Source organism: Mustela nivalis (assembly GCF_964662115.1).
Source record: "Mustela nivalis genome assembly, chromosome: 18".
NCBI lineage: Eukaryota > Metazoa > Chordata > Mammalia > Carnivora > Mustelidae > Mustela > Mustela nivalis.
The window spans coordinates 11,663,472-11,807,290 of NC_139037.1; the positions used below are offsets into that span (position 1 = coordinate 11,663,472).

General features: G+C 46.0%; 2 protein-coding genes across 8 annotated transcripts in view; one reads left to right on the forward strand and one right to left on the reverse strand.

Moving 5' to 3' along the window:
- Positions 1-1,376: 1,376 nt before the first annotated feature.
- ZNRF1 (zinc and ring finger 1) lies at positions 1,377-101,472 on the reverse strand. 3 transcript variants are annotated; one of them, XM_082712303.1, is made up of 5 exons: positions 100,405-101,472; positions 15,331-15,426; positions 5,405-5,510; positions 3,694-3,785; positions 1,377-2,466 (listed from the first exon to the last, which is right to left on the reverse strand). In XM_082712303.1, exons 1-4 carry the CDS (start codon positions 100,826-100,828, stop codon positions 3,728-3,730), a joined length of 684 nt encoding a protein of 227 aa, XP_082568429.1. In that variant the 5' UTR covers positions 100,829-101,472; the 3' UTR covers positions 1,377-2,466; positions 3,694-3,727. The 3 variants fall into 3 exon arrangements, with proteins under 3 accessions (XP_082568429.1, XP_082568430.1, XP_082568431.1); XM_082712304.1 differs by having other exon boundaries at positions 1,377-2,760; XM_082712305.1 differs by lacking the exon at positions 1,377-2,466 and adding an exon at positions 2,955-3,425.
- Positions 101,473-109,656: 8,184 nt separating this feature from the next.
- WDR59 (WD repeat domain 59) overlaps positions 109,657-143,819 on the forward strand; it is a 228,334-nt gene continuing 194,171 nt past the window's right edge. For 3 of the 5 annotated variants that reach the window (XM_082712207.1, XM_082712208.1, XM_082712210.1), the window contains exons 1-7: positions 109,675-109,862; positions 126,883-126,932; positions 131,349-131,484; positions 135,899-135,984; positions 137,024-137,104; positions 140,359-140,396; positions 143,667-143,755. In XM_082712207.1, the coding sequence (XP_082568333.1) occupies positions 109,809-109,862; positions 126,883-126,932; positions 131,349-131,484; positions 135,899-135,984; positions 137,024-137,104; positions 140,359-140,396; positions 143,667-143,755 (534 nt within the window). In that variant the 5' untranslated portion in view covers positions 109,675-109,808. Of the gene's footprint in view, positions 109,863-126,882; positions 126,933-131,348; positions 131,485-135,898; positions 135,985-137,023; positions 137,105-140,358; positions 140,397-143,666; positions 143,756-143,819 lie in introns of all 5 variants that reach the window. The other 2 variants (XM_082712206.1, XM_082712209.1) reach the window with 2 other exon arrangements.

The window sequence follows — 143,819 nt, forward strand, 5'->3', positions numbered from 1 at the left end:
CCCAGGGACCTGCCAAGGCCCCCGGGCCAAAGCCGCCAAGGTGGTCACAGAGGCCTCTGCCTGCAGGCCCAGGGGTCAGGCAAGGAGATCTCCAGGGCCAGCTTTGCTAGAGGAATTAAATTTAGAACAGGGAGACACAGTTGCCAGGCAGAAGCAGGAGGTGCTGTGAATAGAACAGTGCTCTTTGCGGGGACGGATCTACGAGGGAACCTGCTCTGCATGTGCCAGAGGCTTCCGGGAGGATTGTTTGCCCCTCATGGTGACCTGAGTTGTGCGGCTCTGTCCCCACTCAAATGCGATCCAACCTGGGGTTCAGGTTCAGAAGGGCCACGTTGTCCCCCCAAGATCATTCTGCCCAACAGAGGAGCCCACCTACAGACAGTTTAGAGCTCATGCTCTTGCTACCCTGGAAAGGGTTGGACCCGGGGGGCAGGGAGGATTGGGGGTTCCCCACCCCAGGTGGGTCTGACGCTAAGGCCCAGGCTCAGACCTGCAAATTCTTTAGCATTTCTCTGAACACTCTGAGTGTGCCTGTGCCTCGGTTCACATCCGCCCCGGCCTGCGGTGCCCTTGCACAGAGTAGGTGCTTCGGGAAGCACTTGACGTTGGAGGACTGCAGAGCCAGGGCCTGAGGAAGGCAGAGCACTCTCCAGGCAACAGCACTGGAGAGGCCCCAGGAGGGGTGTGAGCACAGAAGCTTGGAGGCATCTCCCTCCAGAGCCTTCCTTCACAGGCTCTGCAGGAGGCCCTGGAATGCCGCTCCAGCAGCCTGTCTGGCACAGGGACAGAGGCCAGGCATGAGCCGCTACCCCCTGCTCCGAGCTTCCCGCCCAGCTTGAGGTGTGCCAACTCCTGTGAGCCCGGAGTGGCTGGTTCCAGTTCAAGGGCTCTGAGCTGGCTCAGCCCCAAAGCAGGGCCTCCTTCTCGGCCTCAATGAAGCATGCCCATGAGTCAGCACCGAGATGCAGACTGAGCAACAGGCGAGGCAGGACGGACGTGGGATGGGGAACTGAGGATGAAGGCGGGGACTGGGCCGATACCTGAGTCTGCATCCTTGCAGCCTCCACCGGCTGCAGGATCTTTTTGCCCCCGCAGATCTTTCCTGAAGAGTTCTGTCATAACCACTCCGCAGGTGATGGCAGACGGACTCCATGATGCTTGGGAGGGTCAAAACCCCCGAAGGACTCAGGTATGACCTGCCAGGTTCCCTCTGCCCAGGCATGACTGCTCTGAGGACCACTCCACACTCCTGTAGTGCCAAGTAGCAGCCTGGAGGAAGGCTAGGGAGGTAGGTGAGGGAGTGGGGGACAGGCCTTCAACCTCCAATTCTTGAATGTGTAACAATACCTCATTAAAATAAAGTCACACAGTGCACCTTTTATTAGACATTTTAATACCATATCAAAACACCTTGACTAATGAAGAAAGCTTTTCCCCCAAGCTTTGAACATTTTTTTAAACATTTTATAAGTTTTTTTTTTTTTTTTGTATTTTAATATATAAATACAGAAACCTATCTTGCATGGGCTGATGCCACGTGTGAACATCAATGGCTAAAATGTTCTCAAACAGAGTGCCTGAAAACAGGGATAACTGTACATATTCCTTTAGTAAGTCTTTTGTGTGTTTAAGTTTTCTGGAAACAAAAAATCTACAAGGGTCTAAGAAAAATGTTCTGGCATTTTTGCAGGACACTTGTGATTATTAAATCCTCTGAACTGACCAGAACCAGGAGGGAAGGAGGGAGAGATAAAGGGTAGGGAGAGGAAGAGGTCCTTGATAGGTTGGTTGGTTGGTTGTTATTGTTGTTGTTGTTTTTTTGGCAATGAAGTTAAATATCAGGGTCCCAAGGTGAGATATGTGCAAAACCAAGCCAGAAAATGGAGGGGGAAAAATAAAATTAAAAAAAAAAAAAAAAAAAAAAACCACCCAAAAAAAAAAAAAAAAAGAAGAAGAAAAAGAAAAAGAAAGAAAGAAAGAAAGACAAAACACCCAAGGCAGAGTGGTGGTGATAGACAGGGCCAGGGTGGGCGTGGAGATGGGACGGTGCTGGGCACAGGAGGAGACCGTGTGCGCGGCCCCGTTCGTCTCTGTCACTGAGTGGGCTCTAGCTGGGCAGCAGACAGCAATCTGTAAACATCACGAGGGAAAACACCAGTCGACACTAGACTTTTTTTTTTATAATTTTTTTTTTTTTTTTTTTTGTAAACACTTTAGACAGACCCACAATGCCTTTCAAAGGTGTAAAAGAAAATGCCCTTTCCCTCCTGGGAGGAGGGCTGAGGGGAAAGACAGCAGTTGATTCTTCTCTCAAACTCGCTCTCCTCCAATTTGGTGTCCTCAGGGAGAAAGGGAGAACCATTTTCTGGAAGTCAGTGCAGAAGGGGTGCCCTGTTCCCACTGGTGTCCCCAGCTCAGCTCTGCCCGTGTCCGATGCCTCCTCTCAGGAACGGGGGCTGGCTGTCCCTGTGTGGACCGGAACACGTAAGTCGCGCTCTGGCAGCCGAGGCCGGCCGCATGCATCCCGCTGAGGCTGGCCGGGCGTCTGTGGTTCCACTCTGGGGCCCGAAGCCAAACGTCCCGCCGGGGTTTGGACTCCCGCTCCGGCGCCGGCCCAGTCCCTCTGCCTCACTCTCACCCTTGCTTTTTCTTCTCCCCGTGTCCTCAGTTTTTGAGGGGAAGGTAAAAAGAGCAAATGTCCCTGATTTGTCTGACATCATCAGCTGTTCTGGGAGCTTACTTGGAATAAATAAAATAAACCTAATGAAAGAACAAAGGAAAACAAAACAAACAAACAAAAACAAGAGAGACAGACAGCGAGAGAGAGAGAGAGAGAGAGAGAGAGAGAGAGAGAAAAGAAAGGAAGCCCCAAAACCTTTTGATGTGAGATGAGGTGGAGTCAGGGTTTTGGTTTTCTCTAGGGGTTTTGTTTGCCAGAAAAAAGAAAGTGCCGCCTCAGAACTCACAAGGGACAGGGAGGATGGGGACAGGAGAGGGTGGTCAGCAGAGAAGCAAGGTGCCCTGGGGAGGAGACGGGGAGTCAGAGCACAGTTAGATAGGGACCACGTGTGCACATCTGGTGGGGAAGGCTGTGCCGGCCTGCTGCAGAGATTGATCTGGAAGCGGTGTGTGCGTAAGTATGGGTGAGAGTGTGAGTGTGTATGGGAGGCAGGTGGCCTAAAGGCAGGAAGAACCAGCAGTGACATGATCACGGATGAGCACCGCAGAGGACAGTGTACCGTCCCACAGGGACTCCCACAGGGAGTGAGGTTATCCCCCTGGCCTGAAGAAGCAGACCCCGAGAAGCAGGACTTGCCCTCACCACTCCTCCAGCACGAGGAGGAGCAGGACACAAACCCAGCGTCTGGTCCTAGAGCTCGCCGCTGCTTCTCCCACCCGGCACGTTCCACGGGATCTTTCTGAGCCTTCAGGGAGACTCGCTTTAGATGTCCGGAATACATGGGTCTTTTCCCAGCGAATGTAATTCTACTGAGCAGCTTCTCCATCAGGTTAGGAGTTTGTATCTGCTAGTCTTCCTGGAGAATCATACCCGCCCCCTCACAGAACTATTAACTGGGAAGATGCTCCCTTCTTGGTGGGGTGTGTAAGGGCACCTGAGCTCCCTACCCTCCAGGCCCCAGAGTGACTGGACCCCAGGCCCAGAATCCAGAGCACCCCCAGCCACGGGCTCACCTTTGAGAGGAGTCAGCAAGCGAGCCCAGCAGGGTCAGTCCGCGGGATGTTCTGGACAAGATCTGTTCACTTCAAACCATGAATCTATGCAACTGAGGCAGGGAGGTGGCAAGGGGAGACACGTTACCACTGACCAGGCTGTTCCTTGGGGTGTATTCTCCAGGGGTTAGGCTTCTGAGCAGGGGTTTGCTAAATCACTCATGAGGACCTCGGGAAAACAAGTATGTCCCCAGACACCCACTTTTTGAAGCAAGAAGGGAGAACACCAAGACTGATGTCAGCTCAGCCTGAGGCATCGGCCCAGCAGGGTGGGTATAGGATTGGCTGGATCTGGGAGCTGCAGGAAGCAGGGAGTGTGGCCCTGAGAGGGACCAAGGCCTCACCCGAGGAGAGCCTGGATGGGGTTGGGGCGGTGGGGGGTAACAGCTACCAGGGAGAGGGTGAGAGCGGGACAGCCGTGCTGGCCAGTGAGCCCACCATCTCTCGGGCTTAAAGCACAAGAAGATGGGAACCAAGACCCAGCAGGCTGGCTGTTGCTCCAGCTTTGGGGTCCGGAGAGCCCCCTCCTTGGTCAAAGGGGCAGCCTTGAGGCTTTGTCCCCGGTGGGACTTCTCAGGAGACATCCTCCCTCCCCACCCCTGCCAAGCTCTACATAGCTTGGTCAGTTGTGGTCAGCGGATGGCCAGAACCCTTCCTGGAGGAGATGGGAAGGGGAGGACCAGCCCTTTGGCTCAGTCACGTTGCTGGGGACGGTCAGACAGGGCCAGACAAGAGGCTGACAGTGAAACCCTGGTCTCCAGTGTTCAGAGAAAGGACCATCTGAACCAGACAGGAAACAGAGATTGCCCCAAGAGAGCTTTCTGATTTGTAAGCCAACATCTGGGTATTTTCGAACACAGGAACCAGGTAGATAATTTGCATAATTCTCCCCTAGAGCCCAGCATTTCCATCTTCTGGTTCTGAGCGGTGCGTCCCTGGGGGGCTGGAGCAATCTGTGCCAGACCCAGTTCAAGACCCCCTCCCCTGGGGCCAACCTGGAGCCTCTCATGCACCAGCCACATCTGTGTGCCAGGCGCCACCATTGCCTCGTGGCCAGTAACCCTGTGAGGCGGGCTGTGAAAAAGCCCGTGTGTCAGAAGAAGTTCTGGGACTCAGGGAGCCAAGAGCAGATGGCACAGAGTGTCCTCCCGTCTTGGGAAAAGAGGTGTCTTCTTTCTAGCTGGAAGCAAGACCACGGCTCGTACTAGAGCCTGAGAATGACTCTGAGCCCTGCTAATTCCAGCAGCTTTTCGTGCCGTGGCTGCCCAAGTCGTGGCTATTCTTGCCTCTGGCCCTCGGGGGAGAAGGGACAGGGGCTGCACGCACTAGCCCTCTGTGCAGCCTCTCTGGCACGGATGGCAGTTCTCGTGCTGTGGAGCAGCCCGTGGAGGAAGAAAAGGCTCAGGGAGACATGCAAAAGCAACCTCTTTCCGGGTGGGATCTTAAGTGCCTCTCGCCTATGGGCTCCGCAGGTCTCTGTCAGCCCTTACCATCCAGGCCATCACACCAGAGACCTGCTCTGCCCCCACTTAGAGCCCTTGGCAAAGAGGTTGTCCCACCACCCGAGGGGACTGAACGGCTAGTGGTGAGGGTACCCCCCCACCCCAGCAGCAGGGAAGGGGCCCTCTGGGATCGCAGATGGAGCTGACCGGCCCTGGGGGCCCTTCCATACCTTTTGTGATAAATGCACAGGCAGGGCAGCCTGGCTATCGTGTCCCCCTGAAGCAGCTCCTCCAGGCAGATCACACACTCACCCGCGTCTTTCGTCAGCACGTCATCTGCAAAGGGGGGGACAGAGGAGAGCGGAAGATGGTCAGTCACTAGCAGACAGGGGGCACAAAGCGGGCACAGGTCTGGGAACTGGGTGGGACCCTTGGGCCACCTAAGTGGGCAAGGCTGTGTGGGTGACACAGGAGCCCAAGGGTTCGCTGACCCGAAAGCCCTCCCTGCAGAGACAAGAAATGCATACTGCACGTCCGTGATCTCGAGACCACATGGGACCAATCACCAAGAAAGTGGCCAGGGGACGAAGGGCAAAAGGGGCTCGGGCGGGGACAGGTATGTCGCAGAGGCCAGCTGCCTCCCTGAGGAAACCTTCCCCCAAACATACACGTGGACCAGGTGCCTGGAGTTCTGGTTTGGCAAAGCACGGCGGTGGGGTGTGAGGGAGAGAGGATGGAAGAGCGGGAGCTCTAGCGACGGCTCGGGCTGGGGCTGGGGCGAGCCCGTCCGCAGCAGCATGGGTCGCAACAGCCGACGGGTGGAAACAGCCCTGGCGCCCCCGGCTGAGAACTGGATCAACAAATCCATACGGCGGAGTGTCGCTCGACCATGGGAAAGGGGCGGACACGGATGCGGGCTGCAGTGTGGATGGACTTGGAGAACATCACGTGAAGGGAAGGAAGCCAGACACAAAAAGTCCCCTATTCAACGACTCCTTTCTATGAAATGTGCAGCGCAGGCTAATCCGAACAAGACATAGGCCCAGGGCTGGGGCAGGAGGGTTGCGGGGTGACTGCTCTATGGGGCAGGGGTGTTCTTCTCCTCTTCTGGTGGTGTTCTTAAGAACACTTACGATGAAATCTACCCTCTTGACAGATTTTCAAGAGTGCACGATAGTACTGGTAACTGCAGCCGGATCTCCAGAACTTACTCATCTGACATGACTGAAACTCTACACCTGTTGAATAGCACCTCCCTACTTCCCCGTCCCCTTGGCCCCGGTGACCCACTCTTCTACCCTCTGGCTCTGTGAGATGGACTCTTATTTCAGGTAAAAGTACAATCACGCAAGGGGTTTTCTTTGGAAAATCCTAACTAGAAAGAGATGGTGGTGGTGGTAGCATTGGGAAGGTTCTAAATGGTACTATGACTCAATTTAAAAAAGAAGAAAAGGTCCCCCACACAAAAAGGAACAGGAGGAAGCTACTGGACACCCCAAGCCCTTCGCACAGCCATGGTTGGAAAAGCCTGAGCACACAGAAGGAGCACTGTGGCTGGGGCAGCAGCCCCTTATTAAATTTCTATGACATTCTGGGCACTGGCAACTCCGCGAAGAAGCCACGGCTTCAGGACTGAAGTCACAGTCTCACAGAGGAGGCGGACAAGAAAATGGAAATGAACAGCACACGAACTTCTAGGAAGCCTTATGATGCATAAAAGCCCAGGTAAGAAGGGATGGCTGATGCCCCATCAGGGTGCGGACATTTCAGGCAAAGGGAACAGTATCTGTGCACTGGGAAGAGCGGGAAGTTTGCTAAGGCATCTGCAGAGAAACACGGGGGCCACAATGGGGTGAGACAGACACCCCCAGGACAAACTCGTGTTCTGCTGTGGTGTCTAGGCTTCATGTGGTTCATCAGGAGCCTCTGGAGACGCATTCTGATCACCGCTGGTCTCTGCTAATACTGGAGGATGGGCTCGCAGAGCTCAGAGATGGGGAGCTCGCGGCAGCAGTGCAGGAGGGAAGGACTCAGGACCTGCACTAGCCACGGGGGCAAGGAGGGAGAGATGGCATGTGCTGACCAGGGCAGCTGGACAAGTGGCAGGTGCCTGGGAGAGGGGACCCAGGAAGAGAAGGTCAGGCATGAGAAGTGAGTTGAGTTGGGTGCGAGGTGCTGACCAGGTGTCTCCACTGGGACATGCTAATGGAAACCTCCAGGAGTCCACTGCAGTCTAGGGCTGGGGTTTGGAAGAGAGATGTGGGTGACGAGTGTAGGCGTGGGATAGAGATTCAGCTGAAATCCAAGAAAGCAGAAGACAGAACACAAGGTTAACTCTAACATCTGAAAGGCAGGTGCAAGGGTGAGGGAAGCCAAGGTTACTCAGAAGTTCCCCAAACCACAGGAGAAATGCCAAGGAGGGGGTGATGGATGTGGAGAAAGGCGAGCTGGAAACAGCATCAGTTCCTCACTACTTGTTCTCGAGCACTGCCACTGACACACACCGAGATGGTGTGTGTTCAACTGAGCCGCAGTTTCACGAGCGAGGCAGGACGTATGTGTCTTCCCTGTCTTGCCAAAGAGGACACGGAAGCCAGAGAAGTCAAACATCTTGCCTCTGCAGGGCCTGAAACCCTTCACTTGGTGCCCCTCACCCTTGCTGTTTCTGGGTCCTCCCTCTGATTGCTCTGGTGGGAAAGGAAACATCTGGGGCCCAGAAAATGAGGATTCTTCAAGGCCTAGAGAGCTAAAGTGCCTTAAAGCTCCCTACCAGGAACTCTGACAAAAAAGCCCGTTAGGAACAGTTCAGTACTGATGTCCCTGGGCATATGAGCTGTGGGAAAAGTCACTCTCAGCTGCCTGGCCACAACGACCTGGGATTGTCCCCTGCCAACATCAGGCCCCCCTGAACAGAAAAAGCAGGTGGCGCATCATTGGTCTGCCAGTGGTCACCTCAGACTCCCAGTGTGGCAAGCAGTGGATCAGCAGAAGAGCTTGATCCCATGTCCTAGGGCACCAGATGCCCTCCTTACTATGTGTGTGCATCTGTGCGTTCATGTAAGCCCAGGAAACATCTGGAGGAGCTACACTTCCATGTTGAAGGCAAGGAAGACTAAAAGCAGAATGTTTTTATGTGTTTTTGAATGTACTCGCACGTGCATTACCTGTAGAATTAAAAACCCCAAGAAGGAAGCGTACTGGTGTTTTCATGTGGCTCTGAAACGTGTCGACGGGGAAGATGGGTTTGGTGGACGGAGCCAAGTAACTGAGCGCCTGCAGGGAAACGCAGACTCTGGATGGTGAGGATCTGGGCGTTCACGGTAAAACCCTCAAACTGTACTCTATGTTTGACACTTTCAAAATAAAACATTGCAGGAAAAATCCCCAATAAGGATGGGGGGAAAACCGGTCTGGGCTTTGAGAAGGCAGAGCTGTCTTGCAGACATTCCTGGGTGCTGACTTCTGCCCTCCCTGCCTCGGGAGTCTCATTGGTACAGGGAGTGTGGGCCCTGGGTCCCGGTCACGCCCCTCTCTCCACACTAATGGCTGAATTCCTTTCCTTGCGGACAGTAAGGTTACAGATCCAAGTTATCATCCCTTCCATTTCCCCCCACAGACTGGCACCCCAGCTGTGAGGCCAAGGGGTTAGGTTGGAATTCCCTGGGTTCCAAACAGCTCCTTGCCCGGCCAGCTGTGCTCTCCACCTGCACAGGCTTCTGGCCAGGGTAGAGGTGACGGAGCTAGGGGGCGGGAGCCGGGAATGGAGATAAGACTTGAGATTTGCTTCTTCAACAGGACCGGACTTGACCCTCCTCTCTGTTCATACTGGATGTCACTGAGGGAAGGGCCAGGCATGCGTAGGAGACAGGAGGCGCAAGGGCGGTTCCTTTTCCTTACCAAGGATTCAGGCTTGAGCACATGAAGGTCAGACGCATTTTCATCCTAACAGTCCACTACCAGCATATGACACTTCGCAGACAGCACCGTGCTGTGCCTCACCAGCCAGCCTGGGGCTGCAGCGCGGGTGGGAATGAACTCGGACTGGCCCACGCAGCTGGCAAGGGTGGGGAGCCCATCTCACCGTGGCCTGGAGTGCCGAGGATAGGGAGGAGTTGGGGGCTGGGAACCTGACAGTGTGGGGAGGCCAGCGGTGTCCACACCCAGTGTTGTGCCCAGGGAGTGGCATTCTTCCCGGAGCGGAAAACAGGAGGTACACAGATCCGGCCACAGGCCTGAGTGGGCTGAGTAAAACTTCCTGTCCCAGTCCCTGGAGCTCTGGAATCGGCAGCCCCCAGATGTCCCTGGGAACTCAGCAGGAGGGTGGAAGTGGCTGAAACCGATGCCTGGCTATCAACAGGTTCCTATGTGATTTCCACACCCTTTCTGCAGGAGGCTACTGCCCGCCGTTGGGAACCTCCAGGCCCAAAGCCAAGGACCCTGGGCCTGGCACAGATTGAGGCCACCTGGAAGACAGACGCAAATGTCCCTTGGTATTCCTAGGTACCCACAGGATGGGGCCTTAACCGATGCTGGTTGTTGAGAACCCAGAAATGAAGCTCTGCCTTCTGCTTTTGTCTTACTGGCTCTTAACCACTGCCCCCACCCACCCCTGCCCCGCCCAAGCTTCCTGATGCCCTGTGCAAAGCCAATGTCACTGCCCAAGGGGGGTCTTCGAAGTGTTTGGTCCGGCTGGGGGTGGTGCTCGATGATGCCAATGCCTGTCCCTCCGACTACACCAGGGAACCAAACCAGAGGCAAAGCTCTCCGGTGCCACAGCAGGGGGAGAGGTGATGCCTGGGCAGCGGCTGGGGTAGGGCAGGGTGGGAAGTGACTGCTTAGTTCTGCTCGCTCTCTGAGATACAGGGGGAGCACTCTTGAGAGCAGCTGTTTGTCAAAGAAGATCTAGGACAAGGAGAGAAAGGAGGCTTCACTTCTTTGGGGTCAGCTGTATGGCAGGACTTCACAGAAACCTCTCAGTGAATGCTAAAGACCCTTTGGGCAGGCGGGGACGGGGTGTCTCTGAATCAGCCCATGTAGCTGGTAAGTGGCCATGGCTTCCAAGACAAGTTCCCTCTACTTGGTGACCTTACCTCCTCTCCTGGTCTCCAAGAGACCAGGCAACAGGGTCTCTTCCCTTGAGGCTAGAAAGCACCAGCCATCTCAGTTCCAGCTCTTTCTCTCCTTGTGGATTTGTGCATGCGGGGCCCAAGAAGGGGGAGAAGCCTAGGTGCAGGGAGCGGCACTGCCCCCAACAGCCCCGAGTGCCACTGTGAGGCTGCGCTGCCCTGTGGAGAGCCCCGGCCCCCACACTCCCCAGGGGACGTCCAGAGCTGCTGGCGTCATGGGTGGGGGGCGGGGAGGCTGAAGCTGGTACAGCTCAGAGTCAGCCGCTGAGGGCAGGACCAGACATCATGCGTTTCCCCTGGTGCTGGGAAGGTAGGTAGGAGCCAGAAGGAGAACCCCTGTTGCCTCCCCAGCAAATGCAGAGCTGCCGGCCCCCGTCTCCTGCGGGTTAGGGAGGGATGGTGCCATCAGTGCCAGGTGTTGCCAGCTCCCTTCTTGGGAAATCTCCAGGAAAAGGGAAATCTAGAGCAGAGAGATCCCCTACCAGCGGTGGCATCCCCACCCAGACACCCCAGACTGCTCCAATAATGGAAGCCCAGCGAGAGTCAGCCAATAAAGCTCAGGCCTGGAGGACTTCCTCTTCAATAGGGCTCCCCACGGTGACCCCACTCAGTCCCTTCTCTTGCAGCCACCTGATTCTTGTGTCCCCACTGTGGCAAGCCCCTGTGTGTCTCCGGCCCGCTGACTCCTCACTCACCCAACAGCCAACTGGTCAGCAATGCTGGAGCTCCCTCCGGCCCTCCCTCCTGGAGGAGGGGACACCTCTGAGTCTGGCACTGCCGCAGGTCTAACAATAGCCCCTGGCAGGGCCCCATTGGGCTGGGCACACTCCTCGGCCGGCCAGGACCTGGTTCCTCCAGGCCTAAGAAAAGGCACTTCCATCCCAACCACAGGGTCTCAGCAGGGACGCAGGCCAAGTAAGCACCATTTACACACGTCTGCTGGCTTGGGGAAAACTAGCAGGAAGTATTCCTGCTTTTAGGGGAGTCAGATTCTCGCTCCTTCAAAGAAACTTTGCACAACACGCAGCATTTTCAGAGCCCTGAAGTTGGGGGCAACGACTTTTGGCAGAGAGGAGGAGAGAGGGTAGGGAGGACCTAAAACGCAGGACATGGTCTGCACTCCAGAAGAGAGCTGAGCATCTCCTGAAGCTGCTTTACCAGGCACTAAGCTTCCCTTAGTGCTGCTGGCAAAGAAACCTGAAACACCCCAGAATCTACTGGAGCCACAGACCCCTGGCTGTCTTGGAATCAGGGTCTCCTAAACTTTCCACAAACAGCTGGCCATCCATTGTGCCTGCCCTGTCACGGTATCGGGACTCTCTTATGTTCACAACAAAATCAGGTCCCCCAGCCCATCTCAAGGCTCATTCTGCCAGCTGAGGTCGAAACTGGGGTGCATATTCTTGAGGGTGAGTCTCAGCTCTCAGGACTACAAACAGATGTTGAATAGGAGAGAAATCAGAGGCCTACTAAAGCTCACCACATTTACCCACAGAAGTGGGACGGACCAACTCCCCCCTCATCTCCTAGGGGTCCTGAGTTCAGAGAGACCCTTGGGTGAGGAGGAGGAGGGATGGCGCGCTCTCTGCACCCTCTCCATGGCGTAGGCAACTCACAAGCCTTCTGAGCCAGGTGCTTGCCCTGGGAGCACCAGTTCCTGCTCTTCACACTTCTCTTGAGCACTGGGTGGACCAGTTAAACTAGTCTTGCCTTTCCTAAGTTGTTGTTGTTGTTGTTGTTTTTTTTTTTTTTTTTTTTTTAAATCTGGCAGGCCGCTACTGGAGGTTTTCCAGCCCACAGCTCAGGCCAACCCTCATAATAAGAAAAATACTACTTTCTATCTGCCTCATTTAGGAGGTTTCTACTTTTTTTCCTTTGGTGGTTAACTAAATTTCATCTTATATAACCACTGTAAATTTTCTAGAAATTTCCCCCAATTAGTGCCAGCAATTACAGAAAGTGTGTGTATGTGTATGTCAATGAGAAATCTCCAGGGGAGTGACCAGGAGTTCTGGTGAATCTTCATAAGAAAATGGCACTTTGTGGGGCGCCTGGGTGGCTTAGTGGGTTAAAGCATCTGCCTTCAGCTCAGGTCATGATCCCAGGGTCCTGGGATCAAGCCCCGAATCAGGCTCTCTGCTCAGCGGGGAGCCTGCTTCCCCCCACTCTCTGCCTACTTGTGATCTGTCAAATAAATAAATAAAATCTTAAAAAAAAAAAAAAAGAAGAAGAAGAAGAAGAAAGAAAATGGTACTTTGTTTTCTATCCACTAAGAAAAGCTCATCTTGCCCATTTTCCAGAAGATTCCAGGAGCTGCACACTTTATAGATTCTTTAAGTCTTCTCACATTTCTTTTTAACAGAAAAGATCTAGTAGAAGGTGGGGAGGATGGGGTGATGAGAAATCATGGGCAAACTATGTTATTGGCAAAACCAAAATAAACACTTAGAGGCCCTGACTTGGTTGGCCTATGGCCCCTGAAAGGCCTGTCCTACATGTGAAGTAGAACAGGCCCTAGACGAGCTCTGGAGACTTCCACTCCATACACACACTCCAGGTGGCAAACACCTTCTCTTATCTGGAAGGTTCAAATGTCTTCAGCAAACATAGAGACTGGCTCCCGGGAGCCAGGCCATTAATGCGTAGGTCTCCAGGGAGAGGCTGGCCATCATTTCTGAAGCATCTTCATGGCCTTAAGTCAAATTCCACTGATAGGACCAGATGCAACACACTGCTCTTGCCTCTGCTGGGAAGGATTGGCTTTTGCAGAAGAGAACCTTGAATTTAAAGCCTCTAGTTCTCACACATACACATACACACACACTCTCTCTTTCTCTCTCTCTCTCTCTCTCTCACACACACACACACATCCTGAAGATGTAGCTTTCAATTAGAGGAGGAGGGGAAATGGGACCAGGATGGGAACAGCTGCACTTCTGTCTTGGGCTGGTTGGCCAACTTCCTCTTCCTCTAAGGGGACTGTGAGTGTGACTTCTGCGGGTGGCATGTGCTCAGACTGGGCTGCCAAGCAGTGAAGGGGACAGGTAGAGGGGGCCCTGCCCTGTGGCTGTGGGCATAGAGGAGAACTCTGGGGAGCACCAGGCACTTATAAGGCCCTCACCTTCCCAGCTCAATGAATGGGGTGTGTGGGTACCTGTCACACAGGTGGCCCCAAGAGCGCTCTGTCCTCCACAGCTGCCCTTGCAAAGTTCTCCCTGATGACGTCAAGAACCCAGTCCTCTCGGACGGAGCCCACTCTGAGGCTGCTTTGTGTTCTTATGACAGCAAGGCAGTGTCTACAGAGAACTCTCCCCAGCCACCCACAGGACAAAAAGCGGTCTTCATGAGGGCTATGCACATGTGGAGAATGAGTGAACACAGTTTCTGAGGCCATGGCTGGGGAGGGCTGTGGGCAACAGGAGAAGACTCGACACCCTCCATGGTCCCAGGCAGAGACGAGGGGCAGAACCAAGTGGAGCTGGAGCATCCTTTAAGGAACGTGCACTGACGAGTCTGACAGGAAGCCCAGAGCTCACATAACAATGTTTCAGAGAATGGCAGCAGTCAGTGTCCGGGGACAGGGAGAGGGTTTCCTCAGGGTAGAACAGGGGCTTCCTGGGTACCAGCTGGGAAATAGAGGGGATGGGAGCACCGGGGGTGGGGGCAGGGCCCACAACTTGTCTTGCAGCCTCTGACCCCACCAAGTATGACTGACTGAGGGTAGCTGGGACAAGAAGGTAACTAGCCTACCCACATGCATGCAGAAATTTCGGCTAAGCAAGTAAGTAAGAGATAAAAGAATAGTAGGGTGTGCTTTTAGGAGCAGGAGTAGATCAGATTTGTCAGATGCACTTTGTAGGAGCAATCTGGAATCATCGGGCCTCCCTAGACTAACGTTGTGCGGAGGCAGGAGTGCATCTGGGTCTGAGGAGGCAGGAGGCCAAGGACAGCTCTGGAAGGAGAGTCTACCCGGGACACTTTCATTGTCAGGACGGGGCTCAAGTGATCCCAGGCTCACCTCCCATCCAGTCCACAGACTGAGAACTCGCTGAACCCTTCCCGAGTGCTGCTCTGACTTCAACCCCAGGGAGCAGCCCAGTGACAGGGCTGGGACACAACCTCCTCCGATCCAGCGCCTGCTCTGGTAGAAGACGAATTTCTCTGGTGAACGTGGTCTGGAGACCAGATTAAGCACGTAACAGTGGAAGACCAGAGAGCTGCTGGCAGCCCACAGGACCCAGCACTAAAGAGAGGTCATTCCACTCTGGAAAATGACAAGAGGAAACTCAAGAGGGGTTCACATCTTTGAGGGTGACTGTCTCAATCAATGGCTGCTGTAAGTTCCTGACCACTGACCCTTGACAGTCCCATTTCATGGACAGAAAACCAAGGCTCTGCTATGCTGAGCAGCTTGTGTAAGACTGTATAGTCTCGAAGTGATGAAGGCAGACTTTGAATTCAGATTGGCTGGGTCCCAAATCTTGACCCACAGCATACCAGGCCCATGCTGACACCTCCTTCGTCCACAGAGGTTGCGTGTTTCATGGGATGGCCTGGCCTGGTGATTCTACCCCCTGTTGCACTCCCTGTTGCACCCCACTGCTCAGCTCTGAGGCAGCCTCCAAGGTGGGAAGCAGTGTGGCCTTGGTGGACTAACTAGGTGGCAGGTCAGCATTTTTATTTTCTGAAGGGTGTCCGCTGCTGAAGCTATTGTGCTGTGCACACCAGCGGCACCGAAGCCTCCTCCCCTAAGGAGGGGGCATCCTCCCCAGGCCCCCAGTGGCAGGTGCATAAATGGGCAAAGGCCTAACTGAGCACACTGAGAGCCTGTCCAGGGCCGCAGGCCTGACCCCTGGGCCTGCCTTCCTGTTCTGCTCTGCTTCCTTCCCAGCTGCTTCACCAAGATCCCTTGAACAGTCAGTTCCTCAACACCACGCAGGCACTCCTGCCGGAGAACAGGGTGGCAACGCTGCCCAGAGCCGCACGAACTGAAGACTCTCCTTTGGAGGGTCCCCCCACCAAATCCTTACCGTTGTAGGAGAGGCGAGGTTTGCTCAGACACATTATAAAGTGCATTTCCATCTCATCAGAAGCCACAGACTTGGAACAAATGGGGCACTTGAAACCTGCAAGAGAGGAGAACAGTATGAACCACTTCCTCCAAGCCAAGCACACCCACAACCAACACAGAGGCCCCAAGACAGCTATGGCCAGGGGGTTCAGGGCCAACGTGGAGGACTACAATCTAGACAGACCCTAGACCCGATCCCTCCTTCGTTCATTCTGTTATTTTATCACAACCTCCCAACTCCCACTGTCCCGCCAGTGCTATCCCTGCCAGGCCCCTTGGCGAATCTTATCCCAAGGCCCCGGGCTGGTTTGAGTTTTATTTTCCTTTAGACCCTTTCCCAAGGGGCTCTAGTGGACAGCAGGGATAGGCAGGGATGCAATCAAGGCAAACAAATCAGCAGTCTTGGGGTAACAAAGCGTTGAATAGCCCTCCCCCTCACAGCCCTCACACCACTGGGCTGGGCACCTGTGGGAGGAAGCCCGACAGCAGTCAGGTCAGCATGTGCATCCTTCACCTGCCCGCCCCTGCCCCCCGAACCAGGTAGCACCTCCGTCCCACCGGGCCTCCCCGTTGCTCAGGCAGCTGTCCTCTGAGAGTGTGGAGCAGCAGGGTGGCCCTCTGGAGCACTCCCAGATGCCACGCGCGCCTTGGCCGTGTGCCACTAAGAGTAACAGCTGTTGCACAAGATCCGGCGAACACAGGGTGGTGTGACCCCGCCGTCCCACCGCCATGGGAGTCTGGATTGCTCATACATCCGGGCAGTTCAGTCAGAACTGTACCAGTATTGGGAGATTTCCGCCGAGAATCTTCTGAGCTAAACTCGATTAAACGAACACAGTCCCTTGACTTATTTTTTTAATAAACACCTTAAAGATAAACAATTTCCAATTTTCCCCCATTTTATTTTTGAAATTATTTTCAAAATGATCAATTCTGCTCCATTCTACCAAAATGATCTAATACCACTGGAAAGTTATTACTCATTTGTCCACATCAAATTTCACACATTGCAGCTTCTCCCTTTTGTGACCATAATTCCTACTTGTCCCCAAGCTTGGATTTCCTAGGTTCAATACAGCACATCTAAATCTTGTTGTGAAAATCTGACTCTCCTGTTAACTTTCCAAAGCATTCTATGCCCAGTTTCACTGGATGCTGGTAATATCTATCGGCAACACTTCCTACGAAACAGGTAAGAGATGAAGGGCTCATATTGACTGTTAGCTGCTCCTGGACAGCGGAGGAGGTCACACTTTTCTTCCCAGGGCCTTGCTCACTCTATATGGGAGCCCTGGACTTTGAGAGCTGCAGGTGTAGAGACAGGAAGCAAGCCAGCTCCTGTGTCCCCATGTAGGGCATAAGCACTTTGCTCAAAGTCTTCTCCAAACCTCCTCTTTTCAGTGACAATGAACTATAGGACAAGACAGAAAATCCAGTGTCCAGTTAACTATGGACAAAGTGGACCTCAGACTTCGGGGCACAGTCCCTATTCCCCTGACCCCTTTCCTCAAAGATCGTGGGCATCCTATGTCTCAGCTAAAAAGTCTTGCAAGTGCTATCAATCCAAGGATCCTGGCCAAGCTTTGAGCAAGGGCTATACTTTCTGATCTCTAGGTGGGTTATAAATCCATTAATAACAAAGCCAGAAGACTGATAAGAAACATGGTGGGCGGAGGGTCCATCCCCTGTTTTCTGGCAAAACCAGACCTCAGATGTGCCAGGCTGATTCTCTTCTAACCCAGGTCAGAAATCTACAGACCCAGTGTGACACATGTGGTGGACAGGAAAGTAAGGAACTTGAATCTTGTACAATGAGGATGTCTTCACATCTACCCTAAGTCCCTCTGCAGCCTTGAATCTGCCCTCATGCCCATAAACTAATATTAAGAAACATTCCACAGAATTACCAACCATTGGGAGATTGTCTCTTTTTCTTCAGAGTTCTTCCACCTTTTTTTCAGGCTCAAAAGACCAAGGTTTTATGACACCTTAAATGACTATAGGACATTTCTAGTTCCAACTTGTTACACGTAAGCACCCTGTCTGCAGGCTGAGGGCTCACAGCTGAGAGCACGTCAGGCTGGATGTGCCCTGGACCAGCTCCTCCAAAACCAGGGCCTGATACAGTCGCTGGGAATACTGACGTGAACTATTACTACTGAGAGGAGGCCTTATGCCCCGCATTACTTGCTTTTCTGATAACCTAGAACAGGTTCATGGTTATCACTATAATAGCATCAATCACCCCCGCGTCCTAACATGACTCCTTGAATGCAGGACAGGGAGTCGAGTTATAGCTAAGGTACAGGGAAGTAGGCCACCCAACGAGAAGGTCTACAAGGAAACGTCATTGGACATTTATGTCCCAGAAAAACAAACCAAGGTGAGACTCCCAGGGTTAGGCCAGTGCCCTCATTGTAAAGAGAAAGAGGCCTAGAAGAAGACTCAGGCTCAAACACTTGAAGGGGCGGGGCTGAGGCAGGTCAGATTTCTTAGGCCATTGAAAATCCTTTCTATCCAGGAAGAACAAGCCACTACACGTGATATTGTGATTTACAGTAAGAACTATGTATTTGGTCTTCGTCCCCTTCCTGGCACAGAGTTCCTAACACCCTGGGAATTTCCTAACGTTATAAGACCAGTAGTATTTGGTCTTTTGTCACTGGTTCCCGAATAGCTCCAGAGCTGTAATGTGAAAGGAACGTCTTGTTACTCATAACAAGTCCCTTTCAAACGCACCAAAATTTATGTTAATGAGGTGACTCTGGGAAACTTCCTTGCTAAAGTAAAGATGGAGGCTAGTTGCAAGGGGAACCAACCAGCTGATTAGAGGATCGGAACTTTTCGTCGCACCCTTCAACCCCTGGGGAGGGGAGGGGGCTAGAGATGGAGTTGGTCACCAATGGCCACTGATTCCATCAATTATGCTTGTGTAATGAAGCCTCCATAGACCCCCCAGAGGATGGGGGTCAGACAGCTTCCAGGGCAGTGAATACATGAAGATTCAGGGGGGCTGGCACCCCAGGACAGGATATGGGGGCTCCATGCCTTGTCCTCTGCATCTCTTCCATCTGGCTGTTCCTGAGTTATATCCTTCTATAATAAAATGGTCATCAAGTAAGTAAAATGTTTCTCTGAGTCCTGTGAGTTGCTCTAGCAAATTAAACAAACTTGAGAGGGGATCATGGGAACATCTCACTAAGTGCGGTCAGGCAGAAGCAGAGGTGACAACCTGAACTTGTGACTGGTGTCTGAAATGGGGGGCAGTCTCAGGGGACGGAGCCCTTAACCTGTGCGGTCTGATGTTATCTCTGGGGAGACAGGGTTGAAACTGGGTTAACTGCACAGTGGTACCGGGAAAACACCTCAGAACAGGGTTTTAAGAAGAGGCGGGTCAGGAAACATTACATCGAGAGAGGAAGCAGTGCCGTGGTAGGAAGAGACCTATATTTTAGCAAAAGCAGGGTTAGTGCCACTTGTGAGACCTTCCTCTGGAATGGGGGGCAGGATTAAGGATGAAAAAAGAACTCACAGACTATTACGTGAGTAGGAAATGACAAGATGACTTGGGTTTTCCAGCTTCGAGATGTGGTTAAGTAATCTCCACTCCCTGGACCTCTGTGTTCTCATCGGAAAGAAAGAGGACTTGGCCTCTCTCTTGCAAGGATCGGATGAGGTAAGAAGACTGCAAGTGCCCGAGGAAGCAGCTAATCAAATGTATCATCAAGCCCGGCAGCACGGAATGAGGAAGGAGGAAGAGGAGGACTGGGGAAGGGTTTGGGGGGCCAGGAGATGGGGGTTGGGGATGGCGGAGCAGCAGGGCACAGAGGCCATAGGTCATGCAGAGTGGGCCTGCAGAGCAGGTAGGGAGGGAATGGCCACCTCTCCTTGTCCCACTGGCTCCCTGTGCACTTCTGGAGCATCACGCACGGCACTTTGCTAAACCCCATGTGGAACGAGGCTCCCCGTTCAGCCTGTGGCTCCCACTCTTGCAGTGGGTGACCGACAGCAGCTCAAGGGCACTGAGTGGTCCCTGTGAGCAGCCGCTGGGCTGTGTGTGTCTCCTCACTGACGGGGTGACGGAGGGGGTACTGCTGTGAGCTCGACCTCGCAGAGCTGGCACACAGCGCCCAGGAAGCCTCACCGCCTGGCGTGTGCCCTGCTTGCCGAGCTGGGCGACAGGAGGGCTGGTATAGGAGGATGGCATGCTACGGCAAAGGGAACATAAATGCCACACAGATGCTGGGTATTACGAAATAATAACTTCAAATCCTCCACACTGTCCCAGCACTTTCTTCTGAAGCACGTGGGCCTGGATAATCCCATACACGGAAGCAATCGGCCATTTTTTTTCCTCCTGGGCATTGCTCACATGGAAGGACAGAGCTGTGCTCTCTACTTGGCACCGAGCCTGTAACACTGGGGGTTAAAAGGCCGAGTTTGCAAATCACCTTTGAAACGGAAAATAAAAGACAAGAGGGAAGGGGGAATAACTGATGTCCCCACCTTCTTTCCTGGAAGGTCATCCCATGATTCAGACGGGTGCTACCACTCTACTGCCCCAACCTTTTCTTGTAAATGTCCAGTCACAATTTAGCATCAACAGCGCTATGGAATGATACATACTGTGATCCTTATGAGCTACCGGGAAGTTAAAGTATCTAGGAAATTTTGATACCATTTTGGAAAAAAGTTCGAGCCAAATTGAAATCAGCCTGTGGACAAAGACAAAGGCTCACGAAGTCGCCCAACTGATGAGATTGACTCCAATTTCAGGAGAGCCCTTCATCAGCCCTCAAGAAGTGTGTGCACGAGATGCTTTCTTTTCCTTCATGAGAAAGCTACAGTAGAGTGTTTGGGATAGGTGCTCCCTGCCTGCCCCTGAGACCTGACTGCCCACTGCACCCCGGGAGCTGGGAGGCAGGCAGCACGCGCACCCGGCCACTCTCCCTCTCCCGATCTTATTTTCTGTCAGAAGCAGCGCCCTGCACACGTTGGGTCTTTAATTTGAACAGAGTGAAGGGCCGGCTTCACTCACCGCCCCCAGCTTGCTGGCCAAGTCTGAGCGCGGTTCCTCTCAGTCGTCATGTGCTCCCACCAAGCTGTGGCAGAGGCACGGAAGTTACACGGTTCCTAGCCCTTCTCTGCCAACCTCTCAAAATGAGGAAGGGACGAATGACAGGGCACCAAGGGGAATTTGCCTGTAACCTGCCAATTCTGCCCAGGATGGGCTCTGCCAAGCAGACGCTGCCACAGGATTCCTCTACCCCAGTTGAGAGGAGCCCTTCTGATGGGGACCTCACTTCTGCTCTTTCTCGTCATCAGAGCCGCTCAGAATTATACAGCCAGAACAGCCCACGAGTGTGTGATCAGCCAGAGCCCAGCTGCTTCCTGTCTTTCAACAGCAGATTGCGTAAACGGGGGAATCCTCAGCTGGGCTACAAACCATTGCGCCTGGCAGAAGACAAACCTCCACTCGGCACCCAGTGCAGGGCCTGGACCCCTGTAGCCACAAGGGCAGCGTAAGCCCCCTGCTAGATGAACCCGCAGAGACCCCGGGGCGCACACACAGTCATGTATGGTCAGCCTCTGCCTGCACCCGGGTCCTTCCAGGACTGACAAGGCAACGGAGGAGGGACAGGAGCAACTGGCTCAGGTCACCACCCTCTCAGTCCTCCACAACATCCACCTTGTGATGTAAATCAGTTTTTCTCAGTTCCCAAAACTGCAACCTTCTCCTTTAAGACCTGATTTCTCGGGCGGGACGTGTGCTCCGCGTGTTGCCCCAGTTCCCTCCCTGACCCTCCCTCCTAGGCTGATGCGCTATTTTAACGCTGCCCCAGTTCTGCCTGTCTCTGGGATCACCTAAAGGGAGAAGAATCTGAAGAAGCAACCAGGGAAAAGGAAGCCAGGCCGTCCAGGCAGGGCCTTCTGTCCCCACGGTTCAGTTCCTAGTTTCCAGCCGGGATCTTTCTTTCCTCTCACATCCTGTGGGGCTTGTCTGTGAAGTGGGACTTGACCAAATGATTTGCTAAAATGGGATTTAAAAAAAAGATTTTATTTATTTATTTGAGAGAGAGAGAGAGACAGCGACAGACGACAGACAAAGAACATGCACAAGTAGGGGGAACACCAGAGGGCGGGGGAGAAGCAGACTCCCCCTGCAGGGCAGGGAGCCCAATAACTCAGGCTCTACCCCAGAACCCTGGGATCATGAACTGAGCTGAAGGCAGATGTTAACTGACTAAGGCACCCAGGGGCCCCTGTAAAATGGGATTACAGGAAAAAGATCAAGGGGTAACATGGATGACTTTCTTTGACATTTCTAACTGCCGAAGAGACATGTCCCCAAGAGCAGAGGCTGCGGATATCACATTCTTCACACATACTTTTCCACACAACCTCTGAGACATAACTGGACACCAAGGCACAATTTATGAGTTGGTGAGGCATGCCTGCCTAAAGAACATTCTGGACTAGGAAAAGGCCCAGCAGTTCTGACTTGCTTCTTTTAACAACACCTCTCTTCCGGACTTGCCTTCCGCAGTTCCATTCCAGGGACTGAGGCTTACCTGTTGCCTCAGGAGCCAAGAGAATTCTCGTCAGTGGCTATTAGAGGACACAGCCACACTGACACCTAGAACCAGTTTAATGTGTGTGTGTGCGCGCGCGCACGCACGCGTGTGTATGTATTTTAACATGTCTGTTGTGATGGTTAACTCTATGTGTCAACTTGGCTGCATCATGGGGTGCCCAAATATCTGCTTAAACATAATTTCTAGGTGTGTTTGTGAGGGTGTTCCTGGATGAAATTAACATTCGAATTGGTAGACTCAATAAAGCTGACTGCCTACCCCTAGGCTGGCGGGCATCATCCAATCCATTGGAAATGCTGAACAGAATAAAAGATGGAGAAAAAGAGGCTCTGAGCTGTCTGCCTGGCTGATCTGGGACACTTGTCTTCTGTCGTCAGACTGGGATGTACAGTATTGGTTCTCCTGGTTCTCTGGCCTTCAGACTCAAACTGCAACTAACTCCAGAAAGCATTCCTGGATCTTGAGCTTGCAGATGACAGATCATGGAATTTCTTAGTTTCCATAACTGCATGAGCCAATTCTTTACAATAAATCACGTTCTCTCTCTTTCCCTTTCTCCTTCCCCTGACCATTGGCTCTGCTTCTCTGGAGAACCCCAATGCATCTATTTACTCAATTGCCAAACAGTAAAATTTAAAATACTGGCAACAGTGTAGAGCAACTAGAACTCTCACGGATTGTTGGCAGGAGCCACTTTGGGAAGCAGTCTGGGAGTTCTTTATACAACAAAACATATACGCGGCCTGACCTAAACAACTCCTCATTTACATAATTACCCAAAAGAAATGAAGACTTATGTCTACAAATAGATGTTTGTAAGAATTTGCATCACAGGTTTATTCATGACAAGCAAAAACTGGAAATAACTCAACTGTCTATCAACGGAACAGGTACACAAACTGTGGCTTGATGGAATACAATGGAACACCACTTGGCTATACAAAGCAAGCACTACTGATACATGCAACCACATGGACAGATACGAAAAATATGCTGAGGAAGGACACAAAAGAGCACATATTATGATTCCAGATGTATGAAGTTTATAACAGGGAAAATTCTGTAGTGGAAAAAATCAGAACACTGCCCGTCTCTGGGAGGTAGCAGTTTGGGCAGAAATGAACTGAAAAGGACATGAGAGCCCTTTTGGGGGTGATGAAATGTTCTATATCATGAAGAGGGTTTGGGTTACACATATGCATGTGTAAAAATTCAAAATTGAATTCAATGAATTCAAATTTCAATGAATGGACAGTTAAGATTTGAAATTTCATTGTTTTTATATTTTACCTCAACCATAAAAAAAATTAAGCAAATATTGAACTGTAGTTAATGATACACGTGCTGAAGCATTTTAAAGCAACATGTACTGATGTGCACTGAAATGAAATGTATCATAAAATGATGCCTAAGTGAAATTTCTTTCCATTTTCCTGTACGTTTGAAATTTTCATCATAAATCACCAAAAAAGTAGCAAGCAGTGAGGGTGTGTGTGGTGTGTGTGTGTGTGTATGTGCGCGTGCATGCATGCACTAATTTAGCTACAGTGGTCAAGGAAGGCCCCTCTGATGGGGAGACAGGTGCCCGAGAACTTGGGTGTGTTAGGACAGTGATAGTCAATTTCACAAGCACAGTAAGTACCAGGAGTGGCAGGTGACAGTGGGGACATGCTCTCTTACAAATTTCAATCATAAATTGTAGGATTTTATGGTTTCAGGTCTTATACTAATGTCTTTAATCCATTCTGAGTTGATTTTTGTGTATGATGTAAGGGATCCAGTTTCATTCTTTTGCATGTGGATAACCAATTTTCCTAACACCACTGAACAGACTATCCTTTCCCCATTGTGTATTCTCCGTGCTTTGTAAAAAATTAATTGACCGTACATGCATGGGTTTATTTTTGGCCTCTATTCTGTTCCACTGGTCTATGTATCTGTTTTTATGCCAATACCATACTGTTTTGATTACAATAGCTTAGCAACATAGTTTGAAATCAGGAAGTGTGATACCTCTGGCTTTATTCTTCTTTCTCAAGAATGCTTTGGCTATTCAGGATTTTTTATGGCTTCATACACATTTTAGGATTGTTTTTCCTATTTTTTTGTGAAAAATCCTACTGGAATTTTGATATGGATTGCACTGAATGTGAAAATCCCATTTTAACAACATACATTCTTTCAATCGATGAACACGGAGTATCTTTTTATTTGTTTTCTTCAGTTTGTTTCGTCAGTGTCTTAGAGCTTTTGGTGTACAAATCTTTTACCTCCTTGGTTAAATTTATTCCTAAGTACTTGTTCTTGATGCTATTGTAAATAGAATAATTTTCTTAATTTCATTTTTGGATATGTCACTGACTAATGAATTTGTTTATTAGGTAAAACAATTTTTTGGTGGAGGCTTTAGGGTTTTCTATACAATTTTACATCATCTGATACTTTACTTTTTCTTTTCCAATTTGGATGACTTTTATTTCTTTTTCTTGCCTACTTGCTCTGGCTAAGACTTCTAATACTATGCTAATAAAAATCTACCTTAGTATAGGATCGTTGTTTTCCTTTTTTTCCCTCAATGGTCTATGGATAAAAATTCTACCATATTCTGGCTTTTTGGTGTAGCAAACAGAAAATTTGAACCACCAGTGTGGTTCTTTTCCCCTTGTAAATAATATGTTCCTTTGGACGGAAAGCTTGAGAGATTTTTCCTTTCATCCTTAGGGTTCAGATATTTTATAGGATATGCTTAGATGTGCCTTAGTCATTCCCCTCGTGGTAAGGCATCAGGGCTGTCCACCAAGTATTTCTAGTGTTCCTCCTTCTAGCTATATATTACAGTAGGATTGTACTTGCCTACCCCCTTCGAAGTTAAAGGTGAGGTTGTGATTTGCTATGGCTAGGGAAATGTGAGTGGGAGTAATCTATGCACTGCCAAGCAGACTTTAAGCACTAGCTCATGATTTACCACAGTCCTGTGCTGCAGCCCACCACCTTAGGTTCCTAAATAACAATGAGCAGACCACTACTCCATGCACCTCTTCCCTCCAACCCCCAACATAGCCATGACCTGTACTGGATACTGTAGTGTGGGGAAAAAATGAATTTGTTGAGTTTAAACTACTGAGTTTATTTGTTATTACATTATCGACCTAGTTCTAGCCTATCCTGACCAATACAATCTTCCTCTACATTCTTTTCCTTCCATTATTCCTATTACTTGTATGTCAAATGTCTTGTACATCTTCCAGGTATCTTATCATCTCCAATCTCCACCTTCATGCTGTGTCTAAGCATTTTCTCAGGAGCTAAGCCTTTCTAACTCCTGGGCCATGACTGCCTGCCCCACTGCTTGGCTCGAAGAGGGAAAGAGCTGGCACTGTAAGTCAAAAAGAGGAGACATGCATTCCAGCCACTATCTTCCCAGAATCCTCTCTATCTGGATATTTATATTTTGCTTTTTAAATATACATCCTTCCTTGCATCAGCAACAATCCACATACTTATCATTTTCAATGTCTATGTATTCTATAGTGATAATATATTGTGCTTAGCTTTTTTCTTCTGTGGGTGTCTGAATTTCCAACTTTCACCTACTATAGAGATTCTCTCAGTAGTCATCTCCATTCTCTATTCCAAGCACAGTATATTCTACCCCCAACGTGTTTTTGCTGTTTCTGGACTCTGGGCTGACTGGTTTGGAGGAAAGAAAATCCTATCAGGAGTCAGAGGGAGGAGGCTCTCCCTTGCACTAGCCAGGTGGCCTTGTGCAAGCTACTTAGCAATATTTTGTATAGTGCCCAGTTTGTTTTAAAGTCCAACCAAAGATGGATGTATGAGTGTTCTGTGTGGAGAAAAAGACATGTGGAACGTGGGGTGGCCATTTTACTAGGCTGCGCTCAGTTCAGCTCAAATATACTGAGGCGAACTGTTAAATCTCCCTGTTTCATTTCTTTGCCTGTTCTTCGGCAAAGCAATGGAAAATGAGCTGACCACACATATTCTGTGGATCCGAAGATGCCATCAATTTAAAGAGACATCATTATAAACCTTTAAGAGAGGAAAAAAAACCCAAAACCCTGCTGCTAACTATAAGATGTGATTATAGGATACATCTTGATTTTTGAGTTGTTAAATCATAATCAAATTAGAATCAGTGGATATATGAGAAATACATATATGGATATTTAAAAATATGTATAGACCAATCCCAACGATATACCCGATACATTTATTTATTCCTGTTCGTTTACTACAAATGAGAACAGGCTCAGTGACGGTATCTACAGAGGGCACAGAGCAAAGACCTGCAGGGTGTGCACATGAATCCGTGCCTGATGACATCAGACCCACGCAGGTGCTACAGCGACTCTCAGCAGGGGGAGCCCAGCAGCAGCCAAGTGAAGAAGAGGAAAGGCATTCGCCAGAACAGGAGCTATGGCGACTAATCGACTAATCGGTTCTCTTTCCTTTGACACTACAACTCATTTCTTCCAGAGAGAGGCCCCAGGACTGTTGAAGAGGGAGTGATGGGGACATGATTGTCTGATGACCCAAGACTGAGCAAGTGTGAATATGGAAAAAGCAAAAGCCCAAGAGTGAGTGTGATCAAGGCCAGGGGAGATGAATGTCAAATATAACCCCTTGTCACCTGGCTAGCATCCTTAGGCAAGCTTAAGGACATCTAATCATGATTCAGCAAATGTGTATGTGGACTCCAGATGAACATCTGGCTTTCATTTTAGAGATGTCTTATTTGAAGGATGGACCATCTGTTACAAGAGTAATAGTATCTAAGGAGTCAAGCCAGAATTTCTTTAAATTCTTAGATTATTAGTGATCACCAAAAGTTAGGCAATGGGATAGACAGGTCTGGCCCGGAAATACCTAGTTCCTTAGCTGAATGCCATGCTTTCCTATCAACGGCTGCCCCACCTTTGTTCCAATCCCTAACACACCACATGCCTCCAATGGCCCTTGGATCCAACACCCATAGCTACTGCTCAGGTGGGCTTTCCAGTGTTTAGGCAGTGCCAGAGAACACTCTTAGGAGTGGGCAAAAATCCTCTGCCTTTTCTTCACAGATTCAGTGGCCAAGAGTGGGGCCACGGGACCTCAAAAAAGACAAAGGAAACAATAAAATCTGGTTTCTAGGCAAAGAAGGGCAGTTAACACCTGAAGAGATTTGTGGACTGATTAGCAACAGAAGGGAGCCTCACTTCTCCCAGTCGAGGACACTGTCTGAGTAGGACACCAGCCAGGACTGGGCTTGGAACCACCCTGTTGCTGGCCTGTTTCGCTACTGAATATATTCTTTTTCAAATCCTGGGGCCTTGATTGATTTGTTTAAAAAAATCAACTTTTAATGAACTTTGCTTTTTTTTTTTTTTAAGTTTTTGGAGGTAGAATTGGAGGGAAAAGGGAGAGTTATGGAAGGGAAAGAACAAAGAAGGAAAGTTTCACACAAAATCTAGAGAAAATCAATAGTTTATTTTTGAGCTCCTGAAGGCATCGTCTACCCCAGTGTCCATATGGCTGATAGGAATTTCACTGACAAGAAGGAAAATACTTGAACATACTACTACTATACCACATTCAACCAGAATCCGACTCACCAGGCAAATGGACATGACACTCACATCTAAGTGACTGCTTATACTGAAAAACACCATTTGCCTGGCACTACTGATGCTGACAACACTGGCCTTCATGTCCCTGGAGGTCTGCTGGAAAGTTCCTCACAGCTCTCCATGTAATCTCGGGATGCAGCACACGTGCCACTGTATTCCTGTCCTAACAATGAGCAGCTCCGGCTTGAGCACTACTGCAGGCTGAGTGTGGCTATTTGGCAGAATGAATACTGGCTGGCTTCTTGCCTGGGTCTAGACCTGGCCTCCGCCCAGCAGGGCACCCTCTGCTCAGCTGTACCTCCAACACCGAAGTAGATGGAAGCAGGAACTCAGAGGACACAGTCCTGTAGGCCACAACTGTGCTTTGAAATGGCATCTAAAGAGGAAGAGGCCAGAAGAATAGAATGGGGTTGTTTTTGAAAGCCTAACAGCAGTAGAACAATCAATCTTATCAAAGGGAACTCAAAGGGTAAGAGAAGGCCTTCATGCCTCAGCCCTTGCTTTTTTGTCATCCACGGCTGTGAGTACCACAGAGGAGATGGAAAGACCCTAGAGAGCTAGGAGGTACTGACCAACCGATGAGTTAAAAAAGGATTCCCCAGAGACCCTCCAGACACAAAGCACAAGCTAGAAGGATCGTCAATTCTAAGCTCCCTAAAATAGTGTATGACCCCTATCAAGACGCATAAAGTGTGCTACTGTACTGGTTTTCTTCATCTCTGGTTTAGATTGCTTTGAGGCTGGTAGACTAAAATGGTAGATGGAGAGAGGACAGCAAGGGGAAAGACGCCAACGTGGTGGCAGGAACACGGCCATACCTTACAAATCCTTACTCCCAGTACTAGGATCCAAGGTGAAGAAAGTCAGGGGTCTCGTCATGGTTAAGTAATCGGGCTGGCAAGCAAAAGCCTGTGATATGATGCAACATGTAAAATCAACTGCGTGTCAGCAGATAAAATATTTAGCCAGTGAGCTGACCCTGCACTGCCCCTTAACATGTTTGTGAAATGGGAAGACCACTCAAAATGGTAACTCCTCCTTCACGCTGACGTCTTTGCCTTGATGACTTTTCTGCAGATTCTGACATCCCCTCATTTCACGTCAGTACATCAACTTCCCAAAGTACTGGCGTCAGATACCTAAATATTGATAAATATCACTTAATGAAATCTGTGGAAGGTAAGAGTATCAAAAACACAAGCAACGGAACAGAATGGAACAACTTGGATCTGGACTCAGAATTCTGGCATTTGAGTCACCAGTTCCATGGCCAAGGCCAAGTCACCTAGCCTCCTTGAACTCCCCCTTTTTTTTTTTCTTTTGTTCTGTGAAACAGGAATAATTCTGTCTAGCCATTCAATGAAAACGTGTGTAAAAAGCTATACAAATGCGTGACGGGCAGAATAATGGTTCCCAAAAGATGTCCACATCCTAATCCCAGATACCACGTACATGATAAGAAGGGCTTTGCAGATGGGATAAATTAAGGATTTTAGAATCGGAGATCATTCCAGACTATCCAGGGAGGCCCAATGTAATCACAAAGGCAGCCTCTAGAAGCTAGAAAAGGCAAGGGAACGGGTTCTATGGGTTCTGCTCTAGAACCTCCAGAAGAGATGCAATTCTGCCAATGCCTTGATTTTAACCCAGTCAGACCATTTCAGACTTGAACCTCCAAAAATATGAGAGTAAATTTATGTGGTCAAACTTGTGATAAGTTGTTGTAGTAGTAATAGGAAATGAATGTAGATTGTTACAGGAGGCTTCGTTATTTTCCTAAAGGATCAGATCTTAAAGGGGGGACATAGGTGGGGGGCATAGGTGGGGTTCCATGACTCTACCAAAAATTACTGGAGCATGCCTCTCTTGGGGCACCACTGACAACTGCACAACTACTTGCCACACTCAAGTAGGATGAGAGGCCAAGTCAATCAGTGGGTCTGTCCATTCATTTTTATTCTAGTTATTAAGTGGTAAGGAAACATGGCAAAGGACTGAATATAATTTCTACCCTCAAGGAACTGATGATCTATTAGGGAAGAAAAGAAGCAACAAGGCCACAGAGCTCTTATTCTTTTCATGATTCTTCTAGGCTTAAGTGTGCGTCTACTCAGCATACCTGATAATGCAGCCTCTTGACCTGAACACTTCTAGAATGGACATCACAGGATCCCAAAACCTCCTAAAATAATATGGCAGGTTCTGTGGCAGGGATGTTTTTTTCTGGGCACTGGATCCATCCACACACTTAGATTGTCAAAAGGGTTTGGATTTATAACCCAAAAGTTAATAACTATTTGTATAATTAGGATTACAGACAGAAGATTACCTGGTATTTTGTGGTATTTTGAAAACAGTCCCAACACTTGTGAGTTACCTTTAGTATGGAGAAGAGGGACTGCTGACAGAAAAAAGAAAACTGAACCAGGCCCTGAGGGCTCCGTACCTCAATATCAGGGTCATTTCACACTGACTAAAGCGTACCAGAGGGTCACTTACAACAAGTTCCAGTAAACAGAATTTCCCTCTCTACTGAGTCCATGCACACATGCTCATCCGCAGCCTACAGGGCACTCTCAGCGCCAGCTACACCTTCAGCAACAGCCCCATTTACAATGAGGAGCACGTGCGAAGAACTTATCTACCATGGCTTTCTTCACACTGCCTCTCCTTTTGTTCCCTCTTGAACTACTCCAATCCCCAAAATTGCCACTACCAAGGACCTCCACATGATAGAATCCTAAAGTCAATTATCCAACAATCAGCAGCATTTGAGAAAGGTGGCCCTCCTCCACCTGCCCCCAGCACATTGTTATACTTGCTTTTTGGTCCCCTATCATGCCCTTTCCTCAACATCTGGCTAGTTCTCTCTCACCTCCTCGGACAACCGCTCTAACGGCCACCAATCTCGATCCACCCTCCAGAGCCCAACGGGCTTTATATTCTTCTTAGCATTCCCCACCGCTGCACCTGCTATCTGTCACCCCATTTCAATATAAGCTCCTGGAAGGCGGAATCTTTTTCTTTTACTGCTATGTTCCCAGATCACGGCATCTGATAGGCTCTTGAAACTATCAGTTGGAAGTATGGATATCACACTTCATGGAACTGTGTGAAGAAGGCCCAGCTGTACAACTGGAAAGAGATAACAAATTAAGGGTACATCAGACTATATCTGAGTCCATTCCCAGCAGGGGCTAGCTTCTACCACTCAAGGCTCCACCAACCACCGGATCACACTGAGAACTAAGTAGGATGGTGCAGAGTGTATGAGGCAGGTTCGTTAAAAACCCGCTGCGGTCATGCTGCTTCCTGCCCAGCCCGTGGTTCTGACACAGGGTGCAGATTGTAATCACACGCCCCCACCCCCACCCCCCAGCACTACGGTGTGGAGCGGATGCGAAGGGCTCGGCTCAGCTTGCCACCTGGGTAGGACTTGAAAGTCCTGCAGGAGGGAAAGACATCAGCCCTGCCCCCATGCTAAACCAAGTCCAGTTGACCTAGAATCCTCTCTGGTGTCTCATTCTGCTGGACCTCTCTATCTACTTCTCCCCACGTGGAAGTGCCTAGAGGAGGTGGAAGGGTACCAGTGACTCTTCTACTCCAGGCAGGAGCTGCTTAGGGACCCCAATGGCCATTTCCTGGATGGTGGGGACTTCTGAATGCTTCAGCAGTCTAAAAGATATATTTCTTTAAAATTAAAGACAAATCGAGGCGCCTGTGTGGCTCAGCAGGTTAGGCTTCTGCCTTTGGCTCAGGTCGTGATCTCAGGGTCCTGGGATCGAGGTCCGCATCGGGCTCTCTGCTCAGCGGGGAGCCTGCTTCCCCCCTCTCTCTGCCTACTTGTGATCTCTCTCTCTCTGTCAAATAAATAAATAAAATCTTAAAAATAAATGTTTAAAAAATTAAAGAAAACCCCTTTTATTATGGAGTTTTTCAGACAAACAAAAATAGAATAGAATGAGCTCCCAGGTACTCAACCTCCAGCTTCAACGATGATCAACTCAGAGTCAGTTCTGTCTCATTTTCTCTTGGGATGGCCATGTCTTGGTTTGCCTGGACAATCCTGGTTTAAGCTTGTCCTGGTGTAATTTTTTTTGAAGATTTACTTATTTATTTGAGAGAGAGAGAGAGAGTGCACATGAGTGGTGGGGAAGAGCAGAGGGAGAACGACCCATGAGATCATGATCTGAGCAGAAACCAAGAGTTGGATGCTTAACTGACTGAAGCACCCAGGCTCCACTCCTTGTGTAATTAAGAGCCCCCTTTTTCAGTCTCAAACATGCCTAGGACTGGATAATAAATTATATGGTTACCTGACCTCTACCCCAACCCACCCCCCCACCACGTGCCAGGTTATTTTGAAACAAATTCTAGACATAAGTTCATAAATAATTCACCATGTGGTAACAAATATTTTAACACAGATCAACACCCATTAGACACTGTTCTCTTTCAACACTCTTGTTGGGGGCTTTCATGTCCCATAGCAGGAGAGCCAAGAAGAGAGTCAGAATTGCCCCCTGGATAAGTTCTGTGCTATGTGGTTCCATGTGGGACCCCACACACACCCTGTGGGCCGATGGTATGACCCCAGCTCACAGATGGGGCTACCAACACATGGAGAAGCAAGCTATGTCTTCTGCCTGCCTGACTCCACTGTATGGCCTCACACTACACCAAGCTGCCTCCACACAGGAGGTCTAGAACAGTCATGGACAATAGGCTAACAGAACAGACCTTGGCAATGGTGGCTTGTTTTACACGTGGACACAAAAGGAGCAATGTGATTCTGAACAACTCAAAGTGAAGAATCTCAAACTTCAAACTGACCCATGAGAGAATAAAACCCCCAACCTTTGTCTCTGGATGGCATCACAGCAAGATTCCAGAGCCAGGCTAAAAGCTGGGGCAGTCTAAGTAGCCCACCTTCTTTGTACCTAGGAGAGACTAGGGAGACAAATCAGACACAGCCGTCGCTTTTATGTCCTCAGAAGAAATGATCCTAGAAAGCTTTCTGGTCTGGATATGTTTCCCAGAGGCCAACCGGAAGACAGTGCAGGACATCCACCCCAGCACAGAGGCAAGTAGCAGTGAGCTCCAGGCAGCCCAGATGAGGTAGGCGGGAGTTCATGTCGAGCATGGACCCTACGAAGCATTATACAGCAGGCAGCAGCGATGGACTGTACAACACACACACACGAGAGAGATGAACACAGCGCCAAGTAAAAAAAAAAAAAGGAAGAAACAAAGGATATGTAGTACCAAGCCATTTACTTAAGTGAAAAACATATGCCCACAATTAACTATAATCCAAATGCAAAAACATAAATACACACTACATATGCACACAAAGCAACAATTCACAATACACACCAGTAAGGGAATACACCCCAAGCACATGGGCATGTTGGCTGTGGAGTGGAATGGCGAACAGGAATATAAGGGAGTAAATCAATGTACAAATGAGTAAAACCAAGAGAACGGCCTTGCCCAGACCAATGATAAAATGCCACAAACCAAGAAACAGTATTAACTCTGCACCAGAGGGAGACTGGGGGGGGGGGGGGGGAGGGGGAAGCGCACTATTAACAGAAGCCAGCAAACAATCAATACTTGTGAAAAGCTGCCTGGCCTCAATTTTTCTACTGCTTCGTTTCACCCACCTAGCTAACTGGTTGACAAACGGCCCCCGATGGGGGACAGGAGAACAGGGGGACCACAGGGGGACCGACAGAGGAGGCCTCGCTCCTTGTCGCTGCTTGCATGTGGGAAGGGTATGACGAATGGCAGTGCCTGGCCTTCATCCCGCTCGCCCATTTCAGAGGTGAAGGGAGCCGGGGGCTTAAACCCAGTCCCGTTCACTGCAATGCCTCCCCTCACAGAGTGGACCTGGAATTAACTGAGGGTCCCGGAGGCCCCTGTTTCAGGCACGGTGACTCATGTCACAGCTCTGCTTACATTTCTTACCAGCAAAAGGAGGGGTCTGATGGGACGATCTAAACCCACAACGGCTGCTTGCTCTCACACTCAGTGCTTGTGCTCACAAGTGTGTGTCTTACAACACAATTAATCCAACGTATTAAAGTGTTAACGCTCAATTTTGTGCAGACATAGTGGGTGGACCCTGAGGGTTTTCCTGAGGGTTGCGAAGTGCCAGGCCCTGTTTGGCAGACAAGGCAGAAAGAGCGCCTTCCTGGAGCTTCGACTCTGATGCTACATACGGGTACGCAGGCCGGGGCATGACCTCACAATCGCCCTGATGGTAGCACAGGACAAGGTGCCACGTGGAAGGGGAGTGCAGCCCTCACGGAGAGCTCGAGGCCGGGGCTGAGGGCAGTGATGTGAGAAAGGCTTCCAGGAAGTGGGACGGGCTACGCTGAGACTGAAGGACGGCGGAAGGCAGCCAGGCAGCGAGGGGCGAGGAGCAGAAGCGAGCAAGGAAGGAAAGGGAGAAGAGTTCTCCTTCTAAGTGAACGGAACAGCACGTGCAAAGGCCTGAGGACAGAGAGGCTATTTTTTCAAAGAACTAAAAAATTCTCAGTGTGGCTGCTGGATCAGAAAGGCAAAAACCCATCATCAATCACCAGTCGAATGGAGTAGCAGACTGTGTTTTCCAGAAATGGCCTTAGGACTCTTCCCAGTTCCACACACACTTCCAGAACCCTGTTGTCTTCACCAGGCTCTGGAACCTGTTTTCCCTCTCCTTCAACCCGGGTGGGCTTGTGACTGGTCTGACCGAGTGAGCAGATGAGACGCTTGTGAGGCTGTCACACGGAAGACAGAGCTGCCCCCTCGCGCGCTCTCAGGACCCGCACCCAGAACCCAGCCGCCACGCTGGGAGGAAGCGCAGGCCGAAAGGAGAGGCCACACATGTTGGCGTTCTAGCTGAGAGCCAGTCAGGTGAGTCATGGGCCATCAAGAGACACTGTGCCCTGTCACCCAGTTGTCCAGCGGAAGCCCCTGATATCATGAAGCAGAGACCAGCTGCTCCTGCTGTCCCCTATGCAAATACCAGGGCCACAAAATCCGAGAGCATGAGAGTGATTTTACACCTCGTAGTTTGGGGCAGTTTTGCTCTGTAGCCTGAGTGCAAGAACAAATGGACACATAAAATACAGCACGTTCAGATAATGGAGAACCGTTACAGCGGAGCAAATGGAAGGTCTACAACTTGACCTAACAATATGGGCACGTCTCCCAGACATGCTGCTGAAGAAGGGAACAGACACAGGAGTGCAAAGCTTATGACTCTACCTACTTAAAGTACAATCGTAAGACAAATCCACGCTGTTACCAGTAGGGAGAACCAGTCCCTGCTATGGAGCAGGGACTGGAAAGGGCCAAGGGAGGGTCTCCTGGGACGCTGCTTACAGAGTTGTGCAGTTTGTGAAGATCCATCAAGATGCACACTTAGGATGTAACAAGCACTTTTCTGAATGTACATGAACTATGATTTTTAAAAAGTTTCCTTTTTTTAAAGTGTCAACAGGTAGAGGGGCCAAAAAAAAAAGTGGAAGCCAAAGAGGGTAGTAAGGATCAGATTTGAGAAGGCCTTGTAAGGCACACTGAGGACTTCCGTGCATCATTCCAGAAATATTACAAGCAATCCAGCAAGTCTGACATGGATGAGGTTTTAAAACACCACTGTGGTCACAGTGCAGTAAACAGACTGGGTTGGTCTGAAAGCCTGCAGAGCAATTAGGGAGTTGCTGCAGTCATTCAGGCCAAAAGTGGGGTGAATAGAGAAAAACAGGCATGGGCCAGGCTACCCTGCTGCCCTGCCAACCCCTGGTAAACACTAAGGTCCCCGACGCCCCTAAGGCCTCTGGATTGGCTGCCCAGTGAGCCATCTGGCAGACTCAGAATCCAGGACGGACATCTGGTTGATGCAACCCAGAACAATTATTTATCTTGATCACCAAAATTTTTCTGGCATCCTCCTATGCATTGTGCTCAACCCCGGCAGAGAATATAGGGGTTAAAAAGATCCTGAAGGGGTTCATATTCTAGGGTTTTTTATTATAGAAATCAGAGGAGTGGGTGCAGAAGTAGTTAACGATAATGCTCAGGTTTCTGGCTTCAGAAAGCGGGTAAGCAGTGGTTTCTATGGACATAGCAATTGTAAGAAGAGGATGGGTTATTGGACGGAAGTGGGGATGAACACGATGGGCTACTCCGAACACACTGCATTTGAGGAATCGGAGAGACGCGAGGGAGGAAATAGCTGGTGTTTGTCGAGTGAGGAGCCGAGGCCCAGAGGATCTGGATGGGGGATGTGCCTGAGGGTAGAAACAGTTTAAAATAGGGAAGGAAGGGGTGCCTGGGGGGCTCAGTGGGTTAAAGCCTCTGCCTTCAGCTCATGTCATGGTCCCAGGGTCCTGGGATCAAGCCCCGAATTGGGCTCTCTGCTCAGCAGGGAGCCTGCTTCCCGCTCTCTTTCTCTGCCTACTTGTGATCTCTGTCTGTCAAATAAATAAAATCTTTTTAAAAATAAATAAATAAAATAGGGAAGGAAAAAAAAATGTCCACGGGAACAGATAAACCCACTCTAGGAGAATGTATAAGGATCCCAGGTTGGGCCCTGAGGGTAAAATAACATTTAAGGGAACACATTTAAACATGAGTGCAAATATCGTGGATAGTGGGTGAAGAAGGGCACAGCCATGAATAATATTTACAGTGCATACCCTGAAATCCAAAGCCAACAAAACAAAAAACCAGATGAAGTGCCCAAACTATAGCTATCTATCTGCAAAGCAACTCTTCTGACGGACTTTCCTTCTGTTCCTGTGTTTGTTAGCTGGAAAGTGGTGTCACTACCTCTTGACTTGGGCTAACTCAGATCTTTAAAATGATTAAACAACACTGGTCCCCTCGCTGAGTAACAAGCAGCAGAAAGTACCGTTTCTCTCACTTTTTTCAGTCCCACTGGTTCTCCTCAGGTGTCAGCTTGATTTCCTCCGTTTGCTGAATGGAACGGGGGCGGTGGGAGTGGAGGGACCCTCTCATTTTTTGAGTGCATCCAAAATGAGCTGGTGAGGTGGTTTCAGGCCCATTTTGCAGAAGAGGAGAAAGGCTCACCCGAGGAAGGAAATGGGGTGATGAGAGAAGTATGTTCTCCAGTCCTGGCCACCAGAGCCAGATTTTAAACCTGGAGGAGGGGGATGATACTCTGTGCCTCAGAGGGAAGCAGGAAGGCTAGCTAGAGACGTGGAGGCTTGCCGTACAGACTCCAGACCCCAGAACTGGACTTGGCCTCGCTCGTGACGCCAGCTGGAGTTAGAGGCCCTCGCATACGCCGGGGGCACTCGGTCTCCAGAGGCCACGCTCCAAAACCAGATCATTGGGTCTTTACCTTTTTGGATTGCCTGATGTTTGAGCTTGGCTCTAAAAGGCAAACCAACCAACTAGACCATCTGTGAAAAAGGAACAGCGGGTGTGGATGAGAGCTCAGTTCTGCCTCCTGAGAAAGGGGTCTGCAGCACCCGTGCGGCTGCCCCACGGCCTGCTCCCCACACAGACGGAGACTCCTGGCCTGGTAAGGTGCCTTCCCTGGGGATGGCACAACGCTTGGGGATCCCTCCCCCCCCAATCACTTAAGCATATTGTGAAGTGCTAGCTAATTGTAACTGCCATCTTCTTTCGGTTCAAGGCTTTACCAGGGGACTGTACTCTTAGGAACGCTGGCACTCAGCTGTGAACTCCAAAGCCTGTTTGGCATGACCACCCTCCTTCCCCAGTGTAGATCAATAGACTTTTATTTGTAAAACATATTTCTGGACTAAAATATTTAGACGTTGATTTTTTTTTAATATACCATGCCATCTACAGTATTTTGATAAAAAAAATTTTTTTTTTCATTTCGAAATACATTTTTTGGATGCCTGGGTGGCTCGGTTGGGCATCTGCCTTTGCCTTGGGTCATGATCCCGGGGTCCTAGAATTGAGTCCCGTGCTGGGCTCCTTGCTTAGTGAAGAGCCTGCCTCTCCCTCTGCTTGCCTCTCCCACTGTTTGTGCTTGCTCTAACAAATAAATAAATCTTAAAAAAAAAAAAAAGAAAAAAAAAAAGAATAAAATACATTTTCTTTATATGGAAATAATATCACCTCAATCATCTCCTTTGCACCCTACTGTACAGAGATATAATTCCTTCAGCTAGTTTTCTACAGACAGACATTAGATTGTCTCCAGCTCTCTGGTATCTGAACAACACCGTCTTGACCGCACCTGAGTATCTTGGGCACTTATCAGTTTCATCCTTTGGGTAAGTTTCACAAAGTAAAACTGCTTAGTTAAGATGCAGATGCTTTACAACAACTTCTACCCACTACGAAAGGATACAAGGTTAAAAGTAGGAGTAGGAAGTCCCCAGTGCAACTCCCTAAGGGGAGTTAACGGCATCTTTTTCATTCTGTAAGGACACAGCCCTCTCACTATCTCCTCCTTTGGTAGGGCCCCTTCCTGGAATTCCAGGTTTCCCTCTTTCTTGGTTTGCTCCCTCATTAGGACTGCACAATATACATCAGCATTTTCCCGGGAAAGGGCAAGTTTTTGAGACTTCACAAATGACTTAGCTCTAACCTCCTGTCCGTGGGTGGGGGGCTAGCTGTGGTTTCATTGCCAGATGTCAGAGATGTCACGCTCATCCCCGATCTATGTTTTTACCCTCTGGCTGCAAGGGCTGATGTAACACATGCCACAGTTCATGGCACTCCGGAGTCCGTTCATCCCCAAGAATCACCCCATTCTCCTCCCTGCACGACCTTCTGTTCTGAAAGCAAGCATGTTAAGTGTGCGTCCTGTGCATCTGGTTTACAGGTGTGCCTGTAAAAATGTGGATAGTCATTTGGGGAATGGGGCTGTTTTTCTTTTTTGCTCTTTACACAATCATTCCCATCCACAAATAAATATGCTGGTATTTCTCCAATTTTAGAAAAGTGCCTTCGCTTGACTCAGCTTCCCTCAACAGCTATCCCCCCATTTCTCTGCATCACTTTGCAGCAAACCTCCTCGGAAACGTTGTCCCTACCAATCAATGCCTCGCTTGAAGCCCACCCCCATGAGACTTTTGCCTTCATCACTCCATCAGAATGGCTCATCAAAGGCACCGCTGGCCCCCTGCTGCCAAACCCAAGTCCACTCATGGTTCTTGTCTACTTGGGCTCTCCCAGGAGCACAGATCAGGTTGTCTTTCTTCATTTGGCTTCCACATGGCACTCCTCGGTTTTCCTCACCCCACCAGCTGCTCCTTCTGTCTCCTATTTTGTTTTCCTTCTCCTCTCCCTCCCAACCACTTACTGTCGATGTCCCAAGCCTCAGTCCTGACCCTCTACTCTTCTCTTTCTATATCCTCTCCCTTCTGAGTACTGAAGCTTTAAATACCATCTGCATTTTTGCCTTATTTGTGCTTGAAAAAGTTCTTCCCTGCTCCTGTGACACAAAGACATTCTGCATTTTTTCCTACCCTTTTTATTTTTCTTAAATAAGCCCCTATCTGCAAACCTCGGGGCTTGGTAATTTTGGAATTTAGCGTGTTCCAGACTTAAGAAAAGTGACAACAGCTCTGTTAAAGTCTAGGACAACACCATGGAATTACACACATGAACAATTTTGAAGTGACCTACCCTAGAAGTAATTGATCCAGGCAAGGATCACCAATAGATATTAAAACCATTAAATTTTATCATTAAGATGATAATAAAGTCATTTGGTTGCCAGAGACCAGGGTATCTGCAGGGTATCTTCTAACAGGGAAACTGCCCTGTTAGTAACGTGCTCACTGCCAAGGGAAAGAGCAAACAAACATTTACAAGGGGAGGGGCTGGCAGTTACCATCTTACCAAATGATCAAACTTAACAGAACTGTAATGGTGGGAAAACCCGACATTCATTACGTATCCTCTTACATGATATAATGTGAAGTATGTAGCTGTAAAACCCACACTCTTCCCCAGAATGTTTAAGCTGAAACTAATCAAGCCTTTAAACCCAGCTACAGGTTTATAAATAAATACCAGGGATAGTATAAAGAAACAGGTTAAATGACACCCTGAGTTAACAAATCAGACAAATCCAGAATGAGGAACATTCTGTCAGTTGGTTGAGGTTTTTACAAGATGTCAGTACCACACACGCACACATACACTCAAGAGTTCTGGATCAAGAGAAATTCAAGAAACAGATCAACCCCCAAATGCAAGCTATGAACCTTGACTAAATCTTAGTTCAATAAAGACATCTAAAAAAAGTATTTTTGGGGGGCGCCTGGGTGGCTCAGTGGTTAAGCCGCTGCCTTCAGCTCAGGTCATGATCTCAGGGTCCTGGGATCGAGTCCCGCATCCGGCTCTCTGCTCAGCAGGGAGCCTGCTTCCTCCTCTCTCTCTCTCTGCCTGCCTCTCTACCTACTTGTGATTTCTCTCTGTCAAATAAATAAATAAATAAATCTTTAAAAAAAAAAAAAAAGTATTTTTTGGACGGAGACCAAATATCCCTCAAATTAGAATCCACGAATGGAGCCGAGAGAGAGGTGGGTTAGGACCAGGGGTCTGGCAGCTCCCCCCACAACCTACAGCAGGAGGAGGCCCCACGTCCTACAGAGCTGGATTCTGCCTTCTATCTTGCATCATGTTTCTTGCGCATGCCTGCATCTCTCACGCTAGACTGTTCACGAGGATAGGGAGCAAGTCTTATTGACTGACTGAGTGATTGATTATAAGGGGGTGGGGAGAGGGAGAGAGAGATTCTTAAGCAGGTTCCATGCCCAGTGTGGAGCCCGACACAGAGCTCAATCTCATGACCCTGAGATCATGACCTGAGCTGAAATCAAAAGCTGGACGCTTAACCAACTGAGCCAGTCAGGCGTACCTAATTGATTTTTTAAAATTTATTTTTCCATTTTCCATTGTGACTACTAAGGTATTCATTAATGTTCACTACACATTGTTCAATAAACAAAAAACAGGGGCACCGGGGTGGCTCAGTGGGTTAAAGCCTCTGCCTTTGGCTCAGGTTGTCATCCCGGGGTCCTGGAATTGAGCCCGGATTCAGGCTCTCTGCTCAGCAGGAAGCCTGCTTCCTCCTCTCTCTCTCTTTACCTGCCTCTCTGCCTACTTGTGATCTCTGTCAAATAAATAAATAAAAAGTCTGAAAAAACAAAACAAAACAAAAAACAAATAATGCTCAACGTTCAATAAACACTTATTGAATGGGGAAAACACTTTGGGGATAAATGGGGAAAGGCTGAATATGGGTTGGGTACCAATATTATAGAATTGCTGTTAATTTTTAAAAAATATCTCATTTATTTATTTGACAAGGAGAGAACATGTGCACACACAAGCAGACAGACGGAGAGGGAGAAGCAAGCTCACTCGGGACTCGATCCCAGGGCCCTGGGATAATGACCTGAACCAAAGGCAGATGCTTAACAAACTGAGCCACTTAGGCACACCCAATTGCTGTTAATTTTTAAAAGTGTGACAATTATACTGTGATTCTGCAGGAAAATGTCCTTTCTCTTGGGAAACACCCATATGTAGCAGTATATACAGATAAAAAGTGTCACAAAGTTTGCAACTTAGTTCAAATGGCTTAGAAAAAATACATATATTTGTAATATAGATAAAGGAAATACAGCAAAAATGGTATGTGTTGAGTTCAGGTTGTGCATATGTGGGTGCCCACTGGGGTATCATTTTAACTTTTCTGAATGTTTCAAAGTTTTTATAATAACAGGTTCTTTAAAAAGCTGCAGTGAGGATTGCCTGGGTGGCTCTGTCAGTTAAGCATCTCATTCCGGCTCAGGTTATGATCTCCGGGTCCTGGCACTGAGCCCCGTGCTGGAACTCCCCACTCAGTGCGGAGTCTTCCTGTCCCTTTGCCTGTCACCCATCTCGTGCTCCCCATGCGGAGCTGCTTACCTTGACAGCCCTGCAACGGTGGGGGGGGGCTGCCCCAGAGACCCCAGTTGCTGGAGCAGCCAGCACCTCTTAGCTGGATGGCCATGCTGGAAAGAGCAGTGAAGAGTCTCTCCTTAGCTTTCTTCTCATTTCTGCTTCCCGCTTCTCCCTTCCCAGCTCTGACTGCCTGCATTTACCTCAGGTAATACTATAATTATCAAAGCAATGCGGTTGGTACAGTTTCCGTGAAAGCATATTCCCCTTTTCCTTATTTGAAGGCCCAAGAACTACTGAGGAAGGAATGCAGGAACATGGCCCATCTCTTATAGAAGTCAAGGGGAGAACTACCTGCTAAGCCCCTGGGAAAAGCAGCTTCGTCAGTCTGATTGATGCTGCATTCCCACACCACCAGGTCCGAGTGGAGAGGTCCGGCTACTGGTGTTCACTGTGTCCTTTGCTGGGCCCTCCGGGAGACACGGGACAGCACATGTGATGCTGGGGAGGGCACATGGTGAGCCAAGGGCAGGGCTGGGCAGTAAGTCCTTCTGAAAAGCCCCCGTGGCTCTCACCAACACAAGCCACGCCAGTGGCACATAAAGCGAGGATAGCCAAGAGTAGCCAGAAAACCATTCCCCATTCTCTTGTCACAGCAACCGAATCCACTGCTCATTTAGCTTCTCCATCCACCCAGGACAGTGGGAAGAGGAGGAAGAGGAAGCACAAATGAGAAGGGCAGCCTGCATTTTCCAGAGCCGCTTGTAGGTGCCTGACCCAGGTTCTGGGAGGCTTGATGGCTTCCCTGCGTGTTATCTCTCTCCAGTCTCTGCACTCCTGTGAGGCAGCGGCACAGGGAACTGAAGGTCAGACGGCTGTGAGTGATCGGAGGGGTGAGGACAGCCCAGGAAGACAGACCTCAGGATAATATGGAAAACCAGATGGGGAAGCGAGGTACAGAGGGAGGGACCGAAGCAACCAACCCCAACTGACTTGTCCTGCCTTTCCAATCAAGGACAGAGCAACAGAGTTTTGGTTTAAAATCAGGTCCTTGGGGCACCTGAGTGGCTCAGTGGGTTAAGCCGCTGCCTTCAGCTCAGGTCATGATCTCAGGGTCCTGGGATCGAGTCCCGCATCCGGCTCTCTGCTCGGCAGGGAGCCTGTTTCCTCCTCTCTCTCTCTGCCTACTTGTGATCTCTGTCTGTCGAATAAATAAATAAATAAAATATTAAAAATAAAATAAAATAAAAAAAAATAAAATCAGGTCCTTACCTCAAAGATTAGCTAATGCAAAACTCCAGGTCAGGGAGATGTTTTCATCTTACACTGCTCTGGGTGATGTAGAATTACACAGGAAGGGCAATAAGAATAACGGGAATGGACACCTCGGTGGTAACAAAAATCCTACGCAGGGAGGAAACTCCCACTCCTTGTCTAGCCCTACCTGGGGCCAGGGAGGCAGAGCACACAGGGAGGTCACAGCCAACTCAAAAGGCCACTTATCCCCCACATTTACTTCTGAGAACAAAAGTGGTGACGGAGTTTTCTCCCTTCTCATTCAGATTCTGGTAAGAATGGTCTTTTCCTTATCACACGAGCGAGACCATGTGCTCACGGAGGCTCACCTCCCTGACTGCGGCAGGACCGCAGAGCTCACAAAGTGACTTCACAGACTTCATTGTCCGTTCTCAAAACCAACAATGTATCTGCATTCGTTTATTAATTCAAATACTCTCAGAAAGAAATAAAAATCTCTGGGCTAAAATTTGAAACATACAAACAAATGCCACCACGTTTTTTTTCAAAGCTACGGAACAGGAGAACCTATCCAAGGCAAATGCTGAAGCCAGTCGGGGGAGGCGGGAGGGTCAGAGATGAAGGGGCGATAAGGAAAAAGCCACCCCAGGTGGAGCCTGGCTATCCACACCCACCCCAATCTAGGCTGGAATCGAGCCCTGGCCTCCAGCAATGCACAGGCTGAAGGCCTCCTTCCCTACCGCCCCAAAGGCCTCTAAGTGTCCAACTGGCCACGGGTGTGGTAGGGGGCGGGGCGGTAGAAAAAGGACTAACCGGAGAGCTAAAGGCACGAGTGCTTTTTTTTTTTTTTTTTTTTTTATTTATTTGTCAGAGACAGAGGGAGAGAGAGCGAGCGAGCACGGGCATACAGAGAGGCAGGCAGAGGCAGAGGGAGAAGCAGGCTCTCTGCCGAGCAAGGAGCCCGATGTGGGACTCGATCCCAGGACCCTGGGATCATGACCTGAGCCGAAGGCAGCTGCTTAACCAACTGAGCCACCCAGGCGTCCCAGCACGAGTGTTTTTATCAAGGATCTGTCTCTAACCTGGACAGATCTTAGCCTTTCTGACTCTCCACTTTTTCACCTATAAAAAGGAGACTGACTTAGGTCTCTGAGATTCGTGCTAATTGTAAGGCGTGCGGATTTAAAGTTAGGAGTCACTGTGGTTTTTTCCTCCCCTCGGGAAGGTCCCCTTCAGTTCAGGGAGGACCCTGGGTTCTTCTGCCCCTGAAGAATGGCAGTATTACTGTTCCCAGGTGTACAAAAGGACTTGGGAAGCCTCACACATGATAAATATTCTCAAATATTTTCGTTTTTAAGATTGTTATTTATTTGAGAGAGAGAAAGCATGGGAGAACACGAGTTGAGAAAGAGCAGAGAGAAGGAGGAGCAGACTCCCTGCTGAGCAGGGAGCCAGAAGTAGGGCTTGATCCCAGGACCCTGAGATCATGATCTGAGCTGAGCTACCCAGGTGCCCCCTAAAATATTTTCAGAATTAATACTCCTGGGTTTTTTTTTAAAGCCTCTGAGAGAGAAGACAAGGGGATACTTGTTATTCCACACTGACTGTGAAACTCTGAAAGACTTCTCCCAATGTTTCTCTCTGGACCCCCCAGGCAGCACCCCAGTCACCCCCGCAACCCTCTCCCCAAAGCTTCTGTTACTTACAGTGACCTGAAGGAGACAGACTCTTACAAGGCAATTAAAGACTGAGAGGTGAAGCAGTGCCATTCGTCCTGCCACAAGTGCCCCGAAGAGGCCAAAATAGCAACACCCTAGTTCCCGGGTGACCCAGCTCCACACCTACCACTGGGCATGCGGATGGCAAAGTGAACTCAGGAGCAGGTAGCCATGGCTGCTGTGAAAAGGTAAAGTAGCTCCTATCTGCACTCTCTCTTAGCTCTCTTAACCAACTCGTTCTGGCAAATAATCCGTCTCACCTCAGCAACTCTGAACCTTGGCAGAAGGTCAAGGCATTGACCTTGAGCTACGGCAGGTAGAAACCTCTCCAGGTCTTCAGAGAGGCCTCAAGAGGGCTTATGGAGGGAGTAGTATTTCCCAGGTGACTAAGAAATACAATTTCTGAAGAGATGTGAGGTGTCCGCCCCTGAGACCCTGGCCTCCCAGGGTGGGGCTTACTGGTGCTTCCAAGGGAATAGCTACATGACACCACCTTCCTGTGAGGCGCCCCGGAACAGATACAGTTCTAAGCATGTTATTATAAATGAGATGTAACAGGTCTGTCAAAGCAAGTTCTTTCAACTGTCTTGATTCTTTTGAAGTCATTGAACAGCCATTTGCTTAGATCCTTCTAAGCAGCATTAACAGCGAGAACACTGATACTTTGTCAAGTCAGAAGTATAACCTGGTTTTAAGTTTCTTTCACAGATTAACTGGAGGGAAATACAGCATAAACCACCGTCCTCCACCGTTCCTGCCCAGGAACCTCTTACAGCACTACTACGCTTAGGCCAATTTTCTTTAAAAGGCCTCAGCTAGGTCAGAAGCTGTTACAAGGCTGGTTCCTCTAATTAATGCTTTAAACCAAGCTGGTGGCAAAGCGATGAATTCTGTGAGGAAAACTGGTGGATTCAAACGTGTACTGGGGCACAGGGACCAGTTGAGAAGTGTCATAGTTCTCCTGTCTTCTTTCCTTGATCACTTCTGATGAAGCCGTCATAAAACCTGCTGGTCAGAATACCAGAGCTCCATGACAGGGTCTGGATTTACCATGTCCCCTGAAGGGAAGTCACTGCTAGGCATAACTGAGATCCTCCTGCCTCATTTTCTTAGCTTCCCCCTCCTGCAGTGAAGGGATGCCCGGTCCCTCACAGCACAGAGGAGGAATGAAGAGATGACCTCAGAAGTCTTCCCCCAAGCCAATGGTGCAGTCAAGGTTAAAATCCAGGTTTCTGTACTCCTAAACTCTCCTCTGAGGCTGGTGTGCTAGGGTGAACTTCACGGCTCTGGTGCTCCCATGTGTGGCTGGGATTTGTCTCCCCAATCCTGTCACAGGCCAGGAAGGACCACCCAAGTTAGAAAACTGCCCATCACCTTGGTTTGGTAATGGCAAGCCCAAGTGCTTCTGGGTTTTCCATGACTGAGAGGGGATCCTCATATTCTGGACTGTACCAAATAATCATACCGAATGTCTGGTCACAGAATTCTTCCTCAACTCTCTGTTCCTCCAGACCTGGTAAGTGCAAAGGAGTAGGGGGAGAAGTGAGGGGCAGAAAAGATACAGGAACATAGACACTATGACTTCCAAGGGTCAAATAAAACAAAAAGCTGGCCTGAAAGAGAGGCGAGCAGTCAAATCTCTCAGCCTAGCATGCTTAGTCCACTGCTTTTTTGTTTGTTTGTTCTTGAGAGATAGAGAGAGAGAGAGACTGTGAGTGCACAGATGAGAGCCGGGGCACAGGGAGAGGGGAAAACATCTTAAGCAGGCTCCACACCCAGCACAGAGCCGAGGCGGGCTCTATTTCTGGACCCTGAGAGATCATGACCTGAGCTGAAATCAAGAGCTGGATACTCGACGGACTGAGACACCCAGGCACCCGGTCCACTTTTAAATTGATTTATACAACTTCCAGTCGTTGCAGGTAAAGTAAAACACTCCAACCGCTGGCTCCAAATCTTTCTCTGCTCACACCTAAAAGCAGAAGGATCAAATAAGACCTAAGAACAAACTTCAAGAGACTGAGTGTTTTGATGGCAGAGACCGGTTCCTAGACCAACTAGCTAAATCGTTTCGCCACAAACAAAAATAAAAAGACCATAGTTTTCTGATATCCTCACAGTATCAGAGACTTACCGCGTTTGATCTTGATTTATTATGCTGTTCTTTTTTTTAATTACATGGATATTTGCGGACAAGCCGGAAACCCGAAGGGTAATTTCAAAGTGTCTGTAATGAGTCCTGTAATCTAATCTGAAAAAGGTTCTGATAGCAGGCTCTTCCTAGAGCAGGTCTGGGACATTCTGAGGGCTCCCTTCACGGCTCCCAAATGCTCATGCAGCTGGACATCAAGGCCAGTATCTAGTCATTTATATTTAAATTTGTAAAGTACAGCAAGTAGCAGTCCCTGGGACGGCAGTGGCTCAGAACCAGAACAAGAAAAAACCAGCTTTGGAGCACCTGGGTGGCTCAGTGGGTTAAGCCTCTGCCTCCTGCTCAGGTCACGATCTCAGGGTCCTAGGATGGAGCCCCGCATCCGGGGGGGGGGGGGGCTGCTCGGCAGGGGGCCTGCTTCCCCACTTTCTCTCTGCCTGCCTCTCTGCCTACTTGTGTTCTCTCTCCCTGCCAAATAAATAAATTTTAAAAAATCTTTAATAAAAAAATAGTAAAGAAAAAATCAGTGTGGTCAAAAACTCTTAACTGAGGTGTGCGGAGAGCCGAGTGCATCTTCTGGCTGGTGAGATGCGATTTACTGAAAGGAGAGGAGGAAAGGGACCGCGTGGACTAATTCTACTGGACCCAGCCACCCAAAGCTGCACCAGAGCCCGGGACAAGAACTAGCTTCCTTTAAGCTGCTATCAAGTTACCAAACTCAATCCAAGCCTGTCTTTTCAAAGCAATTCAATGAGATTTGCCGAGTACTTTCTGCCCAAATATGCTATGAAGGGCTGGGAGCCCTGCTGTCCAGAAGGGCTCAACTCCCCTCCAAGCTGCTCCCATCTCTAACCACTTCTCCCACTCTTTCGTGAGGCCTTGGCCACTTTTCTTCCCTTTAGTTCCTGCTGCCTGCAGTGTGCTGACCCCACAGGTTGGGGGAAATCATCCCTGGACTGAGAGCCAGGAAGGAAAACGCTGCACACCCCTGATGAACACAGCGCACGGAATGGGACAGCCCCAGGCTCTCATCCTATCTGTCCGCTCCTGCCGAAAAGGGAAAGCAGAGGAGGGAGGCCAGATATCAGAGTCCTGATAGGACCAGAGGTGCTCAGTAGAGGTTCTTTTCTCTCAGACCCTGCATGGGTCTTACAGCGTACTGGTTCCTACTTACAGGGGACTTACAGCGTACTGGTCCCTACTTTTTCCACGCACAACTCACTGTGGGAAGGGCAGTTCCGAGGACCTCCAGAACCCTCTCCAGCGACGTCCTGGCAAAGCAGATGCTGATGACCATCCTGAGGTGCATCTGCTGTTTCCACTCCTACGTCCTAAGACCTCTGACTCTGGAACTAAACTAGAAGGTTCAAAAGTGACAGACGCAGAGAAAGCCCAAGAAAGAATAGCAGGAATCTGGTCAGCCTCCCACCCTGACCTGGCCCACCTCTTGGCTAAGGGAAGGCTCTTTAGTCTCAGGGCTGAAGATGCTCGTCTTCTTTGAGCCCCTTTTGATCCAGGACCAAATTAAGTCATTTCTAAAATTCTCCAGGTGTTGACAGAACCTGGTGATTCCTGCTGAGCAGACAAGAAAACCAAACTCTGCCGCCATCTGTATTTGCACTGGGATAACCTCAGTAAACGCATTTCGATCAGAAATCTGCTTGGCGTGAATAAGCATAAAACAAGCATTTGAGTTACACGGGAGTCAGAGGAGCAGGAAAAAGGAAGAAGAGGCTGGTAGGGCGGAGGTTTTCAAAGAAGCCCGGGAGCCATCCGATTATGAATGAGGGAAAAACCCAGGAGATTTTGAAAAAATCAGAAAGAAAAAGACAACAGCCTGACTCTGTAAGGAGAAATCCCGTCAGGATAAGAATCCAACAGTCTGAGAAACTGAACAGGAAGATGCCACAGGACCATAGGCACCAGGGTCTGAGGAAAGTTCTCCTGAGAAAACAGACAAGTCGACACAGAGACAGGGTCTCGCAGCCAAGCGTCAGCCTCACCACCTTGCTTGAGCAAGCTCAGGCCACGGGCCCTTGGGCAGATACTCCCCTGCCCTTCAGAGTTCAAACGCTTCACACTCACTAGAGTGTCATTCTAAAAACATGCCAGCTAGGAAATTTTACCTCTGAACAAATGGAAGGACATCAACTATTTCTCAAAGCGGGAAGCCAGGTAATACTGACTCATTTTCACTTTGGTTAACTCTAAGAAATGAATGACGTCCACGCATTGCAATCCTGCTGACCTTTCTCTCTTTTTTTAGGATTTTATTTTATTTGAGAAAGAGAGATAGAGTGTGTGCGTGTGTGCGCGCGCGCTTGAGTGAAGGGAAGGGGCAGAGAGAGAAGCAGAATACGGGAAGAGCAGGGAGCCCAATGTAGGACTAGAACCCAGGACCCTGAGATCATGACCTGAGCTGAAGGCAGCTGCTTAACTGACTAAGCCACCCAGGTGGCCCTGGGCCTTACCTTTCTGCAATAAAATGGCCAGAGGCAGAGAACTGCTGAGTTTCCTAGTTGCTTCTCAAGTGGGTTCCCACCGTGAGTGGCTGAACTTGCTGGTATTAAAAGTCTCTTCTGTGAGTTAAGAGCACCGCCGTTTGTCCTCCTGCACACGACATGTGAACTTCACGATCTTCAAGCCGTTGTACAAGAACACAGTTCCTATTCTTGTTAGGGCGCCAGTGTCGGATTTACTGTTTAGCCAAGAAAGGCAATCACCAACATCAGACAGCACTATGAATACCTGACTCTGATCTGGTCACGACCACTAAAACTTGGGAGCATGGCTGTCATTGGGAAAAGATGGACTTCTCGGGCCAATACCTTAGTTTATGGAGCCTCTGGCCAGAGCCACCTGATGGGGATGTGAACTAGAACGGCCACTGGGATCTGTGGAAAGGGATGATCCTTTCAGCCTACTTCCTGAAGGCCTGAGCTCCGAAGAGGAAGATTCCAGCTCCTCTTATGGATCCTTACGTTTCAAACAGACATGAAAAGAAGCCTCTGAAGTGATAACGGGAAAGGGGACCTATAGAAATAATCATCAGCTTTAACAGCTCAAATGACTGCAGTCCTCAGAATCTTCTCTACTAGCAAACAGTCCCGATCATATATAAATATAACCTGCCGGCTCAGCAAAGGAATAGATCTAAATTCTGAGCAGCTCAGGGACAGCTCTGGGTCATGGACTAGCTAATGGCTTTATTGAAGAAAGAGTGGAGCAGGAACATTACTTGTTTTCTTCAGAGCTTGTGGTGCAAGAGACACCCTCTTGGTTCTTCAAGGACACGTCTAGTTAGAGACGAGGCTGACCTTCCCAAGGAAAGATCATTTCGGGAAAGGCAGTAATTACCCCCCAGAAGGCTGCGTGTTTATGCTGCCTTTCCTTCTGTAAAATCAGTCTTTGGTTTCCAAGCTCACTCGAAGGGGTCAATCGGCATTCATCTGTGTTTCCAGCAGAAGTAACATTCCACAGAGTGGCAAGAAGGGGTTTCTTGCTCTAGAGGGCAGCTGGCATGTCCACAAAATCTCCAGCTCTGTGGGGCAGAGGAAAAGACCTCTCTCCCAAAAGGGATAAGCAGTGCCCATCACCAAGCCCGCAGTCTTCCCGAGAAGATCCCAGTGTCTGAGGATAGAACATGACCTATTCCTGGGCCAGCAGCACAGGAAGTGCTGGGACCAAGTTCTTCCTGACAAGAGACACCAGGACCTTCAATCAGGACCCTGGACCTACGCAAGAAAGGTGAAATTCTGAATAAGCGAGGGACTGGAAAAGCAGAGTGAGCAGGAACAAAGGAGGAGTGGTTCTCAATTCTAGTTAGCTAGTGCTGCTGCCACTTTAGTTAAACCAGAGAAACAGTTCCTTTAGAAAACAATAACATAGGAGCAAGGGGAAAAGTCGAAACGATGTTCCCACACTTCTCAATTTTCTCCTGCATCAATGCAGCACAGGCCGAAGCTGGGCCGTACCTGCTGAGAAAGGAAAGCCATCCCTCCGTAAAGGAAAGAGAACGTGACCCACCCACGCTGCCTGTTACAGAGGCCTTCTTTCTGCAGTTGCTCTGGGAAGCTGATAAGATCACAGGAACAGGTTCATCCAGACACCCTGCTCCTTTAATTACTGCTCTAAAACAAGAGAGCTACACAGCAGAACAGACCAGGAAGAGAGTCAGAGCCTCTTGTTTGGACCTGACCAGCATGGAACACCAGGTGTGAGAGACAAGCAGAGGCTGAGATCATCCATCCAATGGGGCCAGGGAAAGCCAAGGCACCATCACCAGGGAGCAGGTCTCCTGCTCCGGGAGAGGTGATGCTTCGTGTGAACAGGTTAAGGCCAACCCCCCAGTGGAACTGGTATCAGGAGGGAAATCACAGAGCAATACGGTAATGCTGTCAAAGCACTGAGATGGTGGAGGGGTCAGGGAAGTGCAGGAACAGTATCACTGTTAGTTATTAAACTACTTCTTAAAGTAAAAACTAATGATTCTAGACCCTTAATTAGACATGCCTGACTCAGAGACCAGAGTCAAGATTGAAAACTCAGCGTGTGGCCCCGGAAGCCCACAGTGATCTCTTCCATGGCTGTCCCCACCCCTGGTCCCCTCCCCACTACTCCCTCTCACGCTGGCCTGACGGGGAATTCTGCCCCGGATCTGAGGCCTGTGCCTATCTTGTCCTCTGACAGGAAGAGATCAGCGAGGACGGCAGAACAGCTAGGGGCTCTGGAACACAAAAAGCATACATGAAGATATCACATCATTCAAACACACACAGCAGGTACACTGTTTTCCACGGGGGCCTCTGCCATTTCCACGGAAACCACAAAACTTTCCCCAGGGCCTTGCTGGGGAAAGGGGGTAGTACAAGGCAAACTGTCAACAGGAGGGAAGAAACAATTTAAAATGAAAGCAAACCTAGAAGCCGAAGGAAGAGACGCATAGTTCATTCAACGAGAAGCAAAGTTTTGACCTGAGCCTGGGAAGACGCTGACCACCAAAGGGAATGTAATAGAAGAATCTGAGTCACCAGGATGAGCCAAGCAAGCCAATGGCCCCTACAACAAAGGTGGCCAGAATAGGGAGCCCGGGGGCCCCAGACCAAGCAGGAACACCCTACAGTTTCTCTCCTGAAGTCTAGATTTTCTTGACAATGTGATGTGCCACACCAAAGCACAAACTGAAAGGACATAATCGAGCTCATGAGAAGAACAATTTAGATGAGTCAAATTTGCTTATTTAATACCCGTCATGTTTTGCAGCAGGAGGCATACCCATGACGGTTAATTACAGATGCAAAGAGAAGAAAACCTCTGGGCTCACAAGGAGCCTTTGACAGCTACAGACAACAGGCGCATAGTTTTTTTTTTTTTTTTTTATCTTGCAGGCTGGAGTCCTCAAGTTGGAGAATATCAGTCTTTTCTGACCCTCTGCTCCCACCTTACATGTATATTTAGATAACTGGTGTGTAACATTAGGATTCTAACCACCCACCTGAACTAATTTTGTAAGGTAGGGTGGGAAGCGAGATAAAATCCCCTAGATTTCCTCTGGGATCTATAAATAGGGCTTCAGGAAGGCAGTCGGCCTGCCTCGCCAGGACTTTAAGAAAGAGTCCATTTCCTCGGGCGGTTCGTCCTTCATTTCCAGTACAGACGCCTTATGGAGCCAAGTCACAGGACGTCTAGCTCGCCTCGGGAATACACACGTCATATCCCCAGTGGCAGCAAGCTCACATCTGCAGGCTCAGATTCTCCTCACTTTCACATGGTTACCCGCTCTGTGTCAGCTCTCTGAGCTTGTGCCGCACAGGGGCGGAATCCCCGAGATCCTGCAGAGATGCGGTGGAAGGCAGCAGGATGGCAGGGTGGCCCGGTGACGGACTGCACTGACGAACAATTTGTGATAAAGCGAACATGGGGATATGCTTATTGTAGAGTTGAGGTGGTGGTCACATGGGTGTCTGTTGCATAATTCTCTCATTTTACTGTCTCCGGCAGACCTGTTTGCTTGAGGATGGCGGCAGCTTTGCCGGAGTAAGGATGTCACGCACCCCTGAGATCAAAAGAACTACCCTCACTTTCTTCTGGCCTGAAGGAGGTCTATCAAGTCCCCAGGTGTACTTTAGATGGGATGCGTTAGAATCAGCCTTTTCAGAATTAGGGACCTTTTACAAATAGCTCATGTTTGGACTGTAAGTCTCTGGAGCCACAGTCTGAGGTTAGTGGGAAGACGTCATGTTTCTGTCTTGATAGAGGAGTGTGAGGTGTGCTTGTCTATGCGCATGTCAAAACTCAACGAACATATACTTAAAATGCGTGCCTTTCACTGGATGCAAATTTTACGCCACGAGAAACTATAAACCAGTACTTAATACCCGTCGATGGTGTGCATGTTGAAATGTTTAAAGGGAAGCACACGAATGTCTGCAACTACGCTGAAATGCGTCAAAAGAGCGGAGTAGAAGGTGTCCTGGAGGGGGGCAGCGTGGAAGCGACCGTATGGCCGCACCAGTGGACGAGCATTTGGTAAGGTCCCTCTGGTGGCTTAAATAAACCATCGTCCGTCCATACCATAGAATACACTTACCCCCCAAACAAAGAGGAACAAGCTGCTGATACGCACAACAGTCTGGAAAGGGAATTACACTAAGTGAAAACAGCTAATCCTGAAGGATGCATTCGTAGGATTCCATTTATACAGCATAAACAGAACAATGAATTACAGAGGCGGAGAGCAGACTGGCGGCTGCCAGGGGTGAACAACGGGAGTGTGTGTGTGTGTGTGTGTGTGTGACCAGGAAGGGAGGCACTAGGGGTCTCTGCAGCCATGGGCGCTCTGTCTCTCGACTATGGTGGTGGACACTCCAGCCCACACAGGTGATACAGTTGCACAAACTACACAACAAACAAATGGGTGCTGGGCCCGCTGGTGACACCTGAGTGAGGTCTGGGGGTTGTACCAAGGTGACCATCAATTTCCTCATTTTGCTATAATACCATGAGTTACGGAAGAGGTACCACAGGGGAAAACCACATAAAGGTACAAGGGGCCACTCTGTATTATTCTAACAACCTCCTGAGAATCTCCAATTATTTCAAAGTTGAAAGAAAAGTTCTTCAGACAATTCTGAAACCTCTCCCTAGTTAAGAGCTACTAACGTCATCTAACCACTTACTGTAGAAAAGGAAAACCAAAGTCCAAAGAGGTTGCTCAATCACAGAATTCTTTATCTTCTAATTTCAAAACTAAAGGACAGTTAATCAATTACCAAAAATGTTAATGAATATTTCTGAGTCATTTGTGCCTAAAGACCTCTTCCCTTCCTCCTTGGGATAGGAATCTTGGCATTGCATGAAATATGAAGAGATCAATAGATAATTTAAGTCAAGTGGGCCGCAAGGAGAAAAAAAACAACAACAAAAAACAGATGTTTTCTATAGTTACATGGGGGTAGCTGCAAATTTGTAAACTGAAAACTATAGAGAAGATTTTTTAAAAAAACTGAGTGCTTTACACCCACTTTACCCAAGCCTGGGTTTGTCAAAATGGGGTTCTCTCAGCTTTGAGAGCTCCTAAATCATCGTTTGCTGGTAAATTTCACAAGACGCAGGAGGGAACATGCTTTAGACACAGCTGTTTCCATCTGTTGTTGAAAATAAGATCCTGTCTAAAAAAAGAAGATGTTAAAAGTCATAAATCCTTCAAACTACAACCTCAGCAGGGGAGTGAACCACGATTCTTTATTCTTTTCATCTTATAAAACGTAGTAACTTTGCTGGGGCTTGATCACACTGCAAAGCAAACCGTTCTAACACATTCAAATGCGGACGTCCTTAAGGACTGAAAGATTTAGCCAAACAAGGCACTTGCAGCTTGGACAACTCCACCTCTGGGACAACTTCACTACTCTCCCTACCACGGTCTCAAAACTCCATCCCTTCTCCAACCTCCCCGTCATTTAAAAAATAAGAATTTGCAAGATCTTTGGAATCGGGATTAATCGTTTGGAAGCTAAGATTCCTGGACTTGTGAGATGTGGGGAAAGACAACCACGTTGGATACTTGCTGAAAGTCTGCAGAAGAGTAAACCTGAGCCTTAAAAATTCTTTGAAGCGCCAAGTCTCAGTTCTGAAAATGAAAGTCAGGGGACCTTCCAGTTACAGTAATATGATGGCCTACATAACCAGAAAACCCTACCACTGCAAATACCTTATACAATTGGAGAACAAAAGAAAAGGACTGGAAATCCCCAAGCGTCAGAAACAGAACCAAAGAGAACGTGAGACTGGAGAAAGGCTCGTCCTTCCACGAAGAGAGGACAGAACAGTCTCCCCCGAGACCCGTGACCACAGGCCTGCACCGCCTGCATCCGGCTAAGGATGAGCTTCGTGTTAAAAATCACAAAACACAGGAGGGGGGCAACCCACTGTACGCAGGAATCTGACAACAGTCCGGCCTGACAGGCCCTGTAGAGTAAGTACATTTGGGATTAAAGACATACACAAGGATTCCCAATTTCCAAAGAGTAAGACACGGCGGAAGGAAGGAAACAAGGGAGGGAAGGTGGAGAGAAAAGGGAGCTGAGAAAAAGGGCCTTTTGGGGACAAATGGAAACTTGAGTAAGGATGTGAAGATTAGATGTATTAATTAGCTCATATTCAGGAATAAATGTCATGGTGTCTACGACTTACTTTTAAAAGGTACAGAAAAATATATGAGAGACCCAGAGAGAACTTCAAATACAGCAACATGTTAAGTGGCCAAATCTAGGTGAGGGGGACTTGGGTGTTCTTTGTCCTATTCCTTCAAGTTTTCTGTAGGACTGAAATTTTTCAAAGTAAGAAGATGAAGAAAAGAAGCATGTCTTTTGGGGGGGAAAGATTTTATTTATTTATTTGTTTATTTATTTGAGAGACAGAGAGAGAGAGAGAGAGAGAGAGAGAAGCAGCACGAGAAGGGAGAGGATCATGAGCTGGCAGCCCGATGCGGGGCTCGATCCCAGGACTCCCGGACCATGACCTGAGCCGACTGCAGTCACTTAACCGACTGAGCCACCCAGGCACCCAAGAAACCTATCTTGTACAACTAGAAACAGAAAAACCCATGTTCATATCAAGGCAATTACATACGGTAATGAGGGTGAGGGTGAGGGTTACAAAAGAAGGATGAAAACACTGGAACCACTTGATGATACACTGGGGTTCCAATCCAAGTAACTTAGGGAAGTGAGTCCCTAGGAGCTCACTCAAGGGAGAATTAGTTCCTGTATTTCAGGGAATCTAGGTTTCATACCACTTAGAACAGAGTGGATGATAGTACACATTTGTATTGGATCATCTGAAGAAATGTAATTGCTTCACCAAAAGATCTCAGAGTAGTATTTTCCACTCTATATTCAGTAGCCATGAATCCTGATTATTAATTTACCAAGCATAAAGCCTCTTAAGTTAATATCAAAGTGATCTTTAGAAAGAAACAATAAAAGGGGATTTAAAAAATTCTTCTGTGATTAAAAATGGTTTGTGGGACACCGCAAAGCAGAACCCAAGGGCGATTTAAAATGCACATACTTAAGAGGCAAACCTATATAAACAGGAAGTATACTGCCTAGGAGACCTAGGGGGAAATGGGAGATATCTAGAGAGCATGGAGTTTCTTTTTAGGGTAATGAGAATGTTCTAAAATTGATGCTGGTGATGGTTATGAAACTCTGAATATTCTTTTTTTTTTTTTAAGATTTTATTTATTTGATAGACAGAGATCATAAGCAGGCAGAGAGGCAGGCAGAGAGAGGAAGGGAAGCAGGCTCCCTGCTGAGCAGAGAGCCCCATACAGGGCTTGATCCCAGGACCCTGAGATCATGACCAGAGCTGAAGGCAGAGGCTTTAAAGGCCACTGAGCCACCCAGGCACCCCTGAAACTTTGAATATTCTAGCAACCACTGAACAATGCACCTTGAAAGGGTGAATTATATGTAAATTATATCTCAATAAAAACATGAGATGGGGTGTCTGGGTTAAGGCCTCTGTCTTCGGCTCAGGTCATGATCCCAGGGTCCTGGGATTGAGCCCCGCATCGGGTTCTCCTCTCCGCAGGGAGCCTGCTTCCTCCTCTTTCTCTCTCTCTGCTTACTTCTGATCTCTGTCTGTCAAATAAATACATACATACATACATACATACATGAGAAAGGTACATGCTAGAAAGTAAACATAATTGAAAATCTTAAGAGTGTCCAACTCACAAACCTAGGAGGGAACCAGAGAGCAGAGTCACAGAGAGTGGAAGGGAGGATGACTGGGCCATAAAACGTTCCTCACTGCAACCAGCAGAAAATGGCCATGGTGATGAGGAGGAAAAGGAGCTAATTCAAAGGATGGTAGCAGAGTCCCAGGAACTGGAAGCTAAGCTTCTAGTGACAAAGCCAAACACCACACCATAGAACCGGACTGATGAGGAGCCGTCCACCTCAGGTGCTTGAGGAAACCGCCACCTTCGCGGCCCCCCGCCCCCCATCACGCCAAGTCTCCACTCGAACTGGACTCTGACAGCGTGCTGCCTCCTCCGCCTCAAGCTGCTCTTTCCAAATTAGCCTCTGGATGGATCCCAGGTCATGTCTCCAAACCCTGCCGTCAGGAAGGCCAGGCGTTTGCCTTTTCTGACTCTGACTTGCAAAGGGGCCCTCATGGGGCTGGAAAGTCTCCAACATCCATTCATGAGAACAAACAAGATACAAAAAGGAATTTCTTTAACCTAGTGAAAGGTATCCACAAACCCACAGTTGTAGTCCCTTTCAGTGCTGAAACTTCAAGAACATTCTCTTTATTTATTTATTTATTTTTAAAGGTTTTATTTATTTGCCAGAGAGAGACACAGTGAGAGAGGGAACACAAGCAGAGGGGGTTGGGAGAGGGAGGAGGAGGATCCCTGAGGAGCAGGGAGCCCGAGGCGGGGCTCAATTCCAGGATCCTGGGATCATGACCTGAGCCAAAGGCAGACACTTATCGACTGAGCCACCCAGGGGGCCCAAGAACATTCTCTTTTAAAAACCTCTGTAGTCAGAAAGAGATCAAGGACCCCACCATCAGTACTTGAATTCAGTGGTATACTTGGTGGCTGAGCCAACCTAGTATTATGGGCTAAACTCTGTCCCCTCAAAATTCCTACCTTAAAGACCCGATTCCCAGGAACACAGATGGTGACTGTATTTGAAGAAGGGGCTGTTGAAGAAATAAAGGTTAAAAATAAAGGTAAAACTGCAGCAGGCCCTAATCCACTGTAGCTATCTCCTAATGAAGAAATGGAGATAGGATACACACAGAGGATGACCATGTGAAGACACGGGAAGGCAGCCATCGACAAGCCACAGAGGGGCATTCAGAAGAAACGAACCCTGCTGACACTATGATCTCGGATTCCGAGCCTCTAGAACTGCGAGTAAATAAAGTTAGATTGTTTAAGTCACTCAGTCTGTCGTACCTCATCATGGCAGCCCTAGCAAACTGACACAGTAAGAAGAAGAGAGGAGAGATACAAGGGCTGGAAAGGAAGAAACTCAAGTGTGATATGTATTAAGAAAGGCAGGAAGATCTGCCAGGACAATGGCCAGAACTAATAAAGGCTGAGTAAAGCTGCTATACGGAGAAACACACACAAAAATCAATATATACCAACAATTAGAAAATAATTAGAAATTTAGGTGCATTAATTAACTGTCCCTCTCTGTGCATACAGATAAATATAAGTTCCAATATATTTATCCACATATCAAGGGAACACAACACAGCAGTTAAGATAAATGGGCTGAATCTGTGTGGATATATCACAAAAACATAACTCTGAATTAAAAATGACACAAAAGCAAGTTACAACAATACATTAATCTATTCATTTTTAAGATGCAAAATCATAGGGATTCATGAAAGTGGTACAAGTACAGGTAAATTCACAGGAATGATAAATAATGTAAACATTTCATCTCAGGGATAGGCACATAGATGTCTGCCACATTATTTTCTATACTCTCTCCTATATACTGGCAATGTTTAAGTTTTGTGGTAAAAATAAAAAACTCTGAGATCTAGATAAATGCAAACATTAAATTCTAAAGGGCTCGTGATGTTTTAAAAAGTTCCACAACACCACATTCCTTTTCTGAAGACAATAAACTCACTCCCATAACTACCACTAACCAGCAGGAAGGTAAAATTAGGAAAGAAAGTGTTTTATACCCAAAACGTTTATTTTCAAGCCAGAGTAAAGACCAAGCCCTTTTCAAGGCTTGTATGACCTCCTATAATCTGAAAGGTTTCGGGGGTAAACATACCACACTCTACACCTGGGCTCATCAAGGAGAAGACTCAGCTGAAGGTAAAAGGGCAAAGCCAGCTTACAGGCACCAGGAGCAATATGGTTCACATTCACAAAGTCAAGACCATAATAGGGCTCTTGGACAAAACCAGTGACTGGTAATGTCATGGAATCTTTATGGCTAGGTTAAAAAGAAAATCTGAGCTCCACTAAAATTTGCACTGACCCCACCCATGCTTATTAGCAGTAACCTTCCTTCCCTAATCCTCCATCCCTTCTCTAGGCTTAGGATAGTGACTCAAACTTCTACTCCCCAGACTTTTCCTGGGGAAAAAAGTCAAGAATACCCAACAACAACAACAACAACAACAACAACAACAGATTGTAATGCAAAGGTCAGAAAGAGCTTAGGATAGTGACTCAAAATTCTAATCCGCAGACTTTTCCTGGGGAAAAAAGTCAAGAATACCCAACAACAACAACAACAACAGATTGTAATGCAAAGGTCAGAAAGAGTTCATGCATTTAATTTTAGGTCACTTACTAGGTTTTTCTTGAGTCTTGGCCAGGGTTATTTTGGTACTGGTATGGGGAGCGTGGTTTGCATGGGTGTGGGTTAGATTAAAAAACAGACAAACAAACTCTCACCCCAAGTGCTCAAACAGGTCCCCAAACCAGATCCATGAGACCATGAGACTAGCACCGCCCATGGACCCAACCAGGACACCTGCCAGGAGATTCTGATCAATAGGGTTTCCCACAGTACAGAAAGGGGGTGGGGGGTGGGGGGCACCTGGGTGGCTCAGTCCTTAAGTGTCTGCTTTCTGCTCAAGTCATGATCCCAGGGTCCTGGGATAGAGGCTCTCTGCTCGGCAGGAAGCCCGCTTCTCCTTCTTCCCCTCCCCTTGCTTGTGTTCCCTCTCTCGCTGTCTCTCTCTCTGTCAAATAAATAAATAAAATTTTGAAAAAAGAAAGAAGAAGAAAGAAAGGGATGGTGGGGGGGGGGCAGCTAACAGCATCACTATTTCAAATCCTCTGCCACCTCCTTTTTCTGGTGGAAGTACTTAGCAATGTGAGAGAAAAGAACCCCACTTTTAACAATATATTAAATAACAGATGAGGTGCTTAAAATATCATGTTACTCCCTTTACAGGCATGTCACTCATGGTTCATTTGTTAAATATACAGCCCTTTCTCCAAGGGAAAACAGAATGCCCATCAAATAACAATAATGAAAAATATGGGACGCCTGGGTGGCTCAGTTGGTCAAGCGGCTGCCTTCGGCTCAGGTCATGATCCCAGCGTCCTGGGATCGGGTCCCACATCGGGCTCCTTGCTTGGCGGGGAGCCTGCTTCTCCCTCTGCCTCTGCCGGCCACTCTGTCTGCCTGTGCTTGCTCTCGCTTCTCTCTCTATGACAAATAAATAAATAAAATCTTTAAAAAAAAATAATAATGAAAAATATATCCTAGAGCCTTGTACAATCAGAGATAGCAAAGTGAGTCAGCAGGACAAGGAAGTCAAGCGCTCTATCTGTTCTATGGTCCGTAAGACTAAACCATCACAAGAGATTTCCAAGAACTAAATTCTGAAAGTCAAGATCATGGTTTTTAAAATATGAAACAAAGGCACATCCTAGTTCACAGCAGGTTCCTCGGAAAGTCCTGAGATCTTTCCAGTCTCTGATATTACTGCTCCTCCTAGCTATCTGTGTGCTTACACTACACACTGTCTCTTTGAGCAGACTATAAGCTCTGTGAGGGCAAGAACCCTCTCCACATCTGTGAGGGCCTCAAATGGCAGCCTGAATATTTCAAACGCTTAATAAATATTAGTTGGGTTTCAGTGAATCTGGCACAAGAGGCCTGATGAAGTAGAAGGAAGAAGTACACAGTTTTTGGAAGGCAACCTGTTCAAAAGAAATGCCCATTTAAAATGTTAAAAGATGAACAGCCAACCTTTGCCAGAAAGAGATAAAATGTTCTTCTAAGTACAACTGAAGAAGGAAAGCACCAGAGCTTCCTCTTGTAAGCTTCTGAAGAGATAAAAGCATGTCTGGTGTGAGTGATAATGTGTTACAGGCTTAGGCAAGAACAGGTGAAAAAAAATCTGATAAAAGTCATCAGCCAAGACACTGCCTGTAACCCAGGGGAGAGGGAGCCATGCTTGGCCAGGCTGCTGCAAAACTTACTGGTATCAAGATGGCTTTCAAATAAGGAAGGCTCAAACAGAAGAGAGAAGATAAATGCTTCATCTTCAACTTGGTTGTTTGTTTTTTTTTAAACTGCAGATGTTCTCTCACTCCTATTACGTATTTATAGAGGGCCAACTATTGACGAGACTCCGCGGGGAAGGGAACTCTACCCCCACCCTGCCCCCACTGGTACTCTGGAGTTGGCCTTGGCCTGTGTTCTCACTAGCTGTTACACGTAACATGCCTTGCCTGGAGAAATGCCATGACAGCAAGTGTCTCTCAGGAACCGTTTATTACAACCTCTCAAAGAGCAGTGAGTCAGCTTCAGCTTCTCGCTGAGAAGTCTCAGACTCCTGAATGAAAAATAGAAAGGTTTAAAAAGGGATAACCATTTTGTAGAAATTGACAAGCTGATCCTAAAATTGAGATGGAAATACAAACGACCTGGTATGGGTGAAGCAATTTTGAAAAATAACATAGTTGGAAAACATATACTACCAGATTGCAAAACTTACTGTAAAACTGTAAGTAACCAGGATAGTGATAGACATATAAGTCAATGGAATAGAACCAAGTCCAGAAATAATCCTTTACATTTATGGCCAGTTGGTTTTGCCAAGGGAATTCAGTGGGGGAAAGGATGGTCTTTTCAACAAATGGTGTCAACACAACTGCCTGTATTGATTTAAAAAAAAAAAAAAGAACTTGCACCCTTACCTCACACCATACCCCCAAATTAACTCAAAATGGAACACAGACATAGGTAAGGGCTAAAATTATAAAACTTCTACATAAAAACATAAGAGAAAATCTCCGTGACCTTGGACAAGGAATAGATTTTTATTTTATTTTTTATTTTTTAATTTAAAAATATATTATTTATTTATTTGACAGAGATCACAAGTAGGCAGAGAGGCAGGCAGAGAGAGAGGAAGGAAGCAGGCTCGCTGCCAAGCAGAGAGCCCAACACGGGGCTCAATCCCAGGACCCTGGGATCATGACCCACACCCAAGGCAGAAGCTTTAACCCACTGAGCCACCCAGGCATCCCTATTTTTATTTTTATTTAAAGATTTTATTTATTTATTTGACAGACAGAGATCATAAGCAGGCAGAGAGAGAGGCAGAGAGAGAGGGGAAGCAGGCTCCTTGTTGAGCAGAGAGCCCGATGCAGGGCTGGATCCCGGGACCCTGAGATCAAGACCTGAGCTGAAGGCAGAGGCTTAACCCACTGAGCCACCCAGGTGCCCCAAGGCATACAGTTTTTAAATACATGATACTAAAAACTGACCAAGAAGAGAAAAATACTGATAAAACCGAACTTAGTCAAAATTAAAAACATTTGTTCTTCAAAAGACAACCATATAAGAAAATGAAAAGATAAGCCACACATTAGGAAAAAATATTTGCAAGTCAACACATCTGACGAAAGACTTGAATCCATGGGAGACTGGGTGCCTCAGTTGGTTAAGCGACTGCCTTCTGCTCAGGTCATGATCCTGGAGTCCTGGGATGGAGTCCCACATTGGGCTCCCTGCTCAGGAGGGAGCCTGCTTCTCCCACTGACCTCTCTCCTCTCAAGCTCTCTCTCTCTCATTCTCTCTCTCAAATAAATAAATAAAATATTAAAAAAAAAAAAAAGACTTGAATCCAGAATACATAAGGAACTCTCACAACTCAATAAGACGACAACAAACAACCCAATAAGAAACAATCAGGCAAAGATCTGAAAATGTTTCACCAAAGAAGATACAGGAATTGCTGAAGAATACATGAAAAGAAGCTCAACATCATCACTTATTATGGAAATACAAATTACAACCTCAAATAGATAGCCCTACATACCTGCTAGATTGCCTATAATTCCTAAGACTGACAGTACCAGGTGTTGGGCAGATGTGACAAAATTGGAACCCTCACTCACTGCTGAAATGTACAGCTACTTTGAAAATGCTCTTTGGTTTCTTAAAAGGTTAAACGTAGGCCTGCCAGATGGAAATACACAGCCACACGGGAACCTGCATGTGAGTGTTCACAATGGCCTCACTCATAACCGCCTCAAAGCAAAAACCATCCCAATGTCTTATTGCCTGGTGAATGGATAGAAAAAACACGGTACATGCATAAAACAGAATACCAGTTAGCAATAAAAAGGAACATGTTCATGCTGATGAACCCAGTGAAGGAAGCCAAATGCGAAAGACTACATATTATTTCATTTACAAGAAATCTCCAGAAAACATACATCTAGAGAGGGCAGAATAAGTGCTTGTTTGGGACTGGAGAAGGGAGCAGGGACTGACCACAAACAGATATCCTGGAATATCTGGGAGAGATGGAAGTGTTACAAAATTGGATTTCAGTCATAGTTATACAACTCTGTATGTTTACTAAAATAAATAAATAAATAAATAAATTTAAAAAAAATCACTGAATTGTACACTTACAAGAGATGAATTTTATGGTATGTAAACCACAACTCAATTTAAAAAAACACCAACAACCAACCATCTGTATTATCTTAAGGGTCCCTAACTGCAGGTTCCCACACTGGGAAAATCTTTTAGGATACCTTCTAGTAGAAATGGAACTTTGAAGCAGAGGACGAAGATACAGATTTCTCTGCAAGAGTGGTTTTCCAGCTTTACTGCATATAAGAGTCACTTGGAAACACAGACCCCTTAGATATCCCTCCACCCCAGATAGGTCAGGGTTGGGGCTCATTAATTTGCATCTGTAAAAAGCTCCAGGAACACAAAGGAAAAATACAGCTTCCAAAGTCCCCCCAGAGATTATATCAGAGCTGTAACCCATACCTCTTATAGAATAGAATCATGACTGAACAATCACATGGTTTGGTACTCCATGAACTACAACACTCTTATGGACCATTAATAAGTAGTTTCAGAGTAAAATCTGTGCGTTCCTGTGTTGAAAGCAACAAAGAAAATGTCCTGTGTTTTATGTATTTATGCACACGTATGTGTTGGCTTATTTATTTATCGGGGGGAGGGGGGCATGTGGGTGAGGCGGGGGGGTGTATGCTGAAGGGGAGAGAGCATCCCAAGCAGGCTTCATGCCCAGCACAGAGCCTGACATGGGGCTTGATGAATGGGGCTCGATCTCATGACCCTGAGATCACGACCTGAGCTGAAATCAAGAGACGGAGACCCAAATGACTGAGCCACCCAGGTGCCCCAAAGACGTCCTATATTTTAAATGGTTCAAAGACAGAAGAGTTCTGCCTTGGGCCTTTCTAAATGAAGTCATTTGACAGAAGTAAATTATATTTATTCGAGGTATTCTAAATATGCTCCCACATTTAAAAAAATGTTTTTCTTTTGAAAGTGTTTAGGTCACTCTTCAAGTTGAATCTAATTTTAAATCTGTGTAAGTGCAAGATCACATGTTTTTCTGAATTCTTAACAGGGATGTGTAATTGTTTGATCTATAAGAGCACAGTTTTGACAGACACTAATAACACTCAGCAGCAGCAGTGCTAATGGTTCAATCCTAAAACAATTCCCTAAATACCTACCGGAGTTTAATGCTGGGGTATCACAGAAGTCACAGACACAGAAGACCTTGTCCATACCAGGAATTCACCATACTTTCCAAATATTATAAAAACAACAGTACTCGACATCAGTGTATGCGGGAACAGACGGGGGAAATTTTTATAGAAATAGGACTGTGTCCTAGAAAAAAATATAACAGCACTTAAATTATTTTCAATTTCTCTTATCAGTGTGGCTCAAAGGAGTGGGAGTAGTCTCGCACACTGCAATGCCATGGTGCGGGAGGAGCCAGAAGAGCCAGACTGAGAACCTCAATGCAAACCGTGCTTGCAGGAGTACGCACACAGGACTTCCCGAGTAGCTCCTGGCTGTGCCATTAGATTCTGACTGAACTGGCTGGGGCTAGGGCTCAAGCACTCTACGGAAAGGATTCTCTTGTAGGTTGTGTTCTTAAAAGATAGTCGTGACATGCCTCTGTCCAACCCGTGGGCTCCTCCTGAATGGCCGCTCTCCACCCCCTCCTCATCACAGGGCCAGCCCAGATTCTTGTTCAGGCCCACAAGATGGGGAGGAGGTGACTTCTGAGGCTGGCCCTGAATGAAATGCCACTCCACCTTCACGGCTTGGAATGCTTGCTCTTGGAACCCTGCTGGCATGTAACAAAATCCCAGTCAGGCAAGGGGAGGAGAGGTCCTTGCCTCCTAGCCATCCCCACCAAGATGCCAGACGTGTCATGGAAGTGAAGCCATCTTGGATGGTCCACCTCCAGCCGCTCTCTCGACTCCTATAACCCCGTGAGAGGCCCTGGTGGGCCACGTAGAGAAGAACCGCCTGGCTGAGCCCTGCCTGAATTCCTGAGTCACAGAATTGTGAGCAAATATAAAATGACTGTGGTCCTAAGCCTTAAGTCTGGGAGTGGGTTTTGTTACCCAATGACAGACAACAAAATTCTGTTCTAGAACATACTTCTAGGTAAATGATATGCAGATTGTAGTCAATAGGTAGGGACTTGATTTGGACACCTCAGGGGTGGGGCCAGCCTGAATCTAGCTGGGGGTGGGGCAGAATATAAATATCCACAAGCCAGACCTGATCTGCTTACTTTTCACAGAAGTTTTCCATGTCTGGCAGCAAAAGGTTTCACTGCTTTCCAAATTTTATATTAAAAAAATTTCTTGGGACGCCTGGGTGGCTCAGTTGGTTAAGCAGCTGCCTTCGGCTCAGGTCGTGATCTCAGGGTCATGAGTCTCCCTCTGACTCTGCCTGCCACTCTGTCTGCCTGTGCTCACTCTTGCTCTCTCTCTCTGACAAATAAATAAATAAAATCTTTAAAAAAAAAATTTCTTATGTGAATACTTTATATCCTTTCTAAAGGCCAATTGAAACATGGCTCCATCCTTACACACCAACCTATCAATGTGGCTCCACTCTTAAGAGTTTGCTGAAACAGGGGGAAGGAAAGATCCTGAAGATGTGGATTTCAATGGGATCATCCATTCCACTCTTCTCTCTACTTACCAGAACCTTGTGTCCATTTATAATCGGAAAGAAGTTTAAACGTAACCACATTTAAAATGCCACCCATGACAAAGGCTGCAAAAGATGACACGGGAGTCAGGCAGATGCGAATTCTGGCTCTGCCTTTTCCCATCTGTAAGGTGGGAGGCCTGGCCCTGAACATGCACTCGAGAAATGTCAAGTTCATGTCGCCCTTCTCTCTTCTCTCCCAAATCAATGCAGCCGAACCTATAAAGTGTTGCACAGACTTAGGATGTCCCTGAATTTATTCTAAGCAAATACAAAGAAACTAAATCGCACATGGCTCAGCTAATTGTGCCCAAGGGAAATAAACATATGTCTGTACGCATAAACATATACCATCCAGGTGCACTGGACAAACTCCTCCAAGTACCATACAGGTATTACTAACCTTTTTAAGTATTTAAAATGTCAACATCTGAGAAAGAAAATGAATGAAGCTGCATCTACATTTCCGGATGGGTTGTCCAAAGTTCTTTGGATGAGAAAGCAGATAACTTCGCTGCCAGAGAGCAAGCTGTGCTTGTCTAGAGATGGATCCTTAAAAGGAGAACTGCAGAGATGAGCTCTTAGCCCAAAGCAGCTATGCAGGTCTGATGATCTCAACTCACCACTGAGAGCTGGCGAGTGAACTTCAGTGTTGGGAAGTAACAAGTCCTTGAGTCTACTGCTTGACAGAAAGGAAGGCCTTGGCTAAAACAGGGGCAAGTCTTAGCATTCACAAGGATTCTGGCAGGTAGAGGAGCTTAACTCTTAGGACTTAGGAGACTGATGGTTCTCAAGGGAACCCTTCTTGATTCTTAGGTAGTACCTGAATCTTCACCTTTAACTGGCATTAAACTGATAAGGGCAGCTACCCACTAATCACAGCCCAGGCTTCACCTGTCTCTGTTACACTGAATTTTCCCTCACTCTTTTAGCCAACAGAATCAAAGAACCCACCCCCCCAAATGAGACTACGTCTGCTTTTCAGGACTCAATTTTACATGATTTGCTCAGTATCTGATGTCTGCTAAATGAACTGTGAAATCTGAATTTTGTCCTTCAGGGCCTACTCATTCACTCTCCTCTCGGGTGCAGGGCTGAACTTGCAGCACTGGTGAAGGACTTAAGAGATTTTCTGGGGCAGGCAAATAAACGGAACACTGCTGCAGAGTTCTCACCCTGTACATGAAGTGATAAAACACTAATTGAAGGAACGCTGTGATGTTAACGATGTATGTTGTAAAACCTAGAGCAATCAGTAATAAAATAAGCCAAAGAGGTAAAAAGTTAACAAGCCCACAGTGGAGATAAAATGGAATATTAAAGATTGTTAGTCCAAATGAAGTCAGGAAGAGGGAAAAAGAAGCAAAGAGCAAAGAGAAAGAAATAAGCAAGTTGGTCAACATAAATCCAAACATATTGGTAACTGCATTAAATGCAAACACTCCAGGTAAAAGGCAAAGATAGTCTGGAAAAACAAAAGCAACACCAAATTACATGCTTTCTCTGAGAAATCCACTTTAAGTAGGAAGATACAGATAGGTTAAAAGAAAAAAGACTGAAAAAAATACTCGTGCAAACACCAATCAAAAGAAAGCTGAATTGGCTACAATTATTGCAGAAGATTTTAACACCTTCCCCTGTGACTGATAAAACAAGTAAACAGAAAATCAGTATGGGGAGTCTGGATGGCTTAGTGGGTTACGCAGCAGACTTTTTGTTTTGACTCAGGTCATGATCCGGGGGTCCTAGGATAGAGCCCCACCATGAGCCACACAACAGGGTTCTCCATCCAGGGGAATCTGCTTGAGATTTTCTCTCTCCCTCTCCTTCTGCCCCTCCTTACACGCAAGCATACAGACTCTCTCAAATAAAAAGAAGTAAATCTCTTAGAAAAAGAAAGAAAATCAGTATAACTCCAGAACACCTGAACAACACTATCAACCAAATTGACCTGACACTGATAGAAAATCCATCCAAAAGCACCAAAAAACACTTTCTGCTCAAATTCATGTGGCGCATCACCAAACCGGAAAACACTCTGAGCACGAAACAAATCTCGAAAAATTTAAGAGGATTCATTTGCAACGATGTGGATTAGAGAATATAATGCTAGAGAATATATTAGAGAATATAATGCTAAGCAAAATAAGTCAGAGAAAAACAAATACCACATGATTTCACTTCTATGTGGAATTTAAGAAACAAAACAAATGAGCAAAGGGAGAAAAGAGAGACACACTAAGAAATAAAGCCTTCACTATAGAAAACAGACTGATGGTTACCAAAGGGGAGGTGGTGGGGCTTAGGGGATGGAGACCAAGAGCACACTAATCTGGATGAGCACTACTTAATGTACAGAATTGTTAAGTCACTGTATTATACACCTGACACTAATGTAACACTGTATGTTAACAATACTGGAATCAAAGTCAAAACTTAAAAAAAGTTAAGAGGGGGGCGCCTGGGTGGCTCAGTGGGTTAAGCCGCTGCCTTCGGCTCAGGTCATGATCTCAGGGTCCTGGGATCGAGTCCCGCATCGGGCTCTCTGCTCAGCAGGGAGCCTGCTTCCTTCTCTCTCTCTCTCTGCCTGCCTCTCAGTGTACTTGTAATTTCTCTCTGTCAAATAAATAAATAAAATCTTAAAAAAAAAAACACGTTAAGAGGATTCAAGTAAGACAAAGTATGTTTTCTAATCACAACAGAATTAAACTAAAATCAACAACAGAAAGATACCTGGAAACCCCACAAATATCTGCAATTAAATAAGACACTTCTAATAACCTATGAGTCATAGAAAAAAAATCAGAAATAAATAGAAAATACACTGAAATGAATGAAAATAAAAGTACAATGTATCAAAATTTATGGAATACATAATACATAAAAGGTAAATAAAAGAATGGGAAATTTACAGCTTTACATGCTTATATTAGAAAAGAAAGGTCTAAAAGGCCTAAAAGTCAATCTTCAGGAGCTAAAAAAAGAGCAAATTAAATTGAAAGTAAGATGAAATCAAAAGCAGAAATCAACAAAATGGAAGACAGAAAAACAACAGACTAACTGAATCAATGAAACCCAGACCTAGTTCACTGAAATAATTAATAAAATTGATAAATCTCTACCAGACTAATCAGAAAAAAGAGAAGACACAAATCACCAATGTCGGGAGTGAAAGATGTCGGGAGTGAAATATCACCCCTAAACATCCTTATGGTTGTTACAATGAAAACAAAACACCCAAAAAAACACAGCAAACAACTTTTTGTTAATAATAATAAGCATAATGATATTAATAAATCATTGTTAAATTCAACAACCTAGATGAAATGGACAAATTACATTAAAAAGACAAATTATGGGGGCGCCTAGGTGGCTCAGTGGGTTAAGCCTCTGCCTTCAGCTCAGGTCATGATCTTCGGGTCCTGTGATCAAGCCCCCCATCAGGCTCTCTGCTCAGCAGGGAGCCTGCTTTCCCCTCTCTGCCTGCCTCTTTGCGTGCTTGTGATCTCTCTCTCTGTCAAATAAATAAATAAAATATTTTAAGGAAAGAAAGAAAGAAAGAAAGAAGAAGACAAATAACTGGGGTGCCTGGGTGGCTTAGTCGTTAAGCGTCTATCTTCAGCTCAGGTCATGATCCCAGGTTCCTGGGATCGAGCCCCACATCAGGCTCCCTACTTGGTGGGAAGCCTACTTCCCCCTCTCCCACTCCCCCTGCTTATGCTCCTTCTTTCACTGTGTGTCTCTCTGTTACAACTTTGTGCTAATAAATAAATAAAATAATTTTAATAAATAAAATATTTAGTATTTTATTTATTTGACAAAGCTCACAAGCAGGTGGGGGGGCCCAACCCACTGAGCCACGCAGGTGCTCCAAATAAATAAAATCTTAAAAAAAAAAAAAAAGGACAAATTACTAAAGCCTATTTGATAAGAAATAAATAACACTAATAGCTCTATACCTACTAAAAAAACTCCAGGCTCCAAAGGCTTTACTCTATTGAACATTTAAATTTAATTTGAACTCTATTTAACATTTAATTGAACTCTATCAAACATTTAAGAAAGAAAAATACTCCACAACATGTTATAGGAAACAGAAAAGAAGCACTTCCCAACTAGTTGCATGAGGCCAACATTACTGATACCAAAACAAGACAAAAACTGCATGGAAAAATTATGCATAAACATAAAAGCAGAAATCCTTAAAATTTTAAAAATTGAAATAAATTGGCTTTCATCAATATTAACAGATAAGACAAATTCCATGATCATCTCAAAAGATATAAAACAAGCATTTGGTAAAATTCAACAGCCATTGTTTTTTGTGTGTGGTTTTTTTTTTTTTAAGATTTTATTTATTTGACAGAGAGAGGTCACAAGGAGGCAGAGAGGCAGGCAAAGAGAGGAAGGGAAGCAGGCTCCCAGGTGAGCAGAGAGCCTGATGCCGAGCTTGATTCCAGGGTCCTGGGATCATGACCTGAGCTGAAGGCAGAGGCTTAGCCCACTGAGCCACCCAGGTTCCCTCAACAACCATTGTTAATAACTCTCAGCGAACTAGAAATAGAAGGAAACCTTATGAAACACGTACAGCTAGTATCACACTTAATAACAGATAACAGAAAACTGAACGCTTCCCCCTAAGACTGGTAGCAAGCCAAGGATATCTGTGTCACTACTTGTAATCAACACTGTATTGGAGATCCTATCCAGGGCAATTAAGTAAAGCAAACAGATTTGAAAAGAAGGAAAGCTGTCTTGATTCACAGATAATGTAATTAAGTATGTAGAAAGTTCTATGGACTACACAAAAGCTGCTAAAACCAGTAAGTTAATTTAGCAAGGTCACAGGATACAAGATCAATATACAAAAGTCAATTGTATTTATATAGACTAGCAATGAACTATAGGAAAATAAAGTTTTAAAAAATACCATCAACAGATATAATATCAAAAGCATAGGCAACAGAAGTAAAAACAGGTAAGTTGGACCATATGAAGATTAAAAACTTCTGTGCATCAAAGGTTACAACAGAGTGAAAATGCAACCTAGAGAATGGGAATAAATATTTGCAAGTTATATATCTGATAAGGTTTGTTGGCTGTTTTCTGTTTTAGATTTTATTTATTTTATTTATTTGAGAGAGCAAGTGAATGAGCAAGAGAGCACTGGCAGGGGAGCTACAGAGGCAGAAAGAGAAGCAGACTCCCTGACGAGGGATTCGATCCCAGGACCCTGGAACCATGACCTGAGCTGAAGGCAGAGGCTTTAACTGACTGAGCCGCCCAGGCGCCCCCAATAAGGAGTTATTACCAGAACATATAAAAAATTTCTGTAACTCAACAAGAAAAAAACAAGTAGCCCAATTTAAAAATAGACAAAGGACTTGGAATAGATATTTCTCCAAAGAAGATGTACAAATAGCCAACAAGCACATGAAAAGATGCTCAACATCACTAATCATTAGGGAAAAACAAATCAAAACCATAACGAAATATTGCCTCACACGTGTCAGGATGTCTATTATCCAAAAGACAAGAGATGACAAATGCTGGTGAGGAGTGGAGAAAAGGGAACCCTAGTGCCCTACTGGCAGGAATGCAAACTGGTGCAGCCACTGTGGACAGGAGGATGGCGGGTCCTCACAAAATTAGAAACAGAATGACCATATGATCCACAAATATCACTTCTGGGTATGTATACAAAACAACTGAAAAGAAGGCCTTGAAGAGATGTTTGCACACTCATGTTCACAGCAGCATTACTCAACAGTAGCCAAAAGATGGAAGCTACCCAAATGTCCATCAGTGGATGAATGGATAAACAAAATGTGACATATACATGCGATGGGATATTAATCAGCCTTAAAAAGGAAACACAATCTGGCACTTGCTACAGAATGGATGATCCTTGAGGATATTATGCTAAGTGAAATAAGGCAGTTGCAAAAAGACAAATACCATATGATTTTACTTATATGAGGTAAGTCAAGTAAAAAGTCAAATGCATAGAAACAAAATTAGAATGAACAGTGGTTGCCAAGGGCTGGGTGAAGGAGAAGGGGGGAGCTGTTTAATGAATGGGTAGAAAGTTTCAGTTTTGCCACATGAAAAAGTTCTGGGGAATCTAGAGGTCGCACAACAATATAAATATTCTGTACTTACCACCATTTAGCAGTACACTTAAAAGTGGTTAAGATGGTAAATTTCATGCTGTGTGTAGTAACAAATAATTTTTAAAAAATTTTTAAACAAACATGAAATACTTAAAGATAATGTTTTAAAAAATATGTGCAAGGGGCTCCTGGGTGGCTCGGTCACTGAGCATCTGCCTTCAGCTCAGGTCATGATCCCAGGGTCCTGAGATCAAGCCCCACATTGGGCTACCTCCTTGGTGGAAGCCTGCTTCTCTCTCTCCTACTCCCCCTGCTTATGTTTCCTCTCTTGCTGTCTCTCTCTCTCTCTCTCTCTCACTCTCTCTCAAATAAATAAATAAATAAATAAAATTTAAAAAATAGAAAATGTGTGCAAGACCTTCATTCTAATAGTATAAAACATTACTGAGACCACTTAAATAAATGTAGAAATATACCGCTTTCATGGATTGGAATTTATAATATTAAAACATTAAATCTCCTCAAATTTATTAACAAATTTCATTCAATCCAAATCAAAATCCCTGCCAGCTTTTTTTCCTAGGAAATTTATAAGCTCATTCTAAAATGTGTATGGCATTACACAGCATACACGTTGGGTGACTCAGTGGTTAAGCGTCTGCCTTTGGCTCAGGTCATGATTCCAGGTTCCTGGGATGGAGTCCCGCACTGGGCTCCCTGCTCCGCGGGGAGTCTGCTTCTCCCTCTGCCCCTTACCCTGCTCATGTGTGAGCACGCTCTCTCTCAAATAAATAAAATCTTTTAAATAAATAAATAATAAATAAAATGTGTATGGAAATTCAAAGGATTGCGAATACCCTAAACAATTAAAAAAGAATAAGGTAGAGGATTTACAATTCTTGACCGTAAGTCTTACTTTAATACCACAGTGTTCACAAGAGTGTGACACTGGCATAGGGACAGACAAATAGAGCAGGACAGAACAGAGACCAGATGTAGACCCTTACACGAATGGTCAATGGAGTTTCTGTAAAGGTTCCGTGGTAATTCAGTAGGGGAAAGGATAATCTTTTCAGCATGTGGTGCTGGAACAACTAGGGGGGAAAATGAACTTTCAAAGGAAGTGCCAGACTTGTACACTGAAAACTACAAAACATGCTTAAAGAAAAAAAGGAATATTTGAATGGAAAGACATCCCATATTCACGCACTGAAGAACCCAATATTGGTAATGGCAAATTGATCTAGATATTCAGGGCAATCCCTATCAAAATCCCAAGTGCCTTTTTCACAAAAATGGGTAAGATGATCCTAAAATTCAAATTAAACTGCAAGAAACATCAAACAACCATTCATATTTCCTGATTTTAAAATGTACTGGAGGGTTGCCCGGGTGGCTCAATGGGTTAAACCTCTGCCTTCGGCTCAGGTCATGATCCCAGGGTCCTGGGATCAAGCCCCACAATGGGCTCTCTACTCGGCAGGGAGCCTGCTCCCCTCCCAACCCCCGCCCCACCCCCCGCCTCTCTGCCTACGTGTGATCTCTGTCAAATAAATAAATAAACATCTTAAAAAAAAATAAAATGGGGGCACCTGGGTGGCTCAGTGGTTTAAAGCCTCCTGCCTTCGGCCCAGGTCATGATCTCAGGGTCCTGGGATGGGGCCCCACATCGGGCTCTCTGCTCAGCAGGGAGCCTGCTTCCTGTCCACCCCCCACACCTGCCTCTCTGCCTACTTGTGATCACTATCTGTCAAATAAATAAAACCTTTAAAAAAAAATAAAATTTACTGGAAAGCTATGATAATCCAGAAGTAACACTGGCATAAGGATAAACATATAGGCCAGTGGAACAGAAATAACCCCAAATATCTATGAGTCAACTAATTTTCAACAAGGTACCAAGACCATTCAATTGAGAAAGAATAGTGTTTGCAATAAATGGTGCTGAGACAAGGGGACATCCCCACGTGAAAGAATAAAGTTGGGCACTTATATCACATTGCAATACTAAAATTAAAGCAAAACAGTTCAAAGTCCTAAGCATAAGAGCTAAGACTATAAAATTCTTTTTATTTTATTTTATTTATTGTATTGCTAGTCACCATATAGTACATCATTAGCTTTTGATATAGTGTTCCAAATGGGATACACCCATAGAACAGAATGCTATTCAGGCATAAAAAGGAATGGAGTACTGACACATTCTACAACATGGATGAATTTTGAAAACATCTGCTAAGTGAAAGAAATCAGGTGGAAAAAGCAACATTTTGTATGATTCCACATCTATGAAACCTCTAGAACAGACAAATAGGTAGAAAGTAGATTAACAGTTGCCTGGGATAGAGCAGATTGAAGGAAACAGAGTTACTCTAACAGTTACAGGGTTTCTTTTTGGGGTACTGAAAATGTTCTAAAATTGATTGTGGGGGGGCGCCTGGGTGGCTCAGTGGGTTAAGCCGCTGCCTTCGGCTCAGGTCATGATCTCAGGGTCCTGGGATCGAGGCCCGCATCAGGCTCTCTGCTCAGCAGGGAGCCTGCTTCCCTCTCTCTCTCTCTGCCTGCCTCTCCATCTACTTGTGATTTCTCTCTGTCAAAGAAATAAATAAAATCTTAAAAAAAAAAATAAAATAAAATTGATTGTGGGGACGGTTGCACAATCTTCTTAATACACTAACAGATCACTGAACTGTACATTTAAGATGGGTGACTTGTATGGCATGCAAATTATATCTCAATAAAGCAGTTAAATTAAAAAAGGCCAAGGGAGCCGTTGAGCAGGAAAGTAAATTTGAGACATTGGCATACACGCAGTGCTTAAAACCACCAGCCTGGAAGACTTCACCAAGGCTGTGATATACAAAAGAATGAGACGTAATCCCAGGATAAGCCTCCAATATTAGCGGCTGAGAGCCAAGGAGGTAAGAGTGGGAGAGACGGGAAGACGACCAGGGCGAGGTGGACTCCGGGAAGCAAGTGAAGAAAGTGTTTCAAGGAGACCAAGTGCAGCTTTCCCGAAGCGAGAAGCGAGAAGCAACTGCTGGATTTAGCAACACAAAGGTCCTCGGTGACCTTGACAGGAGGAGTTCTGCTTCGGTAGTGTGGGGGAATACCTGACCGGAGTGGGTTAGAAGAGACTGGAAGGAGAAAAGTCAGAAAATCAAGAAAAGCGAACTCTTAAGGAATCTGCTATAAAAGGAAGGAGAGAAATGGGGTAGTATCGGGAGAACCAGAGAACTAAGAGAACGCGTTACTGTCTTCAAGATGGAAGAAACATGAGTAGTCTGTGGGCTGCGAGAACATGCCAGTCCGGAGAAGCAACATTTAGGAGACAGAGAGGAAGGCTAGAGCTACGCTCCTGACTCAGCAAGGAGGCATGAAGTCTAGCACACAAGTGGACATCCTGGCCCTTCCCAGGGGCACAGACAACTCAGATGTACTAGTTACAGGAAAGGGGCCAACAGCAGAGATGCAAATGGGACAGAGGTGGTGATGAGTGTCAATAACAGGTTTTCTTGATGAAATCAGAAGTAAGTTCATCAGCAAAGGCTGAGAAAGGAGTTTTGAGGAGAGAGGGGAAGGTGTAGACTAGTCCTCTAGGATGGGGGGAGAATGAATGAACAGTGGAAACACAGTAGGATTCCCGGGCAGCACTGGAGGCCTGCTTGAGGTGAGTGACCATGAAATAGGAGTGAGGTCAGCCAACACGCCCCATTCCTCCAACCCAGAAGCACAGCCACACCGGAGGCAGAGACTTGGATTTCATCAGAGTTGTGGCTTAGCCAAGCTAACTGTGGCAAAGCAAAAGAGGGGAAGGGGACTAACCGTGTGTTACCTGAGGCCGCGTAGATAATTCCTTGGAATGCAAGTTATTTACGAAAGAAAGCGAGGGCATGAGGGACAGGGAGAAAGGACGAGGGTAGGTCCTGCCGGGGGCATACTATTGATGGGGCTGATGTTATGATACAGAGCAGAGAAGCGCACTCACGAGCGGCAACTCAGAGCTGACGTGGGAAGGCGATCAGGTTTATTTCTCCACCATTTCACGAAACTACAACGAACGCTCTAGGCTCTTAAGTGGGAGGAAGGACTCAGGACTGAAAAGACTCCCACCATGGGATATGTGGCGTCCAGACTGACGGCATCTGGTAACAACAGGAGGTGCTGTTAACTACAGCCCCATCACTCCCTCGCTGTGGGACACTGGGCAAATTCCCAACCACTGGGGCTCAGTTATCTGTAAAATGGGGGTAAGAGTAACGGCTCACAGGATGAGGATTCGAGCAACATCTGAGAAGCATTATAACTGGGTCTGGCACTCTGTAAGCAACAGATAAACTGTCTGCTCTTAGGAACAGCATTACCATTTGCTGAGGATGCGCATGTTCCTTATTTTTAAAAGATGCAATAACCAACAAAAACAGAGTGTTATTAGAGCAACAGTCCCTGTAGGGAAGAGTTCAGAGACTCAAGTGTTCAGTCATTCCAGAATTCTTCCAAGTACTTTTCCCACTCTGCTCCGGTTTCTCCACTTTTCAGGGGTTTGGGGGAAACGACATGTGCCATCCGCAAGGGCTGTAAGCTCAAGGACAGGAATCCTATAAACACTGAACCTGGCTGTTGAGGGGTCTCACCTCATCCTAAACTCCATTTCCAGGTTCTGGGCCAGCACCTTTACTTTCTGCCCACACAACGGGACAGTCACATGGAACAGCAACATCTTAATAAAACACCTCGGGAAAGGGTCCTTTTTTTATTCCACAGGTTACTGGAAAGAGGAGGAGGAGGGGACCTTGCCCGACTGGCACCTGACAGCTCCTCAGACCATGGGCTGTGCAACTCAGGCCCACGTGAGACTCCCCTGTGGGATATAATCCCGGACAGTCGCTAGGTCCCAGGAGACAGCTGCAGACCCCACCAGCACGCTGCCTGTTTGACAGTTTCTGTTTGCAACCCCACAAGGAAGCGAAAGCACCAGCCAAATGCAGAGCCATGATCAGCGGCCTCTTACAGGCCAGGCTTGAAGTATCTCCACGCCCATTCCCCGCCTGGTGTTTTCTTTTAGAGTAGCTGAGACTGTAGATCCCAGAGACAACTCTCTCCTGCTTTAAGTCTAGCTACGGGCAGGAGCAACCATCTCATCAGAAAGAAAAATGGAAAGAAGCAGTGAACTCTGGAACAAGTGAGAGATACTCAGACTGTTTCAGAATTGAAGACCGGAGGAGAACGAGGGCTCCTATGAATCCTTTCGCCTGGTGTGATTTCCTTACCAAACATCCTCTGCCATTGGGGCTGCGCTCTGAGCTCTTTCTAGTTCATAATTTAATTGCTCTATGAAAATGAACTAAATTTACAGGAGGGGCTTCATGAACTCTCCTTGCGGTATTCTTTTTTTTTTTTTTTTTTAAGATTTTATTTATTTATTTGACAGATAGAGATCACAAGTAGGTAGAGAGGCAAGCAGAGAGAGAGAGAGGAGGAAGCAGGCTCCCTGCTGAGCAGAGAGCCCGATGCGGAACTCGATCCCAGGACCCTGAGATCATGACCTGAGCCGAAGGCAGCGGCTCAACCCACTGAGCCACCCAGGCGCCCCGGTATTCTTTTTTTTTAATAAGATTTTATTTATTTATTTGACAGAGAGAGATCACAACAAAGGCAGAGAGAGAAGCAGGCAGAGAGAGAGGAGGAAGCAGGCTCCCTGCTGAGCAGAGAGTCCAATGCAGGACTCGATCCCAAGACCCTGAGATCATGACCTGAGCCAAGGGCAGACACTTAACCCACTGAGCCATCCAGGTGCTCCTCCTTGTGATATTTTTATAACAACGTACAGAGAAGTCTGGCCCAAATAGTAGATATCGTCTCTCTAGCAAAGAAGTAAAGGAGCAAAAGCCATTTCTAGGCAAACTTCACAGATAGCGACCTGCCTCGTTGTGACTTCACCCAAACAGGCACAATGATAATGGGACAAGGGGAGGGATTTGCTGTGAATAGGCTCTACTTCTATGTACGAGTTTCCAGAAACTACAACAGAAACAAAAACAAAACAAAAGAAATCCACACATGCACATGGGACGAAGTGGAACAAAGAAGGCATTAAACAGAAAAGACAAGTTGTGGGGCGCCTGGGTGGCTCAGTGGGTTAAGCCGCTGCCTTTGGCTCAGGTCATGATCTCGGGGTCCTGGGATCGAGTCCCGCGTCGGGCTCTCTGCTCAGCGGGGAGCCTGCTTCCCTCTCTCCCTCTCTGCCTGCCTCTCTGACTACTGTGATCTCTCTGTCAAAATAAATAAATAAAATCTTTAAAAAAAAAAAAAAAAAAAAGACAAGTTGTGAAACGGTAACCCGGTACTACTTTCTTATGCATATCCATTCATCCACAAGAGCAAAAGTCTGTCATACATACCAGAGGAACCATGGGAAATCTGCTTTCTACATTAATGCTTGAAATCTTTACAATGAATATTTTGATTATTTTTGTGATCGGGGGAAAAAAACATTTGGGAAGAACCCATGCTTCCAGATTTACCTTAAAAAAAAAAAAACAACAACAACAACTATTCAGGGTGCCTGGGTGGCTTAGTGGTTTAAGCCTCTGCCTTCAGCTCAGGTCATGATCCCAGGGTCCTGGGATCAAGCCCCACACCAGGCTCTCTGCTCAGCGGGGAACCTGCTTCCCTCTCTCTGCCTGCTGCTCTGCCTACTTGTGATCTCTCTCACTCTGCCAAATAAATAAATAAAATCTTAAAAAAAAAAACCACTGATTTAGAGATTACAAATGTCTGCTAACTTTTGTGTTTCTACAAAGTGCCTATTACCTATTAGTTAATCCATTCCTACTCCTTCACCTGCTGTAGGACATTTTTTTTTTTTTTAGAACTTCCTTGTCCTTTTACAAATGCTGTCTCTGAATTCCTCCTAAATCCCTCCCAGTCATCTTACAAGCCATCTTTTTCTTTCAGATCAGTTTCTTCCAGAAAGTCAACTCCAACTTACTTTTGCCAATCCTACAAAAATCATGGAATGAACTAAGTATTGAACCCCTTTCCATTACGAATTCCCTTTACCTTCACCGCTAAAATTACCATCCATTTTCACTAACAACTTTCATTTTGGTATCCATTCTTACATTGGGCCATAAATACTCAAGATAGACTTTTTTTTTTTTTTTTAAGTAGGCTCTAGGCCCAACATGGGGCTTGAACTCACGTCTCCATGTCTCCATGATCAAGAACTGAATGCTCTACCCACTGAGCCAACCAGGCAGCTGAACTACTTCATCTGGCTTAAAATTGGTACTATACTCTGAAATCAGTAAGAACAATGTCCCTTTTGTGAACGGCAAATCCCCAGCCTCAATCCCTAGCAAAGGGCAGTAAAGAGGTTTAGTCTCAGTCTCACCTGCCAGTTCCAGCTACTTAATATGGTTTGGGAACCGAGAGCACTGTGTTGAGAAGGATTCTGAGTCCACACAGAGCTCCATAATGAAGAGTGAGGTTAAGTTTTAGCACTGTCTGCCATGGGTGATGAACAAAGTTAGGGTCGGTGGTTCTTCACTCTACAGCCTGCTGGGGCCAGGGCTGACCTACATTGCTCTTATTCTTGGTCTATCTGGAGACCAGTCACTGCGAAACGTGGCTATATGTGAAGAAAGTGTGGGTGTTTGTGTGTATGTGGTTGCGGGGAGAATAAAAGTACCTCTTTTCTTTTCTTGAGAATCTTTAACTCTTCTACAGCAACTCAAAGAAGAATGAGATGTCAATTTAAGGGTGTGGAAAAAGATGACTTCATTACAAGGAATTTCCAACCTGAGTCAAATTTCAAGTCATAAGAACTTGGGCTGGTTTTCTCTAGTTACCTCACAAGGCCACCTTCCCGAGTCTCAGCTTAATCACAATCGCATAACTTCAGTATACCCCTGCAGTAATTTTTCTCCATGTTCCCAAAGATGATTGAACATCAGGGGTTCATTCACCTTTCTACCTACCTGGCTCCCCCTCCTCCCATGGCACCAAGTTACAGTAAGACAAGTAGGCTTCCGTACACCATTTCATCCCATAAATCATTCTTAGAATGTAATGCCCTCTCTAGATTCTTCCAAATGTAGGTGGTGCAGAATTATGGTAACTCTAAAGAGAGCCTTTTAGATTCTGGGTATCAACAAGTCCATTTGATCCATTTCCTGAAACTTCATGTTTACCAATTCTCTATCTACTGTTCAGAATACTGTGGAGAGTATGAAAGAGTCCTGCCCGACAGAGCCTTCATCAATGACGGAAATGTTCTGTATCTGTGCTGCCCAATTACAGCAGTCACTAGCAATCTGTGGCTAGTGAGAACTTGAAACGTGGCTAGTGTGAGTCAGAAGCTAAATTTTAAATTTTAATTAATTATAATTTAAATAGCCACATGTGGCTAGTGGCTCCCGTACTGGATAGTGCTGTCGAGAAAAAGAAAAATAAATTCAGCCTCCTGAGAAAATGGAAAGCTCTAAGTTTATCCTGAGTACAGAGAAAGAGTTAAGCTTCCTGTGGCCATAGACATGGACCATTGTCCCAGCTGTTGAGCCAGCTCCCTCCACCCCAAAGAGGTACAGTGCTAAAAGGCTTCTCTAGATGACTCAGGAGCTACTCTTCCCTTGGGAGGGAGTAGGAACCAAAATGAAGATGGGATTCCAGCTAGTGCTTATTTGCTCAAGGGTATAAAGCCAGTGATATGGCTTCATGGAATTTCTGAGGACGAGAACAAAAAGCAACTAGCCAGGCCCACTTACTTTTCAAATGAGGAAAACCAGAACCATGAAATAAAGTGATTTATTCATTTTTTGTTTGTTTTTATGCAGTTGACGGCAATAAGTAAATAATCCACCAACTTATTCCAAGGAATTTAAAATACAGTTCAATGAAATAGAAGAATCAGTGGATGGGTTAAAAAGCAGGCGAAGAAAGAACTAGTGTGTGCTGAAAGGTGTAGGTAAGAAACTACCCACAGTGCAGCATACAAAGCTAAAGACGTGGGAAATATGAAACTGTTTCAGAAACATGAAGTAGAGAATAAGAAAGTCCAACACAGAACATCCAGGATTTCCAAAGGAAAGATGGAAGGAAATAAAAAATTTGAAGGCATAAACGGCTGAAAATTTCTCAGGTGCTTTGAAAGACACCAAGTCTCAGACTCAAAGACAAAGATCAAGCAGGATAAATAAACCAACATGGCAGCAAATGTGCAGAACACTATGAACAAAGAGAAGATTAAAAAGCAACTAAGAGGGAAGCCTGGGTGGCTCAGTTGGTTGGTTAAGTGGCTGCCTTCGGCTTGGGTCATGATCCCAGCGTCCTGGGATTGAGTCCCACACTGGGCTCCTTGCTCAGCAGGGAGCCTGCTTCTCCCTCTGCCTGCCATTCTGTCTGCCTGTGCTCACTCTCTCTCCCTCTCTCTCTCTCTGACAAATAAATAAATAAAATCTTAAAAAAAAAAAAAAAAGCAGCTGAGAGAGAGAGAGAGAAAAAAAAAAAAAAACAGATTAAGAGTGGAGAAGCAGGGGCACCTGGGTGGCTCAGTGGGTTAAAGCCTCTGCCTTCGGCTCAGGTCATGATCCTAGAGTCCTGGGATCAAGCCCCGCATTGGGCTTTCTGCTCTGCGGGGAGCCTGCTTCCCTCTCTCTCTCTGCCTGCCTCTCTACAAACTTGTGATCTCTGTCAAATACATAAATAAAATATTTTTTTTTTAAAGATTTTATTTATTTATTTGACAGAGAGAGATTACAAGCAGGCAGAGAGAGAGAGAGAGGAGGAAGCAGGCTCCCTGCTGAGCAGAGAGCCCGATGCGGGACTCGATCCCAGGACCCCGAGATCATGACCCGAGCCGAAGGCAGCGGCCCAACCCACTGAGCCACCCAGGCGCCCCACATAAATAAAATATTAAAAAAAAAAAAAAAAAGGAGTGGAGAAGCAGACTTCTCAATTGCAATATTAGAAGCCAAAAGATAATGAAACAGAATAACATCTTTCAATTGCAAAGAAAAAATAATTGTCAGCCCAGATTTTTACATCAAGCCATATTATCATTCAATGGTTATGACAAAAACACTTTTAGGCAAGCAAAAAAAGAGTCTGCCATTAAGAGTCTCATAGAAAAATATTTTAAAGCCTACCTCTGGAAGACAGAACTTTAACTCAGATGAAGTATGATAACTCAAGAAATTAGAATAACACAGTGTAAACCCAAGGGAAATAGAAGGAAAGATAAAATACAGTTAAGAGCAGAAAGCACAGAGCCTGTCTCAGTCAGTTAAGCCTCTAAGTCTTTTTTTTTTTTTTTAAAGATTTATTTATTTATTTGACAGAGAGAGATTACAAGCAGGCAGAGAGGCAGGCAGAGAGAGAGGAGGAAGCAGGCTCCCCGCTGAGCAGAGAGCCCGATGCGGGACTCGATCCCAGGACCCTGAGATCATGACCTGAGCCGAAGGCAGCGGCTTAACCCACTGAGCCACCCAGGCTCCCAAGCCTCTAAGTCTTGATTTTGGTTCAGGTCATGATCTCAGGGTTGAAGGATCAAACCCAGCATGAGGCTCTATACTCAGTGGAGTCTACTTAAGATTTTCTCTCCCTCTGCCCTTCCCCTTGCTTGCATGTGCTCTCTCTCTCTTTTTCTAATAAAATCTTTTTAAAAAAAGGCAGAAAGCAACAAAATGTGGGGGGAATAAAAGGTAATCAAAATCAAAAGCTGGTCCTTTGAAAATAAATTAATAAAACCGAGCTCTGGTAAGACTAATCAAGAATAAAGAGAAAACTTACAAATATAGGAATGGAAAGGAGGACATAATACAGGCATAGACACAGAGATTGCCTGGACATATAGGCCTTATCAAAACTGACACAAGAATAGGAAACTCAAATATACCAGTAACACTGAAGAACTTGAATCATATTAAATAAAAACTTACCCATGGAAAAAAAAGCGCTAGGCCCAGACACTTTCACAGGACAATTTTACATGCAAGATCTTTCCCACAGCCAGAGTTCTCACCAGGTTTGTTTGTTTAAGATTTTATTTATTTATTTGGCAGAGAGAGATCACAAGGAGGCAGAGAGGCAGGCGGAGAGAGGGGGGAAGCAGGCTCCCCGCTGAGCATAGAGCCCAATGCGGGGGTCAATTCCAAGACCCTGAGATCATGTCCTGAGCCAAAGGCAGAGGCTTAACTCACTGAGCCACCCAGGCGGCCCTCTTACCAGGTTCAATAAGAACTCCCATCCCCGGGGCGCCTGGGTGGCTCAGCAGGTTAGGCCTCTGCCTTCGGCTCGGGTCATGGTCCCAGAGTCCTGGGATCGAGCCCCACATCAGGCTCTCTGCTCCGCAGGGAGCCTGCTTCCTCCTCTATCTCTGCCTGCCTCTCTGCCTACTTGTGATCTCTGTCTGTCAAATAAATAAAGAAAAACTTAAAAAAAAAAAAAAAAAAAAGAGCTCCCATCCCCTTGTACCTGGGATTCAGAAGTGCTAACAGACTGCCACTGGGGCCAATCTCTGGATGCTTCAGTCATCCACTGTTAGTGCCTTTAATCCTGCCCACACCTTTAAACTGTCTCTTCAATTAAATTTGATTCCATTACCTCTCTGGGTGTGCAACCTGTTTGCAGCCAGAACTCTAACAGGCCTTTGTACAAATTCTAGAAGAGAATGAACATATACATATTCCTAAACTCCTTTTAAAAGTCTTCATTAACTTTTGGGACCCATGGGTGGCTCAGTTGGTTAAACATCTGCCTTCAGCTCAGGTCACAGTCCATGGGCCCTGGGATGGAGTCCCACGACAGGCTCCCTGCTCAGCGGGGAGTTTGCTTCTCCCTCTGCCTGCTGCTCCCCCTGCTTGTGCACTTGCTCTCCTTTCTCTCTGACAAATAAATAAATTCTTAAAAAAAAAAAAAAAATTCTACATTAACCATAGTAGCAATAGAAGAAAATAAAATTATGAGTGAAATTTCATAACATATATGCAGAAATCCCAAGTAGAATATTCACATATTAAATCTAGCAATTTATAAAAAAATATATGTACCACAGCCAAGTAGGGCTTACTTCAAGAAGATAAGGAGAGTTAAACATTATAAAACCTATTAATGTAATCATTAATAGATGGAGGGAGAAAGACCATCTGAATACATGCAAGGGAAAAATCTGATCAAAGAGCCACCTGTGATACTTAACAAATTAAGAATAGAAGGGAATTGGGACGCCTGGGTGGCTCAGTTGGTTGGACGACTGCCTTCGGCTCAGGTCATGATCCCGGAGTCCCGGGATCGAGTCCCACATCGGGCTCCCAGCTCCATGGAGAGTCTGCTTCTCCCTCTGACCTTCTCCTTGCTCATGCTCTCTCACACTCATTCTCTCTCAAGTAAATAAATAAAATCTTAAAAAAAAAAAAAAAAAGAATAGAAGGGAATAAAGGAAATTGACCCCAAACAGACAATGGTTCCAATGCAAGAAGCACTCCCTTTAATAAGAGGAAAAACAAGGATGCCCATGATTACCGACTCACACAAACTTTTTACTGGAGGAACTAGCCTGCAATCTTAAAAGAAAAAGAAGTGACACAGAAGAGGATTAGAAAAGAAGGAACTAAAGAGTGGTTATTTGCAGATGTGATTCTCTTGAATTTTCTCTGTAGACGTTTCACATTATAATTATTATACTCAGTCTCTTTCTTTCTAAGAGTTCAGCAGATTTGCCAAATATACAAGAAATCTAAAATGATTATTAAAATATATAAAGCTACTTACAGTAATAATGCAAAAACAAGGTACCTAGTGATAAATCTAACAAAAGGGATTCAAGATCTTTAAAAATTATAAAGCTTTATCCAAAAACATTAAGTAATAACATGAGGTTATATTTACAAACTAATTATCTACCGGGCACTATTTTGAACGGTGTGTTTATGCCTACAAATTTGTTTAATTCATATAGTCCCACATGATAGATATAATTATTATTAGCCTTACTTTACAATTAAAGAAATTATGGTGCAAGGAAGGGTAAATCACTTGCCCAAGATTCCGGAACTAAAACTCAGTTACCCTGGGATTCAGACCTAAGGCAGTCTGGCTCCAAGCCTGCAATCTTTTTTTTTTAAAAGATTTTATTTATTTATTTAACAGACAGATCACAAGTAGGCAGAGAGGCAGGCAGAGAGGGGTGGGGGAAGCAGACATCCCGCTGAGCAGAGAGCCCGATGCGGGACTCGATTCCAGGACCCTGAGATCATGACCTGAGCCGAAGGCAGAAGCTTAACCCACTGAGCCACTCAGGCACCCCTCCAAGCCTACAATCTTAATGGGTATCCTACACTGCCTCTCCCAAGAGAGGGGTGTCCCATTCCTCCCATGAAGGCACCTCCAGCTCAGCTGAGTCAAGACTCCAGGACATAGTCTCATGTCATGTCATACTGAGGCAGATTTGATTTGAACTATGGGCGACAAGCCCCTATTTCAACAGATGGGACCAGAGTACAAACCTTGGGAGCAAAGGTTCATGGTAAGGATATAGACCAACTCTGATGAAAATAGATCTCAGCATTAGATCTAGCCACCACCCCTTCGGACACCATGTCATTTTTAAGATCATGTGGTTTTTCCATTTCTAGGAGAAGGTCAACGTAGGCCCCTCATATTTGAGAAGTTTCATTAACATCTTAAGCTACTTTACAGAGTCACTGGACATTTTTATCCAATTGAATTGGACATTCAATTATTTATGACTTCCTAGTAACATCCGAGGATTCTGGGTGACACAAATGCAATATTTCTTTGTGCAAATTTTGCACCTTTTCTGTAAATCTGAAATTATTTCAAAGCTTTAAAAAATACTTAAAAATTCTATTGTATCTACAAACCCATTCCCATCAGGTTTATAGGTAGACTCAAATTTATAAAGATGGCAACTGAGAAACTCCATGTAATTCCAATAAATATTCTAATGGCTTTTCCCCCATAGAAGTTGACAAAGCTGATTCTGGGAGCATTAAGTGCCAAAAATAGCTAACCGGTTTCTGTTGTTTTTATTGTTGTTGTCTGTAACATACAGAAAGAACTGTTTATTCTGCTGTTTGCAATACAAATACACAGGGAAATGTTATTGTTTGTACAACATAGTAAGGGAAAAAATTTGAAACTGCCCATTAGGGTCAGTTTGCCAGATGTCCTGTCATTAAGAATACCAGCTATAAACAGAGCAGTTCCTAGCACTCTGTACTTCATTTTGTTTATTCTATCCTGATTCCCTTATTTGTCCCCTAGAAAGCTTCACTTAGACAACACAGCTTTGAAAAAGAATAACAAGATGAAAGGATGTGCCCTTCCACACAGCAAGACAAAACTACAGTAATTAAGTAAGTGTTAGCACAAGGGTAGACAAATTGACCAATGGAACAGAACAAAAAGCCCAGGAACAAATACAGGCCTGGAAGGAAACTTGATATATGACGGAGGGGGCTTTGCAAATCAGTAGGGAAGAACCTCACCATTCTTCACTTGCTGCTGGGAGAGCTAGTAGTCATACGGAAAAGAAAGATATCCTCACCCTACTCCATTCAAACAATTTAATTCTCCAGGGATTAAGGACTTAAATGTGAAAGGCAAAAGTTAAAAACTTTTAGATGAAAATGTAAGATAATATCGTTATGACCTCAGGCAAAGAAAATCTTTCTTAAGACACAAAATGCATATGGTGTAAGGAAAAACAGTGGAATATTCAATTACACAATTAAGTTAACTGTAACAAATCACAAAAAGAATAAAGAGAGAAGCCACACACTGGGAGAATACATCTGCATTACATATGACAACAAATAATAATTGTCTGGAAACAAAACAAAAACACAAATTCATACAAACTAGTCAAAAGGATAAAAGATCCAACATAAATCTGGGTAAAAGACATGAACAAGCATTTCATAGAAGAAAACATTTAAATATATGATATTAATAATATGTAAATGCACCTTATCAAATACATAAATAACAAAATCACAGTGGTGTTCCATTTCATACCCACCAGAGCTTGCCAAAAATTAAAGTATGCTGATAATGAAGTTTTGGCAAGGGGCACGGAGGAAGTGAAAATATGCTATTTTGGGGAATGAAAACTGGTACAAGCATATTGGAGAGCCAGTGGGCACTATCTCTCTAAAAGCTGAAGATATATATACCTCTGGCCCAGCTATTTCACAACTAAGGATGTACCCTAAAAAACACTCTCACTCAAAAGAAACTGAAAAGAAATGTAAAGAATGTAAAAGAATGTAAAGAAACTGATAAAATTCTCAAAGCAACTGAAAATAACTTTAATGCCCATTGTAAAAGAATGGATTGAGAAATGGTGATATTTGTGGTACAGTCAGTCATACAACAGAATACAATAGTGAAAATGAATGTGTCAACATAAGCAATAAGTACTATGATGAGGTACTGACAGATCTCAAATTCATTTGGGGATATATATATGTATCTCCATTATATATATGGATATAAAAGGATAGAGTCATTATGATAATGTTTATATGAATTAAATGAATATTGTTTTAGCAGAAACCTGAAATAAAGAATATATGGAGGATGATGATGAACAGGAGAGTCAGGCAGTGAATACCTTTAGGGAGGGAAGAAAAAAATATAGGAATGGGGTAGGATTTATGCAATTTCATCTATAATGGTTTATTTATTTATTAATCTGTTTGGTAGGTAAAAACATTATCTCTTTTGAATGCCTACAATAGTTATTTTGGAAAAGATTCCAAGACATCAGAGCTCCTATTCAGTCATACTAGTATCTGATCTCCTGAAATGTGCAAGTGAAGCCAAAAATTGAGATAGTATAAAATCCTGTGACTTTTCCATTTTGCAATCATAGGACAGAAACTTTAGAGTTCATTTAATATAAGTAAACAGACAGGAGAAGGAAGGGTCAAGCTCCAGTCTGGATCCTATGACAAGATGTACCCCGAGGAAAAGAAGGTGGGCAAGTAATTCATGATATTTTATGAAAGTGATCGCGGCGCCTGCGTGGCTCAGTCAGTTAAGTGTCTGATTTCGGCTCAGGTCATGATCCTGGGGTCCTGCGATTGAGCCCTACATCAGGCTTGGGGAGTCTGTTTCTTTCTCTCTCTGTCTATCTGCTTGTGCTCTCTCTGTGTGTCAAATGAATAAATAAAAGTCTTAAAAAAAAAAAAAGGCAAGTGATCACTGCCTTGCAGAAAAATTTTGATAAAGTAAAACATCCATTTGTAATAAAAACCATCAACAAAGTAGGTATAGAGGGAACATACCTTAACATTATAAAAGTCTTATGTATGAAAACCCCACAGTTAACATCGTACTGAATGGGGAAATCTAAGAACTCTTGCCCTAAGGTCAAGAACAAGACAAGGATGTCCACTTTCACCAGTTTTATCCAACATAGTACTGGAAGTCCTAGTCACAGCAATTAGATAATCAAAGGAAACAAAAGGCATTGAAACTGGTTAGGAAGAAGTAAAAGCTCAACTACTTGCAGATGACATCATACTATATATGGAAAATCCAAAAAACTACTAGAATCGATAATTTAGTAAGTGGCAAGATACAAAAATCAATGTACAGAAATCTGTTGCATTCCTATATGTTAATAACGAAGCAGCAGAAAGTAAAATTAAGAAAACAATTTCATTTATAATTGCACCAAAAACAATAAGATATCTAGGAATAAACTTAACCAAAGATGTGAAAGACCTGCACTCTGAAAACTGTAAAACACTGATGAAAGAAATTCAGAAGGACGATAAGAAATGGAAAGACATTTCATGCTCACGGGTTGGAAGAACAACTATTGTTAAAACATCTATAATGCCCAAAGTACCCAAAGTATAGCACACAAAGTAATCTACACATTTAACACAATGCCCATCAGAATACCAATGGCATTTTTCAACAGAGCTAGTAAAAACAATCCTAAAATTTGTATGGAACCAAAAAGACCCCAAATATCCAAAGTAATCTTGAAAACAAAAACAAAAACAAAAACAAAACCCTCACAATTCCAGACTTCAAGTTATAATACAAAGCTGTAGTAATCAAAACAGTATGGTACTGGCATAAAAATAGGCACATAAAGGGATACCCAGCTGGCTCAGTCAAAAGACCTGATTCTCAGAGTCGTGAGTTGGAGCCTACTTGGGCGTGTATAGATCACTTAAATAAGCAAAATGTAAAAAGTTAAAAATGAACTACCCTATAACCCAATAATCACATTACTGGGTATCTACCCCAAAAGTACAAAAACGATAATTCATAAAGGGATACATGTATCTCTATGTTTACTACAGCATCATCTACAATAGCTAAACGACAAGCAACCCAAGAATCCACCAATAGCTGAACAGATAAAGAAGATGTGGTGTATACATACAATGGAATATTACTCAGCCATAAAAAAGAATGAAAGCTTGCCATTTGCAATGTCACTGATGGAGCGAGACAGTATAATGCTAAATGAAATACGTCAGTCAGAGAAAGACAAATACCACATGATTCCACTCATATGTGGAATTTAAGAAACAAAACAAATGAGGAAAAAAAAAAGAGAGGCAAACCAAGGAAGACTTTTATTTTTTTAAGATTTTATTTATTTATTTGACAGACAGAGATCACAAGTAGGCAGAGAGGCAGGCAAAGAAGGGGGGGGGGGAAGCAGGCTCCTGCTGAGCAGAGAGCCCTATGTGGGGCTCGATCCCAGGACCCTGAGATCATGACCTGAGCGGACGGCAGAGACTTTAACCCACTGAGCCACCCAGGCACCCGAGACTCTTAACTACAGAGAACAAACTGATGGTTGCCAGAGGGCAGGTGGTGGGGGGATGCAGGAAATGGGTGCTGGGAGTTCAGAGTACACCTATCAGTGATGGACACTGGGTTATATAGAGAACTGTTGAATTGTGTATTATATACATTGAATTGTATATATTGTATATATTGCATCTCTGAAACTAATTTAACACTGTATGTTAACTATACTGGAATTAAAATTAAAAACTTAATTTAAAAAAAAGTGACCATCACTTTTTCCTTCAGTGTTTTGAACTCCTTAGGCAAAAGATACTTTGCAATTATGACATCAATTAAAAATGTGGAGTCTCCAGGGCACCTGGGTGGCTCAGTGGGTTAAAGCCTCTGCCTTCCGCTCAGGTCCTGGTCCTAGGGTCCTGGGATCGAGCCCCGCATTGGGCTCTCTGCTTGGCAGGGAGGCCTGCTTCCCCCCGCCTCTCTGCCTACTTGTGATAAATAAAATCTTTAAAAAAAAAAAATGTGGAGTCTCCACTATATTACCCAAGAAAAAGTCCTCTTAGAGTAGAGGTTCCTCTTACTCTTTCCTTGTTTGAAGGCCTGGTCAAAGTCATCTCCGAGGGATGGGTCTATAATCCTACAGGCCTGAGAGCTTTCAGGCCCAGAAAACCCCCTCTGAGTCCCTTGTTTGTGCCCTTTTCTCTATTAGTTATTGCTGGCTCTTGGGCATTAAATGCTGACTTCCTGTTCCCCTTTATTGAGCTCTGGGGCCTTGGAACTGGGAAGAGGCTTTGAAGAAAAGTACAAAGCCAGGAAAACACGGAGTGGAGACAGCCACGACTTTCCAAAGGAAAGCAAATCTTAACACAGTTGTAATAACCTTTCAGACTTTCCTCTGTCTGTAGCTTACATAAGACTGTGGTTCAGACGCGAGGACTGAGGAGTTGTAGGTCACTGAAGTTGGGAACAGTTAAAGCTCTGGTTTGGGCGGCCAGAGGGGTTGAGGACAGCATTTTGGATGCAGACAGCATAATCCTGGTGTGTTCTAAACTCTTACTATCCCTAACATTTCCTTTTTACCATCCTACAGAGGCTGGACGGGTCATGTGTTCACTTTGGGTGTCCCTATAAAGGCTTTATTAGGACCTAAAACCTTCAGAGCACAGATGACCTTGTTTGAATTGTCTCCTTGTAAAGTAGTCCCACAGTCAGCGCCAAGCACCAGGCCACCATTTCACACTATGGAAAAAGAAGGCATATTCCTGACTCTTTTATTGTCATCATTAGGTCCACAGTCATCCCTTAATCCAGAAATGTGATGCTCCTCCCCTAAGGGGCCTCAGGCCCTCTCACCCAAGGCCTCAGTTTCATGATCCTCTAACACGACAACGGTGTTTTAATGAACTGAGTTTGAATGTTCGACTCCAATCTCATTGGTCATGCTACTGTGGCAATTCACTGGGCACAGGCCTTCCCCATTCTATTCTGCTGTCCTGCACTCTGAATTCAGGGCTCACTGTCAGCATGGAAAGCACCAGAGTTCTGACATGGCAGCCTCTGGTTATGTTCCACCCAGGGATTTATCATCCACAACCTACTCAAATCCCTCCCCCAACAGCTACCAAAAATTCCCCTGGTGAGAAATGCTATTATGAGAAGGAGTGGCTGCTTTGTGAGTCACTATTTCATTAAAAAGATTTTTTTTTTTAAACAAATTTTCAGTAGAAGAATCCAAAGGTTTTCTAAAGCCACAGCAAAAACAGAACAGCTCATAATACTATTTCTCAAAGGCCTGCCACTTCATAGGCGATCTCTATACCTCAAAATACTGGAGATGTTCAGATTCACTATCCTTTCATGTTGCACTTGGCCTCTGGGCTGAGGGAAGAGGTAGGGAATAGACGGATTAAATACAGTCAACAAGGCTGGGCTTGTTCAGCGAGTGTAAACCAGCCCTCATCAGAGGTATGAGACTTGCCATAGTTCCCCAGGGCAGCTGGCTGCAATGGTATGACTACTGCAGCCACATGTGACCAGGACGGCGGAAATCTAATAATATATGGTGTACATGGGGTATGTGGTAATGCGTTACCGTAGTGAGTGGTGTCAAAACAGAGTTTCTCTGAAAAGCTGTCTTAGATAGCATTATATTTTACAAGGCATTAAACGTGTAAATTATCTAAACAGAATAGAACCATATCACAAAAAGCTAATTTGTATTTATGGTAGGCAAGTACTTCATTGGTTTGGGCTGGAATCCCAAGGACTCCCTCAAATCCTTGTAGGATTCCCAGAGTACTCAGGCAGACATCGGGATAAAAGAATTCTAATGGCTCTCCCTAAGGAAAAGCACCCTGTTAGCAGGAAAAAAAAAAAGGGTTACTGGAGAGGAATCAAATGAAAACATCTTCAAAAAGTTGAGAAATATGGGCAAAGTGACCAAAACAGCTGGGGTCTAGGGTCTTGGGTTCTCCCCCCTCTGCCCAGATCATCTGGAAGACTCCAGATATAAGTTTCTCCCACATGCTAACAAATAAATTTTGACCTTAAGAGATACTGTACGGCAAAGCGGACCAATTTCAGAACGACTCCTTATGAAGCAATGGCTTCTTTAATCATACTTTTTAGGGGGCTAAAGGGTACTACCAACAAGAAAGCTGGAGCCAAGCTATGACAAACCTAATTCACTAAGATCAAGATGACTACATATTCCTAAATATAAAGTGAGGTTTCTCCAAAAATGAAGGTATCATCCTACAGCCAAAGCCCATATTAAATCTCTGAGCAGGGAACATTCTTTCAAACCCTTTATTTTCAGAAAAAAAACACCCCCAAACTCAAAAATAACACACATTTAATAATTATTCAGGGGAGGTAGGGAGGACGTTTCCGTCACCAACGATGGCTATCATAAGCAAAGCTTTAAAAATCACTTAAAGGGCACCTGGGTGGCTCAGTTGGTTAAGTGACTGCCTTTAGCTCAGGTCTTGATCCTGGAGTTCAGGGATCAGGTCCCACACGGGGATCCCAGCTCCATGGGGAGTCTGCCTCTTCTCTGACCTCCCCTCTCATGCTCTCTCACTCTGTCTGTCTCACTCTCTCTCTCTCAAAGGAATAAATAAAATCTTTAAAAATAAAAATAAAAATCACCAAAAATAGCACTAAGTGTCAACGTTGTGGAGCTCAGAGACATATAAGACCAAGGGGAAAAACCGTTCCTCATATTTCCTTATGGGTATTTGTGGCTTGGGATAAATTTTACAGAGACAAGATTACTAAAGTGGTGGATCATGCTTCTAGAAAACCGTGTTCAATGACCAAAAATAAATGTGGCTCTAGGGATGACAAAGACACCAAAGCCAGAGGTACACACGAAGAGTTTGCAAAAACAGTTTTTCCTTTAGATGTTCTCACTGAGAAGATACAGGACCACTTGTATGAGGCTACATGAGGAATTTCTTAACACGCACTGGGCTGCAACCACAAAGAAAAATCACCTGCTCCAGCCCAGAAACAGGGTTAAGGAAAGAATGAAGACTGTCCGTGAAGAGCAGGGAGCAAACACCATCCACAGAGCAGCCTCAGAGACGAAACCTTGAATTTGTTTGTTCAACAGAAGAACTGATGGAGAAGGTAAAAATCTCCCCTTAAGCTGCAAGATTCCGACTCTCTCTTAAGGAGTAAGGAAGCAAAATTCTTAGAAAGAACAAAGTAATGTTAATCACCCTTATATTAAAAATATATTCCCCGCACCTCACACAAGTCCTAGGATACTGGAGACACTCAGTGACTGGCAGCTGAATAAATGAATGTCTTGGCTCAACAGATTTCCATACACACACTCAAAAGGTCTCAGAGTTTTGGGTCTCCAGGAAAAAGGAAAAGTAGGTATTTTGTCCATTTAAAGTCTGGATTCATTCGAGGATCTTCTCTAGCTGCTGGCTGGGGCCACATAAAAGAGGATCTAGCTCAGCAAGCCCTTCTGTAGCACAAGCAACCAAAGGCAGCTGTGCCTTAGGAGAAAAATCAGGGGGAAGGCAAGCACAGAAGGAGAAGGGACACTGCCACAATTACCTTCTGTTCTGAGCAACTTCAATTCTCAGGACCAAGGCAGATGGGCTCAGGCCTATCTCTGGGAGAAAAATGCTCAGTTCCATGTAAAAGAAAAACATCAAACCATGAGCAATGCTCTTGCTGGGTGAATCCAGCCTCTGGAGCAACTGAAAGGAAGATCTGTACGGATACTGCTTTGGAGACACTTGATTCGTTTAGTAATACTGAAAATAACACTAATGAGTGCACCGAAAAGCATTCACACTTCTTTTTTTGTTTGGGATGAGAATTTTCAGAATCATTTGTTCCAAGTTCAGCTTCTTCAGTGTCTCCTTAGCTCTACTGAATTCTGGGAGTGAGGTCCAGTCATCTGCATTGTTAACAAGCCCCCCAGAGAATATGGGGGCCGTCAAGATTGAAAACCCCTTGAACCATTCACAGAAATCAAGAGAGCTCTTGCTTCTGCCTCCTTGTTATAGATCCAAAGAGTGCGCTATAAATTCTTACCATGCCCTCCTTTAACGTGGTGTTTATAGAGACCCGGTGAATTCCCCCTTCCTTTTTAATTCCAACAGAGGAAGGCTGCACTCTCAGTTCTAACAACTCCAGGGAGATTTCGGGGTAAACAGTCTCTTCGGTCCAGAAGCTACCCCTAGCTGCTGCTTTAAGATTAAACTTAGCTCCTTATCTGCTTCATACTTGAGGGTTGTAACTGGTTTTCAGGTTATTCATTCATACCCAAAACTTACTCCTCAACTACCAAAACCAGGAACCCATGTGTTTCATTCAAGGATAAACCTCTGACCTTATGAGAAAATAAGATTCAGAAGTGAAAACTGCTGGTTCTATGACAAATGCCTTCTGTACACTAATAATCACTAGGGATGATCTGATACAGATTAGGCCATGACAAGGCTTAGAAAAGAAAGAGATGGTAATTTAAATTCCTCCAGCATTCTAAATCCCTGACTGGGATTAGGATTTAGGCTTGGAGCTATCTTTAGGATTCTAGAACTATAGCTTCAATGACCCACGATCACTAGAAGCACCCTATTTAAGGGTTAGCAGGAACAAGACTAGTCTGTCTGTTACAACCACTTCTCTATGAAGTTTCTTCTAATTTTGGAACTGTTGAAATTGATGTTTAGTTTTATAATCAGATTTACTAAAATATGAGTGCCCTAGAAGCTTGTGTTGAGTATCACATTTGTACAATACAAAGCAGGTTTCTTTTCTCAAAAGGAACTAGAATTGCATTTCCTTGGTGCAGAACGGCCAATATGTCAATACTCCTTATGACATATTTGGGGTGTGTCTTTATTTAGTAGCTAAATGCACACATCCCATAAAACAAACACTTTAAGAGCCAAGCCACTGTTTCTAGCAACACCTTTCAAACCCCAATAAGGAAGAGTGAACTGTGACCTTCAAGGAATTATCAGCTTCTCAAGGGAACTTTTTAAATTTTTATTTTGTAGAAAATAAGCCCTCATAGTAACAGAGAACTATAAACTCCACTGTACAGAAAGATTTTCATTAAGAATAGAACTTTTGCAGGGTAGGAGACCCATCTTGCTCTCTGAAGACCACAGAATGCTTTTCCTTCCCCAGAAGCCATGTAAAGGACCATTACCTCTAGCACACCTATGGTGAAGCACAGAGAGGCTTTCTGATCCCCTCCAATGGAACTGGCAACTGTTTAAATTATTTAAGAGGAGACAATTAAATCACCTGAGAATCCTAGAATGGCAGCAAATAGAATCCAGGAGATGTCCTGCCAACTTGGTCCAAGACTTAGCAAAAGTTACCTTCTATCAGCCCCGCTGATGACTTGGGGACAACAGAGAACAGTTTAGATTTTTTTGATCCCAGGACCTGAGCCGAAGGCAGACACTTAACCAACTGAGCCACCCAGACGCCCCAGAAATCCATGTTCTGAGAACCAGATCTCCAGAACATCACGCAGAAGACCATCTGGAGGTTAAACACCTTATAGCAAAATTGACACTTTAAAGTGGAAAGGAAGGGACGCTAACTCTCATCTTCTAAAACAGCTCTTCTCGACGGTCTTCGTTATTATCAACGGCCCGCCAATGTAGGTCAGGTTTCAGCAGAGAGCAGTAGCTTCCATTTTGGGGAAACAGTTCACACAGTTCTCAATCTCCCTGCCTAGCACCTTCTGCTCGGAGGAAAGAAGGCAGAGAACTGTAGAAGTGCCCCTACAGGAACCCCCCCCCCCACTTTGCTTAGCCACCCCCGACGACTCTGAGAGGTAAGCAGGACAGGCATTACGACCATGTTCCAGGTGAGAAAACAGCGCCTCTGAGATTAAATGAGTCACGTGCCCATGGTCACAAGTCAGGCCGTTATTTGATAGCCCAACCAACAGATGAGCCTAGTGCTCTGGCTCGTCGGCCAGCATGATTTCCAGGACACTAGCCAGCTTCCTGGTGTTCTGGGATGGGAGGCAGTGCAGTGCAATGGTTACGAGCCCAGGTTCTAACACCAGCAGACCTATATTCCAACCCCAGCTCTGCCACCTCTTCACTATCTGACCTTGTGTCTGCTCCTGACCTTGCCCTACATCTCTGTTTCCTCACCTGTAAAATGGGGACGAAACCGCCTACCTCACAGTTATAGGGTTGATTAAATGAGATGATGGACAGGAGGCACTCAGATTCATTCCCTCGACAAATATTTGTGCCAGGCACGCACAGTGCAAGCGATACAGTAGTGAGCAAGAGGCCCAATCCTATTCTCATGGCACTTAAAAATCAGTCAAACTAAATAGAAAAGGCAAACAGATAAAATAAAATACTTATAAAGTGTGTGAAGTGCTGTTAAGGTAACAGGTGAGTGGCTGGAAAGATCCAGAGGAGGGAGGCAAATTTTAAGAGCGGTCTCTAAGGAGGCATTTCAGTCTGAGTCATGAGGGATCAGAAAGAACTACCCAAAAACAGAATGGAAGGGAAAGCAAGCCAATTACAGGGAGCAGGGCGTGTAAGGTTCACAACCTGGGGAAGCGTAGGAACCGAGAGAAGACAAATGTGATGGCTACGTATCCTCACGGGACCTGGGGAATAACCTTTCCAGGCTGGCTGCCAAAGACTAACGCGTCTATTTTTAAAATAACAAAGACGAGGCTCAAGAGAGGTGATGTGTCTTCCCCAAGGTCACAGCTACTCTGAGGAGGGCCAGAGACCCTAGTATTTTACCTCCAGACACAACATCAGCTCCCTCCCTCCGAGGAAGCTTCGTGTACCCTGAACTCCCCTGCTTATTTCACTGACAACTGTTGTCGGTGCCCATGAAGATTTCCAAAAGCACCTTAAAAACACAAGCAACAACATGCCATCAACTTCTAGGCATCTAGTCAATTGTGCACCAAAGTCCTTATCCTTCACTCTTACGACACAGGAGCAAAAACTGCTTGGCCTTACTCAAAGGCTCCAAAATAGAAACAAGTTTCTCTTCTTACAGCAATAAACAAGAGAGGAAAGGGATGTCCTGGAAGGAAGGTCCTGTGGCCTGTTCCGGAAAGTGAGACAGAACTACCAGTGCAGAAGACTGGAAATGTGAAGGTTCATGGTAAATGAACTGCAAAGGAAAAACTAATTATTTTATTTGAATAAAAGAATGAATCCCTGAACAAGTGGTTGTCAGTCAGGATGGTGTCCCGCTCCTGCACCAAGAGCATTTGGGAATTTTGTGGAGGCATGTAGTGGGCAGGGCCAGGTATGCTCAAAATGTTAGAAAAGGACAGTCCTATAAAAAAATGTATTACCCAGGGGGCCTGTCTAGCTCAGTCAGTACAGCATGAGCCTCGATCTTGGGGTCGTGAGTTGAAGCCCCACACTGGGTATAAAGATTACTTTTCAAAAAGTGTGTATGTATATCTATATAAAATTTGGAAAATGAATGTATTACCCAAAATATTAGGAGCAGCCTCACACACACTTTCATACTGATCCCAGAAGGATTACTATGCCCCGGCTTTTCCTATATTCTCATGGTTCTGTGGCTCTTCCTACCCTCACCACAGCTAGATGAAAAAAATTAAACTCAGGTTTCGCAGTTGAGGAGTCTGAAATTTTGGAATTCAACTGTAAGCTCCTAACTCCACTATGGAACCTGGTACCAGGTGGAATAAGGAAAAAGAAGCGTCTAGTAAGAAACAGTTAAGAAATTTTCAAAACGGGAACTCCTTCCCCAGATAAGCATCCATAAGATTACATGTGTTTTGCAACACACAAATTCTGTGATTTTAGAGAACGATCATGCACTGCTTTTCAGTTTAAAATCGGATACTAATGACAGTTCTTTTAAAAAGTTAATCACAGTCATCTCACAAATAGAGCTTCCTTTTTCTGGACCTAATTTTATAAGAAAAAATTTTAATTTCAAGATGTCTAAAAATGATCAAATGTCTAAAAGTGCCCAAAGCAGTCACACCTTGCATCTTATTCAGGACAGAGATTGATGTAGATCAAGGAAGCTCGGATGGTATCTAGAGGTCCGTTTAAGAATTAAAATCCTGGGGCGCCTGGGTGGCTCAGTGGGTTAAGCCTCTGCCTTCGGCTCAGGTCATGATCTCAGGATCTTGGGATGGAGCCCCGAGTTGGGCTCTCTGCTCAGTGGGGAGCCTGCTTTCCCCTCCCTCTGCCTGCCTCTCTGCCTACTTGTGATTTCTCTCTGTGTCAAATAAATAAATAAAATCTTTTTTTTTTAAGATTTTATTTATTTATTTGACAGACAGAGACCACAAGTAGGCAGAGAGGCAGGCAGAGAGAGAGAGAGGAGGAATCAGGCTCCCTGCGGAGCAGAGAGCCTGATGAGGGGGCTCAATCCCAGGACCCTGGGATCATGACCTGAGCCGAAGGCAGAGACTTTAACCCACTGAGCCACCCACGTGCCCCAATAAATAAAACCTTTTAAAAAAAAAGAATTAAAATGTAATTTTAGCAATTCAAAAGCCACTTTCCAGTGTTACTCTAAATTAGTCACTAATTCCCCTTCAAAAATTATTTCACAAATTAAAGTTCATAGAATCGAAACAAAAGCCAGACTACTTCCAGAAATAAGAAAGATTTTAAAAGTCTACCCTATTCCACAATAGCTAGAACAGTGTTCCAATAGATACACCCTCCATAAGGCAATCTTCCTTCTTTCTACACAATATCTAGATTTGTTTAACTCTCCCAAAGAGTCTGAAAATGTTAACTTCTTCACACTGACTTGCCAATTAGCAAATAGCGGCCCCACACCCCTTTTGACCAATTTTCTAGCAGCCTAACCTGGCTTCTCAGGTTCGGTGAGCAGACAGACCTGTTTTCCTCCAGAAGTTCTTGCCAGTGCCTTTTCTGCCCTGCCAGTCAGGGCCTGGGAAATCCTCCTCCAGCCTTTTGCTGGCCTGTCACCAGAAGTTCACAAAATGAATTCATCCAGATTTTCTGAATCCCCTTCTTCCCCCGGTAACACACCAACAACATCCAGGCAATGAAGTCCAACCTCCCGTGACAAAAAGGTAGAGATTACCAGGAAGACCTAGCACTTGGCATGGAGGGAAGAAAAAAGATGGAGGGATGTGAGAGTCACCCAGCCAAGCCTACTGCATGCATACAGCACCCGCCACCAGAACCCTGGTCCTGCAAAGCCTCAGAGGGAGGCTCCCTGGCTAGGCCCTCCATTCAGCAGGCCACACCTGTCTATGGCAGCAGCCTTCCGGCTGCTCCATTTTAAACAATTCAGACAGCTCTCCAGCGGGGTGGCAAAATTGGGCACCCCCTTCTCTCAGCAAGAGTGGGAGCCCTAATCCAAACAACACTTGCCCCCAATTTTCTTTCTTTTCACACTCTTTGTTTGGGAGACACCGCTTGGTCAAACCGGATCCCTCTCCCTGTTAACGGGAAGGTAGGCACAATGCTGCAGTGAAAGGAAGCATCGAGGCCGACTTGCTATAAGCCAGACAAGATCTCTCTGAGGACGGTGATGCCGATACATGGGACTTCAATGGGCAGGTTTCACTCTGCTCATCCACAAGTGAACCAACGCCTGAAGTCCTAAAACGCCCAGCTCCGCAGCCTCGCAGGAAGCCTCTTTTCTAAAGGGTAGATAGCCCATTCATCCCCAGGAACCAAAGGGAAGGCGGACAGATCCAGGTCGCGCACTCCACATCCCAATCTTCGCAAGCGCGCGCGAAGGTTTGGGGCGCCCCGGCGCGCCCTCCCTTGCACTCCACCCTCCGAGGCCTCCACCGCCCGCGGACTCACCACTGTGCGAGCTGAACCACCTGGGTGCGATGTGCAGAGGTAGAGCATCCGCCAGCGAGGCTCGGGAGCCCAGGTACAGCATCCCGTCTCTATGGTGACCGCCGCCGGTCTCCTGGTAACCATTGCCATGGGCATAGGTGGAGTCGGACGCAGACCCTCCGCCGCCGGGCGCCCTCTCCGAGTCGCCGGTCCCCCGGGAGGCGGGGGTGTAGAGGCCAAAGGGCACCCCCCCGGCCGTGCTGGGGTCCATGCCCATGCCCGCCACCGAGCTGACTGAGCGGCTGCGCAGCCCCATGGCCCCGCCGCCCGCCCGGTAGTGCCCAAAGTGGGGCGCCCCTCCCGGCGGGGGCACGGCGCTGTCATCGGTGGAGACCCCCGGAAAGGGGCCCCGAGAACGGGCCGCCGTGCTCTGCTTGCCCCCCATGCTCGCCCGGGCCCCGGTGGGGCGGGAACCTGGAGGCCGAGACCCTCCCCCACTTCTCAGCAGCGGGGGGAGGGTTGGGCGAGCATAAAGGGGGAGGGAGTCAAAAAGGAGACCGGGAGGAAAAAAAGGAAAAAAAAAAAAAAAAAAGAAAGAAAAAGAAAAAAAGGAAAGAAAACCCGCGGGGCGGAAGAGGCAGGCGGGCGGGGATCCCAAACTAAGAATTTAAAACGATCCAAGCCAAACGCATGTTTCCCCTCAAGGTCCAAAGAAGCGCAGTCCGGCGCGGGCTCGGCGCGCCACAGGCCGCCCCCGGGCTCCCGAAAGCCGGGGGAGCCGCAGGGAAGGAGGGAGGGAGGCGGCGGGCGGGCGCAGGGAGGCGGCGGAGGAGGCCGCCCGCCGGACAGGAGGAGGCGGAGGAGGGCTGGGGGCACCGGGCGCGTCCCCCGCCTCAGGACGCCGCGACCATGGACGCCGGCCCGGACCCCTCCAGGCCTCGGGCGGGCTGCGGCGCTGGGCGGCCAGGCGGAGCTCGGGAAGCCGCGGTCGCGTCGCGTCGCGCTCTCGCTCCAGCCGCCGCCGGCCCCGCCAGCCGCTCCGCCCCGCTCGGTCCCGGGCTGCGCTCGCCGGCGCTCCTCGCCGCCGTGGAGACAATGGAGGGCGGCAGAGCGCAGGCGCGGCCCGCGCCCCCTCCCCTCCCCCCCGCCGGGTTAACCCCTTCGCGGCCCCTGCGGCGCCCGGCCGCTGACGCCCAGGAGGTCCCCACCCACCCACCCAGCGCGACCCGGCCTGTGACCCGAGTGGCCCGAGCCACGGGGCGTCAGGAACAGAAGTCGGGCGTCTTTTCAAAACCAGCGCTCTTTAGAGGTCCTGAAAATGGCTAATTATTGGGGGGGAACCACCTATGGGAGGAGGGGCGGCGACGGTTCAAGGGGCTGGGAAGGAAACGCCAGGAAGAATGAAAATTACTCGAGACGCCTACCTGGCTCTGAGGGTCACTGGTCAAGCCTCCCTCCCGGCACAAATTTGCCCCCACAGCACCCTCTGGTGGACGTGCTGTCCATTCTTGCGGAGGTTTCCCAACCAGGAACCCCTAAGATCAGATCAGGAAGCCTAGCATTTGGGGAATTTTTAGCTGTTTGGCACTGGGGCACTTGTGACTCCGAATTTTGCTGAGAGTAGATCGGAACTTCCTACTTGAGACTTAAGCAGTGGACGGATTCCTTATCTAAAATGCGATCCTGAAGATGATTAGGTGTGACATAGAAAGTGAGACACAAGCTTTGCGCAGTGGCAGTATCGTAGCCAATGAGGTTTATCCGAGGCGCGATTATTGCTAATTGAAAGTGAGACACAGCCAGAACTGGTAATTTTAGAAACTTCCTAGTCCAAGGCGAGTCCCTGGTTTTGTTTACCTTTTATTCCAACATGCACCATAGTGGGATGCACAGTGGGTACTCAATAAGTATTTGTCCACCGAGTCTGCATTTTGCAATATGTCTCTCTCACATATTGACATCCATCCATTCATCCATCCATTCATTCAAGAACCATTTTTCAAGTGCTGGGTGCTGGCTATGAACATCACCCAGTCCCTAGTCCATCTTCCTTGCTCTAAACGTCCCTCAGATACTTCCACATCAAGGAGCCAAAACAGGGGGTAGAGAGATATTAAAAGAACCCATCCCCCCAATAGCAGAACTGGTCTGTCACAGGTATTGACTGTCCCAGGGTGAGCAGCTTGGAAAGAAACAGGAGGAAGGATATTTATTTGCAAGCATGGAGTGCTTAGAGGTGAGCAGAAATGCCGCTTGAGAAATCAACATAGAAAAAAACAAAATGTTCTAATACCCAAGAAATTATCTGTTAAGTGGCTAAATAAGGAATTTATGCACACCTAAGATCCAAATGAGTGGTCTGAAGGAAAATAAGAAAGCTTACGTTTAACCCTCCTTTCTCCCTGAAGAAAAAGTATGGTAACAGAAAAGGTGTGGTACCGTTCTGTGCAGGAGAAAGGATACTGGATCCCTTGACAGAGCTAGGGAGAAGAATCCACAATCAGTAAGCATTATTGTAACCATCTAAGTAACTTTTGATTTACCTATCCATTCAACACTTTTTTTTAGCACATAGAACAAAATATGAATGTCTAGTAAGTGCCAGGCACAGCACTAGGTTCTGGGATTTGTCTGGCGAGCAAGACAGATGGAGTCTGGGTTCTCACAAAGTTTCAGAAGAACCATTCCCGCCCACTAAAATGGTTATAATCAAAGGTGATAAATACAAGTGTTGGTGAGATGTGCAGACATTGGGGCGCTCAGACCTTGCTGGTGGGAATGGAAAATAGTAGAACTGCTTTGGAAAACAGTCTGGTGATTCCTCAAAAAGTTTAAACAGCTATCATATGACCCAGCAATTCCACTCCTATGTCTATTTCCAAGAGAAATGTAAACCTATATGCACAGATAAATATGTATGTGAATGCTCGTAACGGCATTATTCAAAATAGCTAAAAAGTGGAAGCAACCCAACTGTGTATCCATTTATGAATGGATTTATGAATAAGCTTTCTTATTTTCCTTCAGACCACTCATTTGGATCTTAGGTGTGCACAAATTCCTTATTTAGCCACTTAACATTCATAAATTCACATTTATGAATGTGACTATACAGTGGACTATTATTCAGCCACAAAAAGAAATAAAGTACTGATATATGTAACATCATGGATGAACCTTGAAAACATTATACCAAGTAAAAGAAGCTTATCACAAAAGACCATATATTGTGTAATTTCACTTACATGAAATTTCCAGAATACACAAATCCCCTAGGACAGAAAGGTTACTGGTTGTCGGAGCCGAAGGACTGGCAAGAATAGAGAATGACCACTAAAGGGTTAGTTTCCTTTTAGAGTGATGAAATTGTTCTGTATTAAATAATGATGATGTTTGGGGCACCTGGGTGGCTCAGTCAGTTAAGTGTCTGACTCTTGATCTCAGCTCAGGTCTTGATCTCAGGGTTGTGAGTTTAAGCCCTGCATTGGGCTCCATGTTGGGTATGGAGTCTACTTTAAAAAAAAAAAAAAAAAAAAGGAGGGGCGCCTGAGTGGTTCAGTCAGTTGAGCGTCTGCCTTTGGCTTGGGTTGTGGTCCTTGGGATTGAGCCCCGCGTTGCTGGACTCCCCGCTCAGTGGGAAGTCTGCCTCTCCCTCTCCCTCCGCCCCTCCCGCTGCTCGTGCTCTCTCTCTCTAAAAAAAATAAATTTTTTTTTAAAAGAATAGTGGTGATGTTTGCACAATCTTGTGAACATACTAAACACTGCTTGATTACACATTTAAAAGGGTGAATTTGATGGTATGTGAATGACAATGCAAGGTCATACAAAATACTGAAGTAAGCGGTGACAGTACAAGGTGACAGATACGCCTAGTGCAGTGCCTGGCATGTGGTTAGCCCCTCATGTGAATGATTGAGTGAATGAGGAAGTGCCATGAGAGTGAAAGATTCTGGTGCTGATGGAAGGAGACAGGCACCAGCAGTGATCTTAAGCCAAGGCCTAAAAGTTGAGCCGGTGATGAGCCTGGCAATGGGGTCGCGGGGGTAGAACTGCACTGAAGGAAGACTAGCATGTTCCAAGCATGTTCCTAGCATGTTCAAAGGCCTAGAGAACATGGCATCTTCAAGGGACTGAAAGCAGCAGTGGAGCTGATAGGAGAGGATGTGGGAACCAAAGATGAAGCTGGTCCTCAGGGGGCAAACCTGAGGGTCCTAGGAGCCACAACAGAGAGCACAGACCATATCCTGAGGTTGTACAGAGCTCTGGGAAGATTTACCAAAATCATTATCAGTACACATAAGAATGGCCAATGACTAATGAGCAGTGAGGATGTCAAGACTTGAAAAATTAAGAAACTTGCCCCCTCCCCACCTAAAGATCTATATTTTTCTTAGCTTCTAGATTCATAAAGGTACTAGATAGAGACATGAAACAATATGATGTAGCCCCCGTGGGGGTGGGCCATCATCAGCACTGAACAGTGGGATGACAGGGTGGATGACAAAGATTTTGTTTCATCATGTACTTTTTTTTTGTAAAGGTTTTATTTGAACAGAGAGAGAGAGAGAGAGAGAGATCACAAGCAGGCAGAGCAGCAGGCAGAGAAAGAGGGGGAAACAGGTTGGTTTCCCGCTGAGCAGAGAGCACAATGTGGGGCTTGATCCTAGGACCCCAAGATCATGACCTAAGCCAAAGGCAGAGCCTTAACCCACTGAGCCACCCAGGCACCCCTCATCGTGTACTTTTTCGGTATTTTAATATTGGAGCCATGTAAATGGAGAGAGACAGAGAGATAAAGTCTACACCCAGGCATTCAAGTCACTTGGCTAGTAGGGGTAGAGCCATACTTCTAAGCTTCCCAGCAAACTGGATCATCAAGGACTCTTTGGACGCCAAGTTCATTTTCTCTGCATGCTCGTCAATGGAGTGCAAAAGAGTAGATCTGCTTAACAGCTCTACTTCTTTCTGTTACTTAAGAATTTGCCATTAGGATTTATAGTCCTGTCTACTGATTAGGAGAGGCCAGCCTCTGTCACCTCTGGCACCACGGAACAGTTGAGAGCCTGAGCTGGGGGTGAAGCCTCTACTCTCCCCAGTATGATGACACCAGGCTCAGGTGCCCTGTGGGATTCTGACTAGCAGCCTCTCTCAGGCAATGCCCTTGTTATCTCCTTGTGCACTTAGTAAAGAGCAAATTTCCTTTGAAATTAAAATATTCAAATGCAGAACAGGGCAAATTCCTCATTCAGTAGCTTGGCTCTACCCTTTACATCTTAGGGAGAGTGTCTCAGGGCATAGCAACAGGCATGCACAGAGACTTGTAAGCTCCAATTAGTTGATTAGTTTCATTTTGTCATTTGTTGCATTCAGAGTCCAGTAGGGGGGCTGCAAGTTTCTCCTGTAGATTCTTGGTCGAAAGTTAATGGGTCTGGGGAGGTGTTGAGTCATTTTGGATGCTCTCAATGCAAGGCAGTCAGATGCAGAAAGGGCCTCAGCTAGACTGAGGACTCTGTTTTATTATTTTTTATCTTCCTGCTCTCGCTGACCCTGGGTGAGCTGCTTCCTGGCTGTTCTTCGGCTGTGAAACAGGGTTAATAAACCACAGACCCACCTACCAGAACTGATAGGAGAAAAGGCTGATGAGACTGGTGTTGCCAAACCCTGCAAATACCAGAACATAACAATGTTACAAAGCCCCAGTTTCAAACATCTCTGGGAAAATGTAAGTCTGGGAGATTCCTGAAAGGTTTGGAAAATGAGGGAAACAGCTTGCTGGGGCCAACTCCTGAGAATCCTTGGGAAACCTGTGGCCTCCTTCCTCTCTGTCTCCATGAACCACGTCTTTGGGGGAAGTCCTCAGCAGTCCCTCTAGGGTAGATAAGTGTCTCCCAGTAAGAAACTTCCCCCCAGATTTCTCAGAGCTCATTACATTTGTATTATTTTGCTTGAAAAGAGAAAACTTAGAGAAACCAGGCCAATGGGCAACCAAATGCACAAAGCCAGGAGCACGAGCTTGTGTGCACGTTCACAAATATTTGTTGATTGATGGAGAGGAAAATTACTAGTGGGGCTCAGGGCAGGATTCCAAGATTCCCAGATGTAAAGAGACTGAGGGGTGGGCTAACTCCGCATTCTGCGGAAGGGGAAACGAAGGACTAGAAAGATAAAAGATCTGAGTTACAACTTTGCAAGGGGGACGCCTGGGTGGCTCAGTGGGTTAAGCCGCTGCCTTCGGCTCAGGTCATGATTCCAGGGTCCTGGGATCGAGTCCCGCATCGGGTTCTCTGCTCAGCGGGGGGCCTGCTTCCCTTCCTCTCTCTCTGCCTGCCTCTCTGCCTACTTGTGATTTCTCTCTGTCAAATAAATAAATAAAATCTTAAAAAAAAAATAAAATAAAACTTTGCAAGGGCAGTTGCTGATAACATCCAGCAAAAGCCCTGGATTTCTGGGTTGACCATATCCCCTGCTTTCCTCTGGGATGGCTGGCAGGTGACCTTCTGAAAAGAGTTTGCTTGGTGATCAGAGCCCTGTGGCCAGGTCAGCAAGCTGAAATCTACTTGACAAGGGAACCCCTCCTTCCCCGCCTCCCACCAATAGTTCCCAGTCTCTGATTGAGGCAGGACATTCATCGGTGGGTCTCAGAGGCACACAGCAATCAGGAAGCAGCCACAGAGCTCTAGATTTAGCTCCAGAGTCCCCACTCTTTTGTGATGACAGTGTGGGTAGGAGACAGAAAAAGGAAGGGCCCCAGGGGGCAGTGTGAATGGTGCTCATGCTCCTTCTCTCAAAAATTCTACTGGGGCCCTTTCCACATCTAACAGAGAAAATATTGAGAGAACAGAGAGCACCAAGGACTTGAAACCCGAAGTACTTTCTGTGCCTACGAACCATGACAAGCAGATTTGGAGAACTAGACAAATACGAAGCAAAGAGGTGGGAGTGGGGGAGGGTTGCAGAAATGCTCAGGGGAGGGCAAACCTACCAGTTCCAGTGGGAAACAGATTACCAAGCTATATATAGACAGAGAGCTTTGAAATACCTGTATCTCTTTCTCCATCTCCAAAATAAAACTCAAAGGTCTAAGCAGGGCCCTTCCTCACTAGCCCTTTCCAACATTTTTAGCTGTACTTCTTGCTACGTCCTGTCACATACCCTAAGTTATAGCCATACCTGATTATTTGCTAGTCACTTAGTGGATATTTATTGAGCACCTACTATATCCAAGGCTGTAAGCAAATAAACAAACAAGAATATGACATGTTAGATGAACGGACTCATTTATTCCCCTGTGACAGTGTGAACGCTCATAGAAAATATTCTTTATCTTTTCTTTTCTCCGGCCTTGAACCTGCCTTGGGATTTTTGTTTTGTTTTGTTTCTTTTGCTTTCTGGCCTGGTGAGCTGAGGCTCTTCTCTCCAGAGCAGTCTTTGGCCCTTTGTGATAGAGAACTGAGAGGAAACTTGAGAGGCAAGAAGAAAGGCCACTACAGAAGGGTGAAGGCCAGGGCTGGAGGGGTTTTTGAAGGGCTGCGGAGTGTGAGAATAACTAAGAAGTGAAGTGTTTTGAAGAGAAGGTGGTGTGGTTCTGAATGGCCTTGTGGGTGTAAAGAGTTACAAGTAAAGGGGTGCCTGGGTGGCTCAGTGGGTTAAGCCTCTGCCTTCAGCTCAGGTCATGATCTCGGGGTCCTGGAATTGAGCCTCACATCGGGCTCTCTGCTCAGTAGGAGGCCTGCTTCCCTTCCTCTCTCTCTGCCTGGCTCTCTGCCTATTTGTAATCTCTGTCTGTCAAATAAATAAATAAAATCTTTAAAAAAAAAAAAAAGAGTTACAAGTGAAGACCTTGAATGGTTTTAGAAATTACTTTCGGTTTCACAGAAGACATCCTTTTGGCCTAGACAGTACTCTGGGGGCCTGACTCTATATGCTTTTCCCATTCATTAATTGGACCAATATGGAAGGCCTTGATGCATAGTTACAAAGCAAGGCTGAACAAAACAGATCTGGTCCCTAGCCTCCCGAAGCTTGAAAATATTAAATAAACAAACAAATATTGAATTACAAATTGTGATGTGTCTTCCGAAGGAAAAGAAAGTAGCACGGCTCTGTGACTGTTTTGGGGGGAACTGCTTTATCTTTGGAACGCATCCCCTGTCTTCACACTTAAGGGTCTTTGTTCACTTTCAATGCTGAAGTGCTTTTTTTTTTATAGTATCTTCTATGAAAATGCTGATATTATACTGAGAACCTTAAATGTCACCTTGCATGGGATGCCATGTCGGGTTTCATATTTAGGGTGTCCTTTCCTAGTACATTGCTTGCCAGTCTTTTATAAAGCCCAATTCAGGGGTGGCTGGGTGGCTCTGTGGGTTAAAGCCTCTGCCTTCAGCTGGGGTCATGATCCTGGGGTCCTGGGATGGAGACCCACGTCGGGCTCTCTGCTCAGCGGGGAGCCTGCTTTCTCCTCTCTCTCCACCTGCTTGTGATCTCTGTCTGTCAAATAAATAAATAAAATCTTAAAAAAAAGAAATTAAAACTGAGAATTTAAAAATATTTTTTCATGATTTCACTTTAATATCAATGCACATTAATATTAATAATACATTTTGTAAGTGAAAATATCTGTGTTTCATAAAATGAAAAAAATTTAGTGGGAAGAGTGGCAAATCTTTTCAATGTCTGGCTTAATAGAAAACCGCTGGATTCTCCTATCTGCTTCTGACGTTCAGCTTGTCACTATATACTACATAGCCTCTGGAAAACCACTGTATTTTACACTGGTGAAAAAAAGAAACTGTAGAAAGTAAATAATGGCCTTAGTAGAATTATGGGAAGTTTCGCCTTTGGAGACCCTCTGGGGTCCCTGGTCACTTTGGTAGGCGCTGCTGTACTGTAAGAATAAATCGTGCCTTCAGACTTATCAATGCCTTTCCGGCAGGCCTCCGGGGATGGAGTAAACCTTTGGTTTGCGCGAATGCTGGGCTTTGGTTTGTAGGCCATCTGGGCCTCGAGGGGGACACGAGCGACGAGATAGGGAGGACAGCATGCACCTCCCCTCGCCAAACCCGCACTCGTGAGCTCTCGGCGAGTTACCCACGCGCTGCTCACCCTTGGACTACGACTCCCGGTAGAGCTTGCGGCAAGGGGGCGTGTACCACAGCGGCAGGGAGCGTGGGTCACTCAGGCCGAGTGACGGAAGTGGAGGGGGCGTGCCTGTTTTGGGTCGGTGCTGTGTCGCAATTGGAGGATCCGGGAGGAGAGGCGGAGCCTGTATTTGGGTCAGCCAATGGTTTGAGGTCTGGAGGAAGAGGGGGACGGGGCGTGGCAGGGCTTACTCGCGGGCTGCCTGGGGCTCACCGAGCCCAGGAACGCGAGTTTGCGGGGTGTGGAACGCGAAATCCTGGGGTGCGGGCGGTCGGGTGCAAGAGATGGCGGCGCGATGGAGCAGCGAGAACGTGGTGGTGGAGTTCCGTGACTCCCAGGTGAGTCGGGGGCCAAATGGAGCCTTCTGGGCATGCGCCCTCTCTGGTTCCCCTCCCCCACGCTGCCGGGTCCGTCTCCCGGGTGGCGGAGCGACCCTCCATCCTGGGCTGGGGAGATGGTTAAGGGGGTGACCCGGAGCTGTCAGACCCGAGCGAGCGAGGGGAGCCTTGATGACCGTTGGGGGCGGTTGGGGCGGGCGCGGACGGGGTATCGGTTCCCCGCGGGGGTCCGGGGAATAGGGTCTGCCTTGGGACACCGAAGTGCAGAGACTGCGCGAGAGTGAGTGTTGAGGGGAGGCTTCCCAACACCGGGGTGGTGAGCCAGTGGGTCTGCTCTGCAAGGCTGGGGGACTCGAGGCTTAGTGACTTTGGATAAGTCGGGGGACTCGAGGCTTAGTGACTTTGGATAAGTCGCAGAACTTCTCTGAGCTTCAGCTGCGTGGAGGTATCCTTGCCTCACAGGACTTTGGAATGGATTCGATTAAAAGAAACACAAAACTATAAAGTGCCTGTTTCAGCAGCTAAGCTTTGAAGTGGCTGCTGATGCTAGAATAGTGGAAAATACCTTATAGGGAATAGGAGTGTGCGATGTACGTATTGCCCAGGTTCAAATACCTGGTTGGAAATCCCAGCCGAGCCCTAGCCTGTCATCCCCTCTCAGCTCATCACCTTTCTCACCTGTGTGAAGGTGAGAGTCGTGCCTGCCTCACAGGGCTGGCGTGAGAATTGTATGATGTATTATTATATTTAGGATATGTGGCACAGTGAAGGGCACGTGTTAGCCTCAAGGAACTTTAGCATTTACTAGTTTTTTTTTTTGTTTTTTTTTTTTTTTTACCATTTTTAAATCTCGTGCCTTCCTAATGCTAGCCCTTGTGCTAAGGGATTTATCTGCATTTACTTTCTCTAATTCATGAGAGAACCAAGATAAATAGTTATTAGCCCTTTTATCCAAATTGGGGGTGGGATGGATCCATGTATAGCTGATCTCAGGTGACTTGGCCAAGGTCTCCCATTATGTGGCGCATTTGGGCTTTGAAGGCAGGTATTTGACCTCAGGGCTCTTGTTACTTTGCTTCATGTTTTAGCAATCTGGGTCCAGTCCTTTCACAACAACTAACCCATTTCCTCTTCCCCATCACCTAGGACAGTGTCTTGGTGATTCTCTCCATTGACTTATGAAATATTTATTGACTACCTTCTGTGTGCCAGGCTTTCATCCACAGATTCATTCAACAAGAATTTACTGAGCCCTTGCTAGGTGAACACTGCACCGTGTATCAGGACTCAGATGATTTATACTGAAGGCAAATCTGGATTACAACAAGGGGTGATGTGGTTTCTTCTTTCTAAAACTCCATCCCTTTTTTTGCCATAAAGATTTACAAGTGGAGGAGCCCCCCACTGATTTGCTCTGTGGTTCCCTCTGACACATAGCCCCCATGGAGAATGTGAGCAGCAACATACAGATTAAAGCATTCTAAGGTACTTTGCACTGTCAGCACGGTGTCTCTGGAAGGCCTGCTGTCCCATGGGAGGCGCCAGACCCCTAGGGAAAAAGAACTGTATTCTTGTTACCCTTCTTGTTAATTGCTTTCCCTGGAGACTGGGAACAGTCATGTATAGTTACCTCTGAGCCTATTAATTTGGAAGCTACTAATCTGCAAATGCTTTAATTCTCAGGGAAGCTCAGGTAGTCTCACTCCTTCTGTATAGAGCTGTAATTGGAGAGACCTGCAGAGAGGGTGCTGACACATATATTAGGATGTATGAAGTAATATCAAGTAATTAAACCTGAACAGCAGTGGTCATAGTAAGAGAACAAAGTAAATTGGGTAATTTCACTGCCTTGCGGGGGTTTCTATTTTTCTTTTTGATTTTTCTATTCAGTTGGAAGGGTACGACTTAGTTTGAATTAGCATGGTTTTGTGGTTGTTTCTGGTGGCAACTGGAAGGGATCTAGACACTTTATTAACTTTATTTATTCATGTGGAAAGAAAAAAAAATCAAAGCTCTTCATACTGTTTTTCTCACAAGGGAGGACAGACCGATAAACTTGTCAAAACCCCTTGCCTCTAATTAAAATATTTTGGTTTTTCGGAGAAAAAGCCCAGCCTGAAAGGTGAAATTCTTTTTCTTCAGTTTCTTTCTTTTTTTTTTAAGAGTTTATTTATTTATTTGTCAGAGAGAGAGAGAGCGAGAACGCGAGCAAACAAGCAAGCAGAGAGGCAGGCAGAGACAGAGAAGCAGGCTCCCTGCTGAGCAAGGAGCCTGATGCAGGACTCGATTCCAGGACCCCAGGATCATGACCTGAGCTGAAGGCAGCGGCCTAACCGACTGAGCCACCCAGGTGTCCCTTTTTCTTCAGTTTCTACAAGTGCCATTCACTTTATGAAACCATGCCTTCAGATGTTACCATCCCCGATTAACAGCGAAGAAATTGTGGTACTTAACAACTACTCTGAAGTGATCCCTGGAATGGATGAATGTTAAGAAAACGTAGAGGTAACTTTCTAGAAAATTCAGTAGAATTTTCTGCGATGATGGAAATGTGGCATTGAACAGTTGAAATGGGGCTAGTGCAACCGAAAAATGGCATTTTTAATTTAATTAAAATTGAATTAATTGCCATGTAAATAGCCACTTGTATCGAGTGGCTGTGCTTTTCCAAAGTGCATGGGAGATGAGATCATTACCCCTGGCAAAGAGGTCGGATGGCAGAACACGTAGTTCACAAGCCTCTAAAACAACGGAAAGAGCGGAAACAGTTCAGAAAATGATGGGAAGAAGACAGGAATTTGAACTCATGGCTCATAGCAACAGTTTGCTTAATGTCTCTGCTTTAGCATGGTAAGATGTTTCAAACTCAGTTTTCCAAAGTAGCCGGCCATACTCGGGGACCACTCTTCCTGTACCCTAGCTTTTCGCTGCTTTCCAGTTCATCCTCCACAGAGTCAGAGCGGGTTTTTTGTTTTGTTTTTCCTTTAAAACCAGGTTTACTGGGGCGCCTGGGTGGCTCAGTCGTTGGGCGTGCCCCACTGAGCCACCCAGGTGCCCCTAGTCTGTTCTTTTTTATTGCCCCCAGGTAGTACTCTGGTGTATGGAGAGACCACAGTCCGTATCCGTTCACCTGTTTGTGGATATACAGGTTGTTACCACTTTTTGGCGATTATGATTAAAGCTGTGATAAGGGGTGCCTGGGTGGCTCGGTCAGTTAAGCGGCTGCCTTTGGCTTAGGTCATGATCCTGGGGTCCCGGGATCAAGTCCCATGTGGGGCTCCCTGCTTCGTGGGGAGTTTGCTCTTTCTCACAAATAAATAATATAAAATCTTAAAAAATATAAAGCTGTGATAAAATATCACGGTGATTTTTTAAAACCTAACTTTAAAACCTTAGGGGAACCTGGGTGGCTCAGTCAGTTACGTATCTGACTTCAGCTCAGGTCATGATCCCAGGGTTCTGGGATCAAGCCCCACATCCGGCTCCCTGCTCAGTGGGGAATAAGCTTCTTCCTCTCTCTTTGCCACTCCCCCTACTTGTGCTCTCTCTCTCTCTCTTATTCTCTCTCAAATAAATAAATATCTTTTTTAAAAAAACCCTTAACTTGGGACGCCTGGGTGGCTCAGTGGCTTAAGCCTCTGCCTTTGGCTCAGGTCATGGTCTCAGGGTCCTGGGATCATGGGATCTAGTCCCGCATCAGGCTCTCTGCTCAGCAGGGAGCCTCCCCCCTCCCTCTCTTCCTGCCTCTCTGCCTCCTTGTGATCTCTCTCTGTCAAATAAATAAATAAAATCTTTAAAACAAACCAACAACAACAAAAAACTCCTAACTTATCCCTCCTTCAATGGAAATGCTTCAGTGACTTCCTGTTGGACTGAATGTAGAATATAAATTCCTTATTTTGGACTGTTTCATGGGCTGGTCTCAGCCTACTTCTCAGATCACATCTTACACCTACTTTCCCCCTCTGTCCCTGTTTATTTTCATCTTTCTTCATCTGCTCCAGTGTGAGCTCCCTGTATGTAGAGATTTTGTCTTGTTGACTCCTGTCTCCCTGGTGCCTTGAATAGTGGTTGGTATACAGTAGCACCCAGCAAGTATTTGTTGAATGAATAAATTTTAAAAAATCAATTATGTTGATTAGTAGTATTAACAGGAATTAGGAAAAAGTGTTTAGGTTATCATGGTTTTTTAAAATAGATTTTAGAATAATTTTAGACCTACAGAAACAATGGGAAGATAGTACAGAGGGTTCCCATATACCCCGCACCGGGTTGTCCCTACTAAAAACATCTTGTACTAGTATGGTACATTTTCCATGATTAATGAATCAGTATTGATATTATTAATGCAAATCCGTACTTTCCTCATATTTCCTTTGTTTTTACCTAATGTTCTTGTTCTGTTCTGGGATTCCATTCAAACTACCACATGCTGTGTGGTCATCATGTCTCTTCAGACTCCTTGGCTATGACAGTTTCTCAGACTGTCTTTGATGACTTTGACAACCTTGAGGAGTACCAGTCAGGTATTTTATAGAATGTCCCTCGGTTGGGATTTGTCTGATGTCTTTCTCGTGATTAGCCTGGGATTATGGGTTTTGGGGAGGAAGACCTCAGAGATAAGGTGTCATTCTCATCCCATCATATCAAGGCTACTTGCTGTGAACATGACAGATCACTGTTGATGTTGACCTGGCTGAGGTAGTGCTTGTCAGGTTTCCCTACTGTAAACTTGACTCTTTTTGCTTTCTGTCTGTTCTGTACTCTTTGGAAAAGAGTCAGTAGATGCAGCCCAAAGTAAAGAGTGGGGACTGCTTTCTTCCTTCCTTACCCCTCCTTCCTTCCTTCCTTCCTATCTTTCTTTCTCTCCAATTAGTTGCTTATATCAGTGTGAATTCTTAGATACTTACTTATACTTTGGATTATAATCCAGTACTACTTTATTTTTATTATTTTTACTTTGTTTCTCAGATTGTCCCAGCCTTCACCTTTGGGAGCTCTTCAGGTGGTTCATGTGTTCTTGTGACATACCCCCATCGTTGTTTTCATTTGTTCGTATGTCTTTTACTTTTTTATTATTTATTATTATTTTTAAAAACATTTATTTGAGAGTGAGAGCGAGAGAGAGCACAAGCAGGGAGGAGAGAGAGGAGCAGGTTCCCTGTTGAGCAGGTAGTCCCATGTGGGGCTTGATCCCAGGACCCTTGGATCATGATCTGAGCCCAAGGCAGACACTTAAGTCACTGAGCCACCCAGGTGCCCCTGTGTGTCTTTTAAATATACAGTACTTTCTTATTTTTTGTCACTGCAAGTTGCTAAACTCTATTTTATTTTATTTTATTTTATTTTATTTTATTTTATTTATTTGAGGGAGAGAGAGTGAGAGAGCAAGCATGGGAGGGAGGGTGAGAGGGAGAAGCAGACTCCCCGCTGAGCAGGGAGCCCCATGTGGGCCTCCATCCTGGGATTCCAGAATCAAGACCTGAGCCGAAGACAGTTGTTTAACCAACTGAGCCACCCAGGTGCCCTCAAGATGCTTAACTCTTATCATGTATATTTCCTGCCGTAGTCCCCAAACTAGCCATTTCTCTAAGGATCCCTGGTTTCTTTTATTGGAGAATGACATCAGAAACCAAGATCTGGTGCTAGATGTGCTCACTGCTCTTGGGGTGTTATTGCCTGTAGGAACTCTCATCTGACAAAACAGGAAATGTATGTGCATACTAATTCGAGTGTGTGTGTGTGTGTGTGTGTGTGTGTGTGTATCTCCATATGTAATCATCTGTATATTAAGCTGAACATGAGTTCATACTTAGCATCTTCTACTCTAATCCATTATCACAAGTGTCATTGTGGCACCCTTTGCCTACTAGTAACCTCCCACTCTTACTGTGAGAAGCAGGGCCTCCCCTGCCATCCTCCATGCGTTTACGTACTTGTTCATTCCAAAAGCCTTGTACAGTGGCTTCAGAATTGTTCACCTGTATAGCAGGGACTTTATATACTCAAGCACAGTGCTTATGTACAGTTCTTTTTCCTGATAGTCTTACAGATTTCACTAAGGTTTTCATCTTTTTTTTTTTTTTTAAAGATTTTATTTATTTATTTGACAGAGAGAGATCACAAGTAGGCAGAGAGGCAGGTAGAGAGAGAGGAAGGGAAGCAGGCCCTCTGCTGAGCAGAGAGCCCGATGCGGGACTCGATCCCAGGACCCTGAGATCATGACCTGAGCCGAAGGCAGTGGCTTAACCCACTGAGCCACCCAGGCGCCCCGTTTTCATCATTTTTTTTTTAAGATTTTATTTATTTATTTATTTGACAGAGAGAGATCACAAGTAGGCAGAGAGGCAGGCAGAGAGAGAGAGAGAGGGAAGCAGGCTCCCCACTGAGCAGAGAGCCTGATGCGGGACTCGATCCCAGGACCCCAAGATCATGACCTGAGCCGAAGGCAGTGGCTTAACCCACTGAGCCACCCAGGTGCCCGGTTTTCATCATTTTTAAGCAGCCTTTTTCACTTCTCCACACTGTGGTCCAGTCTTTTCTTTCTTAAATTTAATTTAATTTATTTTTTTGAGATAGAGAGCACAAACAGTGTGAAGGAGCAGAGGGAGAGGGAGAAGCAGGTTCCTTGCTGAATTGAGAGCCTGTCTTGGGGCTTGAGTCCAGGCTCCTGGGATTGTGACCCCAGCCAAAGGCAGATGCTCAACTAGCTGAGCCAGGCTAGTTGAGGCACTCCCTGTTTTTTTTCCCCTTCCTAAGATTTTACTTTATTTAGTTTTTAAAGATTTTATTTATTTAGAGAGAGTGCACTTGTGTGTGCTCAAGCAGGGTGGCGAGGGGAAGGCAGAGAGAGAGAGAATCTTAAGCAGACTCTGCACTAAGCATAGAGCCAGACACTGGTTTTGATCCCATGACCCCAAGATCGTGACCTAGCTGAAACCAAGAGTCAGTCGGGAGCTCAACTGACTGAGCCACCCAGATGCCCCTTAAGATTTTATTTCCAAGAAGTCTCTACACCAAACTTGGAGCTTGAACTCACAACCCCAAGGTCAGCTGTCCCATGCTTCACCGACTGAGCCAGCCAGGTGCCCCTGTCTTATAATCTTTATGAAGCATTACCGTCTCTTTTCTCTTTCTTTCTTTTCTTTTTTTTTTTTTTAAAGATATATTTATTTATTTTAGAGAGCTACCCTACTTAGGTACCCTAATATTGGGTGACTTACTAGTCTCAACATTACTGCTACTTTTCCAGACAGATAAAAATTGAGGCCTTGCTTTGTTTTCTGCTCTAAATAAAATAAAAAAACAAAACACAACTTGGCAAATTTTTTAGCTAAGAGGAATGTTGTGAATAGTTGATAGTCCAGACGTTTCCTGGGGCCATCCAGCTTTGGTCCCTGCTTTTCTAGTTTCTCTTCAAGTTCATTTTGGAAACTATGGGGATGGAAGGGCACAGAGGGCTGTTTTGGGTGGAAGTGACTATTAGGTTGTAAAAGCTGCAAATTATTTGTTTTCTAGAAAATTTGATAGCAAAATGCAGTGAAGAATGGGGGAGGAGTAGGGTACTGCCAGGGAGGGCCAGTGTTAGGACCCAGGTTCTATCATCTCACTGCCATGTGATCTTGAACAAGTTAGTTCCTTTTTAGCCTCAGTTCCTTTATCTATAAAACAAGAAGAATAGTATCTGCCTGTGTCCAGGAGTCCCCGTACCTTGCCTAGTTTCACTAGGAGGATTCACATTTGTATTTGCAGTTAGGATTTATTTCAGGGAAAGGACACAAAGCAAATTCAGAGCAAGAAAGCACATGGTGTGAAGTCTGGAGGAAGCTAGGTGCGAGGGAGCTTTCACTGTGGAGTCCCTCAGGACATGCTTAATTCCTCCAGCATCGAATTCTAGCGATACCTAGGAAATGTGACTAGGGAAGCCCATCAGAGTCTCAGTGGCCGAGTTTTTATTTGGGGCTGGTCACGGAAGCATCGTCCAGCTAGGTGAACCACACCCCAGAAGGGCAGCAGGTGCTCAGCATAAACCGCATTGTACTCGAGGTGTGGGTAGAGTGAGCCACTCTTATCAGTTGGGGAATGGTGGGAACATTCCAGATCCCAAGTTCCCAGGCGCCAGCCAAGAACCAGCCTTGCAAGCAGGCCTTTCTGAGGTGAGCAGTCTCGTGCCTGCTGTGCTCTTTTCTGCAATACTATGTGACAGTGACTGCGAGGATTAGATGAGATAGTCCCCACCTAGCACTTGGCACAGTGACCAGCTTATTTTAAGTACCTGATACATGTTATATATGTTATATTATGGTTATATCAGAAAACTTGGTAAGGAAGCAACAAATAGCCTGACAAAAGAGCCTTATGGAGCTGAGGGAACCTTTGGAAGACAGCTCATCCACTTTCTTATTTTATAGATGGGGAACCGGGGACTTAGGAAGGAGAGGTGATTTTCCTAGTCATACCCAGTGTGAGCCATTCAGCTTGTGAGAACGCAAGGATGTTCTCATTTTAAAGAGGAAGACTTCCCGGAAGTGCCTGGGTGGCTCAGTCAGTTAAGCATCTGCCTTCAGCTCAGGCCATGATCCCAGGGTCCTCAGCAGGGAGCCTGCTTCTCCCTCTCCCTCTGCCACTCCGCCTGCTTGTGCTCTCTCTCACTCTGTCAAATAAATAAATAACATCTTAAAAAAAAATAAAGAGTGACACTTCCCAGAAAACAGCCACTGTGCTGAGTGTGTGAACACTCAGATAGAAACCTCTAGAAGGTATTATATGAGGATGGTTCAAAAGCAGCCCTAGCAGCAGTGTCTCTGATTTAGAGACTGGATCTCGTCATTTGAAACGTTCTGATCCTTTTTATGTCCACCGGTTTTAGTTTGTGGTTTTATTCTATGAAATTCAAGAGTATGTACATTACAGTTGTTACTCGGGCACATGACAGACTGAGTTTCGGGGACCTGACCTAGCTCTGACTTGTGTTGATTGGATGTTTCTACTCTGCATCATTTTGAAGGATGAACGGGCAAAGTGTTTTTGTATTTTTGAACAGCTCTTTCTAATTCAGCTGAGGTTGAGAGAGGAAGAGTTGATTTCTTTCCTAGTTCCTTCAAGTAAACCGAGATTTTGTTCTGCAGACAGCAGTGGTCTCTGTAGAGGGGCTTTCTTCTGTGTTGAATCAGGGTAGAAAGGTAGTCTTATGAAGTTATATATTACAGATTCTTCCTAGAGAGATAAACTTTCTGAGAGAAGCATTGTGTTTGTACCAAATTTTTTTTTTTAAGATTTTTATTTATTTGACAGACAGATCACAAGTAGGCAGAGAGGCAGGCAGAGAGAGAGAGGAGGAGGAGGCAGGCTCCCTGCTGAGCAGAGAGCCCGATGTGAGGCTCGATCCCAGGACCCTGGGATCATGACTTGAGCAGAAGGCAGAGGCTTTAACCACTGAGCCACCCAGGTGCCCCTGTACCAAAATTTAACAGTAAATCCAACATGGATTGGAAATGTAGTCTATCTCCAAATTCATTGTCTCCTGACTATTGTGAAGTATCATCCCTGTTGTTATCTAAAAGATGAGAATATTATAGTGTAAGCCTTTTTCAGTGGTAGTTTTATTGAAATATCGTTGACACATCATATAATTCACTTGCTTGAAGTGTACACGATTTAGTGGGTTTCATTATATTCACCAACTGAGACCAGTGCCACCATCATTTGTAGAACATTTTCCTCACCCCCAGAAGAAACCTTGTACCCTTTAGCCATCACCCCTCAGTCCTCCAACTCCCCCAGCCTTAAGCAATCACTGATCTAGTGTCTTCTCTATAGATACGCCTTTATGGATGTTTCATAGATACGGAAGCACATATGCAACGACGTGGCTGAAACTAGAGGGTATTATGTTAAGCCAAGTAAGGCAATCAGAGAAAGACAATTATCATATGATCTCACTGATATGAGGAATTTGAGAAAAAAGAGGACATAGGGGAAGGGAGGGAAAAATGAAACAAGATGAAACCAGAGAGGTAGACAGATCGTGAGAGACTCTTAATATCAGGAAACAAACTGAGGGTTGCTGGAGGGTAGGGGGGTGAGAGGGATGGGGTAGCTGTGTGATGGGCATTGGGGAGGGTATGTGCTATGGTGAGGAAAAAATAAATGTAAAAAATATATATTCTTATATAAATACAACTAAAAATAAAAAGAAAAAAATGAATCACATAGTATGTGGTCTTTGTGATTAACTTGTTTTGCTTAGTTTTTGTGTTTTGTTGTTGTTTTTTTTTTTAGAGAGAGCATGTGCGTCACGGAGTGGGGGGAGGGTCATAGGGAGAGGGAGAGAGAATCTCAAGCAGATTCCCCGCTGAGCGAGGAGCCCAAGGATGGTTTCCATCTCATGACCCTGAGATCAGGACCTGAGCCAAAACCAAGAGCCTGGCACGCAACCAACTAAGCCACCCAGGCACCCCTCACTTAGTTCTTTTTTTTTTTTTTTAATAAGATTTTATTATTTATTCGACAGAGAGAGATCACAAGTAGGTAGAGAGGCAGGCAGAGAGGGAGAGAGAGGAGGAAGCAGGCTCCCTGCTGAGCAGAGAGCCCGATGCGGGACTCGATCCCAGGACCCTGAGATCACGACCCGAGCTGAAGGCAGTGGCTTAACCCACTGAGCCACCCAGGCGCCCTCACTTAGTTCTTTTTAAGGTTCATCTTTGTTATGGTCAAGTAATATTTCATTGTAGGGCTATGTCACATTTTGTTTATCCATTCATCAACCGTTGGACATTTGGGTGGTTTCTGTATCTTGGCTGTTAGGACCTATGCTGCCATGAGTGTTTGTGTAGAAGTTTTGGTGCCGCATAAACTTTTAAGACCCCTGTTGTCCATGGTAGCTCACATTTATGCAGTACATACCATGGGCTGTGCCAGGCATTGTACTAGTGAGTCAGTTTTTACCCTTAAGCAATTGCAGTCAAATGGAGGGGATGTATCAGTAAGTAGAGGGTTATTATAAAATATCACAAGTATTGTGTACAGATAACGCTGGCGTACTACGGAAGCATGAGGGAAGCACTGTTGAGCCACTGGGTGTGTGCAGGAGGGGGTGGGTCAGAACTTTCTGGGACAAGCATGCCCTGAACTGTGAAGGACAAGAAGGGCTTGGCCAGTTGAAGAAGGGAAAAAAGTGTCATCCACGCATAGGAAGCAGCAGGTGTGGGGATCCAGAGGCGAGGGGGAGGGTGGTGCTTGCTTGAGTTTGGAGGGCTGGCGGGGATTCATAGTAAAGAATTCATCATGGCCGGAGTGTTGGGATGGGGTTGGAAGGTGAGCCATGTGAGCTGGGCTGTAGAATTGAGCCCAAGAGAGGCCTTAAGTGATCTTTACTATCATGCTAACGGTGCTGTCCCTTATTGTGTGGGGTGTGGGAACCACTAAGAGGTGCCAGAGTAAGCCCCGTGACATACCCTGGATCCAGCAGAAGCCCTGAGCGGGGAGGAGCAAGGCAGGTATCTTGGCTGCACAGGTGTCTGACCCGGTGAGGGCTGACACAGGTCTGACCGAGGCAGAGATTGGGAGAAATGGATTGATGAGGAACAGACCAGAAAGGGACATCCAGAGTCGGGGGGAGCTCAGAAGAAGGTCCGTCATGTCATGGTAGCCATAGGTTTTCAGGAGGGAGTGATTATTTGTTTTTAAAATTTTATTCATTCATTCATTTATGATTTTATTTATTTATTTGCCAGAGAGAGAGGCTGAGCAGGGGGCCTGATGTGGGGCTCGATCCCCGGACCCTGGGATCATGACCTGAGCCGAAGGCAAAGGCTTAACCGACTGAGCCACTCAGGCGCCCCTCATTAGTTCTGATACTGCCTTTTTTGTGTGGAGGCTTACACAGTCTCACGGAGTTGATACCTTTTTATTTGCCGTCAGCCTGCCTTTCTACATCTATTAGTTACATATTTTCCAGGCCAGCAAGAATCAAGCACCACTGTCAATGCTATGGTAGTCTTATTTCATAAAGGTCGTATGACTCCTGAAGTGTGTCACCAAAGCCACCATCCTGCATTTGGAGGAACAAGGGCTAGGAAGAACTTTATTCCTTTGGTTTAAAGATACTGCTTTCGACAGGAAACAGTTCTGAACAGTAAGTCTATTTTCCTGCAGGTGGGAGAGGACTTTTCAGTATCTAAAAACAAGGGTTGAAAGAAGGTATGATTGGAATTTTACATTATAAAGCGTGGCTAAGATGCATACATTTTGTTCCTTGGGTTTCTCTATTCTAGTTGAAGGCTTCACACAGCAGGCAGTGAGCTACTGAAGTTTATTATTCTAGAAGGTATTACAGAAGAAAAGGAACTAAGATAAATTCATGCATGGTAAATTATCAAGGGAAACTACTGAAAAAAATTCTTTGAGATGTCAAGGAACACCTCCTTGGCTCATTATGGGCTGGAGGAATCCAGATTTTGACCTGCTTCTGATCTGCTTTCCAAACAGCACATGTTCACAGAGCCCCTCTTTGGGTGCTCTGGGAGAAATAAGATAGATCCTGCCCTGTAGGGGATCCCCAGCTAGTGGGAGAAGATAAATGTGTTCAGTAACAACTACCACATAGCAGGTGACAGCCATTTCTGTGTCAGGGTTAGGAGGTGCTTTGCGAGAAGGTAGAATCCCCGTCGTGGACTCTGGGTGAGTTTCTTAGAGGAGGTGTGTCTTAGGACCTAAAACATGAGCAGAATTTCCACAGCAGAGTAGGAGACAAGGACTTTCCAGGTGGAAAGACGAGCTTAAGCATCTTAGAACTGGGAACTTTGCTGACCTTCCAGAAAGGTGAATGCTTCGAATGGGTGTGGCCTGGGCAGGTAGAAGAGGGAAGGTTAGATTGGAAGGTTCTATAAGCATCTTATTTGGAAGGATCTGAAGGCTGAGGAGTTGCCACTTGATTATCTTCAGTGGAAAACCTGCAAGGTTTTAGAGCAGTGGATTGATGTAATCAGAAGTCTGCTTTCAGAAATTTCTGTGTGGGGCGGGAATGGAAAATGGAGAGGGGAAGGTACGCTGTTGGGAGGGAGTTGCTGTAGGCTTGTGGGGGTGGGGGGGGCGGGCCTGGAGGGCCCAGGCCAGGATGAGAGGCAAGGAAACGGCAGAGGCTTGGGATGCCTTGGAAAAATAGTATTTTTTATTATAAAATCATGTGAATTTGCAAGTAATACAAAAACGTAGGCTCATGTGGAGGAATGAAACAAAAACCCCAGAGGAGTAACTACCATCTGAGCATTCTGATGGGCTTTCTTCAGGGTTTGTTAGGCATAAGTAGCTGCTTGAAATTTCAGTTCATAGCACAGTATAAAATGACGCTTTCCTTCACTCCTGTAAGCTGTCTGTAATCTGTCCCAAGCCCCTTTCTGCGGGCTACTGGGAAGTTCTCCCCCCACCTCTCTGTGTGTCAGTCATCATTGGGGCTGCACTCCCTCTCTTGCAGTGGGATCTTGTGGTTCCCCGGATTCTTAACTCCCTGACTCCCAGACTTAGCATCTCTCAGCTGCTCCCTGCCCGGTGCCCTGAGGTGGGGAGGCCTCCAGGGGGACTCCTATCCCCGCCCCCCCTGAAGCGCCAGCTTTACTCTGATGAGGTCCCTTTCTCTTCCTCTCCATTCTCTCTTTGTGACAGCCTGGCATGACATGACGTTCCTCAGTGTGCTACGAACATGATGTTGGCCCCTTTTTTCTGGGGTAGGAGCAGGGACACATCAGTTCGGTGTGCTTTTGTGTCTTTTTAAAAATAGCTGCCTCTGATGAGGTGATATGCTCTCTTTGCAGTTTTGGATCCTGTGTTTTCCAGTGTCATTTTTAAACACTTTGAGAATGTTGGTATAAAAATATGCATCATTTACTGGTAGATAACATGAAATAAGCCGCTCTGTGTATAGAAGTTTTTCTGTGTTTTGGGTGGATTTTGGAGGTGGAATTTTTGAGTCAAAGGCATGACTTTTATCATCATGATTATTATTATTATTACTACCGGGCCACTCTCTGTTATCACCGCAAACTTAGTGGCTTGAAACAATACCCATTTTTTAGATCCCAGTTCTGTAGGTCAGAAGTCCAGGCATTGCTTGTTTTCTGTTCTGAGTCTCCCAAGCTGAAGTACAGGTATCAGTTGCTGGGCTGTCCTCTGGAGCCTCTGTTGGCTAAGTAAGAATCGAACGGGCTCATTCAGGTTTTTGGCCGAATTCACTTCCTGGGGGTTTTAGGATTGCGGTCCATCCCTGTTTTCTTTCTCTTTTTTCCTTCCTTTCCCTTCCTCCCCTCCTTTCTTCCTTACTTTCTTTCATTTTTTTAATTAACCTGTACTCTCAACATGGGGCTCGAACTCATGACGCCTGAGATCAAGAGTCACATGCTCTACCAGCCGAGTCAGAGCCAGGCACTCCTTTTAAAAAAAATTATTTAAAATAGGCTTGATGTCTTTTATTTTATTATTTTTTAAAATTTATTTATTTATTTTTTAGTAATCTCTACACTCAGCGCAGGGCTCGAACTTATGACCCCAAGATCAAGAGCTGTGTGCTCTTTCCACTGAGCCAGAAAAGCACCCCAACCCTTTTCTTTTTTCCTTTTCTTTTTAAATTTTTTAAAAATGTATCTAACGGAGAGAGAGAGAAAGAGTGCAAGCAGGGGGAGCAGCAGGCAGAGGGAGAGGGAGAAGCAGGCTCCTCGCTGAGCAGGGAGCCCAGTGCGGGGCCCAGGTGCCCTTTTTAAGGTTTACTTTATTTGTTTAATTGAGAGAAAGAGAGAGAGGGAAGGAGAGAGAGCACCGGAGAGCGGGACCGAGGGGGCTGGAGGGAGGGCAGATGCACACTCAGCATGGATCCCACGACTGTGAGATCTTGACTCGAGCGGAAATCAAGAGTCAGCACCCAACTGACTGAGCCACCCAGGTGTCCCGAGGTCCCTGTTTTCTTGCTGATGGTTATATAGGGTTCACTGTCAGCTTCTAGAGGCCACTTTCAGGGCTTTGCTGAAAGCCCTTCTTTCACAGCTGGCAACCATCTTCCTCCCATTAAATGCCTCACCTTTAGAATCTCTGACTGCCTCTGTCTCTAACCGTTGTTCCTAGATTTAAAGGGCTGACGGGATGAGGTTTCTCTGTCTCCCCACAACCCTCAAGAACTTCTCATCATCTCAACAGAAACTCTGAGGACGCCTGGGTAGCTCATTCAGCTAAGCGTCTGCCTTTGGCTCAGTCCTGGGATTGAGCCCTGAGTCTAGCTCAAACAGGGAGCCTGCTTCTCCCTCTCCCTCGCCCCCTGCCGCTCCCCTGCTTGTGCTCTCTCTCTGTCAAATAAATAAATAACATCTTAAAAAAAATTCAAACACAAACTGTATTCATTAAATAGTAACTCCCCATTCCCTACTCCCTGCCCCCTCCACCTCTATTCGACTTTGTGGTTTAATGGATGGACCTATCTTAGGTACCTCATGGAAGTGGAGTCATGCAGTATTTGTTCTTTTGTGCCTGGCTTGTTTCACTTAGTGTAATATTTTCAAGTTTCATCCCTATCGTGGTATGTGGACCATTGTATGTGTATACCACGTTTCGCTTATCTATTCCTTTGCTGGTAGCCATTTGGGTTGTTTCGGGTCTCTTTATCTTAAGGTCAGCGGATTTGGGTACTTAATCATGTCTGCTAAATCCCTTCTCAGCAGTCCTTAGATTAGTGTTTGAATAATGGGGAGAGTGTGGATATGTACCAAGGGCCCAGAATGTTGGAGCCATTTTCGGATTCTTTTTCTTTTTCTTTAAAAGATTTTATTTATTTATTTGACAGAGAGAGAGATCACAAGTAGACAGAGAGGCAGGCAGAGAGAGAGGGAGAAGCAGGCTCCCTGCTGAGCAGAGAGCCCGATGCTGGGCTCTATCCCAGGACCCTGAGATCTTGACCTGAGCCAAAGGCAGAGGCTTATTAACCCACTGAGCCACCCAGGCGCCCCCATCTTTGGATTCTGCCCACCACACACCTTCTAGGAAGACTGGAGGTACCATCTTGCCTTCTTTCATACCTTTGTCTATGAATTGTTCAGAAGAGTGAATCACATCTCATTTCACTGCCTGCCTTTCCAGCTGGGCTTTTCTCTGCTCACAACTCTGGTTGGATGAAGAATGCATAACAATGACTTTTCAGCCTCCACTGAGTGCTCTGGCTTCTCTTCCCCGATATTACCTGTGACATACTTCTTGAGGATATATGAGATTGTGCAGTAATGTCCTGAGAATGTAGCAGGATTTGAACTTGTCCAAATTAAGAGAATTTAGGGCTATAATTGTCATGATTAGAGTTAGCCTCATGCTTCAGCCTGAATGCAAATTCATTTGACTCGTTCTGGTCTTCTGGGAATTGGACATTGGATCCTGAAAAGATGGTGCTCCCTAGGAACTGGGATACTTGGGAAATGGAAATCATTAGAATGTGCTAGAAATCTCAGATTAAATGGGAGCTGAGCATCTCAATAACAAGACTGTGGCCATGGATTCAGCATGGGTGGTGTTTGAATATTACTTCTTGCCATTTGGCTTGGAGGAGGAGTCAAGGCCGTTTGGGAAAGGGATGGGGGTGGTGTGGTCTGGGATGAGAGGGGTGTGTGTGTGTGTGTGTATGCATGTGTGATGTCCCAGGTTAGGTTTTGCTCAGAAGGGGAGGGGCTCTTAGTTGCTCTGTTAGCTCTGAGGTACTTAGATCCTTTAAGGGTCCTAGGATGATGTCTTCTCAATTTAGAATATGCCAGCTTGCTTGTGGGTAATCCTGGTGTTGGGGAACAGATAGCATCACCCTCTTGTGGCAGGTGAGTATGAGGTGTGGATGAGGATTTGAAGTGGGTAAAGCGTCCACTGCAAACAGTGAATCCTTCCTGCCCGCTGAGGACTTCCCCTGGGCCAGAGGAAGAGAAGACGCCGAGGTGACAACTGGCGTGTCTTCTCTCTTCTGAGCTCGCTTTGCTGGCAGAACTGAATGTGTTTTCTCTCGCAGGCAACGGCGATGTCTGTGGACTGTCTGGGACAGCATGCTGTGCTTTCCGGGTAAGTGAGCGTGCAGTGTTCCTCTGCTGCGATTTCTGGGAACAAATGGCAAATCCGGAAGGAGGTTTCTGGGAAGTCGGAAAATACTCCTTCTCTTTAAGGATTGTGGCCCTCGGGCTTAGTTCTCTCCTAGTGACCTCGGGGTCACTTAGAGGGATTGTTAGCAGTTTATTTTTGTCTCTGCCCTAACATGTAAGCAATAAAATTCCTTTGAAATTTTAGTGACTGGGACTTTGGTCTTGGAATTACAGTTTTCTGTTCCTTGCACGGACTCTGTAGAAGGATGCTCTCTGTTGTGGTCTCACAGGTAGTTACCGGGATGGAGGGCATCTGGGTCCTAGTTTGGCACTGCCATTAATGACAAGGCCTGGGACATTATCCAGTCGGCCTCCCTGGACTTCAGTTTTCCTTTGAAGGAATTTGATTTCATTATGAAGAAATCAGCATAATTTCTGTGGTGTCTTCTGGCCCCAGCATATGTAAGATTTTGGCAAGTAAGCACTACCCCAGCATTGCTAGTTACTCCATCACAGTACCAGAGTGATCCCACTTAATGGCCAGCATCTCACCTCCCCTCTCATAATCACTATCTCTCCAAGTTTGCTGTATTTTCATTAACTTAGTTGTTTATGAACCCATTTATAAATTTTTTTTTTTTAAGATTTGATTTTTAAGTAATCTCTACACCCAGTGTGGGGCTTGAACTCACAACCAGGAGATGAAGAGTCACATGCTTTACTGACTGGGCCAGTCAGGTGTCCCTGAACCCACTTAAAATTAATGAATTATTTTCTTTCTTTTTTTAAAAAAAATATTTATTTGAGAGAGAGAGAGAATGAGAGAGAGCAAGCAGGAGAGGGGGAAGGGCAGAGGGAGAAGCAGACCCCCTGCTGTGCAGGGAGACTGATGCAGGACTTGATCCGGGGACTCTAGGATCATGGCCTGAGCCAAAGGCAGTTGCTCAACGAACTGAGCCAGCCAGGCACCCAATGAATTATTTTCTACTTCATTGTTTTGTTTTGAAATAATATTTTAACTTACTTTAAAAAATGTAGCAAACATTTAAATAATTTAAAAGGCTATAGGTTGAAAAGCAAGATTTCCTCCTCCCTTTGGCCCCCTTCCCCAGGGACAGTTACCATTACCATTTTCTTCTGTCATACTGGATGCATAGATGAGGAACGATTGGTATGTCTCTTCACTGCCGCCTTCTCACTCAGAAAAAAAAGAAAAAACAGCTTTATTGAGATATAATTCACAGACCATGCAGTTTACCCATTTTAAGCATACAAGTCAGAGGTTTTGGGATATAGTATTCATTAACTACTCAGTTTTTAAGCCTTGTTGTTTGAAAATCAAGGAAATACATATATATAGTTGAAAAAGGCAGTGTAGCATTACAAGGATTATATTGTCAGACAGCAGAATCCTACGTTTTGCCTACTCCTGATCCCACTTACTGGAAGCAACTAATTGAGACTCTTTTAGCTATTTCTTCGGGGTTGCCTCCCATTTTTCCAAATAGTATACCTATATTCGGGATCTTGATTTATCCATCAAAGATCTAACAAATTGACTCCTAAAAACAGGTGAGGAGTTAGAACTTTTATTTTCCTCTGTGAGTCCCTTACAGGACCTTCCCCCTCCTTCCAGTATAGTTATATAACAATTTTTGGGTTGAATTGGTATTTGGGGTTCTTTTCTCAGAGTAATTGTGAGAGGTCCTATACCATTCTGATTCTGGACTTTGTAAGTGACCTATTTTTTTGTCTTTGGAAGCTTTAAAATGCTATCTTCGTCTCTAGTGTTACTTTTACCTCCAGGTGTGTGAAATTGTTACCGCCACTGCCTTGGTGTATATCTTTTTTTCATTTCTTGCGCTGGGCACTTGGAGGGCCCCTCTTTTTTTTCCATCTTGCCTTGTTTTATCCAAACAGATGAAACATAGCATATACCTGGCATCATATAGCTACATTAACAACCCATAAAATACTGAGGTGCTCAGGAATAACTGTGTGTCAAATGTTAGACTTTTCTGCATTCACTGATGTGACTCTTGTCATTTGTAGCATCGTAGGAGGGGATAGGATCATGTCACTGGAGAGCAGGCCGGCATTCCTGCTTTGGTGTGCTCTAACATACAGATATATTCGTCTTCTTTTTCTTTTCTTTTTTTTTTTTTTTTAAAGATTTTATTTATTTATTTGACAGAGAGAGATCACAAGTAGGCAGAGAGGCAGAGAGAGAGAGAGGAGGAAGCAGGCTCCCTGCTGAGCAGAGAGCCCAATGCGGGACTCGATCCCAGGACCCTGAGATCATGACCTGAGCCGAAGGCAGCGGCTTAACCCACTGAGCCATCCAGGCGCCCCATATTCATCTTATTTTTCAACAAGATCTTGAAGGTTCACCATTTCATATTCTTACATTGAACTTGAAAATATATAAATGAATATTTATATTCATATAAATATATGAAATATATATACAATAGATAATATAATAACTTTATTATATAAAGTTTATATATAATATATAAACTTGAAAATATATATGTATATAATATATATAACACTTAATATATAAATATATATTATATATTTAAGTGAACAGCTCAAGTAAAATTATAGATGTATACACCCGTGTGATCCCTAGTCAGATTGAGATCCAATTTTTCGCAGTGTTGGAAGACCCTTTCAGTCTGTAAGTCTGTGTCTTCCAGAGAAGTTTTCCTGCACCACTGAGTCTCAATTCCCCCCGCAACTTCCTGCTCTCATTCTTTCTGGAGCTGCTCTTAGTCTATGTTGGATATCCTATGTGAATTCTCTTTTGGTCCATTTTGTTTTGCATTCTGGGCATTTCCTTCGGCTTTAACTTCCCACTTTTCGATCAGATTTCTTTATTTCAGTTATGCTTTTCATTTCCAGGAGCTCTCTCTTGTTCTCTGTTCTTCACCTTGTCTTCTTTTACCTCCCTGAAGGTGTTCATTCTAGGTTTCTTCGTTTCTCTTTGCTATTTCCTTCTAGTTCTTTCGACTGAGTTGGTGCCGGCCTTTCATGTTTCCTCTGGTGACGGATACTCACGGGCTCTCTGTTGCTGTCAAAGAGTGATCAGTTTACATGTGTGATGGTGGGGTTCATTGGAGGGAGATCAGGTGGGAACCAGACCCCCTTTTCTCGGAGGGTGCCCAGATGTCGTTATCTCTTGGGTTCTGTGTTGTTAACTTGTTTGCTTTTGTTTCTTTCTTGGGCTGGTCATTTTCCCCTGAGAAGAATCCTCTTGTCACATGTTATCTGAAGACAAAAGCTCAGTGTTGTGAGTGTTGAGGAGGGAAGAAGCCGGGGGGCCTCATACTCTACCTCATGCCCTGTTTTGAGCACAGCTCTTCATTCTCACCCGCCCCGTGCCTGTTGTCCCAGGCCCGGGGCTCCCCTCAAGTAGTTTCTCCGAAGCCCATCCCTCCTGTTCCGCTGGGTGAAGGAGAGGTGGTCATCTGGCTCTCTTGGGGTGCACATAAACTGCTCTCCTTAGTGCTCTTTCGAACTCTGTTTCTTCCGTTCAGTGTTTGGTTCTCCAGCCCTCTGTGTTCCCCTTGCCCAGAGGCTGAAGTTTCCAGCTCCCCGGCCGGCCTGGGCTCTGCAGCGTCAGTCAGCTTGCCTGTCGTTCCCGGCCCCTCTGCGGTTTGCTTTCTCTCCATCAGTTACCATTTGTCCTTGCGCTCTCCACTTCCTCTCTCTGTCTTTGTCTTTGGGGGTTTCTGTATTTTCAGCGCTTAATACGTTATTTTCATTATAACTTTATTGGTTATTATTTCCTTCCCGGTGGACTTAATTTAGTTGCTTTCACCAGGTTACCGACTTGCAAGGGAATTTGAGATTTTCTCCAGAGTAGTTGGCTAAGGGATGAGTGATGTGTGTAGTGCCTGTTTCCGAATGCAGAGCACTGTGCCTGATGAGGAGGGACCTGCAGAGATGGAAGACACAGTCCCTACTCCCCTCACTCAGTTCAGGACCGAAGTCTTACCATCAGTAGTTGTCCTGCACAGATGAATGCTACCATCACAATGTAAACTGCTCGGTGGGCATAGTGCAGAAGCAGGGGACCTATCCTAGCAGGATGATTAGGAAAGACCACAGAGGCTTGGACCTGAATCCGGTGGGCAGATGTCAGACTCCCAAAGATCTGGGGTGGGGAAGGTCATGTCTAGAGACAGGCTCTCCCAGGGATGTGGCTCCCACTCACTGAATAGTCACCTTGACGTCCTCTTGTCCCTCAGATGCCTTTCAGACGAGGTAAAGGTCGTACACATCCAGGGATATTTTTGAACTCTGTTTGCAAACCATATGTAATTCCAAATGTGCTTTTCTGTCTTAATGCTAATGCTGTTCTCTCGTTATAATGTTGATGTTGTTTTCCTAGCCGCCGATTCTTATACATCGTTAATCTAGATGCCCCTTTCGAAGGTCACCGAAAGATCTCTCGCCAGAGCAAATGGGACATTGGAGCCGTGCAGTGGAACCCTCATGACAGCTTCGCACACTACTTTGCAGCCTCGGTGAGGTCATTTAAGGGGTACAAGGAAAAGGCTTTTTATAAGTATGAGCTGGGGCCGGTAGGTCTGTGTTCTATGTAGAGAAGAGAATGTAACCCTCACTTGTCAGGCGGAAAAGAAGTATGGATGGTTCTAAAAGGAAGATTGAGGCAAATTGCTGACATATATGTACACGTGCGTGTTTGTAAATGGGAGCAGATTTGCTGGCACCCGTGGTGCAGGATCTTGTGTTTCTGAGGCTCCAGATTTTGAAAGGGAAATGAGTAGATGCCTCTGTTCCTCTGTGTGATAGGAACCTGTTTTCACTGGCAGGAAGGTAACTGGCTAGTGACTCTGACCTTCATTGCTTGCTCTTCGGAAGGATCAGAAGACTCCACACACCCTTCCACTCGAAGGGAGGGATTCAGTCTCGATTGGGATTTTATTAGATCAGCTAAGCCCCTGAGATTTTTATGTGCCTCTTTATCTGTGAATTTTTCCATGGAAAATGTGCACACGTTTTACTAGGTTTTTCAAGGGATTCATGGCTGAAAAAAGATCTGGGTTAGATCCATCTCTGGAATCTTTCGCCAGATTCTCTATTAGCGTTTCTATTCTCCTAGAACAATTTGAAATCTAAACCTTTGCCTCTTTTGCATGGGACCGGGAGGACAGTATTTAAAGGAAACCCTTCTTATCATCCAGGAGATGCAGCCATTCACGGGGCTGTCTGGGTCTTTTCTTATCAGAAATGACAGTCTGTGAGAGGAAAGCATCTGAGGAAAGAGAAAGAAGAGCAGTGTTGTCAGCTTCAGGAGGAACAAAAAGCTGCTCTTCCCCGTCATTTCCAAAATAGAATCTGACTGTCTCACTCTCACCATAGACATCTGAGGTGGAGCTGGTTTAGGGACTGTTCCGAAGGAGAAACGGGGGCCGGTCTCCTGCTTTCCCATTCCTGACCCCTTTCCCGTGTGTTAGGAACAGGGCTCTTTTTGTTGGCTTCTACCTTTAGGACTTTCTGTCCCCTCTTCACCTGCAGCCCCTGGTCATTTGGTCCAGGGGTCCTCAACCTGGATACTAGTGACATCTCAGGCCAGATAGTTCTTTGTGGTGGGGGGTGACCCCTGCATTGTGAGAGCTCCAGCAGCATCCCTGGCTCCCATCCGAAGTCCCAGTGGCCTCCTCATCTTCCCCCTCATCGTGACAACCGAGATGCTTCCAGACATTGTTAAATGTCCCTGGCAAGTAAAATTGCTGTGATGAGAAACCACTGATTGAGGCCAACCAGTCAGTACTTGGCCTGAGTGGATTAGCCCTGCATTTGTTTACTTTGAGTGGTGAGATAGTACTTTTTTGGGGGGGTGGGAGGGAAACAGTTGTTTTCTTTTCTTTTTTCTTCTTAATTTCTTTTGACAGTCATTTTAAAGTGGACTGTTTAATGTCAGTTACGACATTCACGATATATACAACCATACTCCTCTAGTTCCCAAACATTTCCATCACTCCGAAGTAAAACCCCTTACCATTCAGCCATCTCTCTGAATTCCCCCTTCCCACTCCCCTGGCAACCACCGGCCTGTGCTCTGTCTCTGTAGATTTATCTGTTCTGGATATTCCACATAAACAAAACCACACACTATGTGCCTTTTGTCTCTACCTTCTTTATCTCTGTCGTAGCATGAATCAGTGCTTTCCTCCTTTTTATGGCCAAATACTCTTCCATTGTACGGCTGTAATGCATTTTGTTTAATGGTTCTTTTACCAGTGGACATTTAGGCTGGCTCCTGTGAATAAAGCAGAAATGAACATGGGTGTACATGTGCTTCTTTTGAGTACTTGTTTTCCGTTCCTTTGGGTATATACTTAGGAGTGTGGAATTGCAGGGTCATATGGTAAGTCTGTGTTTCACTTTTTGAGGAACCATCAGACTTTTTTCTGTGGTAGCTGAATCATTTTTTAGTCCTACCAACAATGGGTGAAGGTTCTGGTTACTCTATATCCTCAACAAAATCGTTGTTTTCTGTTGTTTTTCTTCTTTAATTTTAATTTTTTTATTTTTAAAAATATTCTGCTTATTTATTTGAGAGAGAGGGCATGCAGGAGAGCACAAGAAAGGGAGAGGAGTCGAGGGAGAGGGAGAAACAGACTCCCTGCTGAGTAGGGAGCCTGACGCAGGGACTGATCCTAGGACTGGAGGATTATGATCCAAACTGAAGGCAGATGCTCAACTGACTTAGCCACCTAGGCGCCCCTTTTTTCTTTAATTTTTAAGTTATAGCCATCCTAGTGGGTATAAAGTAGTATTTCACTATGGTTTTGATCTGCATTTCCTTAATGACTAATGCTTTGAGCATCTTTTCGTGTGCCCGTTGGCCGCTTGTACATCTTTTTTGGAGAAATGTCTGTTGAAGTCCTTTGCTTATTTTGAAATTGGACTGTATGTCTTTTTGCTGCCGAGTTGTCAAAGTTATTTATATATTCTTGATACTAGACTTTCTCAGATATACAGTTTTTTTTTTTTTTTAAAGATTGTTTATTTATTCATTTGAGACAGATACAGAGAGAGAGAGCATGAGCTGGGAGTCTGACTTGGGGCTCAGTCCCAGGACCCTGAGATCATGACCTGAGCCAAAGGCAGACCCTTAACCATCTGAGCCACCCAGGCTCCCCAAGATAAGATTTTTTTAAAAGGTTTTATTTATTTATTTTAGACAGAGAGCAGGGAGAGGAACAGAGGGAGAAGGACAAGCAAATTCCCTGCTGAGCACAGAGCCCAACTCAGGGCTCAGTCTCATGACCCTGAGCTCATGACCTGAGTCAAAGCCAGGAGTCGACTTATCCCACTGAGCTACTGAGATGCCTCAGACATATAATTTTCTTTTCATTTATTTTCTTTTTTTATTAAAGTTGGTCTTTTTTTGTTTTTTGTTTTTTAAGATTTTATTTATTTATTTATTTATTTGACCAAGAGAGACACAGTGAGAGAGGGAGCACAAGCAGGGGGAGTGGGAGAGGGAAATGCAGGCTCCCCCCCCAGCAGAGAGCCTGACTTGGGGCTCGATTCCAGGACCCTGGGATCACGCTTGACCCGAAGGCAGACGCTTAACAGGTGAGCCATCCAGGCCCCAGAGATATGATTTTCAAATATGTCTCTAATTCTGTAGATTGTCTTTTTACTTTATTGATAATGTCCTTTGATTTTGATGAAGTTTAATTTATTGATTTTTTTTTGTTTTGTTTTATTGCTGTTGGTTGGACGACAGCGTTTTTCAGAAGAAAGAGCTTTGAAATTACAGACATCTGAGGTCAAGGCCTAGTTTTGACACTGTTTTATCTCTAGTGCTCTCCCAGCTCTCCAAGCCTCAGCTGCCTCCCTTGTAAGGTGGGTGATGGCAGCCAGTGTGCAGCGTGGCACGGGAGAGCAGGAAGCAGGGCTCTTAAGATTCCTGGGACGTAGACTCGCAGAGCCGCGCAGCGGAGATGGGATAGTGTTGTAAGATGAGGGGAACTTAACTTCTCATTCCTGTTCCCGTTGGAAGCTGTTTTGAATCCTAAGCTTTAGACCGGGAACCTTATCTATTTAGAATTGGAAACTGGCATTTCTGGATTAAAACCTTAGAACTTTGTACATCTGTCTATCTCTGAGCCTAAAATGAAAATCAGTCTGGTAATATATAGATATTAATGAACCTGCATCTTCTGTATTTGTTCAGAAATTATTAGATACCTATTAGTAATCAGACTATTATAATCTTTATTCACTTTTGGTGTGTTTCTTAAGCTCTTAATATTTAAGTATTTTGCTGGCTGGTTGAAACATGGCTTTTTCTTTTCTCCTTTCCCTATTGTAGTGTGGTTTCTTCTGGCCAGTTTTTTCCCCGTATCTTTTTACTTAATCTTTTAAGAAAGTATAGGCATATTTCAAGGAATCTGTATAATTTTGCCTCCTAGGACATGCCTTTGGTGTTAGTTCTGTTTTCTTTCTCTGCATATGTGTTTTTAAAGCGTGGTGGAAGGACTCCAGGCATTTGATAAGTGGGAAGGGCGAACTAAAAACATTTCTAGTGTGACAGCAGCTGGAGAGATGGGTGTGTGACCTTCTGAGTTGGGAGGCGGTCCCTCTAGCGGCCAGGAACATCTCCATAAGCCATTGCTCATACGTTCAGTACTGCTTCTGTAGCTTCCGTTCAGCTGTACCTGTTCAGGGTATCTTCACTCTGAAGATAGCACTGCCCTTTAGTGCTGTGGACTGAGCTAAGGGTGGCTCAGATGTTAAGTGTATTCATTTTTTTTGGCTTCATAAGGAAGTCAGTCTGTAAATCTCTGCCATGCGAGTTGGTTTCTGCATGGCTTCCCCTTCTCAGCCCTCGGCAGATTGCGGTGAGAGCATATGTTCTGATGTGCTCCTGCCTGCCTTCTTTCCCTTGTTTCTTTTCAGAGTAACCAGCGGGTCGACCTTTATAAGTGGAAAGATGGCAGCGGGGAAGTCGGCACCACCCTACAAGGCCACACTCGTGTCATCAGGTAGGTACCAGCCCTCTGCAGCTCCTGGCCTGTCTCCCTTTGTTGTAGTCTCGTGGGAACTAAAATGAAGACACCGTCCTCCTTGCGTGGCCTAACCCTCTGTGTTGCGTTGGCCGTGGGTGGCTGTTGGGTCCTTAGCGTTCATGGTAGTGATGGCCCTCATAGCCAAGCAAGATCAACCAGCTTTGGTGTAACCGCTAACCCCGATTCCAGGAGACACTCAAGACAGATACAGCCCAGTCTGGAGTGAAGGATTAGAGCTGATCTTTTGCCACGGGAGGGAGCTAGCAGAATTACTCTGCTGACAACCAACAGTGCCCAGGAGTACAGAGGGCAGGATGCAGCCCTTTGCTCTTTCTTCAGCAGCTTGGGGCACAGATCTCCTGCAGCAGAGTTCATTACCCAGCTGCATGGCCGCCTCCTGCCTGTGGCCTTGGCCTCTGGAGTGTTCCTTGATCCATCGTATCCTTAGGTCACTATTTCCGGGTGGGGAATACTCCTTCTGGGAGGTAGCAAGAAGAGAGTACAGGAGTGGGGCAGCTGGCCCAGGGAATGCTGGGAAAGGCTGGATCCCTGGCCTGTGTTAATTGCACAGGAACTGCCTTTCTAGGAGGGAGGACATGGTTAGGGTGGCCTTGCCCTTCTTGAAAGCTATGTGGCAACGTGGCAGTTTGCCACTGCTCTAAGAGGTGTTGGTTTTACTCAAGGTACCTGTGGTTGAACCTGATTTAGAGAATGATAAGTCAAAAATTACTTTGTGTTTTTGCTGTGTGTGCACGCGCACATGCACTTGAAATTGAAATCCTCCATTTCTTTTTTGGGAGCAGGTGATAGTATAGCTGGGGATGACAAGGGGGGAGGGCCTGGAAGTTTCCCCTGGAGCTCACTTAAGTCTTGTTTGGAGAAGTTTGGAGATTGCTGCCTTAAGTCATGTTAGGGAGGACCATGAGTGGTGACTCTTGGAAGCTACTAGAAACTGAGTCTGCTGGCACTTTGGAACTGGACTCTGAATTGTTCTGTTTATATCTCATATTCCCAGTGACTTGGATTGGGCCGTGTTTGAGCCGGATCTCCTGGTTACCAGCTCCGTGGACACCTACATCTACATTTGGGATATCAAGTAAGAACAATTAAAATGCCAAACCACCAGGCTTTGGGACGATCTGGGATCTTTGTTTTAGAGATCAGGGGTCTTAGTTTGGTTTCTCTGGGATGCGGACCCTGAGATGAGGACACGTGGCCGGCACATTGTTTAGGAGGTGACAGAAATGCCGGTGGGGACAGAGAAGAGAGACAGGACCAGGAAGGCTCCAGGCAGGGGCGTGTTATCCTTCAGGTACCCCTGTGAACAGGTGGCGTTTACTCCTACTGGGGGCTGCTAGGTGCTAGTGCAGAACTCCCTCCTTGGAGGTGTCCCGCCCTCAAGAGCTAAGGAAGTGGGGGTGCTACCCATTGGCAGTCATTGGTTGAAGCCTGCACTCTGGGGCCCCCCTTCCCTGGCACTTCAGGCCCGTCACGGAGATTTGCAAAGCAGGCCTCAGCAAGCAGGGAAATCCCTCTGGCGGCGAATTAGGTGCTGGTGTCTGGAAGTCCAGTGGAAGTTTAACTGAAGTGACAGGTGACGGTGGGGGGGCTTGGTGGGTACAGACACACATGTGCTACGGCAGGCAGTGCTCTAAGGCACGTCTGCTTTGCTCTTGGCAAAACTTCCATCGCCCACCTGTAAGTGCCACTGAGAGCCACCTCTCAGGGTTACTCTTCATGAGGTGACAAGTGAAGGAGCACCCGGCTCGGGGCCTGGCGTGTCGGAAGTTCTTAGTAAACGTCTTTTCTTCTCCCTTCATAGAACAAAGTTCCCTTTGCCATAGCAGCTGCGACTAACCAGAGGGTGTAGTCCGTAGAGTCCCCCGGACGGAACCCCCCTGCTCTGCTCCCAATTGGCAGGGACTCTGGGATGATTTACTGTAAGAGGTGGACAGACCAGGGAAAGGGAGCCACGACTCAGGATGTGCGTGGCGGACTTCACCCATAACCCTCTCTCGTTAGTGCCTCAGCAGCAGTTGGTCTAATGGCAGCACCGAGTGGGGAAGGACACAAAATCCGGGGGTGAAGGAAGGAGGCTGCTCTTAAATAAACAAAACCCCAGGGGGCACCTAGATGGCTCAGTCGGTTAAGCCTCTGCCTTCAGCTCAGGTCGTGGTCCCAGGGGGCTGGAGTCGAGTCCTGCATCGGGCTCCCTGCTCAGCGGGAAGTCTCCTTTCCCTCTGCCTCCCCCCGCTTGTGCTAGCTCCTTCTCTCTCTCTCTGACGAAGAAATAAATAAAATCTTTAAAATAAACAAACAAACAAACACCGAAACAAAACCCCCAGGAACTACGGGGCAAGGTTAGTGTATTCCTCACTGACGTGAAATAATTTGTTTTCATAATTTAAAGATTAAGGGACACTGAACAGATGATTCCTTCTCAGATTTTCTGGATTGTAAGCCTCAGCTGCAGATTGGCCATCCATGCCCAAGGTCTAGATTGACGCCCAGTCATGTCACGTTACCATTTGGAGGTGAAGTTGCCCTCTGGCTTTACAGTGAACCCAGGAGTCTCTCTCTGAGAGTCTCCCATTCTATCCAGGAGTAGGTTTTTGTTTTGTTTTGTTTGGTTTGGTTGGTTTGGTTTTTAATTGTGGTCAAAAAACCCAAAACATAAAATTTACCATCTTCATTATTTAAAAAAAAAAGATTTTATTTATTTATTTACTTATTTATTTAGAGAGCAAGGGGAGGGGAAAAGGAAGAGAGAAAATCTCAAGCAGGCTCCACACCCAGCTGAGAGCCTGATGAAAGGCTCTGTATTGGGACCCTGAGATCATGACCTGAGCTGAAATCAACAGTTGGTCAGTCGCTCAGCCAATGGAGCCACCCAGGCGCCCCGATCCTCGCCATTTTTTTTTAAGGTTTTATTTATTTATTTATTTATTTATTTATTTATTTATTTATTTATTTATTTTTTAAGGATTTTATTTATTCATTTGACAGACAGAGATCACAAGTAGGCAGAGAGGCAGGCAGAGAAAGAGAGAGAGAGGGAAGCAGGCTCCCTGCCGAGCAGAGAGTCCGATGCGGGGCTCGATCCCAGGACCCTGAGATCATGACCCGAGCCGAAGGCAGCGGCTTAACCCACTGAGCCACCCAGGCGCCCCTAAGGTTTTATTTATTTATATGACAGATAAAGATCACAAGTAGGCAGAGAGGCAGGCAGAGAGAGAGAGAGGAGGAAGCAGGCTCCCCGCTGAGCAGAGAGCCCAACATGGGGCTCGATTCCAGGACCCTGGGATCATGGCCCGAGCTGAAGGCAGAGGCTTAACCCACTGAACCACCCAGGCGCCCCAGATCCTTGCCATTTTTAAGTGTGCAGTTCAGTAAAGTATATGCCCAGCACATCCCCAGAACTTCTCATCTTACAAAGCTAAAACTACTCATCCCACACCTTCCCACTTTCTGTTTCTGTGGCTTTGACTACTTGAGATACTTCATATAAGTGGAAATGAAATCATTTGGTGTTTGTCTTTTTGTGACGAACTTATCTCACTTAACCTAATGTCCTCAAGGGCTGTCCCTATTGTAGCTTGTGACAGGACTTCCTTCCGTCTTCAGGCTGAATAATATTCCATTGTATGTATAGACTACATTGTGTTTATCCACTTCTCTGTTGGTGGACCCTTGGGCTGCTTCCCCCTCTTAGCAGCTGGGAATTTGAGAGTCACCTTTTACTTCACCTCTGAAGTCCTGCCGGGAAGGTCCTTGCAGAGTTAAGCCTCCATGACTGTCACTTGGTTGCCACTAGGAGAAATGGCCTCGGGAAGGGATTTTTTTGGCTTCTTCCATCCCTACGTCAGGGTCAGGCAGGCCATGCTGAATCATGTAGTTCGCTTTCTATGGCTCCAACTATGTGATTTGAAATTCACCTTCAGCCTCATTTGAAGGAGCTGAGAAAGTTTGTCCCTGAAGGGAGATAGGGCTCTCTTTACCTTTGTTTTTTGTTTTTTTAAAAATATTTTTATTTATTTATTTGACAGACAGAGATAACAAGTAGGCAGAAAGGCAGGCAGAGAGAGAGGAGGAAGCAGGCTTCCTGCCGAGTAGAGAGCCCGTTGTGGGGCTTGATCCCAGGACCCTGGGATCATGACCTGAACCAAAGGCAGAGGCTTTAACCCACTGAGCCACCCAGGTGCCCCTTTACCTTTGTTTTTAAGGCCCTCATGTTCCCTCTGAACTCTAAGCTCCCACTGAAAGGGGAGGGCGAACTGTGTGCAGAGGGCAGAAAGTACCAGGGTGGTAGCATACGGTTTGGGCATTTCATCTCTGACTTTTCTATTCCAGAGACACAAGGAAGCCCACGGTTGCACTGTCTGCTGTAGGTGAGTGTATGCTCCCCTGGCTTAGGTCATTCCTTCCGTCCCTCCTCGCATGGGGCTGCCCCTGCCCCAGTCTCCAGCTCAGATGGGTGGGATTTTAGGTCCCTCCTGGCAAAGGGCTTGTTTTAGGCTGCTTTCGGAAGTTAGAGTCAGGAGTGCTAAGCATGGTCAGGACCTCATTTCAGGATTCAAGGACAGGAGCCAAAATGGTTTGTTTTTAAACTTTTTATTGTGGAAAATTTCAAACACGTATGAAAATAGAAGATGAAATTGCTCTATATTTATGATCCAGCTTCAACAACGGTCACTGGCGGGCCAGTCTTATTTATTTCATCTTTGCCTCTACCCACTGTCTCAGCCCCAACTCCCATCTCTTTTGGAGTTAATTTGAAGGGGTGCCTGGGTGGGGTGGCTCATTTGGTTAAGGAAGGGTCTGACTCTTGATCTCAGCTCAAGTCTTGATCTCAGTGTTGTGAGCTCAAGCCTCACGTTGGGCATGAAGCCTGCTTTAAAAAAAAAAAAAGAATTTTTTGAAGCATTTCCTGGGTGTTATATTATTTCTCAATGAATATTTCAGTAGGTGATATTTATGCAAGAGAAGAACCCTGTAAGAAAATATGATCACAGCAGACCTAAAAAGGTTAACAGTGGCTCTTTAATATCAGATATTTAAGCAGTATGCAGATTTCCCTAATCTCAGTTGTTGTTATTTTACAAATTATTTAAATCAGAATCCAAATAAAAAACATACTTATAAGTGGTTGATCTATTTCTCATCTTTTGCAATTGGTAGGTTTCTTCCTCCTCTCCTTTTTTGGTTTATTTTTCTTTTCCTAAGGTTTATTTATTGAGGAAACCAGGTTGTTTGTCTTATGGTTTCCCCATAATCTAGATGAGGCTGATTGTGTCTCGCATGCTGTCATTTAATGTGGATATACTGAAACTTTGAAATTACTTCCCGGTCCCCCTGTTTTCTCAGTTGGAACTGATTGTTTTTGGAATTCTGCTTTGGGGCTGTTGTGGGGTATTTACAGAGAGTAGAATTTGGGCACAGAAATAGTGTATCTTACAGTGATGAAGCCCAGTCATCAGCATTGTGTTTTGAAGATTTATTATTCATCTATTTTTGGAAAGAGAGAAAGAGTGGGGCAGGGACAGGGAAGAGGGAGAGAATCTAAGCAGACATCTGCACTGAGCCCAGACCCCAACAACGCAGGGCTTGATCTCAAAACCCCAAGATCATGGCCTGAGCCGAAACCAAGAGTTGGTGGCTTAATTGACTGCACCACACAGGTGTCCCATCAGTATTGTATTTTGACATCTTTGTTAAAAATATACATTATCTGTCTCTTAAATCCTGCTCCTTTGTATTTTTTTGGTACTTTTTTTTTTTTTTAAAGATTTCATTTATTTATTTCCAATAGAGCAAGAGCAAGCAACACAGAGAGCAAGAGTGAGAAAGCACAAGCAGGGGGAGTGGTAGAGGGAGAGAGAGAAGCAGGCTCTCCACTGAGCGGAGAGCCCGATGCAGGGCTCGATACTGGAATCCCGGGATCATGACCAGAGCTGGAGGCAGAGGCTTAACCCACTGAGCCACCCAGGCGCCCCTCAGTGAGATTTCTCAGTGGTAGCAAAGCTGCTTTGGGAGAAAAGAGGCAAATGAGAGGCTGTGGATTTGGTGAGCTGCTTGATCTACCATTCCCTGAAGGTGAAACTTGGCCAGTTTTGCTCCCTGGAGTCCGTGGTCCTTTATCTCTCCATGAGAGCGTTTCTTATGCCTTTGGGGTAGGGAGTAAGTAAGAGCCTGTGTGTACTCCAGACTATTCTCTGTTTGAGAATACCCAAGGTCTGGGAACTGTTTGACCCTGTTGTCGCAACTCTAGTAGAACAGATTGAATCAGGGGGTTCCCAGAACCCTTTGGCAATCCTCATGGTCTGATGGCCCTCCACACTGGAGAAAGTATATTTCTTTTGGAAGTCTTCGAGTAATCTGTCTTGAGGAAACGGGGCCGACTCTTCCTACTCAACTTTCTCCTGCAATTGATACCTTTTCTTGCAAAGAAACTGGGTCTCCTACGCTAGCTTCCTCCTTTAGGGGTCTCCACTGTTCATTCCTAGGTGACTTAAGATGCCTTGTGTCTCAAGCAAAAAAACACAAAAAACCAAAGCCAAGCAAGGATAACTTCTGGGTCTTAACTCCATTTCCTGTTAGATTCTGAGTCCTTGTTGTGTCAAAAAGCCAAAGCCAAGCAAGGATAACTTCTGGGTCTTAACTCCATTTCCTGTTAGATTCTAAGTCCTTGTTGTGTCATTCCCACTCTTCTTGGATCAGGGCACCATGGTGTCCCCAGTAATAAACACCCCACCCAAAGGGGGAAATGCTTGTGGCCTGAGCAAAGACAAGAAGAGATGGGAAGGAGAGCCATTGTGTTGTTCTGGTGTAACTGAATGAACTTGGTTATTTTTCAGAGCCAACTACCAGTGCTGATATGTCCTAGATTTTCACAGGTCTCAGCCCGTCTGGCATCTTACGCTAATGCCTCCTCTCAGATAGCTTCCTTCTTACTGTTGTTACCTCTTTGTGTTGGTAGGGTGGGGAAAGGACTCAGTTCACAGTGTGGGGGGATATTCCCGTTCTCTGACTGAATCCAGGGCCGGGGGTCATATGCAGCCGCTGATGGAAGGGGAAGCGCAGGAGGGGGCAGGTGCACACACCCTTCTGAGGGCAGAATTGAGCAAGTCCGGGCCTTATTCTTCAGCTGAGCTTCAGGAACCTTTGTTTCTCCAAGGTTGCCCTCCAAAATAGGGGAGTGAGGGAGGGAGGGAGATGGTGGGAGCCAGCATTGAGCTGAGGCTCTTCTGAGTGGGAGAGCTGGGCTGGCCCCGGTGATGGGGATGAGGAAGAGACAGACCGTGTGAGGAGTAGTCATTTGCCCCCACCCCCACCGCCACCCGCCATGGCGCCATGTTGGGCTGCTGCTCATTAGAAAACGTGCTTCCCTGCTGATTCTGCGCGGAGGTCACCAGTAGGGTTTTTTCCTGAGTGCTATTATTTCCTCAATTAGGTGACTCTGATCCTGTTCTGATGAGTTAATTCATTAATTTTTTGGCTTCATTTTCTCTTTAATGTGGGGCTGGTGCAGTCACAGACACTTGACGGGTTCTGTTCTCCTTCAGCGGGACCTCATTATCCAGCCGCCCTGGAAGCGCTCGCTACTCTGGTGCCAGGGGGGTTGAGGGCAGCCGCTTTCTTCCCCTGATTTTCCTTTGCAGCCGGTGCCTCACAGGTCAAGTGGAATAAAAAAAATGCTAATTGCCTCGCCACCAGTCATGACGGGGATGTGCGGATATGGGACAAGCGGGTGAGTAATCTCTTGTCGCCCACCCCAGTTGGTCCTTAGTCCCTCCCTGGGGGTGTGAGGACGG

What these genes read in the sequence shown, in the direction of transcription:
- ZNRF1 (XM_082712303.1), bottom strand. Translation starts at nt 100,828, where the DNA reads ATGGGGGGCAAGCAGAGCACGGCGGCCCGTTCTCGGGGCCCCTTTCCG. An exon ending in GTGGTTCAGCTCGCACAGTG is followed by an intron (nt 15,427 to 100,404) that starts GTGAGTCCGCGG and finishes CCTCTCTTGCAG; the next exon opens with GTTTCAAGTGCCCCATTTGT. An exon ending in ACCTCGCCTCTCCTACAACG is followed by an intron (nt 5,511 to 15,330) that starts GTAAGGATTTGG and finishes CCCCCTTTGCAG; the next exon opens with ATGACGTGCTGACGAAAGAC.